The 144179-nt window shown below is 46.1% G+C and overlaps 1 pseudogene; it reads left to right on the top strand.

Moving 5' to 3' along the window:
• The first annotated feature begins 36294 nt into the window (after positions 1–36294).
• Positions 36295–80113, top strand: LOC147733254 (uncharacterized; annotated as a pseudogene).
• The last annotated feature ends 64066 nt before the right edge of the window (positions 80114–144179 follow it).

Raw genomic sequence — 144179 nt, 5'->3', positions numbered from 1 at the left:
GAGGGGCCCTCAATCTGCTCTCATGCTTAACATGCATCAGTCTGACCTACTGCAACGGATCCCTGGAATGTGTTGGGGGAGCCCTGGAATTACATTTTGCTGCCTCGGCTTTCCTTTCAACCATAGGTCCCATTTGAATGGATCAAAACAAAATGGATCTCGATGTGGTTATGATCACTTTTGTCACACATGCTCCATACATACATATTCTACACATGACAAATAGTGCACATAATCGGCATTGAAGTCCCACATGATTGAGCAAAGGACCTGATTGCACAGGACTGGTACAATCATTTAAAAAATGTGGGGAAATCAAGAAAATAACTTCCCTGGTGGTCTCCTATAATGGTATCCCTGCTACTACTGTCAGTCCACCACAGCCAGGTGAAAAGATGGTTATCACCCTCAGTTAAAAGGACGTCCACTGTGTGCCTCTCTAGACCACATAGTGGAGAAGTGTGGCTCACTGGTTAGAGGAGGCAGACCCTGATGCAGAGGTCAGACCCGGGACCAGGGTTCAATTCCCGATGCGGCAGGGTCTTGAGCTCAAAAATGTCCACAGACCCGATAATTCTCGCCTCGGTGCCTACTCGAATCATGGGTTCATACTCTGCAACTCTGAGCAATAGCTTGCTTAATCTCCACTATGGCCCCACCGCGATGGGATGCCTGGTCTTCACCTTGGGGATGCCCAGTAGGGGTTATCTCGCAGGGAAAGCCGGGACGGGTTCCCAAAGCAAGCGCTAAGAGACCTGTTGGTGATTTGGCGCTATATAAATCGAAATTAACATAACATAGCCATGATGCATAAGAACCTCCTCTACAAAGGTATGATTGTTGCGCGTGCTGAGGTGGCGGTCCAAAAGCTACAGCTTGCTATGGTGAATCTGAGGCATGGTTGAACACTCCCCAGAACCACGCAGGGGATCTCTTTCTGTCCCATTATATGATTTTGGTGATTTTGTTTCAAAGGGAGCTTAATCGTTATTATAGGAATGGATCTGATGGAAAAATGAGAAGAACTTCAAGGGGGCCTGACTCTTAAAAATAAGGGCTGGTATGCAGTGACCGATAAAATGAAATAAAAAATTGCCAATCATCGTGTGTCAGACAATCTATCCTGGAATAAGTTGACATGAGTCTGAACACACCTAATTGCCTATCCCTCATCACATCCTAGACTACCAAAAGGTGCTGCAATGGCACACTAATTGCAGATGTGTGCAACGCAAGCCCAAATTAACCCTATCAACAATCTGCTCACAGCATCGCACATCTCTTGGCCATATGGGTTTCAAAGCTACCAACTCGTCCATCAACAGATATAGAGGTGTAGTGCTCAGTTTTTTTGGAGGCCTAGAGAGGAATCAGAGCAAAGGTATGATCCAAGCAACACCTCTTTAATAGACATATGAAAACTAAAGACTCTTAAGTCTACTTACCTTTGGTGTGAACTGAACTAAGGAGGGTGGCTTACAGTTTGTTTAAACACAACTCCTGAAACAGTAAAAGATAACTGGGAGACATTCAAAACATTCCGGTGAGCTCACTTGAACTCACTTCAACAATACACAGTCAGTTATCTACTTTACACATGAGATTTGCTTTATCAGAGGTCCAGCCTTAGCAATCCTGGCCACATCACCTCCTGTTACAGGCAATGTTGACCATGAACATTTGGTCATTGGGTGGGACCAGATAAGGTTTTTTTAACCAAGATTCTGTGACGTAAATGAAGTTACCAAATAGTTTGCTGAATGAGATGGTGAAACTGATCCGGTTTTGTTTATGTAACAAGGTCTTTATTTTCAGTGTCGTGTGCTCAACTAGATGAGCTGTAGATGGAGGACTGATGATCAAACACCATATCGGAGTAACAATTGACATGCGATTCCGGCATCCGAGATGGCAATGGCAAGCAACATATTCCACTTATTGTCCACTGTCTGCTCTGGAGACACCTGACTGGAGGAACCCTCTGGTAATGGAGAGGAAGGGGGAGATGCATGCACTGCTCTCTTGGCTTCTGTGTTCTGTTGAGAACAAAAAATAAGGGCAACCTGAAGTAAATCTAGTTCTGTATTCCAGTAATCGATGCAAACATCAACAGAGCCGCACCTAGTTGCAGCAACTGAGTGGTTAATAGGCTCAATTGACGCAGATGGAACAAACACCAAAGGATAACACTCCACACACCAACTGTAACATTTCCACATTCTGCAGGACACATCGCTGCATTTGTCCCTTCATTCTCAAACACGCACTTACACGTCAATGTAGCACGTACACAAACACACACCACAGTAAGCATTTGAACAAATATCTTCACACAAATAAAACACACTTGAACACAAAAAATCCAACACTTCTATTGTTCTAACCTAACAGCATAACGTTCGTTGCACCCACTAGCTTTCAGCCATTAATCATACTTCACGTGTCCTCCAAACTGGCATGTGTTCCAAAAATCCAGTGGTGCCACCACAAAGCTATTTTGATCGAACCACCTTTCCTCGGACCACAAGGTATGATACATGAATAGCATAGTCAGAATATCTGCTGGCATGCATATTGTGTCAAAATTACCATAAAAAACATAATGCCCCAATGGAGCTAATAACAGAAAATGTACACTCAATGGAACAGTATTTTTATAAACAATATTTTAAAGTAAACAATATTTAGGACACTATGATCATGATTATGAGTGAATTGGTGTTTTCTGACCCCTGCGCTTCATTACCTTTTGGTAGGTCAAACCTGCCAGAATTTAACATAGGAAAAGTATACAGTATTGACCGTATGATGTGGAGTTTGGTTCAGTAGGCAGCAAAATCTGCATGTTGTTCCCCCAAAACACGGGTTATTCACACATCCAATAAAGAATGAATCCTGTAGTATTGTTTTTTTATGCGGTGCGATAAATAACATCTTGATTGTCACAAACTTGGAATCAGGGCCTGTTTTTTGTTTTGGGATACCATTTTCTGACATACAATCAATCACACATATAACTATTCCTAAGCACTCTCTCGTGCCACGTTTGGAGGGCTCTTTGCTGCTTTGGACTCTGTTGTTTGTTTGGCCTGACCGGCCACTGCGCCACATCTCGCGGCCCCCGCTTCGCGGGAGCCGCTCGTCTGTCCCTGAACTCTGGTGCTGTGACCTTGCCTGGACCCCGAGGACCGTGGACCTGCTTGGAACCATCCGCCCCACTTACGGACAGAGGCGGGACTGCGAGGTCCAGCCTGCTCAGCTGCGCTGATCGGCCGCAGCTGGTCCTCTTCCCGCCCCCTCCTGCACAAAAGAACTTGCAGTGAGCACACCGAGTGGGAGCTCTCTCGTGCTACGTTTGGAGGGCTGTTTGCTGGTTTGGACTCTGTTGTTTGTATGGCCTGACCGGCCACTGCGCCACATCTCGCGGCCCCCGGTTCGCGGGAGCCGCTCGTCTGTCCCTGAACTCTGGTGCTGTGACCTTGCCTGGACCCCGAGGACTGTGGACCTGCTTGGAACCATCCGCCCCACTTACGGACAGAGGCGGGACTGCGAGGACCAGCCTGCTCAGCGGCGCTGTTCGGCCGCAGCTGGTCCTCTTCCCGCCCCCTGTGTCTCCTCCTTTATTAGGAGTAACCTTAACGCGCACGCGAGACGTGCGCGGGACCAAGCACGGGGCTAAGCCTGGGCCAAGGGCGGGCCCGTTGTAGCCCATTAGAGACCGTTAAGGACCGGACCGGGCTCCCCCCCTAAACTTTTATTGTTCAGGTTCAGCTTCTAAACCGTATGTATTCTCCCCCTGTTTTAATTTACTGCTAGGGTCTTTTGTAATTTTTATTATATGCTCTTACTGTATCTTTAGTATAATCAAAGTCTTTTACTATGTCAACACGAGGAAGCAGAAGCAAAACCGCTGCTGGGGAGGGTCAACTTATAGGCCCTCTAGATAGCTTCCTAATCAGGGCTAATTCACTCATAGATCAAAGTATCTCTATCATGGAACGTAGAGTGTCCCAAGATCTAGCCCTTGCAAAAAGATTGTCAATGGGTCACCTGGCAGATGCAAGAACACCTGAGCAGCCCAGGAATCCTGAACGGAGCGAAGCTCGAGGTCAAAGGCATAGTTTACCAAACACAGTCGATTTATCGGCCTCAAAGCTCTCTGACTTACAATTAAGTCTGGATCTAGAAAAGACTCCAGACTTAGTGATTCAAACCACTCCAGAAGACATAAGGCAGTTAAGAGGGAGGAGGGAGGGTGCAGTAAGGAAAAAAAAAGCACCAGGACCAAAAATCCCTAAAACTAACAAAACCAATAAAGTCTGTAGCAAGACAGGGGAGAAACGATCTTGAACCCCTATGAGAGGAGATCAGCATAGTCATACGGTGATTTTACATCAAGCACCACATGACATTCAGGGCCCTATCAGCCTAGAACTTCTGACCGATCCAACACTAAAAAATGATGTAGATGATAATAATAATAACCAACTTCTAACAAAAATTGGGGACCTACTCAAACTATTTTTTACACCAATAGAAGCCAGACTGTCCCAAATAGAAAAACAACTATCCGAATTGATAACCCCTGTGAAAGTTAAGCCAAATCAGACCGCCTCAGGAACCTGATACACACTCTCCCTTCGTCACCCCGATAAATCTACCCGATGGCTATCATCATTTGCTGAACAAGTAGCCCCGCTTGCACTGAAGTCAGCCAATTTTACGATCTTGGGGGCCTAAACCTTCATTTTTAAGACACCCAAAATAATTTAAGTAGTATGTTTTTATCTGATTGTGAGGCTATTAATTTAATACTCCCCAATCTGGGCCCGACTCATCAGGCTGGCCACCTACTTGACCCAGTCATCTCAAACATACCACTTGACTGTAGTACCCCTGCTCTTCTTCTCGAATGGTCAGACCATTTTGCTATCTTTTTTAGTCTGATCGTAGAGAGTACTAGGAAAGAGTCCCTTCCTGCCACTATAAGCAGTTACAGAGCTTGGTCCAAACTAAATATTCCTGTGTTCAATGCAACACTACTTGCCAGCCGCTGAAACTCTAACTTAATGTGTAATTCGCTGAACCAGGAAGTCTCTACATGGCTGTCCTCCAATATTAATCGTCATCTACCATTAAGCTCTAGACGTCCTACTACCCACCTCCCTCCAGCTCTATGGTTCACGGACGATTTAAAAATGTTGAAGTCTAAATGCAAACAGCAGGAAAGATCTTGGAGAAAGACATACACCTTAAACGATAAATTAATTTATCGCTCTGCACTCAGGCAGTACCATCGAGCCTAGAAGCGAAAGCCTCTTATGTCTCAAAGTCTATTAATAGCGCCACCAACCGACCGAAAGCTTTATTCTCAATGGTGAAAAAGCTAGCAGGTTGAAATACCTCTCCCACTCCACCGGCTTTGGGAGAAACCCAATTGAATGAAATCGCCGATTTCTTCATCTCTAAAGTCGACATTATCTATAAATCACTCTTTTCGACTTCCCCCGGGACATTGCACGATTTCTCCACTCCTGTTATACCTGGCCCTTTACCCGCGGCGGCATATATCTCAGAATGGCCCCAGTTCCATCAGACCTCGCTTTGCGATTGCATGGCCAAGGTACATTCAGGCTCTCCCCTTGACCCAGTTCCTATTGCCATTCTCCGACAGCTCTCTCCTGATCTGCTCCTGATCATTCAAGAACTTCTGAATTCCTCATTACGAGAATCTATCGTCCCTGACGATTGGAAAAGAGCCATGGTGATCCCACTTTTAAAAAAAACTGGTGCTGATCCCAAGATATATTCCAACTATCACCCCATTTCTCTGTTGCCAATGTTTTCAAAGATTTTGGAGAGGCATATTAATATCAACCTTACCTCCCACATCGAGGTCACAGGCTTCTTACATCCGTCTCAATCTGGGTTACGTACCCATTTTTCTACAGAAACCACCCTTTTGGGGGTCACTGAGAACTTGCGCTCCCGCCTCGATCAGGGTGATACATCAGCGCTTATTCTTTTAGATTTGAGCGCCGCATGTGACACCGTTTCACACCATATTCTTTTGAAAACATTGAAGATGGCCGGGGTGACTGGCTCTGCATTGGCCTGGCTCTCTTCCTTTCTGAGCGGTCGCTCATTCCAGGTCTTTTCTTCCAACTCCGTCTCCTCTGTTCGATCGTCTGCGCATGGGGTGCCCCAGGGGTCCTCACTGAGCCCTGTGCTCTTTAACATCTATGTGAGGCCCCAGGCAAGCAATGTGGAAGACTCTGGTCTTTCCCTTTCCTCATACGCAGACGACACACAAATCATCTTCTCTCTTTCCCCGGCTAAGGCGTGTGCCCTGTCTGCTCTCAAACTAGGGCTTAGCCGAGAGGCGGAGTGGATGCAGCCCAATCTCCTAAAATTGAATGGAGACAAGACGGAGGTAGTCATCCTAGGCAAACACAAACAGCTCTGGGGCCCTCAACATTGGCCACCAGAAATAGGCCCACTACCCGTGCCTGTTGCACAGGTATGGAATCTTGGCTTTGTTTTGGATGAGTCACTGACTATGCGGCACCAAGTAGTCAAAGTGGCAGCCACCTGTTTTTCCATTCTAGGGTGCCTTCGTAAAATCCTCTGGATGCTCCCGGACTCGACAAGGCGTACTGTAGTCCAGGATTTAGTCATCTCGCGCCTGGACTACGGCAACGTACTTTACTTTGGAGCTACGGCGGAGTCTCAAAGGAAACTCCAGCTTGTCCAGAACTCGGCCGCTCGTCTACTTTGCAAAGTTCCTTGGAGATCCCCTATCTCCCCTTATCTTAAGGATCTGCATTGGCTCCGCATCGAAAGCAGAATCAAGTTAAAGGCCCTCTGCTTCATGCATAAGATCAAGCAGGGGCTAGCCCCAGCCTACCTCCAGTCTCTCGTCCAACCTTACTCTCCCCCCCACCTCCTCAGATCCTCGTCTCAAGGGAATTTTTCTATTCCACATTTTAAACTGGCAAGAATGGGCGGTCGCTCTTTCTCTTGTCTTGCCCCTAAACTGTGGAATTCTCTTCCTGCCCCACTAAAATTCGAGCCTTCCCTTACGAAATTTCGTAAAGAGCTTAAAACCTTGCTTTTCCCTCAGTGATGATTGCCTGACCCTTCCACTACTACCTTTTTGCTGCTTTGGGAGACCCCATGTGGGTAGCTGTGCGCATTATAAATTTAGTTACAATACAATACAATACAATTGGGGGAAATAAACAGACTTCAAGCAATTCTACTGGCCAACAAAATAAAAAACCAGTACCCCAGGACCAACAGTTAAACCAATCCAAACCACAGCTGTAAAAAGTCCCAATATTTAAAAAGGGAGACCGCCAGGAGGTTTCCTGTTATCGCCCTATCTCACTGCTGGACTCGCTGGGAAAGGTAGCTGGCAGGGTTGTCCTTGAGCGACTCCAGCAGTGGGCAGAGGAAGGGGGTATTTTGTCCGATTTACAATTTGGCTTCCGGGAAGGTTTTGGCACAATAGAACAGGCCTTAAACCTATCTATGATCCTAGGTAAATATATCCACGCAAAACAGGACAAGCTCTACGTGGTTTATGTGGATCTGTCCGCTGCTTTTGATTGCGTGTCCCACTCAAAGCTCTGGTCGGTCCTGAGACAAATGGGAGTGGATCCCCCTCTCTTAGTCTTTCTGAGGGAGTTATACTCCAAAGCTTCCGCGAGAGTCCGCTTTGGTGTGAAGGGTGAGTTGTCTGGATCTTTTGGAGTGGAGCGTGGAGTTAGGCAAGTATGCATCCTGGCCCCCTTTCTTTTCTCCTTGTATACAAACAGCTTAGAGGTAGAGCTACTGAAGGGGGGCCAGGATTTTCCGCAAGTAAAACAACGCCTGATTCCCGCTCTGCTCTATGCAGACGACGCCGTCATACTGGTGCGAACCTCGCGTGAACTACAGAAGGCTCTGTCCAGCTATGCGGACTATATGGGCAGTCTTGACTTACACATAAACATCAAGAAGACCTTTGTAATGGTGGCAGGCATAGGGAGAAAACGGCCCAAAGACATTTTTCTTAACAAGCAAAAACTTGAAGTGACGGCCCCTTATCCCTATCTAGGTATCATAATAGATGAAAAACTGAACTGGAAAGCAGCAGTCGAGGCTAGAAAACACCTTTTTAAGAGAGCCATAGCCGCCCTGATAAGCTTCTCACAAAAATTGGGCAAAAGGTCGCCTGTGGATCTACTAAAAATTTATCACGCTAAATGTCAGGCAATAGCACTGTATGGGGCAGGCGTCTGGGGACATGCGGACGTCAGTGCTCTACAGGTGGCAGAAAACTCATTCTTAAGATTCCTCCTTGCAGCACCCAAACGAATCTCTACATATGCATGCCATATGGAATTAGGGATACCACATATAGAGGATATGGCAAAAATTCAACCATTGCTACTCTGGCGCCGTATATGGACTTCTGAGAAAAACATGTTAACTAAGGGAATTGTGGAAGATTCAATGGCATTAGATCATTTGGCGAAAATCAGGTGGCTTCTTTATATTAGAAACTTTCTCACCGATCTAGGTTTAGAGATTTTCTACCCCACACCTGCAAAGATCAGCGAGATATCTAAAAAGGATCTGAAAGTAATGGCCCTGAGCCACTTAGAAGGACTACGGCTTGCAAACGAGTCAGGCAAAGCCTCTGTCCTCCATGCAACCATGGTTCAGACCACTGTCATTATTCAGCCCTACCTAACACTTGATATTAGTATCTTTGATCGATTCTTACTAACGAGATTTAGATTAAATCTCTTTCATCGCTTAGTAGCCTTTCCAACGAGGAACACCTGGGAGCCGACTTTTGGACTTTGTCCCTGCGATGACACATCAGCACAGACTACCATACACACCGTATTGTTTTGCAAATGTTATCATGTTCATCGCAAATGTTGGCTGTTATCTCTGTTAAAGCTGTGGGGCCTTAGACAGTGCCGTCCTGCTATGCTGCGTCTCCAGCTTTTAGAGTCCGAATGTACCTGCTATTATGTTGTTAACTTCCTGAAATGTATCTTTAGGCACAGGAAAAACCTGTGAGGAATATGTTTAAATCACAGAACAATGATCTTAATGTAAAGTGCAGAGATTCATTTATAATTATTTTTCATGAGAATCCAGTTTTATTGTGTAATTGATTCTCTAATTTGTGATGATATGGATAATGTTGCTTTTATGGATTATTATCATGAAATACCGATTAAAGAAATTATATATATATATATATTCCTAACCACACAGTCCACTCCAATACATATTTACTAACAACTCCTTTTCATCCTCCCCAATTTTCCACTCATCTCCATCCATCTGGCATTCAACTGCCCCCATATTATCCTGCCCTAATTGCCTCAAATAAAACTTGCCCCTTTACTGATATTAAGCATAATGCCCTCTTTACTAGTCTAGATGTAGTAGTCGAATAATTACTGCATAACACTACAGAGTGTGCTGTTAGCTCTTTCTAAATTGCCATACACATTCCTGTTAAATGCTCTCCTTAATCAATTGCGTTGTCTGCTCCAGCCGAAAATGTATGTGGGTCTCAAACAGGAAAGCATGTTGATTGTCAGCCATGTGGTCCTAAAGATACGCTTTCAGACACTTCAAAACAAATTGGGCACCATCTTTTTCTGCCATAATGCACCTTCATTAAGCTTTGCACTAAAGACAGTTCTCAAGAAATAAAATACTCACTTGTGTGGTAAAACTCTCCAAGAAACTCTACTTCCATCCACCACCAATAGAGATCTACTATTGCCATAGCAAAGCACTTTAGTTTACCATTGTTGGGACGGAAATGTCTCCAGCATGGTGGTGGACGTGCACACCTACCCCAAGTGCCCTAGCTGGATGGATATCTGAACCTCATGTAAATATTTTTGGTCATTGGCGAACATGGATCATGAATGTGCGTCACTTTAGGCCTCCCTCATGATAATTTGGACTTGTTAGACCAGGAGGGGTGCGCAAAGCACTACCCTCGTGCAGCATACACATTTTGTCGTAAATGAAGTTACAAATGGTTTGCTGAATGAGATGAGAACATTTTTGTGTGTTATAGTAATCAGTTGTGTAAACAAGCGTTGTTACATGTGTTATGAGAGTGGCATCTACCTACCCACTCATCTAAAGGTCCTTGGCTGTGTACTTATATGATGTTTGTATGTAACTGTGTGCTGCTGGTGATACTTGCATGTGTGTGCTGGGATGTATGTGTGGCTGAAGGCAATATATGACATATATGTGTTACATTTTAAAAGCCCAGCTCCTGGAAAGGCTAGTTGGGAGGTGAAGACTGCAACCCCCAGACAGGAGATCTGGATTGGACATTCCTGAAGGCTGAGGTGAAAACATACAATGGTGGAAGGGGAGACACTGGTCAGCAGGGCCTGGGCTCATTAACAGACTAGGGGGTGGGTCTGATAAGGTTGGCTATGGGGGGGTCAGGAAATCATGATAGAGGGGAGGGCTTAGGCCATTGAAACTTTGTGAGGCACATTTCAGTGGAAGCTGACAGCCAGGTGGGATCCCCGGTTAATCTCTGGGCCTGTGCTATAGTGCAATTGGAACTGCAGATTCCCCTGCTGTGGCAGACTGACCCTTTGATAAAGGGCATGACAGCAGAGGGGACACTTGAAAGGAGTCAACGCCCACAGCACGAATATCAAAGATCTAGACACTAGATCACATCTGGTCTTGATATGGACTATAGAGTTTGGAGCTTGATGTCACAAGTTGTTTAACAGTTTGGTTCAACAGTGCTGTGCTGTGGAAAAAAGATCACCAAGATTTCTGGCTGCTGGAACCAGGACTAGGGACCCAGGTCTGCTAGTCTCCCTGCTGGGTGAGGGTCCTAGGAAATCAAGACCACTTGGCCTGAGCTTGGAGCACCAGCCTTCTGCCTGCCTGACATGACAAGCAGACCATGTGAGCAGGAGTGGGCCTGAAGGGAGCGAGGCCCACTGGGAATCCTGTTGGTATTCCTGGTGAGCAAAGTGTGAGACATTGGACCCAGTTTGGACCATTGCAAGAGTATGGGTCATCCACCCCTTCTTGTGGAAGTTGGTGACCCACGTATGGCCGGTGGGGGCCATATGAACTTAGCGTTATCACCCTGGAATGTCCGTTATTGGAAAAAGATTGCAACTGTTCATGGTCCTCGAACATAGAGGGGCCCGAGCCCGCAAAGACATGCCCTGGTCCTCCTTCGCTCCTCGGCTGTCATCAGTCAAGTAAGACTGTTCTAGGTCGCCAGGCGTCCCAAGCTCTTGAACAAATAAAGAGTGAAATGCTGCTGAAGTTGACTCATAAAGCCAAAATCAGACTTTGACACGTGTTGACTAGGGCAGGCCACATCTGAAAGTCGCCTGCATTATCAAATAGGGAATAACCAGCCCCTCTAGAAAGGAAAGAGGGACTTGAGAGTAATGCCCAGGCAAAACCGGTGTGTTGATCTTAAGAGACTGTGGATATTAATTCGGGTTTAGTCTCTATATTTTGTGTACTCCTAATAAATACTACTTTTAACACAAAAATATGTACTTGACTGGACAATTAGTTATGTGGCTGCTGAGTGTATTTCAAGTCTTGCACCTACGTACACCTTAAGCCTACCTCTAATGAATAGCCTTGGACTGCTTGATCTGCACTAATACTGAGTCAAATGTTGAGGGTGTAGTAAGTGGCCCAGATGCTCAGCACCCAAAGTAGGTCGAGAACTGAAACATCAGGAGTAAAAAGCACAACCCCCACGTTTGGGGCCAGTAACCCGTGGTAGCCCCATGGCCCTCTGAAAAGGGTTCTGGCGCCCAGAGTCCCCAAAAGGCCCTTAAGTACAGCACTAATTGCCCACAGATACCCCAGGCACCTCCACCAGCTATCGAAGTACTATTATGTCCATCTTGTCACTATCACCACGCATCACACAAAGTCTAACCTTTTTTCTACCTACTCATTTGTTACTCACCCGCTGCTTCGTAAAACTGTAATCTAGATCACTTTTATGGACTATCTATATGACCTTTACTCTCACCTCCATTGGTAGCACCAACCTACTCCTATACTTATATGTTGCCATTTGCCTAACCCATCTTTGAGCATGGATCTTGGTGAAGCCCCTGAATCCACCATTGATGCAGAGCCGAAAGGCTATTACAGATAAACTGTGTCTCAAGCACCACGTCTTAGGGGCATCTTGCAGGTAGCATCACTCGATGGGTACGTTACTCACCCGCTGCTTCGTAAAACGGCAATCTAGATCACTTTTATGGACTATCTATATGACCTTGACCCTCACCTCCATTGGTAGCACCAACCTACTCCTATACTTATATGTTGCCATTTGCCTAACCCATCTTTGAGCATGGATCTTGGTGAAGCCCCTGAATCCGCCATTGATGCAGAGCCGAAAGGCTATTACAGATAAACTGTGTCTCAAGCACCAAGTCTTAGGGGCTTCTTGTAGGTAGCAGCACTCGATGGGTAAGTATAATCCTCCTGAGGATACATGGTGCACAGCAATGCATAGGTCCTTAAAGGCAGTAGTAGAACAGGTGCTATTGCAATCTCTTAAGTACAGATGGCCCCACTTTGATGTATCTACCACTTCTTCATGAATGTTTGAAGTGGACGGACTCAGACCGTGTTGATTGCAGTTGGGCAGGTACACAGCAGGTGGCGGGAACCTAGGATCCCTGAGTCTTTTTGTGCTACTACAACTGCTTCCGAAGATGCTCTTAATTGCTTTTATTATTGTATTTCATCCATCTGAATTGGAAGACTTTCTTTACAGAATGTCGCATTAGAAGTCACAGCCCTCTTGCAAGAGTAGACTGATCTTTATGACTTTTGAAACAGTGTCAGAAACTCCTGCATCTGTATTGTAAAGTCTGTCTGAGGAATTAGAAGGGTAGGGGTTCTGAAAGTTTATTTTAAGTCAGAACTCTGTCTTCACCTAGATGTGGGTTTGCAACACCTATGCTCTTTTACAAGACTCACTATTTTATATATATATATATATATATATATATATATATATATATATATATATATGTTATCACCTTTTTCCAAGCTTGAGGTAAAACTATGGAAGTACATACAACACTTTTAAAAAGGCACAGGTAGTTACAATTTGTCCACGTGGCTTTCTCTGTAGTACCCTGCTTACAAAAGCATTCACTTTAAGCCCCACATATAGCATGCTCCACTGCTGATGAAGGCATGCTATCTCTATTATTTAGTTGGACGTTGACATAAATGTATATGGCTAGTGGGCTTCGTTGTATGGTATTGTAGTAAAAGAAAGACTGCATATTAGGGCTACAGATCTCACCAAGGGATTACTGCCTGAGAAAAGCAAATGCTTAGAAGAAAGACTAAAGACTATTGCATGGTTCCTAATTAATGGGGCAGCGCTCCACTGCCTTTTGGCTAGGTTTGCACTACATAAATACCATATACACACAGATGGAGGGTCTGGATCTGAATTTCCAATCTCACCAGAACCTCAAACCGTGGCTTAGGAAACTGTGCAATTATGTTACTTATGTATTTGATTTATGGGTATATGGTGAAATCTGATGTGTTTTTGTTCTGTAACCGAGGGTGATGGGGGGAGTGGAGGGGGCAATAGTCACAGATCTCCTACAGGCTCTTTGGGCTGGTGGTGTGGTTGAGCTGTCATACCAGGATTGATTTGTGGGGGTTCATTTGGGGCAAGATTTTAGTGATAGTTTTGGTTGTAGCAGGGGCTTCCTCTTTCCAGATAGGTCTTCGGAGACGTTAACTGGGGACGAGGGTTCTAAGTTGTCTACTCTTGTTTATCTTTGGTCGGATTATGGAGGGTGAGACGGTCACAGCATTAGTTGAGGTAGTTTGGGGCGCAGGGATGTGGTAGGAGGGCTTCCTGATTTCAGGGGTCTTGAACCAGGCCTAGGTGCCTGGGAAGGGAAGACCTGTGAGGAGGTCGGCTGAGAAGATGGCTAAGGCTGTATTAGCATTTAGTTCTAGGAGCAAGGCAGGTTAAGGCGGGCATGGGTTGCTGGGTGGGCCAGTCAGGGGGCGTGTTGAGAGCATCCCCAATGAGTGGCAGGCATTAAAGGTGCTCAGGATCACCTGGAGAAGGTGCGAGAGGCCTTGTGAGGGGAGCGGGAACATCTGGTGCTGCTTCGGTGGTCGCTCCTTGGCAGGAGGACGGTGAAGTTGAGGAGCGGGACTGGCAGCTGGCATCTACAAGGAGGTCGGATCAGAATTATGGCACAAAAAAAATTGTTAACCTGTGGCAGCTGGGTTGGAGGGGTCAGCCATGGCAGGGAGGAGTCTCAGTGATGGGAAAGAGGCAGAAAGCTGGAGAAGTGAGACAAAGCAATGAGAGGGCGGGTACAACGAGGAAAAGGGGGAAAAGGGGGTGACCTACTGATGCCACAAAATGTATCATTAACCTGTGGCAGGAGGGTGGGAGAGGTCAGCCATGGCTGGGAGGAGTCTGAGCACAATGATGGGGAAGGGGCAGAAAATTGGAGTAGTGAGACAAAACAATGAGGGGTGAGTACAATGAGGAAAAGAGGATGACGGAAAGCACGGGAGTAAGGGGTGCTGGTTGGGGAAGAGCCAGGCCGGAACAACGTGACAGGAAGTGGCACAGGACAGAGAACAAAGAAACAGGTGGATGTGAATGAAGGATGCTGTAGAAAAATAATATTCGAAAAGAGATCGTCTCATTCTCCCCTTCAATAACCATAATAATAACGTTAAAATGCATGCAGCAAGCATACATGCGACAGCTTGATGAAACTAAAGGCAGCACGGATGGTACTGTTGTGTGCAGGACGAGCGCTGCACGGTACCGAGGGCGTGCCACTGTTTGTATGCATGGGTGCATTGACTTTTGTGGCAGAGTCTGTGTGCATCGAAATTGATGCTGGACATCAGCCTATGCGGATTCATGCGACCGTTAGCAAACACGGCATACATAGTTGCACAGTGACATGATGGAGGATTGTCAGTGCAGGACTTCTGACTCTCCCGGCCCCAGTGGGTGTCTCAAGATATCGACTCCCTTCACACGGCCGTGTGGTGGCCCGCCCACATCACACTGTGGAAGGCACAGTGAGCTGGATGCCCATACATTGCGGGATGGGAACTCCATTTCACACAAGAAAATTGCACTTTCAGACTTATCTATTCATGTGGTGTTCTCAGCATTCAGTACTCCCACATTTGACACAGAAAATGTGGATATCCATCCCTCCTAGCCCCACGAAGACTGCAATAAGAGACTGCAACATCTACACTAATGTGGAAACAAACTTAAAATCTGTCTATGTCATATTTACATACTCCCATGTAATGCAGTGTTAAGAAACTAATATATAATCCTCAATGTACGAACCAATTAATAAAATATGGGTGTTACTATATATTAGCTTGCAGCTTTCTGTGACACTGAATATGTTTACAAACTTTCATGGTTCTACCAGGCCAGAAAGCCAAAGGGCTTGGGTGTTACCCTGCACGTCTTCAAACAGCATAACCTCGTGTTCAAACCTGGCAAGGGAAGTGTGGTTATGTGAGAAAAGTGGACTAAGTGTTGTTTCATTATGATATCTTCTCCTCAAGGCCATTTTGCACTCCCTTGAGGGGCAGCTCCTTCCACCTGAAGGTTAGATAAATGTTTGCTTAGAGTCACAAGTTTCTGCCACTTGATTCTTCTTCTTCTTTTGCTTGTGCAGTTGATGATTTTTAGCTCTTAGCTGCAACTGTCAGTTTTTTAGTGAAAATCCATAATCGGTTCAAATAAGAATTGTCTTTGATCTTTTGTTGTGCTGTTTTTAGCATTAAATTGGTGTGGCCTGGTGTAATTTCACATTTTGTTATGTTGCATCTGCTATTTTACATTGTGATGTAAATAGGGCCAGATGTATGACGCATTTTACCTTTTGTGAATAGGAAAATGCATTTTTCTATGTGCAAACTCTGGGGCATATTACCAAGCAATAGCGATAATTATCGCTATTGCTTGGTTAGAGACAAAAATTTACCACTGAGCTGCGGCGATTTTTACCGCAAATAAACCGCAAATGCGATAAAAATCGCCGCAATGCATGAATATCGCTGAAAAGTCAGCGATATTCATGCATTACCGAGCTAATGCTCTTAGCCATGTTATCCACCTCCCATTGGATAACATGGCTAAGAACTGCTCAGGGCAGGTGTTAGCTTTTGGAGATATTCGTGCTTAGCGCGAATATCTCCAAAAGTTGGTAATAGGAGATAGCGATGTTAGCGACTGTTTTCAGTCTCTAACATCTTGGCACGCCCACTTTTGCATGTCATTAGTGATAAATATCACTGACATGCAAAGTGGGGCCCAAGATGGTCGCTATCTCCTACTAGCTGTCGCTAACTGGTGTTAGCGACAGCTAGGTAATAGGGAGATAATTTTATCTCCGCTTTCTTGGCTTTTAAAGCCAAAAAAGCAGAGATAAACCCCCTTGATAATATGCCCCTCTATTTTGTGAGTGGGTAACCTATTATTGGCTCGCAAAATAGGGTTTGCGAGTCACTATTAGGAAGGGGTGTGCAAAGGGCGTCCCTTCCTAAAAGCGAGTCACAAGGGCAGGCACGATTGGTTTGTGACCGAAATGCAGTCGCAAAACAATCGCAATTTACCGCTCTTGAAGTAGGTGGTAAGTCAGTCGCAAACAGGAAGGGGTCCCTAGAGGACCACTTCCCCTTTGTGACTGGCAACAAAAACATTTTTTAAGAGTAGGCAGTAGTCCCACTGACCACTGCCTATTCTTAAAAAATGTAAATGAATCATTTAATTTTTCTTTTTGAAATGCATCCTGTTTTCCTTTAAGGTAAACGGACTGCATTTAAAAAATAAAAGTTGCTTTATTTAAAAGCAAACACAGACATGGTGGTCTGCTATCCCCAGCAGGCCACCATTCTTGTGTTATTTCCCATTCCCAATGGGTCGCAAATTGCAACCTCCCTCATGAACATTCACGAGGCAGATCCATTGTGACCCCATTGGGAATCTCTAATGTGTCTGAGACACATTAGTAGATTTAGTTGTGCGCAGGGGCCGATTGGCAATGCGGGCATTCGGGCATCGACCGAAGGGCCGGTGTCTAGTGTCCCAGTGTCCTTTATGGGCCGTTTTTTTCTCCCCTTTTCCAGTCCACAGAGAGTGGACTAGGAAAGGGGAGAAAAAAAACAGCCCAACGAGGGCACTGAGACAGACAGATAAATGAAAGCAGCCTCGCTGTGCGGCCATACAGCAATTATCAGCTGTGGCCTCTCCTTCACCCCTGCCCTGCCAAGCAATCACGCTGAGGCTGGGCTGGGGAGGGGTGATTTTTTGCAAAGAATCGGCCTCCCTGGGGGCCAGATGTTGCTCAGGCCTTTGAGCTATTTTCACCTCGGGTCCCCTGGAGGCCCAGAAACAGTGTTAGTCTTAACACCTCGCCCACAGCCCTTCACATTCAGGGCATAGTGGGCGAGGAAGAATGGGTCTCGCTGTGGGGGCCAGGTGATGTTTGGAACTCGTACCATCTTCACCTCAGCCTCCCCCTGGCTACCGTGGATGACCCATCAGCAGTGTTTTGTGCTCCCCTGCCAGGACATTGCCCTGAGGCCTGGAGGGCTGGGGAGGCTGATTAATTTACTAATTGCAGGGGCCTTACCTCTGCTGTTCATGTGCTCCTGAGCTGAAGGTCTGTGGAGGGCTAAATAGGTTAGTAATAGCAGGGGCTTTGCTGGTTTTCAGGTGCTCCTGCCTGGAGGGCTCGAATAATTTCGTGACAGAAAGGGGCCTTGCTGTTTATTTTTTGTTGCTCAGCATGTAGGCCATTGTCACCTTGGCCCTGTGTCCTGCACAAGAACACTATCCTCCCACTTTCATTCCTTGTCTGTGCAAATGGTGTTTCATGAAAGGGCACGCCCCTTGAATATGGGCCGCGCCCCTTAAATGTGGGCCACGCCTCATGAATGTGGGCCACTTTTTTTGTCAATGCCCGGGCCAAATTGTGATCCCAATCCGATCCTGGTTGTGCGAGTCTCTTATTGTGAGTCACAACAATGAGCAATTAGAGGCTCGCAAAATTAAATGGTCGTACGTGTGGCCCTTAGTGTTGTAGATTAGGATTTAAATCTATATTGTATGAAAATCAGGTGACATTATTTAGAGACAATGGCTATTACCTTTTTGTAGCTTCATTAAACGTTTGACAGTTTTAGCAGGTCAAATCGGCAGGAAAGGCTTTTCGTTACTATCAGCTAATCCATATCTAGTGGGGGTAAATGGAGGAGTTGTATCCTGGTAATACAATAAATGTTCTATGCGGCCCTAGTGGTTCCCATGCAAACCCTTTTGAGTTTATAATGGACTTCTTGGTGCGTCTCCCATTTCATTGATATTTTAATGGTGGTGATTGGTCTATTACTAGTGAAGGAGCTGATGTCTTTTTGTGGTGCTTCTGTTTCCATTCAAACATTTCTAAACAATGTTAGTTTACTGACTAGCACCATGTACAATCTTCACCACGTTTTCTTTTTTGTGTATCAGAGGACCTTAAAGTGTAGCTGTAGGAGTCCAATAGAATGTCCAGTTGTAGCCTGTACAGGTAAGAGCAATAGGGCTGGGTGAGAGGGGGACTCGACAGACGATGACGAGAGAAAACAAATTATTTTCTTTACCTGCACAGGCCTCTCCTGAGATTGCCCACTAGGTCATAAGGCTTTTACTAAAAACAGTTTTTAGCTGTGGTTCATTTGCCCATTTGTCCTATAGGTATGTCTGTTCAAGTGATCAAAGCAGCCTCTACCCTTGCACTGAATGTCCCGGGTCAAAGCTGGGGCTTGAGAGAGGGGCCTGTTGCTTCACTATTGAAGTACAGCTATCCCCAAGCTTCATTAAAGATTTACCGAACCCTGTACCTAGTTATGGATTTTTTTTGTTTTGTTTTATATAGCGCAAACTAGACCCGAAGATATCGGGTATCAGAAAGCTTTACATAGCACCAGTTTCATTACATGAGGACACATTCATTTCTTTTAGGCACAGGGAGATTAAGTGATTTGACGAGAGTCACAGGATGTTGAGCGGCGTTGCCGAGACTCGAACCTGGTTCCCTAGCTTTGACGTCAACCGCTCTAGACCTAAGGCTACATCCTCTCCCCTTTCTAGTACTTCCACCTTGCCAAAAGATCTTTACGTGGCCAATTCAAAGTAAATGCACAAATTCAGTGCTAACTACTCACCACTAACAAAAATACAAAAGATGATGGGTGGAAAAATTGAATTAATCGCAGCACTAGTAATTACTTGGGGTTGCAATCCAGTCTATCATATTTGTGCATAATCTGCCTCTCTGTCAAAGCTCAATCATATGCAAATCAGTCTTGGCCCTGCTACAATATGAGTATTCCAGCCCGAACTGACTGGTAGTGTCCAGATGGAGCCACTGTCTGTGTCTTAGATTAGTTCAAGCATTCCTTCCATCTCTTTGTTGTTTGTAGCGGTAGATGCCTTACCTACGAAGTTATGCCTAGATGTAGGTTCTGTGCTCCATGGAATCCAAGCTGGTCAAAACCAGTCTGAAGTTGCATGCCTTCCTGTCTGAAAGGGACCTGGCCTGACAGCTCAGGCTGGACTGATCTTGAAGGAGCAGGACCACGACTAATGTGCATATGGCTGGTCTCTGTCTAGAGTCGAACATGGGCCCAGGATTTTGCCCCAAGCGAATGGGGTGGCTTGACAGTAATTCAAGCTTTCATCACGCCGACTAAATGGATAAGAGAAAAAAAAATTGCAAACAGGAATAATCAAGAGGGGCAGGAAAATTAGGAAGTAGGAGATGGGGGCTGGGGGGCCTCATGATGATAATAAAAAGCAAGTGCCTAACCAATTACAGTTCAAAGACCAAGACAACTACCACTGCAAAATGGCAGCTGCCAAGAGATAGAAAACGGGGTCATAGGAATGGGTAGGTGCCAGTGCAATTTGATGTCAAACACACTGCACACTGCGTTATAGGCAGAAGGCAACCTCTGACCCAGAAACTAGAGCCAAGAGGGCCGTAGAAGAGAGAGTCATGGTAACGTAATTAGAAGAATACGCAAATGTGATCTGCAGCCAGTAGATGCAGGCAACCACCCCAAGTCTTGGAATGTGCCATTAAAGTCCACAAATTGTCCATCACACTTTTTTTTTTACCGGTATAGAACTTCTGCAGTGACCAGAAAATACAGTACATTCCAGAGACCCGGAAGTGCTAATTCAGAGTGCATCCTAACACTGTGGCTTTTCATATTTATTGGTGCAGCACACACTCACCCTGAACTGAACAGTAATTTAGATAAGAGATTGTTCTGCTTTTCCAGAGTTCCACTTTTCTGAAAAGGCAGTTTACTTTGATTTTTTATTTATTTAAGAAATTATCTTATGATAGCGCTGGCGAAAACATTTGTTGATAAGGTTAATGCCCGCCAGACAAAAACGTGTTTTGCTTCATAGAAGGCATGTAAAGTAAAACCTGATCTAAAAATATTATCCGCGCTCTTCACATGTCGGCGTTTCAGTTAATAGATCACCGATTAAGTAACATTAACTAGGTACACAATAGAAAACACATCATGTGTGGTTCATATAAGCTGCTGAACCAAGGAGAGGTTTTTGGAGCTTTTGGAACTGCCACGTGTTGTATAGAATTTAAATACTAAAGGGAATATTGTACAAATAAAATACAGCAGTGCACTGTACAAGAAAATGTATTCATTGACATAGACTCAGCGGGATCACCTTAACTCCCACTGGGATGAATTTAAATCGCGACACTGGTCTGATCAGATCATTGATTTTGATCTCTTCCAGATTCACAGCCTCCACTTCCAGCTTTGCTGTAGTGTCATGGTTTGAGAGAACCATCCCAGCGGACTGCTGCACACAGCAAATGTCCTTTGCATCAGTCCCTCTTCCCAGCTTCCTGCCACCCCCACGCCCAGGCTTTACCATGTCGCCCCTCCAACAACTCAACCTGTGGTGCTCTTCTTCCATTGCCACCAATAAACCATGGGTACAGGGAGGCAAAGATGGAGGGGGGAAGTACAGAGATACACTGAGCAGGTAAGTGGGCATAGGATCACTTGGGGTGCATCTCTCTCATAATAAAAAATGAAAATAACGCAGAGTTGTATATTTAACCAAGGAAAATCCCTGAAAATAGCGGCAGTTAATCACTAAGAACCAGGGGGCATATTTTTATGTCAGAAACTTGGCTCCATAACGACGCTTCAGTTGCCATCAACTCAGCACTCCCCCCAGAGTATACCATTTATACTCTTAATCGTGACTCTAGAGGGGGTGGCATCGCTGCCGCTATTAAAACTAGATATCCATGTACATGGAAGGCCATGGATATTGCGGGATGCGAAAGTGCCTATTTTTCAGTCTCTGCTAATCCTCACTTCACCTTCTCTGGCTTACTCATTTACCGGCCTCCGGGCCCCGATGCTGCCTTCAGGGCCACCCTTCCCGATGTAGTTAGCTCTTTGGTCTTGAAAACTGCTAATTTTAATATAATCGGGGATCTCAACCTACATTTTGACTCTCCTTGTCCTTCGGTGGCCAGTAGCACTTGTGCTGATTTGGAGGCTCTCCAACTCTTTCAACTAGTTCAACATGATACTCACATCGGTGGCCATATCCTAGATCCTTTTTTTACTACCATAACATCGGCCAAAGGATTGCCCTCTAGACCCATGGCCTGGACTGACCACCACCTAATTGAATGCCACCTTCTACTTGAAGATCCTCCTGTAGTCACCTCCACTCCTGCCATTCTCAGGCGCCCTTGGAAAAAGTTGAAACTCAATGATTTTCATCAGCTGTTAGGCGAGGTCCCTTTGGCCCCTTTTACAGATGCGGAAGCCGGCTACAATCTTTACTGCAGCTGGCTCACCAATGCGTTGGACAAGCTTATTCCTCTCACCCTGACTAAACAACAGCGCTCCCATTCCAGTCCCTGGTATGATGACGCTCTCCGGCTACTAAAAAAATCTTGTAAACAAGCCGAAAGACTCTGGCGCAAGTCATATGACCCGGTCAGGAAAGCTTTGTACCGCGCCACCACTAAGAAATATCACAGAGCCATCTGTAGGGCCCGGGCCTCTTACTTTTCTCGTGAGTTCAGTGCTAGCAACAACCCTAGCAAACTTATTTTCAAAGCATTGAAAGATCTTGCCACCTGTAGAACATCTATTACCACGATTTGTTCTTCCTCCCATTGCGAGGATTTGGCTGCTTTTTCTTGTTAATAAAGTGGAAGGTATTTATCGTGCTTTTCCCAACTCTACAGGCGTTCGGCAGTGTATCACAGCCACTCCCAAAACCTCCATTTCGTTATCCCATCTCCCGGAGCTTTCTATGGAGGAGTTCGACAAACTTGTTATCAGAGTGAAATCAGGCTCCCCGAAAGATCCCCTTCGGCCCTCACAATTCAAAGAATCTCCCTCTTTTTGCCTCCCCCCGCTTTGTGAAATTATTAATTTGTCTCTGGCTTCGGGTTCTGTACCTAGTGCCTGGAAACAGGCGCAGGTAATCCCTATTCTGAAGAAACCTGCTCTAGACCCCAAAAAAGCTGAAAACTATCGTCCCATTTCTCTCCTCCCGTGGGCTGCCAAACTGACTGAGGCTCATGTTAATACCATTCTAGCAAACCATCTCCATTCTGCGAATATTTTAGATCCTACGCAGAATGGCTTTAGGCCCGGTCATAGCACCGAGACTGCGCTCCTGTACATGGCTGAACATCTTTGCATGTTGGAGGATTCGGGTCACACGGCGGCACTTGTGCTTCTCGATCTAAGTGCCGCCTTCGACACTGTCTCCCATGACATTTTACTCCAACGTCTGGTTGAGGCTGGGGTGGATAAGCTGGCTCTTGAATGGTTCAGATCTTTTCTATCTGATCGCTCCTTCAGGGTCACCACTCCCCCCTTCGAATCTAAACCACATGCGATTGACCAGGGAGTTCCACAGGGATCGGCTCTAAGCCCCACCTTATTTAATCTTTATGTCCAGCCGCTAGCTGATGTCGCCATGCGTGGGAACCTCTCCATCGTATCCTACGCAGACGACACTCAGCTGGCGGTTGCGATTAGTGGGGCTTCCGATCTTGAGGCAGCTAAGTTCCGTGAGGGACTTATATCCGTGGCCCACTGGATGAATGACAATTTCCTGCAATTGAACGCTAAGAAAACCGAGGTGCTCATTGTAGGGAAACAAACTCATCTGTGGGGCGATAGCTGGTGGCCTCAAGAACTTGGTCCTACCCCTACCCCCGTTTCTGAAGTAAAAAATCTTGGGGTGTGGTTTGACTCCCAATTGAGCTTTTCCATCCATACCAAAAAGACTGCTGCTTCTTGCTTTGGGATTTTGCGTCAGCTTCGGTCCACCTTTAAATACTTTGACGCTCCCACCCGTCAACTTATCGTGCAAGCCATGATCCTGTCTAAATTAGACCATGCTAGCTCTCTTTTTCTTGGAGTCAATCAGGCTGAGCTCTCTCGTCTTCAGTGTGTCCAGAACGCTGCCGCCAGGGCTCTGGTTGGCTTGCCCAAATTTTGCTCAGCTAGAAAAACCATCTATAATCTCCATTGGCTCCCAGTGGCACAGAGAATAAAGTTTAAATCTTTGATTTTGACCTTCAAAATCCTTAAACTTTCTTCCCCTCAGATTCTGCAGCAACTTATCTCTCCCTACGTCCCAGCTCGCTCTCTGAGGTCCTCTGTTCTCCATCTTGCCACAGTTCCTCGCTTTAAGAGATCTAGGATTGGCGGACGCTCCTTCCGAGTCCTTGCCGCCAAGTTATGGAATTCCTTGCCTGTCCATATTCGGGCCATCGAGGGGCTCCTTGCTTTCAGGAAGGCTGTCAAAACCTTCCTCTTCCCCTTAGCACCTTAGTTCTATTGTTGTTGCGTTGTGTTGTGTTTTTTCTCTCTGTCCGGTTTTCTGTTCTGCTCTCGCGCCAGGACGCCCCTTTGCTGGGGCATCTGCGCGCGTAATAAATCCGGATAACATAACATAACATAACATAACAAAGGGCCTTTTCGCAGCGTTAGCGGGAAAATGTCATCGCCCAATTACCAAGCTGTCGCTAACACCCATTAGCGACAGCTTGTAGGCGATAGCGAGCATTTTGGGACCCGCTTTGCATGTCAGCGATAATTATCGCTAATGACATGCAAAGTGGGTGTGCCAAAATGTTAGCGACTGAAAACAGTCGCTAACATCGCTATCGCCTATTACCTACAAAGGCGAAGCGATGGAAATATTCGTGCTAAGCGCAAATATCTCCAAAAGCTAACGCCTGCTAATACCAGTTCTTAGCCATGTTATCCAATGGGAGGAGGATAACATGGCTAAGAGCTGTTTCACGCTAATGCGTGAATATCGCTGTATTGTCAGCGATATTCACGCATTTCGCCTGATTTTTATCGCTTTTGAAATAAACCTTGCTAATAGCAAGTTATCTCAGGGATAAAAATCGGTGCAGCGCGGCGATATTAATTTTGCCGCTAACCCTACTTAGCGATAAATATCGCTGTTTGTAGGTAATATGCCCCCAGATCATTCAGGATTGGTAACTGCATCTAGATTTATAATTCCCTCCCACAGCAATCGTCATATTTTGGATATTTTCGGTTAACATTTTTTTTTCATAGGCATATTCAGCTTTTGCTCTCTGGTCCTTTATGCTGGACTTGCCTCTGAGGTCTGTCCAATTACTAATCCATCCTGGGTTATGTGCCTGGTTCGGTGTTTGACTGTTCAGATGCGGGCATCTAGGATTGTGTGTTTGCTGTACTTGCTTGAGCCCTCGCTGAGCAAATACTATCATTGCCGAACTACTGAGCTCCAACGACCACGCCTGATTTGTAATGATCCCTTTTGCTGTTTGTTAATGTACTAGAGAGCTCTGACATCCTCTGCCATAAAAGTGTCAATAAATACACATATTCATCCTCATTAGATATTGGCATTCTCATTGGACAGCTTCATCATCACAGACGTATTCATCCTGTCAAGATAATAGGCCGTTTACTTGAGTAAAACATTAGTACAACAGGAGAGACATTGCACAACATGTAATCACAGTATGTCACAAAAGAGTAAGATCATAAAGGGAGTGCCTCAATCTTATGAATTAAATATTTATATTGATAAGATTTATACACACAACATAACCTCGCCTACATCACCAGCCGGCAGGAGTTAGAATAATGCATAAAACCCAAGTTTGGTATCAACTACAGCAGGGGTATTCAAACTGTGGGGCGGACCCCCTGGGGGGCCGTGGAGCGATGCAAAGGGGGTCGCGCCTTCACAGTGTCACTTCTGCTCTGGCCTCAAGGGCTTCAGCCCCCCTCCTCCCCCATCCTGTGTCTCAGCCCGCTCGCGCTCCTGGGGCCTCGACTGGGGTCTTATCTCCGGCCCGAGTTTTTCACAGGTCTTTAAAGACCATTTCCATATTTACATGCCTTTGTTAACTGATTACCAAAGCTTGGTTTTTTTACGGTTCCAGTACCCCCTGGGTCTCCACTCTGCCTATTCCTTACATTTGTATTTTTACACTTACTGCTGTAGTGTGAGAATGCATTTAATAAAAAGAAATATAAAGTTGGGTTGCCAAAAGAAACATGCCTGCTATGTGTTGTTTAAAGATCCTACAGAGACCTGTTTTTGACACTAAATTGAGTTATAGATAAAGTATGTATTAATTAGTTATGTGACTTTTCTGTCTTTATTCTCTTTAATTATTAGTCATGGATCTTTGAGGCATCCCTAGAACACAATTAAAAGTGCTTTCTATTTATATTTGCTGTTCTAAATATTCACAGATAAGTGCAAAAAATACAGCTGTAGGTGACTGCTTATTTCTGGGCCATCAAAATAATGAGCTGGTAACCATAATCATTAGACTGGAAGTTTGTTGCAGGATCAGCACATTATTTATTTCCTCCACCCTCGAACCCTGATTAATGCCATTATAGCAATAGTTTAACTTATATCTGAAACCCTACGCTTCAAATTTCTGGGAATGCACCCTGCTTTCAGACAACTCACTTCTCATTCTCGCCTTCACTTTCACGTTCACCCTGTACTCTCAGCGATCACCATGCACTCACACCGATCACCATGCACTCACACCGATCACTGCACTCACACCGATCACCATGCACTCATAGCCATCACCATGCAATCATAGCGATCACCATGCACTCATAGCGATCACCATGCACTCATAGCGACCACCATGCACTCATAGCGATCACCATGCACTCATAGCGATCACCGTGCACTCATAGCGATCACCGTGCACTCATAGCGATCACAGTGCACTCATAGCGATCACAGTGCACTCACACTGATCACCGTGCACTCACACTAATCACCGTGCACTCACACTGATCACCGTGCACTCACACTGATCACCGTGCACTCACACTGATCACCATGCACTCACACTGATCACCGTGCACTCACACTGATCACAGTGCACTCACACTGATCACAGTGCACTCACACTGATCACAGTGCACTCACACTGATCGCCGTGCACTCACAACATTCACCCACTCACCCTGCACTCACAGTGATCATAATGCACTCACACTGATCACAATGCACTCACACTGATCACCATGCACTCACAACATTCACCCACTCACCCTGCACTCACAGTGATCACAATGCACTCACACTGATCACAATGCACTCACATCATTCACCCGCTCACCCTGCACTCACACCAATCACCATGCACTCACACCATTCACCCGCTCACCCTGCACTCACACTGATCACAATGCACTCACACTGAAAACAATGCACTCACACTGATCACAATGCACTCACACTGATCACAATGCACTCACACTGATCGCCATGCACTCACAACATTCACCCACTCACCCTGCATTCACAGTGATCATAATGCACTCACAGTGATCACAAAGCACTCACACTGATAACAAAGCACTCACACTGATCACAAAGCACTCACACTGATCACAATGCACTCACACTGATCACCATGCACTCACAACATTCACCCACTCACCCTACACTCACAGTGATCACAATGCACTCACACTGATCACAATACACTCACATCATTCACCCGCTCACCCTGCACTCACACCAATCACCATGCACTCACAACATTCACCCACTCACAACATTCACCCACTCACCCTGTATTCACAGTGATCATAATGTACTCACAGTGAATACCATGCACTCACAACATTCACCGCTCACCCTGCTCTCACACTGATCACAATGCGCTCACACTGATCACAATGCACTCACACTGATCACAATGCACTCAGACCGATCACAATGCACTCACACTGATCACCATGCACTCACAACATTCACCCACACACCCTGCACACACAGTGATCATAATGTACTCACAGTGATCACAATGCACTCACACTGATCACAGTGCACTCACACTGATCACCGTGCACTCACATTGATCACCGTGCACTCACATTGATCACTGTGCACTCACACTGATCACCGTGCACTCACATTGATCACAATGCACTCACACTGATCACCATGCACACACAACATTCACCCGCTCACCCTGCTCTCACAGTGATCACGCTGCACTAAAACTTTGCTTGCATTGTTCACTCTGTACCCCACCCTGCAGTCACACGAGCACACTTCTCACCCTGCACTCATGTGACCCTTCACTCACCTGTCCCCCCCTTAATGCTCAATCTGTAGCTCACTCAAACAAGGCCATCACTAACCATGCACTAATTCGTCCCACTCTGCACTTACAGCCGAACCCAAATTCATATGGTCACCTCACTCACCCTGCAGTCACTCCTTTTACCCTACTCTCCCACTGTTGCATTGCTCACCCTGCAGTCACATGGGCACTCTTGTCACCCACACAGTGCAGAAGGTTAAAGTGCCTGGTACAAAGAAGATGTACCATGCACATCACAGAACTGAGTATGAGTAAACTATGAGTAGCGCTATAAAAAATGAAATGTTTGTCAGACAGGTGCTATAGAGAGATGAGGTGTATTGTTGGTGAGTGGTAGTGAGGGAATTCATGGAGAAGGTGGAAAGACTGTTGCACCGTGTGCGACCAGTGCTTGGACAAGCCCTGGCTGGGAGTGTTAAACCTCCCCCCCCCCCACCCCCCGAAGTTCAGGTCTAGTGGATCCCCTGCTTCTGCCTATTATTCACATTTGTAGTGCGCTACTGTTACCAAAAGGTGTCCTGATGTTAATTGCTGTATTTTGGTTATAAACTGGTACTGATGGGGTGAAATCTTTCCTCAGCATTACTGTGTTTAAAAAAAATCTAAATAATAAAGCATTGCTACCCCAAAATACGCAGCATCACAGCACATTATTTACATTTTCTACTCACACAATTTAGTCAAGCCTGTCACATAATTTGGTCCTCACCTTGCTCATAACCTAGAGGTTTAGAAATTTTTGTCAGGAGGGGGTCCTTACGCTTGAAAATGTTGACAGGGGGGTCTCGGCATCCAAAAGTTTGAGGACCTCTGAACTACAGTAATAATTCATGAACTCCCCAACCCTACGGTCCCACCCCACATTCATCGGTATCAGACGGTGTATAGTGAACAATTCTATTCTAATGCAGAAACTTTAGGAAAAATGCCATTGAGGTTAGGAGTTTCATCTTACTCCCTCAGTTTTTTCAAAGCCGTTTTTAACACATGATTTGTTAGACGTTCAGATATGTCGCCAGGTGACGTCTGTAGATTCAGATGAGAAATGTTTCAGCAATGGTGCCCAATAGGTTGCAAAGCCACCTCCCCTCCTTTATTATATGTCTATCGTTAGCTGTACCATTCCCAGAATATTCCAAATGGTGTATCCTTTGAGCTGGGTATATCTGAATTGCCCCATCTTGTAGTTAGTACCTGCCTAGCAACACGTGGTGCTAAACCCATCTGCCTTCCTATGTTTGTACTAGAAACATTAGTTGGTTCGGATGGCCCAGGAGGGTGTATGTCAGAAACGTGGGTGTATTCGACATATCAATTGTGTTGAGAACATCAGCCCAATAGCTATGAACTAGTAGGAATTCCTATAGGATATGAGTTAAGGTATCCCAAGGCCCCGGCCACAGCATCTCCAGCTGTCTTTAGAACTGCAGCTGTCTCACTTGTGAAGCTTTGCTGTCGTTTGACACCAATAGAGGTGATTTTCCTAATTGTCTGTTTTGAGGAAGGGTCTATGACAGTGCAGGAAGCTTTTTTGAAAATGTCCTCATGTTCTCTCCCTGTGAGGACCTGCACCAGTTCCCCCACCTAGCTTTGCTGCCCCAGACATTAGAGGCCTTTGTAGTATCACTAGTATTTTATACAACTCTCTGTACTACACAATGGTATTTTGTACAAACTTCTGTACTACACAATAGTATTTTGTACAATTCATATACAGTTTTCTTGTCCCCCTCTTTGGCCAGTATTCATCTTCCAAACTGTGTGACAAGCTTAGAGTTGTTGGGTGTTATCGATGCAATAGTACCCAGCGTCTCTCAGGCTCTTAAGACTCCACTCGTAGAAGGATTCTTCAACCAACCCTAGACCCAAGTCGGAGTTACCACTGACTGTTGTCAAAGGACATGAGGGAAGATTTATTTCCTTTATCAACGGCGACTACGGGTGAGTCAGTCTTTAAATCTGCGCGTGTACAAGATTTTGCTTAGCTTTATCGTGAATGAAAAAGTAGAAGGAAGAGTTTTCCAAACTTTTGAGATTGGACAGGAAAATTTTATTTGTGAATTTTTAATTCTACATCCCATGCATCTGAAGACAAAGGAACAATTTACTTTATGGCATTCGAATACCTCATTCCATAGAGAGAAAATGGCCTCTGTGTGAGTGAGTTGTTTTTAATGAATTGTTTTCTAGGTAATGTAATGTATTTTTTAATTTTAGAAAACAGTGGGGAGGCAACAAACAAAAAAAGGACATTAAGGGGAAATAAGGTCATATCACTTGCTATAGCCGAGCTAGGAATGCCAAAGATGGTGTTTTTTCTCTTTGGGACAGATTTGGATCAATACTGGTCTGGGAGCTGTACTGGGAAATGTTCATCCCCCCCTCCCCGCCCCCCCCCCCCCCCCCCCACATGATGAGAGTAGCACGAGAGTCCGAGCATCTCCTGGAGTATTTGGGACGGTGTCACTGGTTGGATTGAACAGTGCCTCCTTAACACGTGACTTGGCCTGCATAATGTAATAGTGACTCCTTCCTGTAGCCACAGTGCACTTGCAGAACTCCTACTGGAGACAGATGTCTTCTCAGAAAGGCCACAATCAGAGGAAACAGCCAAATACTGGCAAAAACTCTTAGTTTGAATGCAGTTAGCAGAAGCCTGAAGTCTGGTGAGAAGATCAATGCTGGCACTAGACCAATATAAAAACTGCACAAGCTTGAGTTGAGCAGGACAAGACCAGTAAGCAGTAATCCAAGACAGAGTTAAGTGAAGGAAAATGTAAGTGCCAAAGGGGTGAAGAACAATACTCGGGACACATTGTCACTAATTCCATTAGGCTTTGTATGATGGAGAAACAGGAAGTAGAAAAGATCGAAACCGGAAATTACCTAGGGAATTGTGGAGTCACAGTTGGACTCATCCATCTTAGATAGGTAATTTAGATTGGTAGGCAAACTAGGACTAAAATCTCCAGTTCAAGAATCCACATGGAGTGAGGTTGGAGTTACCTGTTCAGCATAGCTGCAGCTTGTAGAGGAGTTGAGGAAAACTATCTGGCCACCTTGGTTCCAGGAAAAAACACTCATATTGCCAGCTTATCTCCACAATCCACAATTCCCCCTTTGCCCCAGCTACAGAGTTGGTTGTTTTCCAGGCTGGATAGCTGGCAATGCCCCATTCCATCCACCCGTCAATCTCCCTTGTCCATAGCCAAGTTTTTTTTTTTTTCATCAAGGGTTGAACTGGTACAGAAAATAGGCCTGGGTACCAAAATGAAAGTGGCTTGTGGTCTGCTGGGCCAGTTTTTCAGTTGATATCCCTGATATTAAAATAATCATTGCCTACAGCAACCTTAAGTCCATGAAGTCTTACATACCTTGCAAAGCAGTTATAGAGAATGTCTCTACAAGTTCAACCTGCCACAGTTTGCAAACCTGCACCACTTTTTTACCCATCTGATTCATTAATGGGGTCCCGGCGTTGTAAATTTCACCTGTCCTTGGGATGCAGGCAGTGGGCCAGGCTTCAGTGTTCATTTTCTTGACAACTTCGCTGAACTCTTGCCACCAAACAGGCTAATCCTCGTGTGCAAGAAGCTGATGTGACCCTCCATCAAATACATTGTTCCTAATAGCGAGTTGTTGACACCAGCAAGGGGCAGGGATAGCCTTGTTCTGCCACTCAGCAGTGCTTGTATGACTAGACGATAAAACATCATATTGATCATGTTGAATCATATGAGTCTCTTTGGATTGCTCAACTGACAGCCATGAAGCCACTCACTACAATTAGTGTGTTAAGTGATGTAACTGAGAGTAGTGACACTAAGGGGCATATTTACAACAGAAGGGCAGGGTGCAGTGTGAAGCCACATTTGGGAACGCCGTACTCCTACATTCTAAAAATGCAGGGATGCGCAGAATTTACAATAATACGGTGCACCCCTGTGTTTCCCCTAGCACTGGCATTAAATTTCGGTATTTAGCGCCAACCCAGGAACCCTTGGACCATAGTGAACGGGTGCCTGCATTGGAGGCAACGATTGTTCATGTGCAAGAAGGTTTCCATTCCCGCACATAAACAACAACTAATGGTGATTTGTAACTTATAAGTGTGCTGCAGAATGCAGCACATATAGAAGTTGCAACTCGTCATTATCTAAAGCCATCCCTCATCAATTAACACTAGTGCCAAGGTTGTAGTAAAAGCTCCCTTTTAGAACAGCAAGATTGCTGCTCACCATTGCAATTCAGAAACCGGGCGCCTGGTGGGAGAATTTTATGTTAGTTAGGCCTGTACCAGCAATGGAACCGTATATGGATGCAATGCAACCATCCCAAGCCCCAACTTTGTTTATAAAATGTAGGTTGTGTATACTGATGGACAGTAAATTTACTAGCAACTGGAAATCTAATCCAGCTAAATTTTCATAATGTGCACTTTGTAACTACGCAATTGAGGATGTCAAACATGTATTCTTTTTCTGTCCCGCGTATGGTAGGCCAAGGTGGACTTGGATAAGTCACTTTGCATTGCCCTAGGAGTGAGACATTTTAAAGCAGCCTACTGACACTAGCCTTCTTAAAGTTTTCAGACTTAGTTGGCATTGATATGTAGTGTAGCTACTTAGGAAGACGGCAGGACTTTACGTCGTGACATTTGTGTTATTTCCACCAATTGCTTTGCTTTTTATGCTGATCAATTATATCTATGTTGGTAAGTCTACAATAGTTTGGTTCTCTGTAATTACCCTACTATGCACTATAGCTCATCACCAGCTGTTAAGGATTACTTGATCTAAGTTTAATCAAGACTGTGATCTTAGGGTCACGGAGAACATGGCGGCTAGCGGTTAGCTAGTCGTGAGAGGCTCCAGCGGCAACGGGATTGTTTTCCAGTTTAACAGTCTCATTTTCTGGCGGCTTGCAGCTTTTTGAAAGGATAGGAATGTCAGCTTTAAATTCAGCGACCTTAAAATAATTACAGGGTCTTTTGCAGCTTTTCCGGCTCGCCTTCACTGTTTTTTTTTGTTTTTTTACCGCCGAGCACCTAGGACGGCTCCGTGTCTCATCGCGTTGTGGTGCTCGAGGGCAGATTGACGATCGGTGGGCCAGGCATCGACGGTGAGAGCATCGTGAGAGTATCGAGCCATAGAGCCACAGTGTGCCATAAGACGCCCAGAAGCACAGGAATCGGACGGAGTTTTCCGTCCGCCGCCCACGCGGTGAGTGTTTCTTTGTTTCTTTGGGCTATTGAAGGCACAATCTTTGTGTAGATAAAAATCACAGGAAAAATTCTGGCGGTGGCGGGGCTAGATGTGAATGATGCGGCAGCAGCTGCAGTTGAAGGCATTAAAGGGCGCAAGGGGAAGCTTCTAATGAAACAGAGGGGGGTCGCACAGTGGACTTGGGCCGCCTTAGAAGTCAGAAGGGGGTGCAGAGCAGTAGCCAGGCTCTCCCATACTGGCAGAGTCTGGAGGAACCAGAGCAGACTAGGACCCAGTCTCCCAGAATCCTCCAGGAACGGCCCAGAGAAGACCAGCAAAGGAGTCCTCATACTAGACGCACCTTCTAGTCCTAAAAAGGAAGGTCCAAGTTTTTCTGAGCAAGGCACAGAAGATTTAGCTGGGGACACTTCAGTGCGGTTTAGGCGGAAAAGTTCAGAAGGAGATATTAAAGGAACTCCAGCATTTAGATACGTCCTCAGGAGCACAATCAGGAATCGAGATTTTAAAGCGGGTGATTTATTTAGTGCTCCTGATAAATCAATCAGGAGATTAAATAGAGCAATATCTGTAAAGTCTTCCAAAATTGCTACTAAAACTGCCACCATAACTAAGCCTAAAAGAAGGAAGGGTAATAAAAATCTTAATCTGACTTCACCAAATCATATTACACAATCAACTCAGCATAAGGCGAAGCCTGTCCCCTCACTAAAAGAGTATTTTAGGTCAGTGCCTAGCACTCTTATACTAAAACCAATTAATAGAATCCCGGAAATTCCGGGGGACCACGCAGAAGGGCCTTAAAGTTTCCGAGAAGGGATCTTAAGTCCTAATAGGTTTCAAGCACTGGAGGGGCAGTTACAGCTAGCAGAAAGTAGAAAGTTCAGTCATGGCAGATGCAAGAAGAGTAGAAGTGGAAGATAGAGTCTCTATTCCTGATTCCATTGTTGACACTGTTCCTAAGGGCTGGAATGAACAGAAGGCACACCAGGACTTAGATAAGGAGTTGGGGAGTACATCTTCTATCAATAATAGTAATGGGGACTCTCCTACACATCAGTCTGTTCTGCAAATTCTTCAGTCCCTAAGTCAGGAGATGAAAAATGTTTTTTTGGTCTCAGAGAAAAACCAAGGTGAGATCAAGACCTTTTGTGAAAATCTGGAGGACAGGCTGGATGCCCTGCCTGTAAGTACCACAGACTTAGAATCAACAGTCGCAGATTTGACAACTCAAACCACGGAAAATTCAAAGGAACTTGATAGGTTAAAAGAACGTGAACAGGGGCTTCAGGATAAATTAGAATCTATCTAGAACTCCCAGAGGATAAATAATTTACGCATGCTTAAAGTTCCAAAAGGGGCAGAAGGAAGCAACAATTAAAGAATTTGTGGTTAAACTGATTAAACAAGCAACTTCAATTGAGTCTACGGAACAAGATCTTATTAAGGATATCCAGAGAGTCCATACAGACCCATTTAGACTAAACCCAAATAAAACCGGACCAAGGAAGATTTTGGTACATTGTCTAACTTACAGTCTCAAGGATGAAATACTTAACAGGGCATTAAAAAGGAGCACCTTAACTGCAGAGGGGATCACGTTTCAGATATGGTCAGATGGAAGTTCTCAACCCCTTTAGACAGCTAGGCGCGACAGCGCAGTTAAAATTCCCTGCAACTCTAAAAATAATGTATAACAATAAAATGCGGGTGTTTAAGAGAGTGGAAGAAGCAGAATCCTTTTTACAATCAATTTCTGGAAAGGGAAGGGAGGTAGGAGTCGGGTAATATATTTATTTATTTATTTATTTTTGATATATTACCCCTCACCCTTCTTCTGCTCTTGCTTAGCTCAGTTTGTAATTATTGTTTAAAACATATACATCCTTTGTTTTAGTTTTATTCAGACCATCCGCCACACAGCGATTACTGTCCCGAAACCGGGGAGGGATGCCTAAAGGCCATAGTAGGGCCATAAGAGGAAGATTGGGGGTTCTCCAGGGGAGCACTAGGGGGATGAAAGGAGGGGTGGGGGGCAGTCACTGGGTGGGAGCATGCTGGAAAAAAAACAAAAAAATAAGTCTGAAGCGCCAAAATAGGTCATTTAAGAAAGATACCAACTGCATAGAGAGAAATGTCACAAGCTAGGCCAGTTCAGGAAATATAACTGAAGGTTCTATCGTGGAACTTGAATGGGCTGAGGATAAAATATAGAATGGAGAGAATTGTACAATATCTTAAAGATACGCCTGAACAAATCCTTATTCTTCAAGAGACCCACCTCACAGAAAAAGAGATGAGAGATTTGTGTAAAACAAATAAATGGGTCCAGGAAGTAATATGCACCACACAGCAACTGACCACAAGGGGAGTTGCTATTCTTATTAAAGCTAACGCAGCTCTTGCAGTGGAAGGGGTTAAGGTAGTTAAGAACGGTAGGTGGGTCATCGCTAAGATTAGGTACCACATATATAACTTTACAGTGGTAGGTTACTACGGACCTAACTTGGATGACCCAGCTCCGCTCTGGGAAATGTTGGCAGAGCTATTCGTTTATCAGGATCCGTTAATTCTGGCGGGAGATTTTAATTTGGTTCTTGACCCCCTAATGGACAGAACTTATAAGAATAGATCACCAGGGCGTGGCCAAGATGGCGTCGGAGTAAGACGTGCTTTTGAGTCGCTCCGGCGCCCGACCTGCTAAGCATTGTACAGCATTGTACAGCATCGCCTACGGGGCCTCAATTCGCCCTAAGACGACCACAGCGGCCGGCATTGCTGTGCGGAGTGGTCCGGTGCCCTCGGCGAACTCCGGAGTGGTTGGAGCGCAGTGGCTCGGCGTCGACTGGGCGTGGCTTCACGGAGCGGCGGGCGTCTTCCACCTTCCCGGCCCTCAGGCTCCCTCCACTACAGGGAACCGTTGGTTTGGTGGTGCACCACTTGCTTTGGACAGCCTGAGTGTCCGGCGGCCGGCTGCCTCGTGGAACCTGGACTGCCTCGCGGTCCCCCCGTCGGGCCTGTGCGAGCCGGAGAAGGAGGGCCCGGTTGTGCACTGTGCCGAGTGGCTGACTGCGGCCTGGCTCCGTGGGACAGGAGCGCCGGCCCTGCCGCCGTTCCTCGGCCTTGCTGCTGGGAGGCCTCACGTCGCCGGTTACTCGAGTGGCCATTGCTTGTGACGCAGGTGCCCCTCCGCGGCCTACCGCTTGGGTGACCCTGCTCAGCGGCCAGCCGCCATGTCGAACTTGCCTCGCAAGGGGAGGACAGTGAAAGAGACGGCCTCCAAAGCATCGCAACCGCCAAACTCCCCAGGAGCGAGTGGCTCGGCGAGACAGTCGGATGAGGAGGCGCCGGCCACCAAGGCCTTCGTGTCGGAACTCTTCGCCTCGATCAAAGAGGACATCTCCGAACTGCGGGCCCAACTGGCGTCGGACCTACGCGAGGTACGAAGGGTTGTAGACGGCATTGGAGAACGGGTGGCTGTGTTGGAGGACCATGATCTGAGTATGGCGAATGATGTCCACCAGCTCCAACAAGATGTCCTTCGTCTTACAGACCAGAACTTGAATTTGCAAGCGTATGCCGAGGACCTGGAGAATCGCTCCAGGAGAAATAACATCCGTATCAGAGCGGTCCCCTGGGACGGTGAGGCTGGTGACTTGCGGGGATACGTGCAGGCCCTCTTCCTCCAGGTGCTTGACGAGGAGGACGTTCTGGAGATTAAATTGGACAGGGTGCATAGAGTTGGCCTGCCCAGGCGGGGTGGCCCTCCCCCGGACATCCTGGCGTGTGTCCATGACTTTCAGATTAAGGAACGCATCCTCCGGAAGGCCAGGGCCCTTCTCTCCTTGAGCTTCCGAGACCATCGACCACAGCTTTTCCAAGATTTGGCAGCGTCCACGCTTCAGAAACGGAGGGAATTCCGGCCGGTGACTACCTATCTGAGGGAACAGGGCATCTCCTACTCCTGTGGTCACCCCTTCCGGATTATATTCCGGTGGCAGAACAGGTTGGTGCAAATCCGCTCCTTGAAGTCTGCGAGGGAGCTGTTGGGACTGGAGGAAGACCCACCTTCGCAGGCAGCGCGGTCCTCGCCATCGCGGCGCCGGCGTCGCTCCTCACCATGGCACCGGGTTGGAGCTTCCCCGGAGCGGCTGCGACCGGACCACTCTATTAGCCTGCAGGAGAGAGGATCGGCGGTGGCGTCGGTGGCCTCGGCCACCCTTGCGGATTCTCAGCATTCCTCTGGAGCGGCATGACCCCGGCCTTCTTTGATGGTTGGGCGCCAGGGCGCCTCTGATCCGACGGCCCTGGTACTTTTGGAGAAGACACCCCGGGCATTGGCCCTGGGGGCCCCTGATCTGGTGCCCCCACCCCGATACCAGTCTGAGGTGGACCGTGTGACCTGTGGCCCATTGGAACTGCCGACTGTACATTCCAGGTTGCGGGCCTTGTGCTCTGTTCCTTTGATTTCTGGATTGTCTTGGGGGGGTGGGCTAGTCTGGGCTTTGCGGGCACTTGTGATGGCAGAACAGTTTTGGTTGGGGTTGGGGTTTGGGGAAGTGGTGGTGGCGACTTTGTGTGCTAGCTGTATGGTTTGTGTGATTTCGTCGATGTTTACTCCAGTGCTTTATGTTTTGCTCTGTATGGGGGGTCCGTGGGCCCTGGTGTTTTTTGGAACAGTAGATCTTCTGGAAGTCTCGGAGAATGGAGGGGGGGCCCCCTGGGGGTGTCTGTGGCTCGGCCCTTCCCTCTGGGTCTCTTTGATTGCACGTTGTCGATTGATTGGAGCCCGGGGTGTGTCGGGATTCGGATTGAACTGTGTGGCTGCCCGGACGTATGCATGGCGTGGAGTTCTAGTTCCCCGTTATGACTATTAGCATAGGAACTTGGAATGTGAAGGGCCTCAACTCCCCGCAGAAGAGGCAGAAGCTCTGGAAATACATTGTGGACCATCACTTGGATGTGGTCGCCCTTCAGGAGACCCACTTGGCTAGGAAGGATGAGCTGAGGCTCCGCCATAGACAGTTCTCTCTTATCTACAGGGCGTCTGCGGCCACGAAGCATAGGGGGGTGGCCCTTCTTTTCCGGGCTTCCCTACACTTTCAGCCTATAGGAGTGAATGCTGATAGAGAGGGCCGCTGGCTAATGGTGAAGGGGATGTTGCACGGCCGCCTCTGTACCCTTGTTGTGGTGTATGCCCCGAATGCGGGTCAGAATGTCTTTTTGCAGGGCTTGCTGGATAGGATGGGGGACTTTGTGGAGGGACACTTGATCTTGCTGGGTGACTTTAACATGGTATGGGACAGGGACTTGGATGCCTCTGGGACACGCAGGGCGGGCACTGGCGTCTTCTCCGAGGAAACTAAGCGGCAGTTGGGTGAGATGGGGCTAGTAGACAGTTGGCGCTTTGTCCATACACAATCTAGGGACTATACTTTTTTCTCTAACGTTCATCGCTCGTACTCCCGCATTGATTATATCTTGGTTGGCCAGGCTCTCCGGGGGGATATACAACTGTCCAATATTTTTCCACTCTCCCTATCCGATCACAGCCTGGTGGTTCTGGGCCTGCACTGGGCTCCTGGGGGGGACGGTTGGCGCAAGTGGTATTTCCCGGCAGCCCTGGTGAGGGATGACCAGTCCTGTAGGGCCTTACGCGAGGCTATCGGTGACTTCTTTCGCCTCAATCCTCCTTCAGACACCTCGGTATACAACACGTGGGACGCGTGCAAGGCCTCATTAAGGGGCACCTGCCTCGCTCTCAACACGCACTTGAACAAAATGCGGCACGAGGAGAGGGAAGCTCTTGAATCGGAACTTGCCACTTTAGAACAGGCCCACAAGGCGAACCCCTCCAGGGTGACTTTACAGCCCCTAACGGCGGTGCGCGGGAAACTGAGGGTCCACTATAACAACAGGGCGGAATTTACTCTTCTACGTCTTCGGCGTACCTCCTACTCCCAGGGCAACAAGATTGGGCGCCATCTTGCCCGGCAACTCCGTGACAAGTGCGAACGGGATTACATAGGAGGAGTGCGCGACCACGCGGGCTCTGTTCAGCACAGAGACGCCGACAAGGCGGCCATATTTGGTCGCTTCTATGCAGGGCTTTACTCGAGTGACGCACTCGACCCGGAGGCTCAGTCCACATTTCTGGAGGGGCTCCCTCTCCCAAAAGTCTCTAATGAGTGGAATGACTTGCTGTCCTCCCCCATCACTCGAGAGGAGGTCCTAGATGCCATCAAGGCCCTGAAGTTGCACAAGGCCCCTGGGCCTGACGGGTACACAGCCCTCTTCTACAAGACGTTCGCCTCTGACATTTGTGATTACTTAGTCTCCCTCTTCAATGCAATGGCGACTGATAGTAGGACCACGGACTCCGTGGCCGAAGCGCTGATTACTATAATCCCCAAGCCAGGGAAGGACCCTACTTCCTGTACGTCTTACCGCCCGATAGCGCTCCTCAACCTGGACGCTAAATTGTACTCCTCCATCCTGGCGGGCAGACTTCAGGATCTCATGCCTGCCTTGATTCATCCTGACCAATCTGGTTTCATCAAGGGTCGGCAGACTCATGATAATCTGCGCTGCGTGGTCCACCTCATTGAAAAGGCGGAACGGTTCCGCATACCAGCGGTGCTGGTAGGGCTTGATGCGGAGAAGGCCTTCGACCGCGTGGACTGGGGGTTCTTGCACCCGACTCTGTTGGCCTTCGGGTTCTCGCCCCACTTCATTCGCATGATTGAGGCTAATTACAGAAGCCCTACCTCTCGAGTATTGGTCAATGGCCACAGATCCGGGAGTTTTTGCCATTCCCGAGGGACGCGCCAGGGATGTCCCCTCTCGCCCCTTCTTTTCGCCCTCAGCATAGAGCCGTTGGCGTTGGCGGTGCGGGAGAATGAGCGACTTCTGGGGCTTCCCTTTACGGGCGAACAGCACAAGATCTCGCTCTTTGCCGACGACGTCCTCTTGTCCATTCGTGACCCAGCACAGTCTCTACCCCATGTCCACTCAGTACTCTCCACTTACGAGGCGGTGGCGGGCTTCAAGGTTAACTTTGATAAGTCCTACATCTTGAACCTGAACCTGTCCTCAGGGGAGGTACATCAGACTCAGATGCTCACTCCGCTTGCCTGGGCGTCTTCGTCCTTGCTTTATCTGGGGGTGCGACTGACTTCCACCATAGGTGCCCTGTTCCAGGCTAACTTTTCCCCGATGTTGACATCGATTCGGGCCGAACTGGAACGGTGGAGACCCAAATTCATCTCCTGGCTCGGCAGGATCCATACACTCAAGATGGTTCTTCTTCCCAGGCTTCTGTACCTCTTTCAGGCTCTACCCATCCCGGTGGGGCTGGACTACTTTCGCCGGCTGAAGACCGTGATGCTGAAATATGTCTGGCAAGGTGGCCGAGCGCGGCTTCCGTTTGCGGTGCTTCGGCGCCCGCGCTTGGAGGGGGGGGTGGGCTTCCCGGACATGCATTTGTACTACAAAGCTGCCCAATTGAGAGTCCTAGTGGAGTGGTCCCAACAATTTTCAGAGAAACATTGGCTCCACATGGATCGGAGCGTTGCGGGCCGCTCCGTCTGGGATCTGGCCTGGAAGCCTAAGGTAGACCGGCCCAGGAACGCATACATTAGCACCCCCACGAGCACGGTATTGAAGGTCTGGGACGCGGTGAGTGGTGACGACCGATGGACCACCTTCCCGTCCCCGTTCACCCCGATTCATTTTAACCCAGCCTTCCCCCCGGCTTTGACGGAGGGTCCCTTTGAGGCTTGGAGGGAGGGTGGCTGCAGGGCCCTCACCCATCTGTTCCATGGCACCGAACCCCTCACTTTCCACAACTGTATGAGGGACTACGGAGTTCTGCCAGCGGAGCGATTTAGACATCTCCAGCTCTTGCACTGGGCTACGTCGCCCTCAGTGGTGGATGCCGCCACCAGGCCCTTGACGACGTTTGAAACCTTCCTCCTACGCACCTCCACCATGAAAGGAGCGGTCTCTTTCCTATACAAGTTATTACTAGATACTACTGTGTCTCCGAGACCGCGATACCAGGACCATTGGGAATCCACGTTAGGGAGGGACATCTCTGACTGTGAGTGGCGGGGCCTGTGGCGGGACGTGACAGCGCATAACCACTCTACTGACCTCAGAGAGGCCCATATGAAACTTATCTTTGATTGGTATCTCTATCCGTCTAAACTACGCCGCATATTTCCAACGGCTTCAGATAGGTGCTGGCGAGGCTGTGGGATGCTGGGGGACTTTAGCCATATATGGTGGGAATGCCCCTCCATTAAGCCATTCTGGACCGAGATTCTCTCCCACATGAAGGATATTTTGGGTTACGCAGTCCCTGACTCCATGGCTTTTGTTCTACTAGGCCTTAGGGACCCACTGCTTGAACATCAGACTAGAGCGGATAAGCGTATCATGTGGCTGTGTTTGGGTGCGGCTAAGATGACCTTGGCAGCCGCCTGGAAGACCCCGTCTGCTCCTGCTGTCTCCTTGTGGCATGCCCGATTGTGGCGCTTGTTGAGCATGGAACGTCTCTCCGACATTTTCCTGGGTAATTTCAAGAACTTCATGCATAATTGGGGCCCGCTTGTGAGATTTCTGTCCCGAGGCCTTCCTTCAGCAGTGTGTCCATCATCGCTGCGGACCCTTCATCTTTTCCAGATTTGAATGTGAGAGTGACTGAGATGGACTGTGTGCTTGGTGTCGCCACCACTGGGGGGTGGTGAATGTTGGGGAGGGACGAGGGGGGGGGGGGTAGTTGGGGTAGTTTTTTCTTGTTTTCATCTTTGCGACTTCCTTGCTCTTGGGATAGACGGAAGAGTCATGATTGGGGCTGGGACTGCTCCCCCTGACCAGGGACACTGCCTCTACTGTTGGATCGCCTGGCATAATTTGGACGCTATGATGGGTGGGCCCTCCTGCCCGCGCCTCTGTTGATTTGCCGGCCCCTGACATTAGGGTGTGGACTTTGGCTGGCCCTTCCTTTGCGGACATTTTCTCTTTCCACTCATTGCTCCCCCTGTGTGGGGATTTGTGGCGACCTGTCGCCTGTTCTTCTTTTCTTTCTTCCTTTGGTCCTCTTGTTCTATACCCGTCCCCTTTTTCCGTTTCACCTTGCATACTACAAAATAAAAATTAAAAAAAAAAAAAGAATAGATCACCACATAATTGTAAGATGAGATCACTCCTAATAAGTGCAATGCATCAAATGGCTTGGGTAGTTGTATGGAGAAAAAGGATGGGGGTTAAAAGGGAGTACACATTCCATAACAAAAAAATATGGCCACAAATCTAGGTTAGATTTCTTCCTGATTAGTATGGAGCTGCTAGGATGGGTGACAGATTCTAAACATCTTGGAGGGCATTTATTAGATCATTGGGCAGTTTAATTAGTATTTAAATTACCCGCCATACAGGGCACTAAGAGATGGACCCTAGACCGAACCATTCTGTCAGAGGATGAAGTTGTACATAAACTAATAGAAGAGACAGAGAGATATTTTGAGACCAATCTAGAAACCTTTTCAATCGAAATGGTATGGGATGCATATAAGGCATTTTTGCGGGGCTCGAACACCTCCATACAAATTGCTCGACAAAGGAAGTTCAGGGCTGAGATAGCAGGTATATAGGGACAAATATGTAACTTAGAACGCGATCTCTTAGCCCAGAGCCCTACGTTCCAGGGACATATCCAGGAGAAGTTATCAGCTTATAAATTAGAACTAACAGGGGTGCTTGATGCTAGGGTGAGGAAATGGTGGGAGGCCAGCAATCTTGCACATTTTGAATATGGAGAGTTGAGTGGGAAGCTCCTAGCTTGGAAAACTAAAAAGGATCAAAGTAAAAACAGGACCAAAGTTGTTTCGTGTGAGACCTCTGGGAAAATATTGGAGAATTCCAAAGATATCGAAGAAGCTTTTTATAAGCATTTTGAACAGGCTTATAAGGAAGATCTGACCCGACAAGGTAACCTGATTCAATCATGGTTTGATCAATATTCTTTGGCAAAAATTGATGAGGATAAGTCTAATAATCTCAATAAAAACATTAGTTAGAGGTAGTCAATGCAATTGAGATGGGGAAGATAGGCAAAGCGCCGGGCCCGGATGGGCTGCCAGCCGAATTGTGTAGAGTTCTTGCGCCAGTTATCGTTTCTGTCCTGCAAAGGCTATTTGCACATATTTTTGAGGATAGAGGGAAGGCGCCCCCGTCATGGAATGAGGCAACCGTGGTCCTGATCCTAAAACTATCAAAGCCACCAAGCCAATGTGATTCTTATAGGCCAATCTCTCTGCTCAATCTTGACTATAAGATCCTTGCCAAGATTTTACCAGAGAGACTAAATGGGGTAGTAGGAGAGCTGCTTTATAATGACCAAAATGGGTTTGTTAGAGGGCGGAGCATACAGGCTTTGACGCATAGCTTGGTGGGTGCAATAGATATAGCAACTTTGCGTAAAGTGCCATTAGCTATTATTACATTAGATGCCACTAAGGCTTTTGATAGCATGAACTGGGCTTATTTAGCACAAGTTCTGTCCAGGTGTAATTTAGGTGATAATTTTTGCAGAACTATCTATCTTTTTTATCAAAATCCTATAGCCAGAATATTGGAAAACAGCAATCTTTTGGCACCAGTGACAATCAAAAGAGGTACAAGACAGGGGTGTCCCCTGTCACCCTTACTTTTTAATCTTTACATCGAGCCACTTGCGGAGAAACTTAGGCAGGAGGCCAACAGAGCTCCCTTCAAGTTTCGAAGTTGGGAAAAAAAGTATCTTTATACGCGGACGACATGATGATATATACTTCTGACCCAGCAGAAGCGATCCCAATAATATACAATATAGCTTCGCAGTTTGGGCAGAACTCTGGTTACGAGATCAACCAGTCAAAATCCGAATGTATGGTCTGGAATATAATTGCCCAATTTCCCATAATAAAAAGTGAGATAAGGTATCTGGGTATCAGTATTACACAGGATATCGATCAGATCACTGACAGAAATTGAGCTAGGATAGATAAAGAAATAGCAAACTCTTTAAAAAGCTGGGTGTTTCTTCCTCTGACATTAATAGGAAGAGTTAACATAGTGAAAATGATGCTTTTACCCAAACTTATATTTCTATTTAAGAATATCCCTTTACCATTTAAGGAAGAGAAGCTAAGGAAAATACAAGTTAGAATCAATTCTTTTGTGTGGGCCTCCAAGGGCATAAAGATTTCGTGGAAAAAGCTCAGAAGGAAAAAAAATAAAGGGGTGCTGTGTGCACCGGATTTGAAACTGTACGCCTGGGTATTTTCATTAAGGGCAGGAAAGATGCTCCTAAATCAGCCTGATGACTCAGATATAGGGACAATGTTTCAAGAAATGCTATGCGACATAAAAGGTCGAGACCAAGGCTTTATGTATAAGTTTGGGGATCCGCGATTCTTCAAGAAGGTTCGCTTAAAGATGATGAAAGATATCGCGTCTATATGGTCAAAAATAAGAAAAGCTCTGAAAATTGGTTATTACAGCGTCCTGGCTCCTATATGGGATTCGCCAGGATCTCCAGAGTGGTCCAAAGATGCACTTTCAAAGCCGTTGAGAGAGGCAGGAATAGAACACTGGGCTCACCAATGCCCGACGGTGCATTAATATCATGGGAAGAGATAAACAACATTACTGATAGGAAACTATCAAAATTTAAATATCTTCAAATCAGAAGCTGGAGCCAGGCAGCGGGCTAAGTGGCGGGTGTCACAAATAAACTGGAGAGGGCACTACACGGGACAAGGCGGACTAAGAAAGAGACTGCAAATCTTTATTGGACGGATGATGGAAATGGCTGATGGAGACTACCTTACCGAATGAGCTTTGGGGAGGATACTTGCCAGATGAAAATACAGAAGAATTATGGCAAGTATCTTATGATTTACTACACTCTACAGTAGCTGCTGCCAATTTAAAAAGAAATCAGTTTTTCTCTCTCCACAGAGTTTACTGGTCCCCAGCTAGGCTGTCCAAATTTTCGAAAGGTTCTATTTCCTGCTGTCCGAAGTGCCAGCAGAAAAAAGCAGACGATATTCATATGTTCCTAAGGTGCCCTCTCTTACATACATTTTGGGGTGCGGTGTGTGAAGGTATGGAAGCCATATTTAGTTTTGATATCCAGGTGAGCATTATTCTAGTCTTTTTTGGCATTTTTTCGAATTATGATCTACTATCTCGAGATGTTAGTAAGTTGTCGTTTTATTTAATCTTACTTGCTCGCAGATAAATTTATAAATGTTGGCATAAGTGTACCGCACCGACCTACTTAGACTGGGTAAATGCGATTAAATCTACACTTAATTTAGATAGGGTTAAATGGAAAAGGAAAAAAAGATGTTTGGTTGCCATGTATAACCTGGCTAGATAAGCTGTGACATTAGAGACCTATTTGTCCAATGATTATGCCTTGTTGCAGATAAACATACCCCTCGGATCAGTTGTATGGGCCGTCAAGTTAGGATATCTGTGAAAAGTGCATCCAGTAAGATCATCAGAGTCTACGTACTGTCGGTGCTAATTACTCGATCGGGAGGCTGCAGTACGAATACAGCAGACTCTGGGCACATCTTTTGGCGTATGAGGAGAAAAAAAAAAAAGTGATCTTAGATGTTCCACCAGTTTATCTTTTATACATGCCAGTGCCCCATGTTTGTAGGAATGCACTTCTATTTTTTTAATTTTAAGCCAAATTTTTTATATGTACCAAAACTTTTGCATTTTTATATGTGATTTTTATGAAGTCTGATATGTTTTATGGACTAGCTCCCGAAATAAACTTTAATGAATGAATGAACTGCTTACTTGAGCTTCTGGACCTCTCGGCTGCTTTCAATACAGTCAACCACTACGTTCTGGTTAACATTCTTAAGGATCGAATGAGTATCTGTGGTACAGTCCTGAAATAGTTTAATTCCTCTTTGTCTAACCACTCACAAATAGTTAAAATAGGGAGCTCTGTCTCTAGCAACATCAACCTAAAAGAAGGGGTTCCACAAGGCTTGATCCTATCCTCAGGATTGTTTAATCCATATCTGGAACCACTTGGAAAGATTCTAAGTAACTCTGAAATTCTTCAACCTCAATGGATGCTAGCCAGATCTACCTGAAGATTTCCTCCACTAACAGCGCTCTCTTTCTCACCGCCACTTTGGACAGGTTTCAAATCTGGATGCTTAACCACCACCTAAAACTCAACCTGACAAAAACGGAATTTCTGCTAATCTCCCCCAAAAAATTTAAAACAGCCCACCTGGCCTAAATCTCTCTCTCCCATAAACTGCAAACTTTCCAGTGTGGAGAGTAGCAAATAGCTAAGTTTTACTCTTGACAATCTTCTCAACCTTCAGATCTTGACACTGGCCAGATGCGCCCATCATCAGCTGAAACTACTCTGGCAGTTCAATCCCTAGCAGGACAATTGTCCAAGCACTGTTACTCTCCAGACTTGACTTGAAACTGACGCCTCTCCCTTCTACCATAAAACCCTTGAGAGCGGTGCTTAGCGGGCATCTCTCCTATCATAGCACCTTTCAATGTCTCCCTATCAAAGCAAGGGCCCAATTCAAGACTGCATGCATTGTCCATAATGCCCTCAACAATGCCACATCCTCCTATATGACAGGATAACTGAATGTTTCTGGAGTGCTAAAGGGTTCAAAAAAATGCTGACGCGTTCCTGCTGGAACCTCGGAGCAGCTGCTCCTTGGGAATGCAAGTACCTATAGACAACTCTTCACCAGCACAGCTAAGACAATACTTTTTCCTGAAATTATAAAGGTAAATGAATACATCCTCTAATAGACCACCATAGTCATTTCCTTTTACCTGCAATTTATCAGGCAGGGTGCAGCCTGGCCTTTCCCCCTGACCCTGAAAGCGTGATCCCTGACAGCTAGTAAATAAAACAGACTGGGCAAAGTTACACAAATTAAGCAGGGATTGTGACCTGTTTCTGAATCCCGTGTTAATCAGAGTTACATATTCATCTTCTCCACCTTTGATTTTTAATGTAATTTTGCTACCAGAGTCCTTGTTGTGGTCAGATGGCTTGGCCTTTTAAGTGCCAGTAAAAAAGAATAATCCTTCCACTCACGTTGGCAGAGGTTTTAGCTCTGACTGATGGCAAAAAACTTCAGGATAAGTCACATTGTGTGGTGCTCTACGACCAACAAAAACACTGAGCTTCCTAATGTTTGTGGCAAAGTTATTTTGTGTTATGAGCATCAGTTGTATTTTTGTATCGTGTGATAAAAAAGGTTAATCATGAACAAGCTTGGTATTCACACAGAGCTATTATGACAACACTGATAATGTTCCTTGCCTGGAACAGCAGGTCAGGTAAGGTAATACCTGTTCAAAATCAATACCATAGCTGTAATAATTGAGAAATTAATGAACTGCCTTGTCATACTAAATGTATTATACTTTTATTAGGAGACATTCCTCATCCGGACCGATTACCGCTGTTGGTTGGATATGTAGCTCCCATATATCCGAAAGTTTGTGTGAATGCGAATGGTTGTAGCTTGATGGCTGCATGTAGTGCCTTTAATTACTGGCAAATTCCATTTTACTACCTGTAACCATGGATTCTGAACACATTCTTTCTAAAGCAAAGAGAGCACTGGGTACTACAGGAAGTTTGTCAATGGATATGGATCCATAGTGACCCCTTTGAATGATTTAACTTCCAAAAGAATGCCTAGGAAAGTTCAGTGGACAGTTTGCTGTCAAAAGGGATTTGATGACCTGAAGCAGGCCATATGCACTGCTCCCATCCTGCAAAGTCCTGACTATTCCAGACTATTCATTGTTCAAACGGATGCATCTGAGTTGGGGGTAGGGGCTCGGTTATCACAACTGAATGAAGAGGGTTAGGATCAGCCAGTAGCTTTTTTTAGCAGAAGGCTGACCCCAGAGAGAAAGGTTGGTCAGCTATTGAGAGGAAAGCCTTTGCTGTGGTTTGGGCTCTGAAGAAGCTGAGCCCATACTAGTTTGGCACTCACTTCATTGTTCAGACAGACCATAAGCCCCTCTTATGGCTAAAACAGATGAATGGTGAAAATCCCCAAACTTTTGAGGTGGTCCATTACCCTACAGGGTTGGACTATACAGTGGAACATGGACCTGGGAGTAACCCTGCTAATGTAGATGAACTCTCAAGATATTTCCACTTAGAACATGAAGACTCAACTGGTCAAGGTTAATTTAATTTCCCTACGTTTTGGTGGGGGGATATGTAGGAGAGTAGCATCTGCTTCTTAAAGTTACCCCCCCTTTTTGCTGATGTATCACTGTTTTCGACTTAGACTGACTGGGATCCTGCTATCCAGGACCACAGTAAAGCTGCTTTCTCCTCTAAATTGATTGCATGTACTTTAGGTACACTCCAGATTGGATACTGGGGTACCCTTATCAGTCCCTAGTATATGGTACACCATGTACCCAGGGCATAGGTAACCCAGAGGCCTCCCAGGGGCTGCAGTATATATTATGCCACCCCCGAGAGACCATTCAAACTGACACCACAGGTTTTTGACTTCCGCCTGTGTAAGGTGGTGCATGTACCCCTTACTTAGATATAGGTTACCTATATCTTTTCTAAAATACTGCAAATATAAACCTATCAGTCATCCCTATGGCAGGCCTTATCAATCCTGAAGGCAGGGGGCTTGGTTTTGTGTGAGAGATTGTGCCCCTACATGAGCAGAGCCCCTCTGCATACTTCAGAATCTATTCCCCGGGGTTGTCTGTGATGCAGCCAAACCTTATATACTTAAGTGCATTATATTGCGAGCAGCCCGGTGGCAGTGGGCTAGCAAGCAGGAGCTGTGGGCTGCGATTGTGTATTTTAGCTATCTTTTAGCGCGTTGTCACGCTGATTAAAAGCGCTGACACGCGTTCGTTTTTAAATTGCTTTTCTGTGTCTAACCTGCACTGAAATTTAACAGGTACCTCCTAACCCTCACTTTGCCTTCCAGGGACACAGCGGGGCTGGCTGGCAGCTTTTTCCATCTTAGGCGCCCAGCGGTAGTGGCCGCCATCTTGGATTGGGCCGGTTCGCCCGACCCCACCCACGCCACTCCCCCCACGCTGCTCCTCTATTTAGGAGCATCTCACAGTCTCCCCAGCGATTGCGAGCAGCCCGGTGGCAGTGGGCTAGCAAGCAGGAGCTGTGGGCTGCGATTGTGTATTTTAGCTATCTTTTAGCGCGTTGTCACGCTGATTAAAAGCGCTGACACGCGTTCGTTTTTAAATTGCTTTTCTGTGTCTAACCTGCACTGAAATTTAACAGGTACCTCCTAACCCTCACTTTGCCTTCCAGGGACACAGCGGGGCTGGCTGGCAGCTTTTTCCATCTTAGGCGCCCAGCGGTAGTGGCCGCCATCTTGGATTGGGCCGGTTCGCCCGACCCCACCCACGCCACTCCCCCCACGCTGCTCCTCTATTTAGGAGCATCTCACAGTCTCCCCAGCGATTGCGAGCAGCCCGGTGGCAGTGGGCTAGCAAGCAGGAGCTGTGGGCTGCGATTGTGTATTTTAGCTATCTTTTAGCGAGTTGTCACGCTGATTAAAAGCGCTGACACGCGTTCGTTTTTAAATTGCTTTTCTGTGTCTAACCTGCACTGAAATTTAACAGGTACCTCCTAACCCTCACTTTGCCTTCCAGGGACACAGCGGGGCTGGCTGGCAGCTTTTTCCATCTTAGGCGCCCAGCGGTAGTGGCCGCCATCTTGGATTGGGCCGGTTCGCCCGACCCCACCCACGCCACTCCCCCCACGCTGCTCCTCTATTTAAACGTCCCCCATGTGTCAGCGCAGCGGACGAGCGCAGCGGGCGCGCCGTAGGCTCGCCGGAGTCAAGCCAGAGTCCTGCCCGTCTGCGCCCGTCCGCGGCAGGCCGGGGCTAGGGGCACCCCCCCTTGCCCATTACCCTTTATATTCATCCTCCTTCCTTCTCTCGCTATGGTCTCCTGGTACCGTCAGCCCGTCCACATCCACACTACTGGCTCAGCTAGGTCTACTATGCCGTTCCCCTTTCTCACCCCCTTCCATTATCCCTGTCTGCCCTTCCCCCCCTCCGTCCGCTCCATGTACTCCGGCCTTTAACACCACGGCCACGCTACTAAACACCCGATCTGCTGTTAGCCATCAGTACGAACTATACGATTATATCGACACTCATAAACCAGATCTCCTGTTCTTAACGGAGACCTGGTTTAAGGCTGACTCCCTGCCCAACGTTTTAGCCGCACTTCCCCCTGGCTACTCGGCTCTTCGAGCAGACCGGCCAGAGGGCAGGAGAGGCGGTGGAGTGGCCCTGATAGCCCGCACTGACCTTCAGTTTCAGACTCTTCCCTCCCCCCCCATCCCCGAAGTGGACTACCTGGTCATCCGCTCCAACTCCCAATCCTCCCCTCTAACCTCTGTTCTAATTTATCGTCCCCCTCATCCCTCTCCCACTTTTGTCTCTAACCTCCAGGACATACTGGCAACGCTGGTGGTGAATAACTCTTCAGTGCTAGTCTTAGGTGACCTAAACTTCTGGCCTAATGACCCTGCCGAGAGCCCCTTGTCCAAAGATTTCACCGACCTTATGCTCAGTCTTAATTTCACTCCTTGCATCCACAGCCCCACTCACGTTCAAGGCCACTCACTCGATCAGGTTTGGACCTTGAACATCCCTACTACTCCCCCCACCATTTCCCCTTGTCCCTGGTCTGATCATTTTTTAATTTCATTTTCCCTTGCCTTAGCCCCCATTATCAAGCCTCCACTCCCTAAGAACACCTGGGCCAGAAAATGGGGCAAAGTCGATTTGCCATCCTTCTGCTCTTCGCTAGCCAGCACCAGCCCTGACCTCTCAGGCCTCGCCGCCCCTGTCCAACTGGACACCATTAACAACTGGTTGACCCATGCGGGCGACGCCTTCGCCCCCCTTAGACGTATTACGGTCAAGCGAGCCCACGCCGCCAACCGGTGGTTCACTCCCACTCTTAAGGAGAAAAAGCTGGCCGCACGTAGGGCAGAACGAGCATGGAGAAAAGCATACTGTCCCTCTCTAAAAACCATCTATCTCTCTGTGCTCAAGGAATATAAGCAGAGCATCCTTGATGCCAAGACCTTATTCTATTCTAATAGAATATTGTCAGCAGAGTCACAGTCGAAGGAAATTTTCGCAACAGTGCACGAGCTCGCATCATCTAACCGAGTCTCGGCCTCTATTCCACCCTCTCAATCTCTCTGTGACTCGCTCAACGACTTCTTTGTGGACAAGGTGATAAAGATTAAGGCCAATATCCCTCCCCCATCCCCTACTTTCACCAATCCTTCCCCCCCCCGCTTCCTCCAAACTCACCTCCATCCCCCCCTTGACCACAGTCACGCTTCTCCCCCTGCTTCACAGGGTGAAATCAGGTTCCCCCCTAGATTTCGCCCCCGCCCACATCTTGAGAGAAATCTTCCTAACATGCCCATCCCCACCCCTCACACTTCTAAATGATTCCCTCAGTAATGGAGTGGTTCCCGCCCCCCACAAATTTGCAGCCGTTATTCCCATTCTAAAAAAGGCTGGTGCGGACCCTTCATCCCCTTCCAACTATCGTCCCATCTCCCTCCTTCCCTACCTGGGAAAGGTTCTAGAAACCCACGTCACCGCCACTCTGAGCTCCCACGTGGAAATCAACCACTGCCTTTCCCCTCGGCAGGCGGGCTTTCGCCCCCTCCATTCCACGGAAAAGGTAGTGGTCTCAGTTATGGACAGCCTACGCGAGGGCATCGACACCAATCTCCCTCAGGCCCTCATTCTTTTAGATCTGTCCGCCGCTTTTGACACGGTGGACCATTCCACCTTACTTACCCGTGTCAAGGCGGCGGGCATAGAGGGTCTAGCCTTCGCTTGGCTTGAGTCCTTTCTAAGCGGCAGAGCTCAGGCAGTCCATCTTACCGGTTTCACTGCGGCCTCCCACAAGGTGACGTGTGGGGTCCCCCAGGGTTCCTCACTCTCCCCCCTTTTGTTTAACTTATACATTTCCCCCCTCATTTTTATGTTACAGCAGCTCGAGGTCACGGTGTACAATTACGCCGACGACCTCCAGCTTATTTTCAACCTTTCTCATTCCCCTTCATCCTTCCAGAATGTCCAATCTGTCATGTTGTTCATTCAGGATTGGATGAACTGCAACCACCTCAAACTCAATCCGGACAAGACTGAACTAGTCTTGACCGGAGGTGGTTGCAGTCCTTGGTCCCCTTCTCACTGGCCCTCCCCACTCGGTGCTCCCCCACTCCCGGTCCCCAAAGTCAAAACCCTTGGTATCTTCCTTAATCCCTCACTTTCTGTTCACTCACAGGTTAGTTCTGTTGTCTCCTCTTGTTTCTTCTCCCTCAGAACCATCAGGAAGATCTCTCGGTTCTTTTCACTCCCCGCCCTAAAGATCATAGTGCTGGCAATGGTGTTGTCGCGCCTCGACTACGGCAACATCATTTACAATGGCGCGCCTGCCTACGCCATTCACCGGCTGCAACTAGTGCAGAACCAGGCGGCCCGACTTATCTATGGCCTGCCTAAATATCATCGGGCCACCCCTTTACTGCAGGCACTGCACTGGCTGCCGGTGAAAGAGCGGGCCCTGTTCAAGCTTGGGTGCCTCACCTTTCAGGCTAGAATGGGCACTGCACCAGAGTTCATCTGCTCGGCTATCAAGCCTTACACCCCAGGGAGAGAGCTTCGCTCCTCTCACCTGGCCCTCTTAACTGTCCCCCGATTCAAAAAGAAAAAGGCTGGCGGCACCAAGTTTTCTGTTCTGGCCCCTGTGTTTTGGAACTCCCTGCCCGCGGCACTCCGCACAACACCCTCCTACACTGAATTTAGGAAAAACCTCAAAACCTTCCTTTTTTCTCGTGCTTTTGCTGCCTAATTTCTCCTCGTTTGCCATCCCCTCGCAATCTGAAGCGCCATGAAACCGCATGGTATAAGTGCGCTATATAAATGTTTTTAAATTCAAAATAAATTATAACCTTGTGTTAAATGCTAACTTTAAAACGGCTGCTTAGAAACATGTTGTACACAAAATGCCCTCCCCAAGCACTCAAAACACAATAAGTTAGTTAGTGTCCATATATTTATTCTTCTTCTAGTTCGAAAATATACACCAACTGGTACAGTTCATGTAATCTGTATATCCAAAATCCGTGTTATTCATCCACCATAACATAAATCCAAAGCAGACGCAGCCAACACGTGTTTCGTCGTGCTCTTATCAAGCAAAATGATTTCTTCAGGGCTGCAAACCCAAATTAACAGTATATAAGCACACATTATGATCATTATAATACATACTGGTAAAAAAAAAACTCATTTTGTAATACATGATGAACATCAAAACGAATAGAGTATAGAGACAGCACCAACGCAACCAACACTCGGTAGTCTTAGAGAAGAACAAAGAAAAGTCTCCAATAAAACCTAACCCAAGAATTGTGTAAATCAGTAAAGGTCTGTACAACCCTAGAGCAAAGATTATATCACTCTCATTCCTCTTGCATTTACTAGTATAATTAATCATCAGGTTAGTATAATAGTAAAATTGAAAATAAAATAATCACCTGAAAAATAGAACACAGGACAATAAATCTGCCAGTATTTCTTTAGTCCACACCATAAATAATTCCTTACCTGTAATATCAAAGTCAGACATCAATATAAGTTCCGATGCCCCCACATACTTACAATGTCCGGTCAGATTCACATCTATCCATTAGTCCTAATAATCCCATTATTAAGCGTACTCCTAACTCTTACTGCACGCTAACTTTTTAGCGTTTCATTGAAGTTAATCCACAATGGTCATAACGGACCTAATATCACTGACTGGAGTAACTGTAATACTATGACAACCCCACTCGATCAAAAACCCTCATCACTACTTGTATCACAAAATTTACCTCGTGTGGTTTTCGTTATGTCCAACTTGTTCCTCCTCTCGTAATCTGAAATAGTATTCTTGTATAAGCCTAATTCAAGATACCCAAGTCCCGATTTCTATAATGAACACAAAGTATAAACATGTAATAAAGCATGTTACCTTAATACTTCTTACACAGCTTTAATCTAAAATGCAAGACTGTTCAAATAATAAAGGTATTACCCTTCAAAAATGTCCAAGTGTTAAATTTGTTTCCGTAGCTCAAAGTTTAATATAGCCTTCACACACAATCGTCAACTGAACAGTCATCTGTAAATAAAAGTAATACCACCTTCTTATTAAAACTATAAAATACTGAAACTCCTAAACCTGGCACAAGCCGCTCGTTTTGACTCTATATTTCGTATATATATACAATGATCTCACCCCATCTCCTTCATGTCCTGTTAAACGATAGTCATTCTCCCATCAGTGTTATTATGCCATTCACGAGTACGTGATCTAAAATAAAATACAAAAGGAAACCATATATTGTACTCCACTCATACACGGGGACGTTGTATATATTGAAAAAGTCTCCGTAGGTATATTCTCACAAACTCATCCCGTATTCCGCAATCAGCATTCTGCTCACGGCGAGAAGATCGGCGTTCTACTTGGGCTCCATATTGGTATTCCTATTTATGGTAAATTTTAATGGCCGCCATCTTTAAATGTCTAATGCGCTTAGACGTTCATAAAGTACTCGTATCTCATAACATAATATCTATTCGTCCTTGTATGTCAATTTTAGTCACAAATTCTATCATTCCCTCGCTCCTATTACACAACACCATATCCGTCTATGGTACGCAGTTATACGTTATATTTCCCCCAAACTAATAATTCAGAGTGGGGGATTAAAAGTATAATTCTACTATATGGAAAATATGCAACCACGATACATGATCCCATTCAGCAAATAAAAATCAACCGCTCCAGAGTTAATCAATAAACAGTTTCCGTTACGTATGGTCTACGCAATGTTAAAAAACTCCTTACAACTCATATCTTCATATTCTCGTCCTAATGTATAACCCCAATTACTAAAGCCTCTGCATATCACTATCCTGTTTCGTCCCAAACGAATGTATTTGTCATTCGATGTAACGAATATCATTTGTGAAAGTGAGACCACCACCATATTATGCAGATAAGTATAAGGAGTGCACAATCATGAAAAGTTCAGTTCCAATCAAAAGAACAAATAAGGAAATAAAAGAGAAATGAAAGGAAAAGAGAGAAGAGGGGAAAATTAAGATAATAATAACAATTTAAAGTACAATCTCCTCACATTTCTGGTAACAATATTTGTACTATTCCTACACTCATAGTCCCAAGACACTTCAGCTAAATTGACAGTATCATAAAATTATTAAAGTCATTTACTCACATAGTAATCAACTTGTAACAGAGACACTTCATTGTCCAATCAACAACATTAAAGATATGTAAATCCATTTTGTTCACTGTAACCCAACTCAAATCATATAGACATCCAAAATATGATTGAGTTAGTCATTCTACCATGATTCATTATTTTTCACAAGGTTTCCAACATATTGAATTCCAAACAAACACATGAATAATCAAAAACAGGATGGGTCATTACAATATACATTAATACAACACCTAAATAAATTGTACCCAGATAAATTACTCATAACCTAGATAATATTGAAATTCGTTATCAATATTCATTCCCATTTCCACCGCTCTGAGTTGCATTATCCAAATAACCTCTTTTCGTCTCAATTGCTGTTGTCTATTGCCACCTCTTTTGTCCTGTTTCACATGATCTATACCATGAAAACTTATATGTTTTTCTCTATTGTCATAATTCTGCACCGCATATGCTGCAATTGGGTAACGAGTATCTCCATTCTTCAAAGGTTTGAAAGTGCTCCGTCATTATGTCTCGTAGTCATCTTATAGTACTACCCACATAAATCATTTTACAGGAGCACACTGTCACATAAACCACGTAGATGGTATCACAGTTAATAAACATATTAATCTTGTGTATTCCTGTGTCATTATAGTTGAAAGATGTTATCTTATTCATAGCCCACCTATTTGAGCTACATCGTCCACATTTGTAAAAGCCTTTTATTTGGTTACTAAGCCAGGTAACATGTTCTCGCTTAACAGGGTAACTAGGACTTACTATGTTCGCTAGTGTCAATCCCCCCAAAACGTTAAACTTGGTTTGTCACTCACATATGGCAATAGATCTTTATCAGCTTTAAGCAGGTGCCAGTACTTGTTAAGTATCGAATATAGTTTGTGACTCTTACTATGAAAGTTCGTAATCAATCTTACTTTGTCAACACCATTACTCTCACGGTTCTTCTTCTTTGTTTCTAGAGTACGTTCTCGACTAAGTCTGTGTACCCTCTTTCTAGCGTCATTGATCACCTTGTGTTTGTAACCACTAGCCACAAATCTCTGTGTCATATCTTCCAAATCCATCTCAAAGTCTGTCTGAATTGAACAGTTCCTCCAGGCCCTTACCATTTCTCTGTATGGTATTGCATTAATCTGGCTCCTGGGATGACAACTCTCTGCATGTAATAGTGCATTACAGCTGGTCCCTTTACGATACATCTTACTACACAATCTACCATTATCAACAAATAGCTCTATATCTAAAAAAGTAATTCGGTTGTTATCATACTGTGTAGTGAAATTCAAATTCAAATCGTTGTCATTCAAATAATCAAAGAACTCTCCCAAATCACCAACAGTCCCTGTCCATATCATGAGACAGTCGTCAATAAACCGTTCCCAATAATGAATGTTGTCAATCCATTTTCTCCCCTTCTGGCCCCAGATCCAATCCGCCTCAAACCACCCCATAAAGAGGTTGGCAAAAGACGGAGCGAATCTGGAACCCATCGCCTTACCAAGGCGTTGCTTGTACCATTTATTATCAAACAGAAAAACATTATTTTTCAACACTATATCTGTCATTTGTAATAACATCATTGTGTGATCATAATATCAGCTGGCCGCTTGTTCAGAAAAGTTTCTATCGCCTGTAATCCCAAATGATAGTGTATATTGGTATACAGCGATACCACGTCTAAAGTTACCATAGTCATTCCTGGTTCCCATGCTAAGTCACTCATAATGTTTAAAACATGTTTTGTGCCCTGTATATAGGAAGGTATATTTTGGACATATGGTCTCAAAAATGTATCTATAAACTGGGAGAGTTTCTCTGTTGGTCCCCGTATACCTGAAATTATCGTTCTCCCAGGTGGCTTCTCCTTATTTTTATGAATTTTCGGTAAAGTGTACATACAGGGTGATCTAGGGCAGTCCACCAATAAATAATTATACTCATCAAAATCTATCAGTGTATGATCATACCACTCTTTAAGACTCCTATTGATCATGTCTTTCAATTCACCAAGAGGATTACAAGTCAAACGTTCATAATACTTATCATTGTTAAGTTGTGTAAGTACCTCATTGTTATAGTCCTTAGTATTCATAACAACGATGTTCCCACCCTTGTCTGCCTTACATATTGTCACATCCTGATTAACTCTCAACTCCTTTAAAGCCATGCTCTCTCCCCTCGTTAGATTGTCACATTTCCTACTAAATTTCTCTTTATTAGCCTTATCAATAGCTGGATCTAGATAATAGTTAACAGCCTTATAAAAGGCATATATGGTATTACCAACTGAAAGCTGCGGAATTCACTTGGATCTAGTTTTTAATCCACTGCTAGTACTTACATAACGACTAACCTCTAATTCTTCCAATAATTTTGACATAGTTACTGGGTTATTTTCAGTCTATGACATTCGTAATCACATATCATTAATATCCTGTATTGTCAAACTACTTACATCTGTAGTTGTATCAGCATGTTTTATTTTCACTGTAACAGTCACAAAAAACTTTTTCAATTTGAGCATTCTAACAATATTGTACAGATCTATTTTAGTCATGTACCAATCTTCAGATATAGTTGGACAAAATCCTAGTCCGGTGGAGACTTGCAATATCTAATTGACCTTGATATTTGTTGAGCGCCTTTCTTTTTACCTGGTTACCAAACATTCAGTGTAGAAGCATGTTGTGTTTGGTGTCAAACACCTTGGAATCATATCTCCACACCAGTAACTGGTGTGGGAGGTATGATTCCTCCCTTGTAGAACCACTACTGTGGGGCACCGGTGTACCCGGTACCAGCTTTCTCGACCTGTGCATCACAAAATGGATGCTGCCAGCCACAGACACAAGTCTGCCCTCCTGCTGCTGAGCTGAGCTCGAGCAGGGGAAGGCTTGACAATTGGATTCCTGTCACTGGGAGGTGTGACCACCTCCCAGACAGGATTTAGTGTATTGGGGCTGGGTGGGTGCACTCTGAGAGTGCCTGAAAGTCTACACTGGGGGGCACATTCGGTGTCCCTGTGCATAGTACAGCTCAAACCGGTTGCAGGAACCATTTTCTCCTGCTCTGGCGTGAAACTAGACAAAGGGCATGGGTGTAATCACCCCTCTGTCCTGACCCTCCCATGGGTGGGTCCCCAGAGTTTGTCCAACCCCTTCCTTGGGTATAAAGTAGGAACCCTGACTACAAGACTTTAGATTAAGGAAGGGTATATGCGTGAGACTCCACCATTCCCAAGGTCACCCATCATGACCTGGGCTTCAAGGGGACTATGTTCCCGCAGTGAAGTGCCGGGTTTTATAGATGTGTCTAAGGCGTGGCAAACTTGTAAGTATCTGTAGAACTGGGATGGGTAAAGAGAATGTCTGATCTGTAGGTCAACAAAAGAGCGAACATGGTCACTGCTCCATACATCTCCAAGCTAGGAGATGCCAATGAGGTCGCAACTCTTAAAACCGCCTAATCCCCCCACTTCCTGTAACCATGTTCCCTGCCAAAGAGGTGTCTGCTGGGTCAGTTTGTCCTGCCATCGGTTGTGTTGTAGGGAGGGTGCCAGGCCAGAAAGACTGTACGGGTTACTGTGGGGAGGACCCTGGGAATGGGAGATCTGTACAACATAGCCTGAACTTGGGAGAGGCCCAAGTATTTTAGTTCGGTCTTGTAAGCCGGGTCTGACCACCCCCCATTGAACCAATTGTGTATGACCAGGAGGCGGGTTGCAAGAAAATACAGGTAGAGGTTTGTTATGCCCTTGCCTCCATCAAAGGGTGGGATCTGGCAGTGCCGGAGTGCCATGCACAGCCGTTGGCCGTTCCAGCGGAATTTTATGATTAGACTGTCTATTATTATGAACCAGGCTCGGGGGATATGGTGCAGAATGTTTTGAATGATGTAAAGGAACTGCGGGAGGATCATCATTTTGATAGTGCTATCTTCCCTAGTCCATTAAGTGCTAATTTTTGCCACTTCTGTAGGTCCTGTCTAGTTTTAGCGACTAAGGGGGTCACGTTGAGTGCCCAGGCTAAATCAGGCAGTAGGGCGACCCATATACCTAAGTACTTGAAAGATTGTTGTCTGATAGGGATAGTAGACTGCCAGTCGAAACAATCCCTGGAGAGGTGCAGGGGAACCAAAGTCAACTTGGCTGAGTTCAGACGCAGCTCAGAGACCCTCTCAAAGGACTGCAATATGTGTAGACATCGGGGGCGGGATCGGGCAGGGTCTGCGAGAAACAGCAAGACGTTGTCCCCATATAAAGCAATCTTGTCTTCAGGTGATCCCACCCAATGCCAGCCCGAACCTGGTTATCAGAGCGGATGAGGTTGGCTAGGGACTCCATGGCCAGGGCAAAGGGGAGGGATTGGAGGGGGCACCCCTGCCTCATCCCTCTTCTGATTGGGAAAATGTCGGAGAGCACTCTGTTGACCCGCACCCGCGTATATTCCTGTTTTACCGGCCACTATTAGCGAAAGCGCCCCCTGTATTTCTTCATATGTGATCTGTCTTTCCATTCCAGCAGACTCAATAGTAGTGAGCGTGGGGAGGTCTTTCAAAGCGAGCAGCTCCATCAATGAAAGTTCTGGCTTCCGGGCAGAGTATAGGTCAGAATAGCAGTCTGTGAACGCTTGGGCTATCGCTCTGGGAGAGCGATGGGTGCGTCCTACCTAGTAATGGACCTCTGGAATTATCTGATTTACTAGGGGTAGGAGACTAGTCTGTGCAGTATCTTTCCATTCTTATCACCTCACCCGTACACTTGAGCAACCGAGGACCTCCTTAGGAGCTTTGCGGAGTGTGAGAAGTTGGCCTGGTATATGCTGTCCACTAATTAAAGTGGGCACCTTGCACCAGTCCAAACGACGCTTATTGATGATTAGGTCAAAGACAACCTTTAAAAAACATATGATGCTGTCGTGCAGCGGACGCGCGCAACGGGCGCGTCACGGATGCGCCGAAGAGGCGTCTAAGAGAAGCCAGTCTGCGGCAGTCCGCGTCCAGCCGCGCCCAGGGCCCCAGACCTCCGACTCACCATCCAAAAGCATAATTAACTATGAACCCTTACGCTTACTTGAGCTAAGACCTGCTGTCAACGCTAAATGCCTACACTCCATGTACCTTGACACCACGACCCACTGTAAATATTGTAACTTGAAACTATCAGCTAATACTTCTTGAAGACATACTACTCATAGGCTCTGGAAGATGTTTCTCCTCAATTGTAGATCATTGCCAAAACACCACACCGAGATAGCCCTATTGATAGAAGAACTCAAGCCCGATGCTCTTTTTTTAACAGAGACGTGGCTCCAACCAGAAGCTGATCCAGCTATTGTTTGGGCACTCCCGCAAGGTTATACTGTAAAAAGAGTTGATCGCACCTCAGGTAGAGGAGGTGGTATAGCTATTATATATAGAGAGAGATATATATGTCGTATCATTTCCACCATACTTTTAGACTGCGAAAGCATGTCTTTTGCATTCGAATTCTCTCCGACAAACCCCTTCTCGGGCATCCTGATTTATCGTCCTCCAGGAGCCATAGGCCAATTTGGTCGGCCTAGTCACCGACTCAGCACTTGCATCGGCCAATTTCATGGTACTGGGCGACCTAAATCTCCATCTGGATAACTCTCTTGACCCCTCGGCCAACAACCTTCGGCTGAGTCTTCAAGGGCATAAAGATTTCGTGGAAAAAGCTCAGAAGGAAAAAAAATAAAGGGGTGCTGTGTGCACCGGATTTGAAACTGTACGCCTGGGTATTTTCATTAAGGGCAGGAAAGATGCTCCTAAATCAGCCTGATGACTCAGATATAGGGACAATGTTTCAAGAAATGCTATGCGGCATAAAAGGTCGAGACCAAGGCTTTATGTATAAGTTTGGGGATCCGCGATTCTTCAAGAAGGTTCGCTTAAAGATGATGAAAGATATCGCGTCTATATGGTCAAAAATAAGAAAAGCTCTGAAAATTGGTTATTACAGTGTCCTGGCTCCTATATGGGATTCGCCAGGATCTCCAGAGTGGTCCAAAGATGCACTTTCAAAGCCGTTGAGAGAGGCAGGAATAGAACACTGGGCTCACCAATGCCCGACGGTGCATTAATATCATGGGAAGAGATAAACAACATTACTGATAGGAAACTATCAAAATTTAAATATCTTCAAATCAGAAGCTGGAGCCAGGCAGCGGGCTAAGTGGCGGGTGTCACAAATAAACTGGAGAGGGCACTACACGGGACAAGGCGGACTAAGAAAGAGACTGCAAATCTTTATTGGACGGATGATGGAAATGGCTGATGGAGACTACCTTACCGAATGAGCTTTGGGGAGGATACTTGCCAGATGAAAATACAGAAGAATTATGGCAAGTATCTTATGATTTACTACACTCTACAGTAGCTGCTGCCAATTTAAAAAGAAATCAGTTTTTCTCTCTCCACAGAGTTTACTGGTCCCCAGCTAGGCTGTCCAAATTTTCGAAAGGTTCTATTCCCTGCTGTCCGAAGTGCCAGCAGGAAAAAGCAGACGATATTCATATGTTCCTAAGGTGCCCTCTCTTACATACATTTTGGGGTGCGGTGTGTGAAGGTATGGAAGCCATATTTAGTTTTGATATCCAGGTGAGCATTATTCTAGTCTTTTTTGGCATTTTTTCGAATTATGATCTACTATCTCGAGATGTTAGTAAGTTGTCGTTTTATTTAATCTTACTTGCTCGCAGAGAAATTTATAAATGTTGGCATAAGTGTACCGCACCGACCTACTTAGACTGGGTAAATGCGATTAAATGTACACTTAATTTAGATAGGGTTAAATGGAAAAGGAAAAAAAGATGTTTGGTTGCCATGTATAACCTGGCTAGATAAGCTGTGACATTAGAGACCTATTTGTCCAATGATTATGCCTTGTTGCAGATAAACATACCCCTCGGATCAGTTGTATGGGCCGTCAAGTTAGGATATCTGTGAAAAGTGCATCCAGTAAGATCATCAGAGTCTACGTACTGTCGGTGCTAATTACTCGATCGGGAGGCTGCAGTACGAATACAGCAGACTCTGGGCACATCTTTTGGCGTATGAGGAAAAAAAAAAGTGATCTTAGATGTTCCACCAGTTTATCTTTTATACATGCCAGTGCCCCATGTTTGTAGGAATGCACTTCTATTTTTTTAATTTTAAGCCAAATTTTTTATATGTACCAAAACTTTTGCATTTTTATATGTGATTTTTATGAAGTCTGATATGTTTTATGGACTAGCTCCCGAAATAAACTTTAATGAATGAATGAACTGCTTACTTGAGCTTCTGGACCTCTCGGCTGCTTTCAATACAGTCAACCACTACGTTCTGGTTAACATTCTTAAGGATCGAATGAGTATCTGTGGTACAGTCCTGAAATAGTTTAATTCCTCTTTGTCTAACCACTCACAAATAGTTAAAATAGGGAGCTCTGTCTCTAGCAACATCAACCTAAAAGAAGGGGTTCCACAAGGCTTGATCCTATCCTCAGGATTGTTTAATCCATATCTGGAACCACTTGGAAAGATTCTAAGTAACTCTGAAATTCTTCAACCTCAATGGATGCTAGCCAGATCTACCTGAAGATTTCCTCCACTAACAGCGCTCTCTTTCTCACCGCCACTTTGGACAGGTTTCAAATCTGGATGCTTAACCACCACCTAAAACTCAACCTGACAAAAACGGAATTTCTGCTAATCTCCCCCAAAAAATTTAAAACAGCCCACCTGGCCTAAATCTCTCTCTCCCATAAACTGCAAACTTTCCAGTGTGGAGAGTAGCAAATAGCTAAGTTTTACTCTTGATAATCTTCTCAACCTTCAGATCTTGACAATGGCCAGATGCGCCCATCATCAGCTGAAACTACTCTGGCAGTTCAATCCCTAGCAGGACAATTGTCCAAGCACTGTTACTCTCCAGACTTGACTTGAAACTGACGCCTCTCCCTTCTACCATAAAACCCTTGAGAGCGGTGCTTAGCGGGCATCTCTCCTATCATAGCACCTTTCAATGTCTCCCTATCAAAGCAAGGGCCCAATTCAAGACTGCATGCATTGTCCATAATGCCCTCAACAATGCCACATCCTCCTATATGACAGGATAACTGAATGTTTCTGGAGTGCTAAAGGGTTCAAAAAAATGCTGACGCGTTCCTGCTGGAACCTCGGAGCAGCTGCTCCTTGGGAATGCAAGTACCTATAGACAACTCTTCACCAGCACAGCTAAGACAATACTTTTTCCTGAAATTATAAAGGTAAATGAATACATCCTCTAATAGACCACCATAGTCATTTCCTTTTACCTGCAATTTATCAGGCAGGGTGCAGCCTGGCCTTTCCCCCTGACCCTGAAAGCGTGATCCCTGACAGCTAGTAAATAAAACAGACTGGGCCAAGTTACACAAATTAAGCAGGGATTGTGACCTGTTTCTGAATCCCGTGTTAATCAGAGTTACATATTCATCTTCTCCACCTTTGATTTTTAATGTAATTTTGCTACCAGAGTCCTTGTTGTGGTCAGATGGCTTGGCCTTTTAAGTGCCAGTAAAAAAGAATAATCCTTCCACTCACGTTGGCAGAGGTTTTAGCTCTGACTGATGGCAAAAAACTTCAGGATAAGTCACATTGTGTGGTGCTCTACGACCAACAAAAACACTGAGCTTCCTAATGTTTGTGGCAAAGTTATTTTGTGTTATGAGCATCAGTTGTATTTTTGTATCGTGTGATAAAAAAGGTTAATCATGAACAAGCTTGGTATTCACACAGAGCTATTATGACAACACTGATAATGTTCCTTGCCTGGAACAGCAGGTCAGGTAAGGTAATACCTGTTCAAAATCAATACCATAGCTGTAATAATTGAGAAATTAATGAACTGCCTTGTCATACTAAATGTATTATACTTTTATTAGGAGACATTCCTCATCCGGACCGATTACCGCTGTTGGTTGGATATGTAGCTCCCATATATCCGAAAGCTTGTGTGAATGCGAATGGTTGTAGCTTGATGGCTGCATGTAGTGACTTTAATTACTGGCAAATTCCATTTTACTACCTGTAACCATGGATTCTGCACACATTCTTTCTAAAGCAAAGAGAGCACTGGGTACTACAGGAAGTTTGTCAATGGATATGGATCCATAGTGACCCCTTTGAATGATTTAACTTCCAAAAGAATGCCTAGGAAAGTTCAGTGGACAGTTTGCTGTCAAAAGGGATTTGATGACCTGAAGCAGGCCATATGCACTGCTCCCATCCTGCAAAGTCCTGACTATTCCAGACTATTCATTGTTCAAACGGATGCATCTGAGTTGGGGGTAGGGGCTCGGTTATCACAACTGAATGAAGAGGGTTAGGATCAGCCAGTAGCTTTTTTTAGCAGAAGGCTGACCCCAGAGAGAAAAGTTGGTCAGCTATTGAGAGGAAAGCCTTTGCTGTGGTTTGTAGTAAACACAACAATTGCCAGTGCTGGAGGATTGATTTGCAATACACTATTCAACTTCGCGGTGTGCATCACACAAGACATGTACACCTGCTTTATAAATTGCAATGTTATTTATTTCTTTCGTCATTCAATTTTTGATCTGCATCATTTTTTAATTTCATGCAAGGGAACACAACATTTTTTATACATATATATACAAACAAAAAATAAACAATTAATTCGGTATGTACAAGAAATATACAACTTCCATACACCTCATTCGTGGCCTTCCATTCATACAAAACATACACTCTGGTCCCAGTATCACTCAAAGAAATAAAATTCAATTCAACCAATGAACAGTCTGATTTTTGTCTGTTAAACGTCAGATTTAAATTTTTCAGGCAAATACAAAGGAACACAGTGCAATTTTTAGTTCCCTTAAGGGGTTCCTTTAGGACAGACTCTTAGAGGGTGACCTGGGACAAAATAGGTCGACGCGTTTCGAGCCCTGTGGTTTTCAGGGTTCTCTTCAGGACCAAACGTTTACTGTAAGGGAAAGGAACACAACTAATGAGTGTGGATACTAAGGGTTCAACACCTGATTCACAACCAAACCTATCTCAGCCTACCTCGTAAGTGGGTCATAGCTCCAACACGGTGTTCCGTGATGCAGCGTGGGGAAGGGGCTGGAACAAGTAGAAAAAAATAGAAAAAAATAGAAAAAAAGGGGGGCCATCAGTGCGCTGCATTTACACTACCGCATTCAACTGTTCAGAGTGGCATAGTGTGGAAAGCTTACCTGATATAAATTGGCAGTGCGGCAGGATGGATCTGTAAGAAGGGGGAGGGCATGAGTATTTGCTGTTTGAATTAGGGCTAAGTGTTGGCGGAAGACCGCGGAATTAGCTTACCCGCTATGGAGTGAAACTCCGCTTTAATCGGTCGGTCGGCTGCTGCTCCAGTCGGAGTCTGAGCGCTCAATGGGGTTGTGAAGTCAAAGACTATTCTGGAAGAAAACAAAAACGTATTACGGGCCGATTTTTAGATAAACGCAATTTTTGTGGCAGACGCGTGGGGGGCGGCGGGTCTCCTGATAGCTAGTCTTACCAATAGTCCGCTTCTGTCACAGGTATGTGCCGCGCTTGTTTTCTCTCCAACCTCTTCGGTCTGTGGAGGCTGAGTGAGGCTTCACCCAGTGTAACGGGGTGTGGGAGTGGCTTAGCAAACTGAGGATTCTGGGACCTGTAGTCCCCAAAGGATATTAAGGCAGAATCTAAGTGCTTGGTCTATAAATTTCTGACAGTTCGTTGAGCCCATTTACTGCAGCATTATATTTCATAATGAGCATCGCCTCTCTCTGATTGAGTCTCAGTTCAATGTTTCCACCTCTTGGGTCATTTTCGATTTTAGAGATTACAGTCCATTTGACCTTGGTCTTATCATGTTTCATTGTAATCCAGTGATTAACCAAAGGTGCATTTGCTACTTCCCTCCGTAACCTCGATTTATGTTGAGTGATGCGTTGTCTGATTTCTTGCGTGGTTTTACCTATGTACAGCTTCGGGCATGGGCATATTATTGCGTAGACCACGTTTTTGGTCTTACAATTGGTGAACGTGTCGTGTCTCCAATTAGTGTTGTTAAACGAAAACACTGACTCTTCAATAGTTTCTTCACAACAAGAGCATGATCCACACTTATGGTGTCCAGTAATTGGTGGAAAGCCGAACAGGCTTCTCAATGTCGGGGCTTCTTCGCTGGGTAAAGCGGCTCTGACAATGTGATTAGCCACACTTTGTTCTTTCTTATGTGCAAACAGCGGTACTGTTTTCAAGTCTTCGTGTAATCCCTTTATTAGGTGCCAATTTGATGTAATCAATTTCTTCAATTGATTTGATGCCGGACAGAATGTAGACACGCATACTATCCGTTTCTGTTCCTTCTTTGGCCTTTTCTCTAGTAGAGATTCACGTGGCGTCCACCACGCTCTCTTCATAGAGTTTTTTAGTAATTTGTTTGGATAACCTCGTTGGAGAAGTCTATCTTTCAGTTGGTTAGCATGTTCGAAATAATCCTCCTTGCGTGAACAATTCCTTCGTACTCTAAGGAATTGGCCGAAGGGTAAATTCTGCCTTAGGCCACGAGGGTGATTGCTGGAATACAGTAATGCTTTATTCCTGTCGGTCGCCTTTCGGAAAAGTGTGGTCGCTAGTCCTCCATCTGATGGTTCCACTTTTACGTCCAAAAATGTGATTGATCTATTAGATGATGTGCAACTGAATTTGATATCATTGCTTCGTGCATTCAACCAATTCACGAATTCATTAAGGCTCTCAGGGCTGCCAGTCCAGATGAGGAATACATCATCGATGCATCTCATGTAGTGGGAGATTTGATCCTTAAACGGGTTGTCATTATAAATGAATTTTTGTTCATATAGCCCCATGAACAATACCGCTAGCTCCGGGGCAAAGGGACACCCCATGGCTACTCCTTTAACCTGTAAGAAAAATTCTGAGTCGAATGTAAATTTTGCTGTGGTTTGGGCTCTGAAGAAGCTGAGGCCATACTTGTTTGGCACTCACTTCATTGTTCAGACAGACCATAAGCCCCTCTTATGGCTAAAACAGATGAATGGTGAAAATCCCCAAACTTTTGAGGTGGTCCATTACCCTACAGGGTTGGACTATACAGTGGAACATGGACCTGGGAGTAACCCTGCTAATGTAGATGAACTCTCAAGATATTTCCACTTAGAACATGAAGACTCAACTGGTCAAGGTTAATTTAATTTCCCTACGTTTTGGTGGGGGGATATGTAGGAGAGTAGCATCTGCTTCTTAAAGTTACCCCCCCTTTTTGCTGATGTATCACTGTTTTCGACTTAGACTGACTGGGATCCTGCTATCCAGGACCACAGTAATGCTGCTTTCTCCTCTAAATTGATTGCATGTACTTTAGGTACACTCCAGATTGGATACTGGGGTACCCTTATCAGTCCCTAGTATATGGTACACCATGTACCCAGGGCATAGGTAACCCAGAGGCCTCCCAGGGACTGCAGTATATATTATGCCACCCCCGAGAGACCATTCAAACTGACACCACAGGTTTTTGACTTCCGCCTGTGTAAGGTGGTGTGTGTACCCCTTACTTAGATATAGGTTACTTATATCTTTTCTAAAACACTGCAAATATAAACCTATCAGTCATCCCTATGGCAGGCCTTATCAATCCTGAAGGCAGGGGGCTTGGTTTTGTGTGAGAGATTGTGCCCCTACATGAGCAGAGCCCCTCTGCATACTTCAGAATCTATTCCCCGGGGTTGTCTGTGATGCAGCCAAACCTTATATACTTAAGTGCATTATAACCTTGTGTTAAATGCTAACTTTAAAACGGCTGCTTAGAAACATGTTGTACACAAAATGCCCTCCCCAAGCACTCAAAACACAATAAGTTAGTTAGTGTCCAAATATTTATTCTTCTTCTAGTTCGAAAATATACACCAACTGGTACAGTTCATGTAATCTGTATATCCAAAATCCGTGTTATTCATCCACCATAACATAAATCCAAAGCAGACGCAGCCAACACGTGTTTCGTCGTGCTCTTATCAAGCAAAATGATTTCTTCAGGGCTGCAAACCCAAATTAACAGTATATAAGCACACATTATGATCATTATAATACATACTGGTAAAAAAAAAAACTCATTTTGTAATACATGATGAACATCAAAACGAATAGAGTATAGAGACAGCACCAACGCAACCAACACTCGGTAGTCTTAGAGAAGAACAAAGAAAAGTCTCCAATAAAACCTAACCCAAGAATTGTGTAAATCAGTAAAGGTCTGTACAACCCTAGAGCAAAGATTATATCACTCTCATTCCTCTTGCATTTACTAGTATAATTAATCATCAGGTTAGTATAATAGTAAAATTGAAAATAAAATAATCACCTGAAAAATAGAACACAGGACAATAAATCTGCCAGTATTTCTTTAGTCCACACCATAAATAATTCCTTACCTGTAATATCAAAGTCAGACATCAATATAAGTTCCGATGCCCCCACATACTTACAATGTCCGGTCAGATTCACATCTATCCATTAGTCCTAATAATCCCATTATTAAGCGTACTCCTAACTCTTACTGCACGCTAACTTTTTAGCGTTTCATTGAAGTTAATCCACAATGGTCATAACGGACCTAATATCACTGACTGGAGTAACTGTAATACTATGACAACCCCACTCGATCAAAAACCCTCATCACTACTTGTATCACAAAATTTACCTTGTGTGGTTTTCGTTATGTCCAACTTGTTCCTCCTCTCGTAATCTGAAATAGTATTCTTGTATAAGCCTAATTCAAGATACCCAAGTCCCGATTTCTATAATTAACACAAAGTATAAACATGTAATAAAGCATGTTACCTTAATACTTCTTACACAGCTTTAATCTAAAATGCAAGACTGTTCAAATAATAAAGGTATTACCCTTCAAAAATGTCCAAGTGTTAAATTTGTTTCCGTAGCTCAAAGTTTAATATAGCCTTCACACACAATCGTCAACTGAACAGTCATCTGTAAATAAAAGTAATACCACCTTCTTATTAAAACTATAAAATACTGAAACTCCTAAACCTGGCACAAGCCGCTCGTTTTGACTCTATATTTCGTATATATATACAATGATCTCCCCCCATCTCCTTCATGTCCTGTTAAACGATAGTCATTCTCCCATCAGTGTTATTATGCCATTCACGAGTACGTGATCTAAAATAAAATACAAAAGGAAACCATATATTGTACTCCACTCATACACGGGGACATTGTATATATTGAAAAAGTCTCCGTAGGTATATTCTCACAAACTCATCCCGTATTCCGCAATCAGCATTCTGCTCACGGCGAGAAGACCGGCGTTCTACTTGGGCTCCATATTGGTATTCCTATTTATGGTAAATTTTAATGGCCGCCATCTTTAAATGTCTAATGCGCTTAGACGTTCATAAAGTACTCGTATCTCATAACATAATATCTATTCGTCCTTGTATGTCAATTTTAGTCACAAATTCTATCATTCCCTCGCTCCTATTACACAACACCATATCCGTCTATGGTACGCAGTTATAAGTTATATTTCCCCCAAACTGATAATTCAGAGTGGGGGATTAAAAGTATAATTCTACTATATGGAAAATATGCAACCACGATACATGATCCCATTCAGCAAATAAAAATCAACCGCTCCAGAGTTAATCAATAAACAGTTTCCGTTACGTATGGTCTACGCAATGTTAAAAAAACTCCTTACAACTCATATCTTCATATTCTCGTCCTAATGTATAACCCCAATTACTAAAGCCTCTGCATATCACTATCCTGTTTCGTCCCAAACGAATGTATTTGTCATTCGATGTAACGAATATCATTTGTGAAAGTGAGACCACCACCATATTATGCAGATAAGTATAAGGAGTGCACAATCATGAAAAGTTCAGTTCCAATCAAAAGAACAAATAAGGAAATAAAAGAGAAATGAAAGGAAAAGAGAGAAGAGGGGAAAATTAAGATAATAATAACAATTTAAAGTACAATCTCCTCACATTTCTGGTAACAATATTTTTACTATTCCTACACTCATAGTCCCAAGACACTTCAGCTAAATTGACAGTATCATAAAATTATTAAAGTCATTTACTCACATAGTAATCAACTTGTAACAGAGACACTTCATTGTCCAATCAACAACATTAAAGATATGTAAATCCATTTTGTTCACTGTAACCCAACTCAAATCATATAGACATCCAAAATATGATTGAGTTAGTCATTCTACCATGATTCATTATTTTTCACAAGGTTTCCAACATATTGAATTCCAAACAAACACATGAATAATCAAAAACAGGATGGGTCATTACAATATACATTAATACAACACCTAAATAAATTGTACCCAGATAAATTACTCATAACCTAGATAATATTGAAATTCGTTATCAATATTCATTCCCATTTCCACCGCTCTGAGTTGCATTATCCAAATAACCTCTTTTCGTCTCAATTGCTGTTGTCTATTGCCACCTCTTTTGTCCTGTTTCACATGATCTATACCATGAAAACTTATATGTTTTTCTCTATTGTCATAATTCTGCACCGCATATGCTGCAATTGGGTAACGAGTATCTCCATTCTTCAAAGGTTTGAAAGTGCTCCGTCATTATGTCTCGTAGTCATCTTATAGTACTACCCACATAAATCATTTTACAGGAGCACACTGTCACATAAACCACGTAGATGGTATCACAGTTAATAAACATATTAATCTTGTGTATTCCTGTGTCATTATAGTTGAAAGATGTTATCTTATTCATAGCCCACCTATTTGAGCTACATCGTCCACATTTGTAAAAGCCTTTTATTTGGTTACTAAGCCAGGTAACATGTTCTCGCTTAACAGGGTAACTAGGACTTACTATGTTCGCTAGTGTCAATCCCCCCAAAACGTTAAACTTGGTTTGTCACTCACATATGGCAATAGATCTTTATCAGCTTTAAGCAGGTGCCAGTACTTGTTAAGTATCGAATATAGTTTGTGACTCTCACTATGAAAGTTCATAATCAATCTTACTTTGTCAACACCATTACTCTCACGGTTCTTCTTCTTTGTTTCTAGAGTACGTTCTCGACTAAGTCTGTGTACCCTCTTTCTAGCGTCATTGATCACCTTGTGTTTGTAACCACTAGCCACAAATCTCTGTGTCATATCTTCCAAATCCATCTCAAAGTCTGTCTGAATTGAACAGTTCCTCCAGGCCCTTACCATTTCTCTGTATGGTATTGCATTAATCTGGCTCCTGGGATGACAACTCTCTGCATGTAATAGTGCATTACAGCTGGTCCCTTTACGATACATCTTACTACACAATCTACCATTATCAACAAATAGCTCTATATCTAAAAAAGTAATTCGGTTGTTATCATACTGTGTAGTGAAATTCAAATTCAAATCGTTGTCATTCAAATAATCAAAGAACTCTCCCAAATCACCAACAGTCCCTGTCCATATCATGAGACAGTCGTCAATAAACCGTTCCCAATAATGAATGTTGTCAATCCATTTTCTCCCCTTCTGGCCCCAGATCCAATCCGCCTCAAACCACCCCATAAAGAGGTTGGCAAAAGACGGAGCGAATCTGGAACCCATCGCCTTACCAAGGCGTTGCTTGTACCATTTATTATCAAACAGAAAAACATTATTTTTCAACACTATATCTGTCATTTGTAATAACATCATTGTGTGATCATAATATCAGCTGGCCGCTTGTTCAGAAAAGTTTCTATCGCCTGTAATCCCAAATGATAGTGTATATTGGTATACAGCGATACCACGTCTAAAGTTACCATAGTCATTCCTGGTTCCCATGCTAAGTCACTCATAATGTTTAAAACATGTTTTGTGCCCTGTATATAGGAAGGTATATTTTGGACATATGGTCTCAAAAATGTATCTATAAACTGGGAGAGTTTCTCTGTTGGTCCCCGTATACCTGAAATTATCGTTCTCCCAGGTGGCTTCTCCTTATTTTTATGAATTTTCGGTAAAGTGTACATACAGGGTGATCTAGGGCAGTCCACCAATAAATAATTATACTCATCAAAATCTATCAGTGTATGATCATACCACTCTTTAAGACTCCTGTTGATCATGTCTTTCAATTCACCAAGAGGATTACAAGTCAAACGTTCATAATACTTATCATTGTTAAGTTGTGTAAGTACCTCATTGTTATAGTCCTTAGTATTCATAACAACGATGTTCCCACCCTTGTCTGCCTTACATATTGTCACATCCTGATTAACTCTCAACTCCTTTAAAGCCATGCTCTCTCCCCTCGTTAGATTGTCACATTTCCTACTAAATTTCTCTTTATTAGCCTTATCAATAGCTGGATCTAGATAATAGTTAACAGCCTTATAAAAGGCATATATGGTATTACCAACTGAAAGCTGCGGAATTCACTTGGATCTAGTTTTTAATCCACTGCTAGTACTTACATAACGACTAACCTCTAATTCTTCCAATAATTTTGACATAGTTACTGGGTTATTTTCAGTCTATGACATTCGTAATCACATATCATTAATATCCTGTATTGTCAAACTACTTACATCTGTAGTTGTATCAGCATGTTTTATTTTCACTGTAACAGTCACAAAAAACTTTTTCAATTTGAGCATTCTAACAATATTGTACAGATCTATTTTAGTCATGTACCAATCTTCAGATATAGTTGGACAAAATCCTAGTCCGGTGGAGACTTGCAATATCTAATTGACCTTGATATTTGTTGAGCGCCTTTCTTTTTACCTGGTTACCAAACATTCAGTGTAGAAACATGTTGTGTTTGGTGTCAAACACCTTGGAATCATATCTCCACACCAGTAACTGGTGTGGGAGGTATGATTCCTCCCTTGTAGAACCACTACTGTGGGGCACCGGTGTACCCGGTACCAGCTTTCTCGACCTGTGCATCACAAAATGGATGCTGCCAGCCACAGACACAAGTCTGCCCTCCTGCTGCTGAGCTGAGCTCGAGCAGGGGAAGGCTTGACAATTGGATTCCTGTCACTGGGAGGTGTGACCACCTCCCAGACAGGATTTAGTGTATTGGGGCTGGGTGGGTGCACTCTGAGAGTGCCTGAAAGTCTACACTGGGGGGCACATTCGGTGTCCCTGTGCATAGTACAGCTCAAACCGGTTGCAGGAACCATTTTCTCCTGCTCTGGCGTGAAACTAGACAAAGGGCATGGGTGTAATCACCCCTCTGTCCTGACCCTCCCATGGGTGGGTCCCCAGAGTTTGTCCAACCCCTTCCTTGGGTATAAAGTAGGAACCCTGACTACAAGACTTTAGATTAAGGAAGGGTATATGCGTGAGACTCCACCATTCCCAAGGTCACCCATCATGACCTGGGCTTCAAGGGGACTATGTTCCCGCAGTGAAGTGCCGGGTTTTATAGATGTGTCTAAGGCGTGGCAAACTTGTAAGTATCTGTAGAACTGGGATGGGTAAAGAGAATGTCTGATCTGTAGGTCAACAAAAGAGCGAACATGGTCACTGCTCCATACATCTCCAAGCTAGGAGATGCCAATGAGGTCGCAACTCTTAAAACCGCCTAATCCCCCCACTTCCTGTAACCATGTTCCCTGCCAAAGAGGTGTCTGCTGGGTCAGTTTGTCCTGCCATCGGTTGTGTTGTAGGGAGGGTGCCAGGCCAGAAAGACTGTACGGGTTACTGTGGGGAGGACCCTGGGAATGGGAGATCTGTACAACATAGCCTGAACTTGGGAGAGGCCCAAGTATTTTAGTTCGGTCTTGTAAGCCGGGTCTGACCACCCCCCATTGAACCAATTGTGTATGACCAGGAGGCGGGTTGCAAGAAAATACAGGTAGAGGTTTGTTATGCCCTTGCCTCCATCAAAGGGTGGGATCTGGCAGTGCCGGAGTGCCATGCACAGCCGTTGGCCGTTCCAGCGGAATTTTATGATTAGACTGTCTATTATTATGAACCAGGCTCGGGGGATATGGTGCAGAATGTTTTGAATGATGTAAAGGAACTGCGGGAGGATCATCATTTTGATAGTGCTATCTTCCCTAGTCCATTAAGTGCTAATTTTTGCCACTTCTGTAGGTCCTGTCTAGTTTTAGCGACTAAGGGGGTCACGTTGAGTGCCCAGGCTAAATCAGGCAGTAGGGCGACCCATATACCTAAGTACTTGAAAGATTGTTGTCTGATAGGGATAGTAGACTGCCAGTCAAAACAATCCCTGGAGAGGTGCAGGGGAACCAAAGTCAACTTGGCTGAGTTCAGACGCAGCTCAGAGACCCTCTCAAAGGACTGCAATATGTGTAGACATCGGGGGCGGGATCGGGCAGGGTCTGCGAGAAACAGCAAGACGTTGTCCCCATATAAAGCAATCTTGTCTTCAGGTGATCCCACCCAATGCCAGCCCGAACCTGGTTATCAGAGCGGATGAGGTTGGCTAGGGACTCCATGGCCAGGGCAAAGGGGAGGGATTGGAGGGGGCACCCCTGCCTCATCCCTCTTCTGATTGGGAAAATGTCGGAGAGCACTCTGTTGACCCGCACCCGCGTATATTCCTGTTTTACCGGCCACTATTAGCGAAAGCGCCCCCTGTATTTCTTCATATGTGATCTGTCTTTCCATTCCAGCAGACTCAATAGTAGTGAGCGTGGGGAGGTCTTTCAAAGCGAGCAGCTCCATCAATGAAAGTTCTGGCTTCCGGGCAGAGTATAGGTCAGAATAGCAGTCTGTGAACGCTTGGGCTATCGCTCTGGGAGAGCGATGGGTGCGTCCTACCTAGTAATGGACCTCTGGAATTATCTGATTTACTAGGGGTAGGAGACTAGTCTGTGCAGTATCTTTCCATTCTTATCACCTCACCCGTACACTTGAGCAACCGAGGACCTCCTTAGGAGCTTTGCGGAGTGTGAGAAGTTGGCCTGGTATATGCTGTCCACTAATTAAAGTGGGCACCTTGCACCAGTCCAAACGACGCTTATTGATGATTAGGTCAAAGACAACCTTTAAAAAACATATGATGCTGTCGTGCAGCGGACGCGCGCAACGGGCGCGTCACGGATGCGCCGAAGAGGCGTCTAAGAGAAGCCAGTCTGCGCCAGTCCGCGTCCAGCCGCGCCCAGGGCCCCAGACCTCCGACCCACCATCCAAAAGCATAATTAACTATGAACCCTTACGCTTACTTGAGCTAAGACCTGCTGTCAACGCTAAATGCCTACACTCCATGTACCTTGACACCACGACCCACTGTAAATATTGTAACTTGAAACTATCAGCTAATACTTCTTGAAGACATACTACTCATAGGCTCTGGAAGATGTTTCTCCTCAATTGTAGATCATTGCCAAAACACCACACCGAGATAGCCCTATTGATAGAAGAACTCAAGCTCGATGCTCTTTTTTTAACAGAGACGTGGCTCCAACCAGAAGCTGATCCAGCTATTGTTTGGGCACTCCCGCAAGGTTATACTGTAAAAAGAGTTGATCGCACCTCAGGTAGAGGAGGTGGTATAGCTATTATATATAGAGAGAGATATATATGTCGTATCATTTCCACCATACTTTTAGACTGCGAAAGCATGTCTTTTGCATTCGAATTCTCTCCGACAAACCCCTTCTCGGGCATCCTGATTTATCGTCCTCCAGGAGCCATAGGCCAATTTGGTCGGCCTAGTCACCGACTCAGCACTTGCATCGGCCAATTTCACGGTACTGGGCGACCTAAATCTCCATCTGGATAACTCTCTTGACCCCTCGGCCAACAACCTTCGGCTGAGTCTTCAAGGGATCGATCTGGCACAAAAAGGATTTTCCCCGACACATAATAAGGGTCATCTACTGGATCATGTATTTAGTAACATTGACACTTTAACTTCTGAAATGCCTCTCCCCTTGCCTTGAACAGACCACTACCTAATTCCCCTAAATTGGGTAACTGGGAGTCCTTTATCTATTCAGGAGCCAAAAAAACAATGGGGCAGGAAGTGGTCGAAACTCTCCTTCAATCACTGGGAGTCTGTTCTTGTCGACCTCAAGCCAGCGAAGGTCTCCAATCCCACTCTGGCCAATAGCAATTTTGACAACTGGATCCAGAACTCTCTTGACCTTGTCCTTCCCAAAGAACGTTTGCAATGTATAAAGAGACAAAAAGTAGCCCCATGGTTTACATCGAAACTAAGGGACATGAAACAATCCTGCCGTAAGATAGAAAGGATGTGGACGGGACCACTCTCAGGGTAGGAAAGCGGAATATAGAGCGGCAGTCAGACTCTATAAGACTGAAACAAAAATTAACATAGCTGTCAATTCACCTAAGGAAATCTTTCAGATAGCTAATTCACTGATTTCCCCTCCCCAAGAATTGGTTTCCACAGAAGGAGCACTGACACGAAGCAACAACCTAGCAACTTTTTTCCATCAAAAGATCGAGACTATTTATGCCTCCTTTGCCCCTGACAATGTTGAACTAGATGCAGCTGGAACGGTGGCCTTCAATCTCCCCGCCACCTGCATGCGGGAGCAATTCACCCCCTTAGACCCTGTCGCCCTGGATAAAATTATTCCCAAGGTTACTTCGGGCTTTCCTAGGGACCCAGCGCCCCCCCAATTCCTCACCAAAGTCATTGATTCGATCCGCCCAGCAATTCTTGATGTCCTGAACATCTCAATTGCCTCGGGCATAGTCCCTGTATCTTGGAAATGTGCAATGGTCAGGGCTTTACTAAAGAAGCCCAATCTGGACCAAGGCAATTTATCCAACTACCGCCCTATCTCCCTTTTGCCTTGGATGAGCAAACTGGTGGAGAAGCACATTAACAACTTATTGGTAGAGTATCTGGAGTCTAATAGATTGCTGTCCATGTCTCAGACGGGGTTTCGTCCCCAGCATGGGACTGAGACAGCCCTGATAGCTGTGACGGAGGAGACAAGGACTGTGTTGGAAGAGGGAGGAAAGGCAGCCATCCTCCTGTTAGACCTCAGTGCTGCGTTCGACACGGTTAGCCATGCCATCGGGCGCAGCACTGACATGGCTGACCTCCTTCCTGGAGGAGCGTTTCTTCCAGGTTTTTGAGGGAGAAACGGTCTCCACTAAGCAGCCACTTAGGTGTGGGGTTCCTCAGGGCTTTGCCCTGAGCCCCACCCTTTTTATTGCATACATAAGGCCTTTGGCGGAGGTGGTCCATCCTTTTGGCGTCAGAATTGTCACCTATGCAGACAACACCCAGCTTGTGGTCTCATTAAACCAAGCTGAGGGGTCGTCTAGCACTCTGGGCCCTTGTCTGGAGGCAGTCGCCAGATGGATGGAACTCTCCTGCCTCAGATTAAATGGGGAAAAAACTGAAATCATGTTATTGGGTAACCCCTCACCCAATATCCTTGTCACCCTATGGCCTGAATACATGGGACCCCTCCTTCTTCCGAAAACACAGATAAAAAGTCTGGGAGTCTGGTTAGACAGTACGCTTGATTTCATGGTCCAGGCCACCAAGACCTCATCCACCTGTTACGGCCTGATGAGAATGCTTTGTAAGATTCTCCCTCTACTTCATGTGGTGTCGTAAACCTTCGTCGTTTTGAATGACTCAAAGAAGTGCTGCTGCCGAGAAGATGAAAAGTGTCCGGTGGAATCCAAGCCTGGATCTGAGGTGAAGAGAACCTGAAAGCACAGGGGGCAGAGTCTGGGTCACTTCAGTGTGACCAGGGGCTCGCTAGACGAATGCCCACCGATGTCGGGTGCTTCAGGTGAGATGACGGGATGCTTGACTCTGCAGCTTCGGGGACCAGGAAATGTCAATGATGACCAAAGTCTGGATGTGAGCTTTCCCACAAGGGATGTCGAGTGCTGAGGGGTCAGTGTCCAGATTGAACACCAACAAGCCTTGGTAAATGCAACCCATGGGGCAGAGGAAACCTGTCACAGTGAGGACCAGCAAGGTCCTGGAGACTCTTCAACCTATGGGAAGTCAGAGCACATCTGGAGCAACCAGAGAAGCCCAAGAGAAATCAAAGTTACCTTCACAGGGACCCACAGGCCAACGGAGCAGGGATTGCGTAGGGACCTCAAGCTGAATCACGAAATACCAGCCCATGGAACACTCATGGAGTGTATGCCAGAAATCTTCAGTGCAATTACTGCTCGGGGTCAGGACTACACGTAAACCAAAGCACAGCCTCAGGGATTTCCAAAAAGCATATGCTGCTGCAAACGTACACCGTGCACAGGGGTTCGGGTTGCATGGCCCCCACGAGGAATACTGCTCTCAGAATTGCTGAGAGGGCAGATCAACCTCAGGGACACTCGAGAACCCACCTCTTGTGTTGCAGAAATCTTCAGAGTCCTCAGGAGCTTGGGAGATGCAAACCCCTCAGATACGTTAGGGTGCCTACTTCAGCAGGGGAGTAACTCCTTTACTCCAAGAGAGATTCTTCAGTCATCCAGCATAGTGTAGATCATCGAAGTACTTGATTTCTGCTTGCAGAGTTTAGCCCAGGTAAAATCTAAAGTCCTGTTCCATGGTCAGTTTCAATGGTGGTACATTGGATTGTTTTGTTTTGGATGATGGCGATGCCTCCTCCGATTTTATTGGTGGGGTTTCGGTGCGCCATCTTGTAGCTGTTTGGCACTGCGGTGGCGATGTTGGGGGTGGAGGAGTGGTTGAGTCAAGTTTCTGTGATGCAAATTGCATCCGATGCGAGGGTGGTGATGTTGTCCCAGAATTGGGTGGGATGTATGAAGTGAGATTGGGTGTTAAGCAGGAGGCATCGGTGATGTTCTGGGAGGGGGGTTTGCGGTCAGCGAAGTGGGAGTGGCACAGATATCTGTAAAGACAGGAGGTCCAGAGTTGCAGGTGAAGAGACAGTGCTCAGGTGAACAGTCCTGCCATTGAGAGAGGAGATGCAAGGCAGTGGTTGTTGCGGCGTCTGGCGTCTGGCGTCTTGGGTCCAGAGTTTGGTAGCGAAGTACCTGTGGATGGTCTAAGGGGCCGGCTGGGTGCATGACACTGGATTTGGTTCAGGCACAGATGTTCGCAGACGGGCTTGCCTTTGGTGCACCTTCCGCACCTGTCACCTGACCTTTGTACTTACACCAATATTATTCTACAATTCTTTTCTTCCACAAAAATACATACTTCTTCCCTAGCTTTTATGCCAGGCCCTCGAGACGAGCAGCGGCCAAGATAAACGACACTGTGACGGTCCGAACCAGGAAATTCATGACCAACTGTCTTTTGCAACGGAAGAAGATGGTCATTGATATTCTTCACCCTGGAAAGGCCACAGTCCCAAAAACTGAAATCTGGGATAAGCTAGCCAAAATGTACAAAACCCCAGATGTAATCTTTGTATATAGCTTCAGAACTCACTTTGGTGGTGGCAAGACAACTGCCTTTGGTATGATTTACGACTCTCTCGACTATGCAAAGAAGAATGAACCCCTGGTATGGGCTATATGAAAATAAAAAGACATCCAGGAAACAGAGCAAAGAATGTAAAAATAGAATATAGAAGGTCCGGGACACAGCAAAGGAAAATGTTGGTGCTGGCAAAAAGTAAGGTGAAGAATATTAACGGAAGAATTGAACGTCCTGGTCATCATGCCTGTTGAGATCGTGCTTGATGTTTTCATACTTCTTCCCATGGTATCTATTTGCAATGCTTTACATTTCCACACCACATTCCTGTAAAGCCAGACCTATTGGCGTTGACAAAGCTTGTTTTTACTGTTAAGTTACATTATATTACCAAAAGCATTCTCTACAACAGAGCTTTCCAAACTGTGTGTCGAAACACTGTACTGTGTCGCCTGGAAATGGTGGGTGTGTCGCGGGATGACGCCGGTACTGCAATCATAAGCCAGACGTACGTGGAGAAAGGAGACCCTTAGGCGAGCGTGTGTGCACATGCCGTTCTTGGCACATACGCAGTTTGGTCCACAGAGCCATTCCTGGCAGGAGTGTGAAACCGCGCCCCCCGGAGAACAATCCATACATTCTTGAGGAGTTCTGAGGTATGCAGGGCATTGTGCTCGCCTTTCTGCCTGAACATACACATACAGGGAGGTGCTGGCTCCGGCCTGACTGCAAACAAGGGCTGTGCTCGAGGAAGGAGTGTTCGTTCATGCATGCAGCCGAGCAGAGTGCGGGTGAGTGTAGCTTATCTTTAAATACAACAGCAAGGCTCTGAGTGTGCGACCTGGCTGTAGAAACCACTAATTCACCCTCTAGTCTAGGCACTTCAGGGGCTAAGCGAGGTCATTCCCACTTCTGCCACAGGCACGGAGGATGTCTCTGATGGTCAGTGGTGTATATGTCAAATCAAGGTGCCTACCATGGATTCCAGGGGTCCCCGCGGATAGCTCTAATGACGGCGACGGTTGTGTCTTGGAGTTACTGCAGACTCACTCACTGGACCTGTCACTGGTCAGCAGTTTGATTACCACTTGCAAATGATGCATGTTTTGTATCTTACGTCAGCCATATTCACCAAATCCTACAATGTGTGCCAACCATCACCATAGTTGTGCTTATTTGAATACATGGGAGAGTTACTTCAGAGCTGCCATATCGTTGTCTTATCCATATCGTCTTACTAACCCCATACAACTGACCTTCAAAATATACCCCTTAAGTCTGCAGTGCAGAGCCGGCTGCGTTGAGTGCTACCCTGAACCCATGGCCGTTTACAGCCTTTCGCTGAGATCCTTGTCTCTCGCTGTCTCAGCGCATGTTCTTTGCAGGATGCCCGCGGTCCCTGCAGGGGACCCCATAGGAGGGCAGACGCCTTAGTAGGTCCGTGGGCAGCCGGCCAGCCCATTCCGGGGGGTGGGGTGGGTAGGTGGGGCTTCACTGGCTAAGGGGGCGGGAGATAGGGGTGGGCCTAGGGAAGGGATATAAGGGTAGCCCCTCCTACCACGCGCCCTCTTTGCTGCTGCCCCCTCACTAGCTAGTCGCTCCCCTGGCTGCTCCTCGCCAGCAGTAGGGTCGTAGGCTGCCCCGCCCCCCCCTTCCCGCCGGACGCGATACCCGCGCTTTACAGCTTACTGGTGCACCCAGCTCCATCAGCGCCAAACTCACCGAACACGGTGCCCACTCCCCTGTCAGCACTGATTCCTCCTGCAACGCCAGCACCAGCATTCTCATCCGCGTTGCCACCTGGTGAGGAGGAGGTGGTGCTGGACGCTCCCTTGTTGTCAGGGCGATCTTCCTTGTCCTGGGAGGTCCTGCTGGCGGCAAAAGAATTAATATGGAAAAGGGAGTTCATCGATATTTTCTCACTACTCATGTTAGGGCAACAAGGTACAGACGTGTGTAGGGCAGGGATAAAAGAAGACGAGAAAAAAGTGAGATTTCAGCCCTGGCCAGAAAAATCAATTGACACATGGTTGGAAGCTTTTGCTATATTGTCTTCTGTCATTATGGAAACATTTTCAGATCAAGGACCAGCCCTGGTCCAGTACGGCAGATTAATTCATAACGAGGCAAAGAAGTGGGGGGGGGGGGGGGGGGGGGGGGCGTAGGTTGGCTGAATTACGACAGGGAGTTCAGAAAGAAGATGTCCAGATCGCCTAACATGCGCTGGGATCATAAGGAAGTGCAACTGTGGATGGACCATATGGGGTCCAGGGCGCTGCAAGGGGTTGCGACAACCAGCAAAGGGCAGGACACGCAAATAGCGACACCTGAAAATAGTAATGCAATGCAACCCGCTGAGCATAGCACCCCGCCCTTTCGGGGTGGCCAACGGGGGAGAGGTTAAAAAAGGGGAGGTGGGAAGTCTCTTGCAGGGTCATGCAGATTGTTCAACAGCGGGCATTGCCATTGGGGGAAATCCTGTAAGTTCACACACACATGCAGCAACTGTGGAGGGCAACACCAGGCAGGAACATGTAGGACATCCAAAGGGCATAAGCAAGGTGGACATTACGGGGGGAGGGGGGGCCTTGGCAGAATAAGTACCATAGGCGCGATTCAGGCCCCTCCCCCCCGCCGCCTATTGAGCCTTCACCAGCTCTGAGCTGCCCCAGTACTGTCCCCCCACCCCCCCCAGCCAGCTAGCCACACAGATCAGTGCAGTGAAAGGGCCCTCACCAATAAGACTGGATCGATTGATCACCCTGCTGAATAAATACCCGTACAGACTGGACAGGAGACTGCTCCTGGGAGGTTTTGCTGAAGGTTTTGTCATACCTTACATAGGGGCACCGCTGGCACGAGATGCCAAAAACTTGAAATCAGCTAAGGACAATCCTGAGGTGGTGAGAGCAAAAGTTTCCAAAGAACTGGAGTTAGGGAGGGTAGCGGGTCCTTTCTTGCAGCCACCGCTCGCCAATTTCATAGTCTTCCCCCTGGGGATAGTTCCCAAAAAAGAGCCTTGGGCCTTCAGACTGATACACCACCTGTCCTACCCTGAAGGCGAGTCTGTCAACCACAACTTGGAAGAAGGGGTGTGCTCTGTTTCGTACTGCCATTTGATGTGGCCATGGACCTAGTACGAAGGGCCGGCAAAGGGGCCTGGCTAGCTAAAGCTGACATAGAGTCGGCTTTCCGTCTCCTGCCGGTACATCCCAGCAGCCAGCACCTACTGGGTTTCAGGTTGGGTGATGAATACTATTATGACAGGTGCATGCCCATGGGCTGCTCCATCTCATGCGCATTTTTTGAGGCCTTTAGCACCTTCCTCCAATGGGTACTGCAGGAGACTGAAGGGGTTGAGAGCTTGACCCATTACCTAGATGACTTCCTGTTTGTAGGTAGAGCAGAGACACAAGATTGTGCAGAGGCATTAGCAAAATTCCAAAAAGTGACTGAACACCTGGGGGTGCCATTGGCCCCGGGTAAGACAGTAGGGCCAGCGCAGGTACTAGTCTTCCTAGGCGTAGAGATTGACACCAAAGCAGGGGAAGCCAGGCTTCCAGCAGATAAAGTCAACGAACTGGCAGCGCAGATCCGGACAATATTGGGGCAAGAAAAGGTATCACTGGATGACATACAAAGCTTGCATGGCAGATTAAACTTTGCCACCAAAGTGATCCCCGCGGGTAAAGCCTTTGCGCGCAGGTTAGCCAGGACAGCTGCCAAAATAAAACGCAGACTGAGGCTGAGCATGGGGGTTAAGGAAGACCTCAAGATGTGAGGGGAATTCCTGGAGCAGTTCAATGGCTCTGTCATATGGAGGGACCCCTGGACTAGCAGCCAGGAGCTGACGCTGTTTACAGACGCGTCGGGCAGGGAGGGATTTGGCACAATCCTGGACAGGGAGTGGTGCACAGAGAAATGGCCCAACGCATGGAGGAAGAAAAGGATAACAGCTAACATAACTGTCTTAGAACTGTTCCCGATTGTAGTGGCTTTTCACCTCTGGCCAGCCTTATTAACTGCAAAAAGGGTGGTCTTGTGGTCCGACAACATGGCTGTGGTTCAAGCTATCAACACCCAGTCTGCCTCCTGCACGCTTGTATTATGCTTACTTAGGGAATTAGTCATGGTATGCCTGTACAATAACGTGGAATGTAGAGCTAGACACATCCCAGGAGTTCAGAACACTGCTGCTGACGCTCTTTCACGTTTTCATTGGCAGCGGTTTCGAGAGGCATGGCCGAGAGCGAGGGAGGAGATGACACCTTTCCCGGCTCAGCTCTGGCACCTGCTGCGGTGGCGCAGCGCATTAGAGAACTAGGCGAGCTGTCCCTGGCACCCCGGACTATGAGAAGATATCAGACATGCGTGAAAACATTCAGTGAAATCATGGGCAGTTGGGAGCAGGAGGCTTCAACACAGGTTGACAGGGTGCAAGCATTCATGATTTGGGCCAAAGATGGGGGGAAGAGCCACTCGTGGATGGATGGACACCTGTCGGCCATCGGGCACCATGCCAGGCTGTTGGGTCAGAAGGACCCCACCACATTATTTACGACCAGGGCAGCGCTCAAAGGTTGGGCAAGAGTGGTGCCTAAGTCAGTAGACCAAAGGGCCCCCATTGATTATGAGACATTAAAAAGGATGCTAGACGCCCTCCCCACGGTCACCCACTCAGCTTACGAAGCATCTCTCTTCGCAGTGACATTCAGCTTAGTGTTTTTGGAGCCTTTAGAATAGGAGAGCTGGTGGCTCGCTCCAAGAAGGAGAAGAACTCCAGGGCCCTGCAGATGAGGGATGTGCGCCTTACAGCTGAATCAGTGGAGATATACCTACAATTCTCAAAGACAGACCAGTCAGGCAGGGTTAGGGGCATCTCCTTGCATCGCCTGGGTAATGACAGCTATTGCCCGGTGGACCTGCTAGCCGCCTTCTTGTCCTGCCGCCCACGTACGGATGGGCTACTATTGATACACCTGGACGGCTCCCTGGACACGAAATACCACGTGGAGCATGTGATGCAAGGGTGCCTGTTCTTGGCAGGTTACACGAAAGGGGGGCCAAATACAGATCCCACTATTTCAGGATAGGGGCTGCCACAACAGCTTTCAAGGAAGGTCTGAGGCAATAAAAAGGGTAGGGCGGTGGGACTCCAATTGCTACAAAAGGTATGTAAGACCAGTGAGTGCAATACGCCCTTTTATCAGAAATGAGGCAGGGAACAATTAGGCAATGAGAGAAGAATATGTTTACATATGCCACGGTTTTATGTGGCCTTGTTTGGCTTTTGTTGTACAGTTTGAAGTATAGAATTACATGTGCCACGTTTTGGTGGTTGTTTGACTTTGCAGTGGTTTGAAGTGTTTAATAAACTATAATCTTGCAAACCATTGTGTTTTATTGCAGGAACAGAGGTGTGGGTGATGGGGCACTCTTGTGTCGCAAGACTGGCAAGATGGGTGAATGCAGTCACTTGGAAGCATGGCTTCACCAACACTATTATATCCTGGTTTGGCCTCCCTGGAATGCATTGGCCTGAACTCTTAGGAACGCTGCGTAGGACATTGAGGGAGAATAGACGGCAGCCAAACATCTTAGTGGTGCACCTAGGGGGGAATGACCTGGTAGCATTAGGCAAAAGGCGTCTGCTGGTTGCAATGAGGAAGGACCTGAGCATCCTGAGCAGTGAGCTGGGATCATGCAGCGTATGGTGGTCAGAAATAACTCCCAAACCCATATGGCATGGGGCGAATTCACAGGAGGCGCTGGAAGTTACCCGCAGGAGCGTAAATGCAGCCATGCGTAAATTTGCGGAAATGCGAGGGGTGGGTTTCATCAGGCACGGCTTGCTGCACGCGAAATCTATTGGCTGCTGGGAATCTGACGGGGTGCATTTGTCCAAGGTAGGCATGGCGATATTCCTACTAGATTTAGGGGAAGCTCTGGAAACAGCAGGATGCAAGTAGCGGAGAATAGGGAGCTAGGTAGTGGGGGCTCTGGGCACAGCGGTTGCCACGCCCAGGGCTGTGGAGGAGGTACAGGGCGATCCCCATACAAGACAGGCGCAGGAACAGGACCTGAAGCCCCAGTGCAAAACGCACCGTGCAGAGTCATACATAATCCAAGGGGCTCTTCTTGAGGACTTGGTGTTCGACGGCGCCCCGTTAGTCCTTAGGGCGGTTGTAAGCCTGAGCAACCGGGGGCTTGCCGATAGCGCCCCGCCCGGATGGGGAAGGTGTGAGTTAACTCTCCCTTGTCCAGAGGGCGGGGTGGGTGGACGATAGGTCCACCGGTGGGAGGAGGTATCCTCCCAGGTACCACACCAGGCTATGGCCGCTGGTGTCTGTTTCTTTTGCTAAACTTCAGGCTCCCTGCAACAAGGGGTTGCGGGGTGGAGGGGGTCGCCTGTCAGTTAACCCATCCTGTTATTTGTACTACAAATAAACCTGCAACTTCTTCATCCCAATATACTTGCCTGTGTGTCATTTGGGTTCTGGGGAGGCTGTGGGCAGAGGCGTACCGATGGAACTACTATGCATGTAGGCTCCGGCGGGATATGATTCCTTTGGCAGGGCCCTCATTCTTCATCAAACAGATAATAAGCCCCTCTGCTCACAACTCGTGTAGAACGAAAGGACATGTCAGTGTGTCAGTGTGAGTCTGTGAGATTCCTGAGTGCTCTCTGCATGTGAGACAAATGCATCCTTTTTCAATTTCACCAGGTCTGCTGTACACAATGCGCAAGTGCAAATCGACAGGACCATTCTCTTATTCATGTTTATAATCATATACATTTATGTGTATGTACATGTGAATTCATATGCAATGTATTCTGTATGTTAATTGGTTGACCTTTTTACGATTGCTGGCTTCACCTGTGTCCCATGATTGTAAAAAGCTCTGTTTTTCGCTATTGTTAAATGGGCCATACCTATGCCTATAATTCCTGTAATGCTAGGCCCTCCAAGGCCGTTACCCCTAACCTCACAGATGCACGACCTTTGCCAACTCATTTGCCATAGTCGTGTCACTCCCTGGCTCCAGATATCAACCGGTGAACGTTAATGAGCAAATGCACCTGCTGAAGTGATCAGTTTGTTGACAGAAGGTCACAGGTTTGATTCTCAGCAGATTAACAATTTGTCTCTGTCGTACATACAATGTCGAGAAAGACAGCACCACTGAGTTGGTTAAGAGAAAAAAGCAGACCTTTACAGCTCTGAGAAACGTAGGAATAGAAAGTGCTATTTTTAGTTCTCGCCTACGCAGCGCGCATGCACTGCTTAGGCAAAAATACCTTTAGATATTTCTTTGGCTTTTCAGCCAAAAACGTGCATGCGTTCCATTTACTTCAATGGCAACACGTGCACGTCTGGCAATTCACTTGCAGGAGCGAGCGCTGCCATATGGTAGCAATTATCGCTCTCGCAAGGGGATCGCGCAGTCTCCCTCCTCCCCCTGCTGGCGCGCGAGGCGCGCTCACGCCTCCCCCTGCTGCCAGCAGCCTGCCGCGCTTGTTTTAAATGCAATGGCTTTTCCTTTCACACACTTATTCCTCTGGTAAGAGAAGACCAATTCCTTCTGTAGGTGCATATTTTCTTCCTTTAAACTCTACTTTATAAGGCGATGACCAGCTCACATCGCGCACCACAGTGTACACCTCGCCTTTTCGAATAGCACAAGGGTACCTTCGTATTACGCTTCACTAGAGGCAGGTTGTAGAGAAGTGAGCCAGTCTAAGGATAAACCGCTCATATTCTGTTTTAGCCTGCGTGCTAAACTGCAGATTCAAAGCAGTCACTGCATAGACATTGTCTTGGACTATGTCAGGAAAAGTGGTGAACATTATAGATACCTCTCCCCCAACAAGTTGGAGTAGAATAAACCTCTTTTTTTTTTGCAGACAAATTGGTCTCAAACCTTGTGATCCATGATCTATATGCTACTGATGATGGCATTGAGACCATGTCAACCAGTTGAATGCCATTATTATGCATCATGGTGAGGCTTCGTAAACTGGTGCTTGCTGGTCGTTTTAGCTATGCGTTTCATGCTGGGTTACAATGTTCCCCTCGGCGGCTGATATTATGGGTTTTTTTCTCTTTCACACATAGTTTGCCATGTTTGCTCCTGGAATCACCCACATGCTCTCCTTTCCATAGAGACGCGATGCTGCGACAACGTTTGGTATATAACACAACCTGCAGGATCTGATGAGGCCTGTCACAATACTTAATAGTATTTATAGGACTAGTACGATGCTTACCTGTGTACATGTGGTGGAGCGATACCAATCAGCTTTGGCATGGAGAACACTGCAGCAAAAGTTCTGTAGTTATATTTCACCGTTAGGGGGGCATTGGACCTCCGTAGACAGCAACAGCATGCCTGCACACAAAGAGCGATACCAAAGGGGGATGATGGACGGAGCGCTTGAGCAAATCAAACACTCACCCCCAGTCAACTGATCTGGATTTAATCCATCATCATTCTTTAGCTCACCCCACCACCCCAGTTCAGACATGGTCATATGCAAATAAGTCTGACCCTGTGCCTCATGGGAACAGTCCAGCCCGAACTGCCAAGCCATGTCTTCCCTGGACCGGAAACAAGCATCCTGGGACCAGTTTCGTGTTCCTAACCCTCATCAGCCAGGCTATCTTGAATCCAGTGGCAAAGTGAGCAAGGGACCCACGTCTGGGCATACCCTGCCAACTTAGGGCAAACAAAGCGATACTAAAGGGGGATGATAGACAGAGCGCTTGAGCAAATCAAACACTCATCCCAGTCAACTGATCTGGGTTTAATCCATCATCATTCTTTAGCTCACTCCACCACCCCAGTTCAGACATGGCCATATGCAAATCAGTCTGACCCTGTGCCTCATGGGAACAGTCCAGCCCGAACTGCCAAGCCAAAGGGCAGCATGGACAAATGTGACAAAAAAAGACGGGCAGCTGTGGAGGACTGCCAATGCCAGGCACGGGAATCAGGCAACCATTGGGCCCAACTCCACATTGCCAAGCTGTAGGGGCCCATAAAGGCCACGTTGTGTAAAATAACCAGAACGCTGTTGTGATCTACACACTGGACATGCAAGTGCCCCATGAAGACATGTACCATTTACTTATACACAGGAGGATGACACAGGAAATGTACCTCTTAAAAAAAACTTGTTCAACACTGCTGTGTAATGCCTACTTCTTTTCCCTACTAATTTATATCACTGCTCCTTGAGTGCGCACTCATTCTCTGCCATTCGCTGACCTGATATAGACACATTACTCTGCGTGCTGTGCAGCCTTCCCTCACATTTATTTCACACTTCTCCTCTTTTTATCCCTATCTTCCCCTCTCTCCCTCAGCCCTCCCTCCCCCCGCAGCAATCGTTTTACTCCCCCTGCCCTCCACCTTCATTATTTGACTCCCTCCATTCACAGCATTATAAGTTCAATGGGGTGATCTCAGACCTGTGTATGTTGGGATACCGGTTCCTATTTACAATACATTCCGTGATCTGTTGTTAATCTTTTCTCAGAGGATGAAACACGGCTCGTTTCTGCTGTAAGGATTCAGCGTGTGGTTGGCTGCACACTAGGGATTTATCAGCAGGTTCCTATGCCGATTGGCAGGGATTTACTGGATTTTGGAGATTTTCAGCTGCTGATTGTCTGTCTTCACAGGTTTAAAAATGGCTTTACTTGTAATAGTGAGATCAGACTGTTTGTGTGGCTAGGCTTAGGTCATGATTGGCTGACTTTCATTGGGATTTGGCATGTTGACTGGCAGTCTGCATAGCTTTGCATACTAATTGTGCCGCTGTGTTCAGCACCAGGTTCCAGTTGACAGCTGGAGGATTTCAAGATCAGATTTGTTTTATGATTTTCAAATCTTGCAAACTTATTGTGCTCTTGGCAATGAAGAGGACAATTATGTGATGTATGTATGTATGTGTGTGTGTGTGTATATATATATGTGTGTATATATACATATATTCACTGAAAAAAGCATAGGTTTCACTCACGTTATAGTTAGGAATTACCATTTAAAAAACCTTAGAAATTCACTAAAAAAACCAGAGGTTTCACACATGTTATAGTTAGCTGGACATTTCACTTATGCATAACCATTGAAATTCCCCTGTTATAGTTAGTTCAGCTAACTATAACTCACGCGCCCGCAATGCACTGCTGATGACGTCACATATTACATCACTCATGACATGGTCAGTGACATCACTCATGACATCACTCATGACAGACCTCATCCAGTGAATGTGTGTCTTTCTGAAAAATAAATATGTTTTATATATGTATATCTAAAGGTCGATGGAAGAATAAATGTGTAAAAGTGTCTAAATGGATGTTTTTTAAAAACAAAATGATTGTATAACTGACTTATTAAGTGTATCTTAGTGAATACATGAATTAGCGAGTAATGTTTAAATATGTAAATATCTGTATCAGTGTCTCACTTTGTGTATAAGTGGCTGCATGGGTTGGTGACTAGCTACATGAGTGTCAATATAGGTTATTAGTTGGTTTTTAGAGTATCAGTATGAGTGTCTGTATGGTTTGGTGGGGGTATTACTTACCGCATAGATGCATGAATGGGTGACTCACTGTTTGTATGTGTTTTGAAGACAGCATGTGTGCAGGACTGTGTGGGTGGATGAGTGAGTGTATGGGTGTGTTAGTGAGTGAATCACTGTCTCAATAGTATCATTATGAGTAACTACATATGTTTTAAACTAGTATATGTGAGTATTGATGTATATAAGTGAGTATATGTTAGAGCGAGAGATTGTAAGAGTTCCTCTATAAATAAGCATGTGTTTCTATAAGTGATTGTTTTAGAGAGTAAGTATGTGTACGATTCTGTAGAAGTAAGTGTAGTGGTGGGTGTATAGCTGTATATGAAAGTAAATGGATGTTTATTTGCATGTGTGAGTATGTGTGTGAGTAACTCTATAGATGAGTGCCGGTGTGTTATAAGATCTATAGGTGTATGAGTACATATGATGAGTGAGTACATGTATGAATGCCTATATAGAACTGTTAGTGAATGACTGGATGTGTATGTAGATTTTGGAATTACTGAATAGGTTGTTCTAACTGGTATTGGTATCTCCATTTTTTGAAAATTTTAGTTTCTATTTTTGAATGTGTGTATCAAGGGTTATAGTACGCTGAGAGGAGGTCTGCCACTCTTTCACAAGGATGATGTCATCAGTGATGTCATTTGAGATGTCGTCAGTGATGTCATGAGTGATGTCACTGACCATGTCATGAGTGATGTAATATGTGATGTCATCAGCAGTGCATTGCGGGCGCGCAAGTTTAGTTAGCTGAACTAACTATAATGGGGGAATTTCAATGGTTTTGTATGAGTGGAATGTCCAGCTAACTATAACACGTGTGAAACCTATGGTTTTTTCAGTGAATTTCAAAGGTTTTTTTAAATGCTAATTCCTAACTATAACGTGTGTGAAACCTATGGTTTTTTCAGTGAATTTGCAAGGTTTTTTAAATGCTAATTGCTAACTATAACGTGTGTGAAACCTAGGGTTTTTTCTGTGAATTTCTAAGGTTTTTTAAATGCTAAATTCTAACTATAACATGGCTGAAACCTATGTTTTTTTTTTGTGAATTTCAAAGTTTTTGTAAATGATCATTTTTAAATGTATTGTTATATTTTTTTATACTGATTTACTACATTATTTTAAATTATTTATTTTTAGATATTTTATTTTTTAAGTTCCATTACATGTTTTTAATATAAATTGAAAAAAAAATTTTTAAAAAAATATTGAAATTGTAATTTTTTTTATTTAATATTTTTTTAATTAATATATATTTTATATATCAGGCAATGATATCCTATGGAAGGAAATTCAAGTTACTGGTAAGTACAGTTAAATTTACTTTTCAGGAATAGTAGTGAGCTAGATTGGGGAATTAATTCCTCTTCATTCCTGAGGTCTCCTGTGAGCCAACTAGCCCACCAGGTACCTCCAGTATGCACCAGGCAGCTGTGTTGCAGAGAGGTGTTCAAAGGGCACGCCCCCTTTTTACAACACTCTGCAACACAGCTCCGTGGCGCTTACTGGAGATACCTGTTGGACTATTTGCCCCTTAGGGGACCTCTGGATTGAACAGGAATTAATTCCCCAACTTAAAACGCACCTCAGGGCATGTTTGCACTCACATCACTTCAAGCCCCACCCCCTACCTTCACCACTGTGCAAACGCGCCCTGTAGAGTGTTCTGAGTTGGGGGATTAAGTCCTCTTGCATACTGATGGTCCCTGAAGGCCAACTCGTCCACCAGGAACCTCCAGTATGTGCCAGAAGGCTGCATTGCAGAGAGATGTAATGAGGCCACGCCCCTTTTTACACCTCTCTGCAACGCAGCCCCTGGGCACATTTGCAGAGGGGGGAACTGATTTTTTTTTATTTTTTATTTTTATTTTTTAGCTGTTTTATACCCCGCTCCGTTACTACCAGAGTGTCCTGTTGCGGTAGGAAAAAACAGGCATGTGGTCAGATAAAAGAGATTAAGAGTTAAACTAATAAGCAAACCTAAAAAGATGGGTTTTCAGGGCCTTCTTGAAAGGGACAAAATTCTGATTAGATCTAAAAGAAAGTGGTAAAGTATTCCAGGCGGAAGCGGCAAGAACGCCGATAGACCGACCACCAAGTCGTACCCGCTGAAAGGGTGGAACCTCCAGCAGACTCTGATCAGCCGATCGAAGAGCGCGATTGGGGACATAGCGTCTAAATCTTTTCTTCAGATACGAAGGCCCCAGCTCATTAACTGCCTTAAATGCCAATGTCAATATTTTAAAAGTGATTCGTTGAGAGACTGGTAGCCAGTGTAGTTGCTTACTTGCATACTGGGGGTCCCTCCATTTCATAGTCACATTGTCATGTACACTTTCTTTTAATTCTTAGGAGTTCGCCATATGGTATACTGTAACGAGGTCGGGAAGGGAGGCCGGGAGGACTGGTGGACCCCTGATGGTATTTCCCCTTCTACTCTACAGACTGAAAGAGCGAGGGATGCGTGGGAGCTTCAGCAGGACGCGAGCGAAGAAGCGTCCCCGGGTTCCTTTAAGTGGGCGTGTAGTAACGAAGAGGAGCTCCCGCCTACTGATGACGTCTACTCTCCCGGATGGATGAACTCGGGGGAAGTCCTCTACACGGCGTGTGACGACACCGGAAGAGCGAGGACCGGACCAGGCGAGGAGAGGAAAACGGAGACGCGAGACGAGGACAGAGGAACCGAAGGAATCGACTGTGGAGGAAAGCCAGGAGGCCAACGATTCTACGTTCCGCCGTGCCATACTCCCGAGGGAGGAGTATGGCTTAGCCAGGTACGGCGGCGTTTGGCGGGCTGGTTGGGGAGGAAGGGTGCCCCTGTAAATAGTGCAGATAGCATAAAGCCTTCTTAAGTGTGTGTCCGTCTTCCGCAATTCTCCAACCCCCTCTTTCCGTTACCCGTTACCCGTACCTTTTTCCTTACCCCTGTACCGCACACCTCTCCTCCCTCTCCAGAGCACGTTAAGAGAATACGGGTGCCCCCTGCACAAACACCGGGTTCCCTTGGGTGTTCACGGATAAGAAACCAGTGGCTAACGGCCTCCCTCTGTCCTTCTTCTCTTTCCATAATCGGAGCCCTGAGACCTTACTGCAGGGAGAGACGACCCCGGAGGAAGACCAGTACCCAGGGACCAAAAAAAGGAAGAGCGAAGACCACCACCACGGATAACTCAGTATTTGCGAGGGAGAGACTAACTTACAGAACACGTCGTACTATCAAAATAAAACCCAGTTTGAAAAAGTACACTAGTCAGCCTCTTACTACTGCAGCACCCGTTCCTATCCCTGAGACTGTCCCTAGCACCCCTCCCACGCCTACAGTGGTGTCAGAAGTGGGATCTTGTCCCTCAGTGACAGAGGTGGCCATGGAACAAGTGGTGCAGCAGCTCATAGAAGGACAGCAGACATTGGAATGGGCCATCGGTCAACAGATGTCGGCGGCCGATGCCGACCGCGACATGTTTAAAAACACCATAGCAGCCCAAATTGAGGGTCTCCAAAAAGTAGTACAGAACCCTGGAGTACCTGTTCCACTGGAAAGACGGAGTTTTGGTCCCCATCCTTCAGGAATGCAGTTACAAAAATACGTGCCAGGAGAAGACCCAGACGCCTTTCTTCTCAATTTTGAGCGGGCGGCCAGAGCCTGTGGGTGGCCTGAGGAGAAATGGCCTTTCTTCCTAGCACCCTTGTTGTCTGGTGAGGCGCAAGCAGCCTACCAAGTGGCCAACCATGCGGGGGTAACACCATATGCAACAATTAAGGCGGTGATCTTAGACCATTTAGGACTTGATACCGAAGCCTACAGACTGCGTTTCAGAAAAGAGAAAGGGATCGCTGGCGAACACCCTAAGACTTTATATCTGCGACTCATGATGGCCGCTGATAAGTGGCTAAAACCCGAGAGTAGGAGTAAGGAGGAAGTGATGTCCAGCATATACCTGGAGCAATTTATGGAGGCGTTGCCTTATGGTACACAGCGGTGGCTCATACAGCATTCAGGCCTGACCGCTGAACAGGCCATTGAGATGGCTTCGAACTATAATAGAGCCATGCCCCGTACTTTTCCCTGGGAAATGGACAAAGGTCCCAAAGGAACCCCAGGAATAGCGAAACAAGAGAAAAAACCGAAACAAGCATCAGAGACATTGAAGATACGCCCCATGAGATTTGAGACCCCACCCACACGAGGACCGCAGTGTTTTGAGTGTGGGGAGTGGGGGCATATAGCCAGAATGTGTCCCCGGAAAAGGCCAACAGAAGAACCTATGGAGGTCGGATACATCCCGAAGGCCGTGATGTACACTGCAGAGATGGGACCGTCATTTTACGTAAGGGTACAAGTGAACAGCAAATGTGTAAAAGCCCTTTTAGATTCTGGCTGTAAACAGTCGGTTGTTAAGAAGCAGTTAGTTCGACCCTCCCAGATAGGCCCCAACATGGTGGTGCACATTAGATGTGTACACGGCGACGTGAAACCCTACCCTGTGGCTCAACTGTCCATAAAACCCCTGGGAGGGAACCCCTGTACAGTAAAGGTGGGAGTGGTGGATACTTTGCCTGAAGACCTCATCTTAGGGGTGAATAATCCTGATTTTCTGAGTCTCTTCAAGAAAAAGATAGAACAGACCAGAGGGATATACTTAACTACAGAACCTTGGGAATTAGACCGGGGTTTCAAATTCGCTCAAAGCAATGAGCCAACCCTTCTGAATGCATGGGAGGCAGCTCACATGGGGGAGACCACACAGAGACAAGGATACCCCAGATTCCGAATTATAAACGACCTGTTGTACAGGGAGGGAAAAGCAGACGACCCTCCTCAACTGGTTGTTCCAAACGACTTTAGAGAACAGATACTGTTCTATGCCCACACACATTTGACAGCAGGACATAGTGGAGCTGAGAAAACTCTTCAGAATATCACCAGACTGTTCTTTTGGCCTGGTATTTATAAAGCAGCAGAGGTCTATTGTCGGCAATGCGAGGTATGCCAAAAGAAAAATATGTACCGACCACCTGCAGTACCCCTTCAACCACTTCCCATCATTGGCAACCCCTTTGAGAGGGTGGGGATGGATCTCATCGGCCCCCTCCCTCGTACAACTAGGGGACATACCTACGCTCTGGTTGTTGTGGACTACAACATCAGGTTCCCAGAAGCTTTTGCCCTCAGCGCTCCTACAACCAGAAATGTGGCGGATAAGTTAATCGAACTATTCTCAAGAGTGGGTTTCCCCAGGGAAATACTTACGGATCAGGGAACACCTTTCATTTCTAAAATGATGGCTGAGGTATGCAAGACCCTAGAGCTAAGGCATATACGGACTTCAGCTTACCATCCCCAGACGGATGGGTTAGTTGAAAGGTACAATTGTACACTTAAGACAACCCTAAAAAAAATGTTAACAGCAGAGAACAGGGACTGGGACAAGTTATTGCCTCTGGCTCTCTATGTCCTAAGAGCTCAGGTACAGAGCAGTTTAGGGTATTCTCCATTTGAGTTGTTATACGGGCGTCAGCCAAGATCCCTCTTGGAAATAACAAAGGAGCCTGGGAGAAAGAGGAGATGGCAGAACAAAGATCTCTGCTGGAGTACACGAACCAGTTGAAATCCAGGCTAGGGAAGCTAAGGGACCTAGCTTACTCCAACCTGGAGAAATCCCAAGAGAGTCAGAGATACCAATATGACAAGGGCAAGAAATGGAGGGTCCTGAACAAGGGTGATTGGGCACTGGTCCTTCTTCCATCGTCCACTCAAAAATTCAGAAGTGAATGGAAAGGGCCATACGAAGTGGTAGAGACTATAGGAAAAACAACCTACCGCCTACAAGTCTCCCCAGGAAGACAACAAACCTTTCATATCAATATCCTGAAGAAATGGATAGGGTCCCCCCCCAAATCAGCAAACCTAACGTTGCCAACAGCAGACGAAGGCAGTACTCTGGAGATGCTCCCCATCAATCCAGAATTGTCAACATCCGAAAAAGGAGAGCTACTACATAGTCTACAAAAGTTCTCCCCCATATTTTCGGATGTACCCGGCCGTACACATCTAGCAGAACACTGCATAGACACTGAACCAGGCAAGGTAGTCAAACAGAGAGCCTACCGTATTCCGGCGGCACGAAGAGTTGATGTGAAAAAGGAAGTCAGGGACATGCTTCAACTAGGAGTCATTAGACCCTCAAGAAGCAACTGGGCCTCACCCATAGTGATGGTACCGAAACCGGATGGGTCCACCCGGTTTTGTATGGACTTTCGCACCCTAAACGCTATATCCTCTTTTGATGCGTTTCTGATTCCCAGAGTGGATGAGTTGATAGAGAGGATAGGAGAAGCCAGGTACATCACAACTCTAGACTTAACCAAGGGTTATTGGCAGGTTCCACTAAGAGAAAAGGACCGACATAAAACTGCCTTTGCCACAAACGATGGGTTGTTCGAGTTCACCGTACTACCTTTTGGACTCCATGGAGCCCCAGCAACTTTCCAGAGGCTAATGAATACGGTGTTGGCTCCACACACTGAGTATAGTTCAGTGTATCTAGATGATATTGTCATCTTCAGCAAGACCTGGAAGGGACACCTAGAACACTTAGAACGTATACTACTGGACTTACAAACCGCCGGGTTACACGTTAACTCAAAAAAATCAAGGGCGGCTTTTCCCAGGGTAAAGTATCTGGGGTTCATGTTGGGAGAGGGGGTCATCGCCCCTCAGGAGGAAAAAATAAGAGCTATCACGAGTACGCCTTTTCCATCCTCAAAGAAGGAACTCCGGGCCTTTCTTGGGCTGATAGGATACTACCGGCGGTTCATCATGAATTTTGCTGTGATTGCCGCCCCTTTAACAGATCTCTTGAAAAACAACGCCAAGAACAGCATAGGGAAGTGCCCGTCCCAGGAAGCCACCTCAGCCTTTGAAGTGCTAAAGAGGGCCATTACCTCAAGCCCTGTGTTAATACCACCAGACTTTGAGAAAACGTTCTCCCTGTCTACAGACGCCTCTGATGTTGGCATAGGGGCAGTTCTGTCACAAACGGGCGAGGATGGATTGGAACATCCCATCCTCTTCATAAGCAGGAAACTCCACCCCAGGGAATGTAAATACCCAACAGTCGAAAAGGAGTGTCTGGCAATCCGCTGGGCGGTGGACAAGTTGAGATATTACTTGGAGGGTAAACCATTCACTCTCTTCTCAGACCACGCACCCTTGCAATGGATGCAGAAAAACATGACTCAGAATTCCAGGGTGTTACGATGGTTTTTGTTTCTCCAACCCTTTTCATTCAGGATTGTGCACAAAAAAGGGACGGACAATGGCAACGCTGACTACCTGTCGAGGGCGCCCATTCTCCCCGATCGGGAGAATCCAGGGGGGGAGGAGTGTAACGAGGTCGGGAAGGGAGGCCGGGAGGACTGGTGGACCCCTGATGGTATTTCCCCTTCTACTCTACAGACTGAAAGAGCGAGGGATGCGTGGGAGCTTCAGCAGGACGCGAGCGAAGAAGCGTCCCCGGGTTCCTTTAAGTGGGCGTGTAGTAACGAAGAGGAGCTCCCGCCTACTGATGACGTCTACTCTCCCGGATGGATGAATTCGGGGGAAGTCCTCTACACGGCATGTGACGACACCGGAAGAGCGAGGACCGGACCAGGCGAGGAGAGGAAAACGGAGACGCGAGACGAGGACGGAGGAACCGAAGGAATCGACTGTGGAGGAAAGCCAGGAGGCCAACGATTCTACGTTCCGCCGTGCCATACTCCCGAGGGAGGAGTATGGCTTAGCCAGGTACGGCGGCGTTTGGCGGGCTGGTTGGGGAGGAAGGGTGCCCCTGTAAATAGTGCAGATAGCATAAAGCCTTCTTAAGTGTGTGTCCGTCTTCCGCAATTCTCCAACCCCCTCTTTCCGCTACCCGTTCCCCGTACCTTTTTCCTTACCCCTGTACCGCACACCTCTCCTCCCTCTCCAGAGCACGTTAAGAGAATACGGGTGCCCCCTGCACAAACACCGGGTTCCCTTGGGTGTTCACGGATAAGAAACCAGTGGCTAACGGCCTCCCTCTGTCCTTCTTCTCTTTCCATAATCGGAGCCCTGAGACCTTACTGCAGGGAGAGACGACCCCGGAGGAAGACCAGTACCCAGGGACCAAAAAAAGGAAGAGCGAAGACCACCACCACGGATAACTCAGTATTTGCGAGGGAGAGACTAACTTACAGAACACGTCATACTATCAAAATAAAACCCAGTTTGAAAAAGTACTCTAGTCAGCCTCTTACTGCTGCAGCACCCGTTCCTATCCCTGAGACTGTCCCTAGCACCCCTCCCACGCCTACATATACTCAATACTGTTTTCCCTGGATGGCAACTGCTAGCGTGAAGCACAGAGTTTACTGCAGTCGGTTTTCTGTGTAATGCAGTACAGATTTTTCCTTCAGCAATGAACACCCTAAGGTCCAAAAAATTAACTGTTACTGTGCTAATTTCGCCAGTAAACCTAAGATTCAAATCATTCTTGTTAAGTACATCAACATATGCCCTAGCTGACTCCTCGGTACCTCAATAGATGATAAATAAATCATCCATGTACCTGCTCCAGGATACCACTCTCTGTGTCCATTCGGCATTCTCTTCCGTCCAGGCCACCTGCTCCTCCCACCAGCCCACGAAAAGGTTTGCGTAGCTGGGGGCGAAGCAGGTGCCCATGGCCATGCCACACAGGTGTTTTAAGAATTGGTCCTGGAACAAAAATATATCGTTACTCAAACAAAAAGTTATGAATTCCAATAACATTTCATTGTGTGCAGCTAAGTTCATAGGCCGGGTCTCCAAGTACCATCTCACCACTTCTACCCCTTGGAGATGGTCTATACTCGTATATAGGCTCGAAATGTCGAGTGTCATCATTACCATATCATCATTCCAGTTTAGGTCAATTTTGTGTCCTTTATGTACGACTTTAGCAATTTCACAAAGTCAAAGAGAAAATAGTCCACAAACCTCGACATCTGTTCAGTCAGGCTTCCCATGGATGAAACAATTAGACGTCCCGGTGGATAGGTTGCATGATTATGCAGCTTAGGCAGATGGTAAAATGTCAGTACCCTTGGATGTTGGCATTCCAAGTAGGCAAATTCCTCCTTGCTGAGCATTCCCTTGTGGTACCACTTATTCAACAGAGACCGGTACGCAAGAACACTATCATCAAATGTTCTTTTTGTTACTTTCATGTAGTTCTTTTGATCATTCAATTGGTTTAGGGCTTCCTGTACATAGAAGTCCTTTGTCATCAGAACAACGTTTCCACCTTTGTCTGATGGTTTGCATAATATTTTTTCACCCTTCTTCAAATCCCTTATTGCTTTCCTCTGTTCCTTGGTTATGTTGTCTCTACCAAATTTCTTCTTCTTAGTAGAGTTGCAATAACTAAAAAGGTCTTTAACCATAGCATCCGCAAATGTGTCAATTGCATCAGCAGGCATCATGGGGCAGAATCGCGATTTCGGTTTAAAAGGACTTCCCGGTCTCACTTGCGCCACTCCCACCCAAGTCCTACTATGGGCTGACGGCGGTATCAACGTCATAGGATCGCTCTCTTCTGCCAAGTCCATCACGACAGCCAGTGTTTCAATATCACCAGCCGTAAGATTAATTTGTCCTTCGTCAGTAAACTTTGGTATCTCAGAGTGTGCTTTGCCTTTGAAATACTTCAACAGTTTGATTTTTCTACACAATTTAAAGAGGTCGATTCTGAGTTGCGTATATTCAGAGTCTTTGCTTGGGCAGAAGCTAAGTCCCAGTTGTAATACCTCTTCTTCAGTTTTAGATAACACCTTAGAGGTAAGATTCACAACTGTTAGGGTTTCGGTACCTATCGCCGATTCCAGAATTTCTTGCTTCTTGTCATCCTTGGTGAGGCGTTGCCGGCGTTTGCTACACCCGCCCCGCCTTGTGCTACGTTTCCTTTTTTCTTTCTCTGTGGCTTTGGTTCCACCGATTTTCCTCGCCCCCCGTACTTCTCGTTTCTCGAATCACCTGAAACTCGTCTAAAAAAGGGGCCGGTGCAGATATAGATGTAGATGCAGATGCCACATTGCTCGCTGACCCAGAAGCTCCACCTTCCCTCTCATCTCCACTTTGCTCAGATTCCGAAGTCTCTTTGCGTTGTGTAGTATATATATATATATATATATATATATATATATATATATATATATATATATATATATATATATATATATATATATATATATATATATTTATATATATATATATATAGTAATTTAATTTTACAAATTTTTATTTTTGAGATAGTGTACTTAGTTATTGTCTGCCATTGGAAATTAACACCCCAACATAACAAATTTAGGTTCAAAATGACTCACATAAAAAAAAGAGGAAACAAGCATTGGCATAGCCAATAGGTCTCGCCTTTGGGGCCTTATAAGTGTTTAACCATGCAACAGTTAATGTGGTTGCACTAAGGATATTGTGCTGCATAACTAAATACTTATAAGGACCCAAAGCGAGACCTATTGGCTATGCCAAGGCTTGTTTATAAGAGTGACCAGTGTGACTGGTGCAGTTTCAAATAATGCCTCTCTGGACAATGCGTGTGGGCTGGTCATCAGTCCATAACTGACTTCCGGTTGTGCATTATGCACAAAGCACGCTGAGTTATAAATTCCAGCAGGTTACTATTTCTACCCATGAACCAGAGACCCTCCCTGTCTCATCTAACCCCATGAACTTACTTTATGATGATGAAAGATATTTAGGACCTAAGGGGCCGGGACCTTGGAACCCTTCAGCCCTTCAACTTGAACAGAAGCCCGTCACCATCAAATCAGGAAACTTCTAAAAACAACTTTACCTAAAGTGTAAAATCGTCATGGGAGTGACTGCAAAAAGGCCAAATGTAGACCCTTTTTAAGCAACTGAATGGATGCTAACACTCGTGTTTTCAAACCTTTAATTTTCAACTTTTTAGGTTGATCCCGGGCAGCGCATAAGCTGCTCTGCAAACCTGTAAGACTCATTTTGTAACCTCCCATGACGACACCACCGAGATTGGCAAATGACGCAAAAATCCTTTATTATGGTGAAGCACATAAATAAATGCACACAGAAATAATAAACATGGAAAAACATCAGAGAAAGATAGCACATTTAAATAAAATGACACAAGCTTCTATAAAGTAAAGTAAACGTTTAGCTTCCAAAGCAGTGGAGCAGCACTACGAGGTATCCAAAAGGGCATGAATGAAGAGGCCTGAAGGAGGGCCCCTCTATCTTGCTTCAATAATGTATTAAGTTGATCTGTTTTAATTTCTTGCACTGTACGTATATCACTCACAGATTGACCCCAGTAGGCCTAAAAGTTGTTACCGGTGTCAGGCACAGGGGAAGTAGTTCCTGTACCTTGCTTGGGAATTTGTAGTGAGGCAGGTGGCCACGGTCAATGGTGCTGAGATGGAGCTGGAACCGGTTGTTTGCCTGTTGGGCGCTATTAAAAAGCAGAAAGGCAGAAAGATGGAATACAATTTTTTGCATTTGCTATTGTTGTTGGCAAAGAGGAGAGTTGCGTTTACCTGGATGGGGCAGGGTGGGCCTAGTTTCGATTTTTGGGAGAGGGATGTGTGTGAGTAGAGTGGCAGAGGGAGTACACCTCTGTAAAATGTAGACATGATGATAAAGTGGAAGATAATCTGCAAGCACAACCTAACCTTACACCCAGTTTTGCCAGGCACTGTCTTTGTTAGAACAGATTCACAATTGCTTTATTAACCTTCCTGCTTTCTCAAATTTGCTTGAAAATGCACCATTTGCCCACTATTTTTTCAAAATTCGCTCTCTCGCATTACTCTGTCACAAAATCACAAATCACAAAATCACAAATGTCTAAAAAGTGTGTCACCAACTTGAAAATTTCGGAAAGCTGTGCTCTACAGCATACAAAAAGGAGGGCAATTTCCCATGTCTTGCATGATTCCCTTACTGTGTGTCTTTACAAGTTCAAAACGGGCCTGGTTTCTGTAGAAGAGTCTGCTGGTAGCTCTAAAACGTATAAAGTAGATGCTTTGCAGTGCCTGGAATCGTAACACGTGCAGGTGGATGCTCTATAAATGTGATCCTCAAGTCAAAGAGATCCAGGATTTTATAAGTAATACACTTACACTTATTAGGGCACATGCATCAACATTTGTTTTTGCGGTTCCTTATTTACGAAAAATAAGAAATCGCAAATAAGGAATTGCAAAACCCTATGTATGTAGAAATCGCTTAAAAAATAGCAATTTCTAAACATTCCTTAATTGCGACTCACAATTTGCGAAACGCAATTAAGGAATACCTCCCCATTCATTCCTATGGGCCCTGAGGAATGAATGGGAAGACATTCTCAATTTGCGAATCTCAATTAGAGAATCTCAAATTGAGAATGCAATTTCAAGAGTGCCAGGGTGTCAAAATGACACCCTGTTGCACCCCTGAAACTGATCTGAGCACATATGTTGCACACACACACATGCCCTAAGAGCATGTGTGTGCGCAACATGCAACTTTGAAAAATGCACAAAAGTGCATTTTTCAAAGTTTTTGCAAATTACCATGAAGTTCAACTTCATGGTAATTTGCTACTCCTATTAGCGGAATCGCTAATTTTTTTTAACTTTGATGCATTGCATTTAAGGAATCTCAATTTGGGATTCCTTAAATGCAATGGCAATTTAAGGAATCTCAATTTAGAGATTCCTTAAATTGCGATTTTTGCATTTGGGATGATGCATCCCAAATGCAAAAATACCGGTCTCAAAGGGGCAGATTCTGAGAATCTGCCCCTTTGCAATCGGTTTTTAGCTTGATGCATGTGGCTGATAGTGTTCAAAAATATAGAATCCCATAATGCTTATTTCTAGTTTGGAAAAAAACGGTAGCACAACATGCTGTTTGCTGTAAGCACATTTTAATAGTAATAGTTCTCTGTAATTTTGCCAGTTTTAAGAAGGAATTTTATTTTGAGCCATTTGATGTATATTTGGAGCAGCGCTGTAATCATCTAGCTGTTCTATTGGCCTCTTTGAGGGTTTCGGCCAATATGTGTATATTGTGTGATTGCCTATTAGCGATTTCCTAATTTGCGGTTTCCTAATAGCGATTGCGAATCCGTAGGAATTGCTATTAGGGAATCGCAAGTAACATACATTCCATTTTGTGACCCTCAAATAGCTATTTCACACCTGCCAACTTGAAAAGAGAAGGGGTTGTGGCTTGGAGGATGATGTACTTTATGTTAAGAACTACCTGAGAGTCCCTCGGCATCATCCCCTGCCCCATCGAGATCCTTCACCTCCCAAAAAAGCCCAAAACAAAAGTCTTCTGAGGTTGCTGGCGATGTCCTGGGGTGTTTACTCTCCCCTTAATCAGGGCCGGACTGGCCATAACGGGCACCGGCCGTTTCCCTGGTGTGCCTTCAGGCAGGGCGCTGGTTTTGGGCCCCTGGGGGGGCTGTTTTGTTACCGGGCCGGATTTGCAGCATAGCTGCAATATCAGCACCTGTAACAAAATCGCCAAAACCTACCCTAGCAAACTGCTCGGCCGTACCCCCAAACATCCCGCTGGGCCGGCCGAGCACTTTGCCTGGGCTGGTTTTGGTTCCCAGTCCAGCCCTGCCCTTAATGGACAGCAACTGCGTACAGCCTCAAAAGACGAGCTGGAAATCCACTCTTTGCTGTGATTTCTAGCCTGCCTTGCCTGCCCCAGGTGATATCGGCTTCTCACCGGGTGATCGTGTAAAGGGAGCTGATATTGTGTATCACATGGTGCACTGTGTGAGATGGCAGGTCTGCTATTTCTACGAATTCGCTATTTGGAAAGTGCAAAATCTAAATTTTTTACATATGTACCTAAGTATGTTAATAGATTCCCTTTACAGATTAATTTTTCCGAGGGTCTGGACTGGTGGTTTCAGAAGTTGCACTGTAGCGGACTTCAAGAAATTACCCTTCCAGAAAACTGTAAATTAGGATGCTGCAGGATTTATCTCATTTTGAGGTATTGTTCCTTCAGAGTCAGGCCTGCTTTAGCTTCAATCCTAGCCTCCAATAAAGAGGTTAGCACTTTTATTAAATGTAGAAATACCAGGCCTGTGTGGAATAAGACACCTTGCTTGCAATATATAGGTAGAGCTTCTAGTGGTCTATTACTGTAAAGAAGACATTTAAAAAAAGTTTGCTATTTATTCCCTTTTTACTAGCAACTCATTATTTGGTGCGTGGAAAATGGGGGCCTCAATTCGCCAATTGGGGCCTGGCAATCTCACACCAATTAAAGGACATTGCAAGGCGACATTGGAACAGGTAATAACATGCAAACGCAGGATTTTTGATAGCCTTTTTGACATGCAATTTACGATTCATGGTTCAATAACGGGAATTTTACTGTTGCCATGTACTGGCTGCATGCGCGTCAGGCAGGAAAAGACAGTGTGGGACTGAGTGTTGCGGTCTTTGGCTCTTGGTGACAACAGTAGGAGGTGGGATGAAGAACTGCATGGTATGACAGTGCTGGGGGAAGCATTATCTGCTCCCTTGTGGTGCAGGAGTGGGGTGGACAGGTTGAGTCTTTGCCTCCAGCCCATGCTCAGAGTCATCGTGATTTAACAGCAGGGCACAAGTCCTAAAAAAAGAAGTGGGGGCACGTTGACGTCACGAAAGGTGGCTTGCACCATCAGACTCATTGCCTCCCCTCGCTCACCCCTTAGTTGCGATTGCATCAGAGAAGCCAGTGCGTGAGCAGCGTTCTGAATGAGCTCCGTTCTCGCCCCAGAGAGGCCAAAGAGTGAATGTGTGGCTCCATTTGCTCCAGTTATCGACCTCCTGGTAAAATAAGTGGGGAGACGCTGTCCACCCGCGTGGTACCCCAACTTGAGCTCTGTTAAACAGGTTGGGAATTCTAGCAGCTAAGACAAGAGCTTTAAATGGAAATGTAGAAGTGCAGGTACTATCTAGATGGAGGACCTGTTTGCTTCCAAGAAGTGCTGGTACTCTCCCACTACATGTATTGAAACTGTGCTGAGGTACTCTCCATTTTAAATTAGAGAAGTGTAGGTACTCAGTACCGGACTGTACCTACCCATTTAATGCACTGGCTAAGACTGGATGTGGGGTGTTTCTGAAACTGGAATTATGGGGTCAGGAATCATGCCACAGGATTGAAGCCCTAAGTATTTTTTATTTTGATCAATGTGTTTACGTGTACTTATATTTGATCCCATAAAAAAATATAGAATGCTTCGCACTCAACATCATTAGTATCAACAGTGTTTCTTGGAATCGCACATGGTGAAAGCTATAATGAAGGGGATTTCTTCTAACCTGCTTTGCTGCTTTGGGAGTCACTGACTGAGCCAGCCCTCGCTTCAGTGCGGGGATAACGCCGGATTTACCTCAGCCCCTTGCCGGACCCGCTGCGCGGGTCCCGCTGCGTTGTGTGCCTGTGAGCGGGAACCGCAGGGCTGCGAGCTGACCCGCAGGGACTCGATCTACCAGGAGTCCCTGCGTGAGGTCAAAACCCGCAACACCTGGGTCGCTCTCCCTGCCTGCCCCGCCCTCGCCTCAGCAGATAAGGACCTGCTGCAACGTTCACCGCTGGGATTTCTTCTCACCTGCTTTGCTGCTTTAGGAGTCACTGACTAAGCCAGCCCTCGCTTCAGTGCGGGGATAACGCCGGATTTACCTCAGCTCCTTGCCGGACCCGCTGCGCGGGTCCCGCTGCGTTGTGTGCCTGTGAGCGGGAACCGCAGGGCTGCGAGCTGACCCGCAGGGACTCGATCTACCAGGAGTCCCTGCGTGAGGTCGAGACCCGCAACACCTGGGTCGCTCTCCCTGCCTGCCCCGCCCTCGCCTCAGCAGATAAGGACCTGCTGCAAAGTTCACCGCTGGGATTTCTTCTAACCTGCTTTGCTGCTTTGGGAGTCACTGACTGAGCCAGCCCTCGCTTCAGTGCGGGGATAACGCCGGATTTCCCTCAGCTCCTTGCCGGACCCGCTGCGCGGGTCCCGCTGCGTTGTGTGCCTGTGAGCGGGAACCGCAGGGCTGCGAGCTGACCCGCAGGGACTCGATCTACCAGGAGTCCCTGCGTGAGGTCGAGACCCGCAACACCTGGGTCGCTCTCCCTGCCTGCCCCGCCCCTCGCCTTACCCCACCCTTATAACTGGATTACAACACCGCTGCGCGGGAGCGCCCGGGGCGAAGCCCGGGCAAAGGGCGGGCCGTCTAAGGCCGTCCAAGTTCGAACAAGGACGGGACGGGCCACCTCTTTAACGTCTACTCCTTGGTAAGAGTCAATCTCCCCTGACGCTATTAGCAAGGATTCTCCTACCAATTTACGCCGTACGAGACATTGCTCATCGTCCTTTACATATCTGAATACACACCCACGTATAACCATGTCCTCGGATCCTGGAAAATCCAGGAATATAACCGTAAATACATCAAAGGGGCCAGTAACAGGGACTATCGATCAATTCTTTAAAAGGGTCACGATCGTTTTAGAAAAAGAAATAGCGGACACTGAAAAGCGCTTATCGATGGACTTGTTAACCGGTAAGCGCTCCTCCCTAGGTTTGATTGGGAAACCCAGCTCACCAAATGTGATCGTTTCAGATTCCCCGACTTCCACCATTCCCCCCATTGACATTGATTCACTTGCGCTTTTGGGAAACGAGGTGAGAGAGGGAATAAACCATACAGCCAGTATTGAACCTGACCCAGCCCCTGAAATTTTCCTAGTTAGTCCTAATACATCTAGACTATCTAGTTCCCCCAATTTATCCGTTTCCCCTCCACCTCCTTTAGAACAAACAAACAATCATCCGAAGAAAAGAAAGAGACAACCTTCCCCCCCTTCTCAAAATACAATCACCATCTTGAACACAACCCCCCCTCCCACACTACCCCCTATGCCCAGTATGGCGCAGAAAACTCATATCAAGACAGGATTACTTCCTGAAATGGAGGCTGAACTTCTCTCCAGAATAGAGGTAATAGTGAAGGCACTTATGCTTCCTCTTCTGGAGAGAACAAGACTAATAAGCACCCATTTAGAAAACTTGGGCAAACAAATAGAAGACAACACTGTGGCCATCACTAAACTATCGCCACAATTTTATAAAGATCCCATACAAAACCCTATCGGCCAAAACGTTTTATCACTGGAACAACCATCCACCACTAGTGCGCCTTTGAAACCTGGAACTATGCAAGGGAAAAAAGCTGTGGCTAAAAGTTCAAAAGAAACAACAAATAATGAAAATCCCAAACCACTCAACAGCAATAAGGCAAAAGATGGGGCTAAAGCAACTGTAAGGGAAAACAACATGGCAGGGAAGAATCCTGCAGAAAGAACTCTCCCCTTACCAAACACTAATCTTAATCCCCCCACGAACCCCATACCAACTAGAGAGTCGGGCGAGCAGTCGCCACAGCGCCCAAAAAGATCTAGACGCAGGATAGTTGATTTACCTCCTGAATCCGCTCCATACACAATCATCATGGCAGGAGTACCAGAACTAGCTGAAGGGGTCAGAGAAAATTATCACGCTCTAAAAAACAAAACTATTTATTGGTTGAAGCAGAATAGACCCCTCCCTGCACATGTTAACGGAGAAATCCTGTCAGTAAGGCGGGCTGTCTGGGTGGGGTCAAGGCCGAAAGATAAAAGGGGGGATGTGATAATCATCAATTTTAAGGATCATAGGGCGGTGAGAACCATAGGAGATTGGTATGAGGCCATAGGGGGGGACAATATTTCGACACATTATGTTAGCTACTTCTACCCACGGGAATTAATTAACAAGCCAGTACACCATCACATCAGAAGGCAACGCCCAGAGTGGAGAGAAGTAGGCTATCAATTCACCCAGAATCATTTTTCAAACCAACCCGTGCAACCACTTTATCCTCAGCTATACCGGAGCAATTTAATTAATAATAATTACCAACCAATACTCCCAGATTACAACATACCAACATTCAACCCTTTCTCAAGGTTGTGTGGCCTAGAAGGAATAGACTGACTTGCCAGTAATCAATCTCCCCTGCAATAATCCCCCATGATAAAAGGAGATACCCCTCTGGGCGATATCATCCCAGGCATTCCAGCTGAAACTTGCAGTAATGAAGGTCAAATCCAGCTGACCCAATTGAATGGAACAAGTCCGAGGGAGGGGGAAAATCCCATTAGACGTAGTAAAACAAATACGGCCCCCACTTTAACAAACACGGCCCCCACTTTAACCAATATGGAACATAACCTAGATTCGGAGATAGCCGTAAGAGACATGGAAAATAGGACAAATAAAGGACAGGTCCCTACTAGGAGAGTAGAAAAAATCCAAATAATGTTCTGGAATGTTGCGGTTCTCCGAGATAAAATTTTGGATGGAAGTATCCAAGAGTTTGTTAAAGAATGCCAAGTTTTGGCCCTTCAGGAGACCTGGCTCACGAAAGAAATGCACCTGATAGGCTATAAAACTTACTTTTCACCAGGGATGGCAGGAACCCATGGGAGAGCCAAAGGCGGGCTGATAATCTACATATCAAACACTATACCAGGCCTGGAAGTCACTGTACTTAGTCTAGAACCGTATTATCAAATCCTAAAGTTGGTTTTTAAGACAAAGAGGACAATACTTCTCGTTAACCTATACGATAATTTAGTGGAAATCGAGAGAACAAAAATACTGGGGGCCCTTTGCAAGAAACTGACTAGCGGCACAAGACTAAAACTAGGGCTGGAACCCCCAAGCATTGTCTGGGGAGGTGATTTCAACCATCACCCCTGTGTGAAGCCTAACAGTGATGTTTGTGGGATGGGGTGCGAAACAGACGTTCAAATAACCCATTTTAGCAATTCAGTGGTGGGAGATTTGTTAAATGAAACTATGTCCAGTTTGGACTTAGCCATATTAAATCAAATAAACCCCTTAACTGGGAAACTGGACCCCACCTATCTCGGTAGGGGCTGTGAAACAACTATTGACTATATTCTCATCACAGCAACCCTAGTAAATAGGACTACAAACTTCAAAGTTAAAATTATCACGTTGAGTGATCACTCGGCCCTAGCCTTTGAATTAACCTTGGACCAAGGCCAGCCATTAGCCCAGATTATAATGTCCACCCTTACCCAGAATAACATACAGCTTACAAAAACAAATGGCTACACCTTGGGGTGGGGAAAGATCGACCCTAAAGAGCTGACGAATAAGGTGGTAACTGAAGCAAAACCTGCAATATTGAAGTGTTTAGTCCCTGAGGCCAGTGAAGAGGAAGTTTTATCTCATTTCAAGCTAGTATTAGAAAAAGTAAATGAATGTCTTACCGTGAATCAGAAAGGGTTTAAGGGAAGAAAAAAAGGTTGGTTTAACCCTGACTGTACAGCTGCCCATAGAAACCTAAAGAGAGCACTATCCAAAACAACAAGAAATCAGGAGGAGATTAGGAATTTGAGGAAAAAATATAGGCGTGCGTGTAAAGTGCGAAAAGAAGAGCTAAAAAAGGCACTATGGGATCAGTTGCATGAAAGTTCACTTAATAAGGACAGCGATCTATTTTGGAAGGTGGTAAAAGCACCTTTCTTGACGGACACAGATGATCGCCCAAGCATAGAAGTGGCTATCGAGGGTCAAACCTGGGTTAATCACTTTGCAAAGATTTTTGGTCAATCCCCACCAGTAGCCCTCACAGATAGAAGCAATAGCCCAAATCAGGATAAACCATTCCCAATTCCATTGGCAGTCGAACTACATGAGGTAATAGCCGCAGTTAATGCCAGCAAGAGTGGAAAAGCCCCAGGCCCGGATGGGGTACCAGTTGAATTTTTCAAATTTAAATTAGATCTGTGGGCCCCTATCATAACCAGGGTGTTTGACGCAACAATGAAGTGTGGCCTACTTACTTCCTGGACACAATCAATACTGGTACCCATTTTTAAAAAGGGAAATAGAGAGGGGGTGACTTGTTATCGACCAATTTCCCTCCTCGATTCATTGGGGAAAGTACTGGGTAGAGTGGTACTCCAGCGTTTACAGGAGTGGGCGGACGATACCGGGACCCTCTCGGATATCCAGTACGGCTTCCGAGAGGGCCTCGGAACAACGGAACAAGCCTTGAACTTGGCTCTCTTGATGTGAAAATATGTGTCGTCAAAGCGCGAGAAGGTCTACATGGTTTATGTCGACCTTTCCGCGGCTTTCGACTGTGTTTCCTATGCAAAACTATGGTCGGTGCTGTCCAATATGGGAATAGATAAGGCTCTTGTGACTTTCCTTAGAGAACTTTACTCTAACGCCTCTTCCAGGGTGCGTTTTGGAGTACGGGGTGAATTGTCGGAATCCTTTTCCGTAGAGCGCGGGGTCAGGCAGGGGTGCGTCCTTGCCCCCTTCCTCTTCTCCCTCTATACCAACGGTCTAGAGGTAGAAATGCTGAGGGGGGGCTTGGACTTGCCCCGTGTGAAAAATTGACTGGTGCCCACGCTCTTGTACGCGGATGACGCGGTGCTTTTAGCACGCACCCCACGCAAGCTACAAAAGTCCCTGAACAGCTACGCAAAATTCATGAGTGACCTAGATCTCCATATAAACATAAAAAAAACCTATGTTATGGTTGCTGGCCAAGTTAGGAAACATGGAAAAGGTATTTTCCTCAACAACGAAAAATTAGAAACCACCCCCCAGTACCCTTACTTAGGGATTATGATAAATGAGAAGCTCAACTGGAGAGCAGCCATAGAAGCGCGTAAGCATCAACTCCTCCGCTCTATCGCTGCTCTTATGAAATTTTCCCAAAAATTGGGGAAAAAGCCTCCGGTTGAACTACTTCAGATCTATAGAGCTAAGAGCCACTCCATCGCACTCTATGGGGCGGGCCTGTGGGGACATAAAAACACAAAAGCCCTCCAGGTAGCAGAGAACATCTTTACGAGATTCTTACTTGCGGTACCAAAAAGAGTCTCCACCTTCGCCTGTCACGCAGAACTGGGACTACCACACATTGAGGATTTGGCCAAAATTGAACCCGTACTTCTTTGGCGCCGAATATGGGTGTCAACAAAAAACACCCTTACCAAAGACATTATTACGGACTGCATGACCTTAGACTGTGCTGAAAAAATAGACTGGTTAACATACGTAAAACAACTCTTTACAGACCTAGGAATGGCGGAGTATTATCACAATCCTGAAATCATTGCCGAAATATCAAAAAAAGAACTAAAGGCAAAGGCGCTGAGCCATTTTGAAGAGTTACGTATCACTGTGGAGATTAAGAAACCATCTGTACAGCACTCCATAGCGGTCATGACTACCCTGGAAATGGAACCATACCTAACCTACATAAATTCACAGTTTGAACGTTTTCTACTAGCGAGATTTAGGCTGAACTTTTTCCACAGGGTTGTAGCATTCCCTAAAAGAAACAGTTGGGAAGAATGTCTAACGGTCTGCCCATGTGATGAACTATCAGAGCAGTCAACCATGCATACCGTACTGTTCTGCAAATTTTACGCTGCACACCGCAAACTTTGGCTAATCCCATTGCTCCGATCTCTAGACCTTAGAAGGTGCCGTCCTGCTATGCTGTGGCTACAATTTTTAAACTCTGCACATGTATGTAAAGTTGTTAGCACCTTCCTAAAATTTATTTTTAAGCACAGGCTAAACCTTCAAAACAATAATCTTTAACCTTCCTGACAAAGTAATGGTGACTTATATTTTTAACGAATTGAATATCTACTAGTATTGTTAAATTTTATGAAATGTTTGTATACTTTTATGGTTTTCTTTGTAATAATGAAACCGAATAAAGATTTTACTTACTTACTATAATGAAGTAGTGGAAAGCTGATTTAAGTGATTCAATGACAGAGTGGAGACACTAGGTCTTTTGTTAAGAAAACTGTTCAGAATTAAAATGTATGTATTGCCCGTAGTATGTATAGAATCTAAAAGTTGACAGGTGACGGACCATCAAGAGGCCGGTGTGCTGCAAAAGGAGACCGGCATTACCACCCACTGAAATTCAGCCATCCCTTAAAAGGACCAGCCAGACAACTGTACGTGAGTTAGAGAAATGTCACCATTCTCTGGCCGTATTTATTACACTTCATAAACATGACGTCAAGCAAAATGTCCACAGTTGCCTTGATATCGCATAACCTTTCCGATCACATATACATCAAATGAATACAAAATTCTCACATTCCATTAGGAGTCATGCTTGACCACCTCACGGCTCCCTGTGGCATCTTTACAAGGCACACTTTTCACTCCCCCAAGGTGAGGGAGCTAGAGCCAACTCAACATCTGACCCCACAAAAAGAACCATCTATGCCAGAGCAACCCAATGAAGGGACACCCCTGGCACCCAATCAGGAAGATGAGGCTGGGAAACCTGGCCATACCTTGGTCCCCTGGTGCAGCCATCATTCCCCCCCATTCCCATGGGGCGTATCATGGGGTACCCTCGAGGACCAAGGACAATGGCGGTAGCAGATGCCTCCAGCCCTTCACCAGTGACCTCGTCACCCCTGCCCCTGGTTATTCAAAATCAAAGCTATCTGGAATCCGCCTGCGCTTGGATTTGTGATGCCTAACGTTGTCAACCCATTTTGTGGTCAAAGTATGACTCCTTAACTGCCTTCCCTATAAGATTCACAAAGCTAAAGGGATGAGAGGGTGGGGAAAAGAAATTCCTGGTCCTCAGGCACACAGGGTGACGTGGACCGGCAGTCCGCAGGGGAAGGCAGGCAACTAATACTCTCCAGGCCAAGGTCACACCTTTTAAGCGCTGTCCTGCCGCCCTTGCGAGCCGCCCAGGGAACCTGTCAATAACCCCCCACCCAGTACAATTGGGATTGGACGTGGGAGCACCCCGCAAAAATTCAAAATTTGCTGCCACCGTTAGACTGCAGCCCCAAACCGGTCTATACTGGCCCGCAATTGTCTTCAGAGCCTTTGAGGTGGGTGATGTGGTCCCTCGTCCAAAGGGTTCAGGTTGACTTAGCCTTGGCAAACTGTGCGATTAACGTTGACTCTTGTTACCATTATAAAGCACTTGGAGTTGGTATTCACCACTCTTTGAAAGATAAGAATTATATGGTTTTTATGCATCAACAAAGGGGAAGTACTACAAAAACAAAAAATGTTGTTTAAATTATTTAAAAACAAATTTTAGTTGGCACTGTTACACGGGAATGTTCATTAGTCAGCACAATCATGGGCATACAGGCGTCGCCAGGGGTCACATCTGCAACCCCTGGCTTACCCCTTGCCACCCCTGGGACTGCCTTTGCGAACCATAGCGCCAGAAGAGCCAAGGGCAGCGCAGTACATATAAAATAACAAGCATTTGCAATGCAATAGGTCTCTCATTAATTAAGTTTGAGCTATTGGCATTGCTAAATATTGCAACACCCATTGTAACAAAAGTCTATAAATTGTAGGCCAGACAAATGTGTATTTATTTTTGTAGCAATGGTGGCATGCTGCGCTTTAGATGAATATGTTTAAAAGTAAAGTGCGCCATACTGCGATTGCTAGAATAGTTAATTGTAGATGCATTAACAATTGATGTGTGCACTGATGGCTAGTGGTGTGTGTGCCTGTAGACATTGTGCACTGTTGGCTGGTGGTGTGTGTGCCAGGTGGAAGAGTACACTGCTCGCTGGTAGTGTGTGTGCCTGGTGGAAGCGTGCATTCACGGCTGGTGGTGTGTGTCCCTGGTGAAAACGTGCACTGACAGCTGGTGGTGTGTGCCTGGTGAAAATGTGCACTGACGGCTGGTGGTGTGTGTGTGCCTGGTGAAAGCGTGCACTGATGGTTGGTGGTGTGTGTGTGCCCTGTGAAAGCGTGCACTGATGTCTGGTGGTGTGTGCCTGGTGGAAGCGTGCACTGACGGCTGGTGGTGTTTTTGCCCAGTGAAAGTGTGCACTGATGGTGTGGTTGTGTGTGTGGTTGTGTGTTTTGTGTTTGTGGTTGTGTGTGTGGTTGTGCAGTTGTGTGTGTGTGGTTTTGTGTGTGGTTGTGTGTGGTTTTGTGGTGTGTGGTTGTATGTGTGTGTGGTTGTGTGTGTGTGAGTGTGTGGTTGTGTGTGTGTGGTTGTGTGTGTTTATGTGTGTGGTTGTGTGTGTGGTTGTGTGCTTGTGTGTAGTTGTGTGTGTGTGTGTGTGGTTGTGTGTGTGATTGTGTAAACCGCCCTATTGCATGGTATCTGCTATGTGTAAATGAATTTTGCTGCACAGCGTTCCGGTAAACTCCAGTTTAAATTAAGTCCCTGTATGGGTCTAATGGCGCAGCCAGGAGCGCTGGGACTGTGCTGGGACTTTTATTTACTTTAGTAAGGTGAATATTTTTGCAAAAAGTAAAGTAAGCCAGTAATAAACAACGGAAGCGTTTTTAAAGGGAAATATTTTCTTGGAGAACCTATATAAATTTTAAGGAAATATTTAAAATCCCATGTGGTTTACAAAATGTTTCAGTTTTTTGGCACTTTGAAACAGACGGATTACAATCAATGTGTGTTTAGTTTTGGTGAAGGGGCCTGTATTTTAGCCCACCATAACCGTAATATAACGGTGCGCTATAAAAGCCAGTGGAAGCTAGGGCTGGCGAAGAGTCAATGACAGCAGAGCTACCCAACGTGAACCCGAACAACACATATGCATTTTAAACGCACCATAGGAGACGAGGCCTTAGTTACAAACACCTCGTCTGACTGCCTAGAAATAGCCTAAGGCGAGTGGGAGGGGGTGGGGGGATGAAGGAAGGTCTGTTGTAAAACTAAGCAGAGTCCGCCCTAGAGCCATTCGACAGCCTTATCTGTTGTTGTAACAAGTCTGCAGACTAGGGACATTTGTCCAGGAGCACAAGCATTGGCATAGCCAATAGGTCTCCCCTTTTGGGACCTTATATGTCTTTAGCCACGCAACAGTTGATGATGTTGCACCAAGGATATTGTGCTGCATAACTAAATACTTAGAAGGTTCCAAAAGCGAGACCTATTTGCTATGCCAATGCTTGTTTTTTTAGCAGATGTTTAGAATGATTCTTCAGAACGAGGGGGAAGATGATAAATCCTCCGCTCTTTTACTAAATTAATGAAGATTTAACAACCATAATGCTAATAGTCACGTCTGCTATATTGTGTATTGTACGCAGGTTCACAGTCCAATGGAAAGAAAGGCTCCAAAATGTGCACTTTCTGTGCAGTATGTCGAAAAAGATGATCCACAAATATTGAAAGGCCAAAGATTGCTGCTGATAGGCGCCAAAAATGAGTTTCTTTGGAATGCCAGGGCTGGGTGGCTTTCAGCTGCATTCTAGAGAGGTGGGAATGGCTGTCCAGGCCTGGCAGGAACTTTGGGCTACTACTGAGTTTTGCAGTGGTATGACTTGCTCTCAGATGGACTTCATAGAGCGGTGCATTGGAATAATCCTCACTTCGTGTATCTTTTGTACAATTTCCATTTCACTTGATTGGATAATTACATTTTCATCATGGAGCTGCTTATAGAAATGAGTGCAGCCTTCTGAAACACTGGATGCTGACGGAGTCAAAAAATATTAAGATTGGTGGACAAGCAATTATAGTTATGGAAAAAAAGAACATACTTCATATGTTCTGTAGAGTAAAACCCAATTTGAAGACCGGCATAAATCATAATCTGGATGTACGAAATAACAGGTTTACGTTTGATTACAAGTACGCACACCTAAGCTTGCTTTCTGCTGAATGCAAAATTGGATATGTTTTGTGCAAACTATTTTATTCTGGGCATAGAAAAGACAGTGTAGCGGAGGTACGGTCTTGGTCAATTAAATACAAATACATTACTTGTTGCATAACATTTTGGCAGGTTGATGTGTATTAGAGGCACAATAAAATGTTTACCAAGAATAGGCGCGGGAAGCCTACCAGGTAGTTCCTTCTTCTTGAAACTAAGTAAAGTGAAGAAAGAAAGCGGCGTTACTAAAACCAAATAAGGGGATCTGTATTTCAGAAATAGGTGGACAAAACGGCCAATTACCCCATTTTTTTGCAAAATGTGGTGATTGTTAGAGGATATTGCAACAGCATGGGGGCATTGGCCTGCTCGCGGGACATGAAAGGGTGCCCGGAGAGAGGTGCTCAATTACCCATGGCAAAGGAAAGGCAGGAAAGGCAGATGGCTGGGCGTGCACTCGCACATGCACTCCAGCTTGTAGCCAGCCAGCAAACGCCTGGGTAGCATTTTCAGAATCCCCTTTACTAAAAGTCGAGCAACAAACAGCGCATGCGCTTTTCTAGCTCGACCTAAAAACGGTTTTGTTCATGTTAGCACAGGAACATTATTACAAGAATACAAATTTCCAGAAACAACATAACTATGTACACATTGCTTCTTTCTCCTCAGGAGGGGTGGGGACGCCGAAGGGGATGTAGGGTAGGGCAAGTCTGTTCTGAAATGTGTTTTAAGAAAACAGCTCCTCATGTGCTCATTAAAACAATTTATTGACACTAGGTCTGAGCCCTGCCGGGTGGAAAAAACTTTAGGAGCACTAGCACTAACACTTGGTAGGGAAATACAATAAACATGATTCACATTTTTACCTATATTTATTATCATAGTTTCAACCAAAATAAGAAAGCAGCATTTATTTGGGCCATTAAAAATGTAACTTGTAAAGTCATGGGCACATGAGAACAATGCTTCCCTTTCCAAATCTGCTGCTTGGTACTTCAGGTGGCGCAGGTGCATTAACAATCTAGGAAGACTCTAACAGTGGGTGTGCGCTGCTGTCCTCCAGGGGTCTTATAACCCAGTTTAAATGAGGGAAGACCCACCTGGACGGAAAGCTGTACTTTTTCTCTGTACAGCCCAGCCAGAGAGAGTCATATAAAGGATAATGTGGAAGAAGCCTTGCTCCAGTGTATCCGGTGCCTTCTCAGTGGGCCCACAGCTGCTGCTCAGTGAGAGAATGGCCACCACCTTGAACTGGAACCCAGGTAAATAAAGGGCTATGTCAAGAAGGGTCAGTCTCAGGGTTAATAAACACTGGCAGCTGTCTGTGGCCTGGAACCTAAGTGATTTAATCCTGTATTCTATCAACTACAGCTGCACACTTGGAGACTGACTTAGTTTCTTTCATGAGCTTCAAAGTTCATACAACTGATTTGAGATTTTTCTAGGCATGGAACCTATACATTGACACAGGATTAGAGTGCATTACAGGAGTGAGGTACACTAGAGGAGAAGGAAGCTATACTATAGGTTATCCTTTAGAGGATAGAGATGAGGAGGGGCATGGTTAGAGTGGCCTAAAAGGCAGTCTAGCAGTGCCAGACAGTACGTCTGTCAGGTTAGTGTGTAGGCTTCATTTTTTGCTGTTTGTGGGTCAGTGGCATAGCTAGAAGCAAGGCTGCCCGTGGCGGCCCCTGCATTTGCCACCCGCCGCAGGTAAGAGCAGGGGGAGGCCGCCGTCCCCAAAACTCATGCCGCCCTAGCCACGCCACTGTTGTGGGCTGTTTTATGGTCTTATGGGTGTGTTTCTACTGTTAATTATAAAAAGTGCCTTCAAGAACAGCAAATGCATGCAGTCTCCATTGACTCCCAAAACACCTAAATAACATGACTTTGCAAGTTCAAAACTGCAGATTTACAAACATGTGTCCCTTTTTGAGCTATCTGATACACTAATGTGGCCACTTATGTTTTGATGCCCAAGCCTATTTTCTGTTGAAGTCCTACCCTGAAGAGGGGCGCTTGAGGGGCTGTGAGGTGCTTTAGGAGCGAGGGGTACTTTAGAGAAATGGTGTGCTTTTTAGGAATAACGTGGTATACAAGATAGAGGTGTTCTACCAAAGTAAGTGGTTTACTGGTATTTGGATACCTACATCTGGCCCTTAGAGACTCCAATCCTATTCCATTTTGGGAGCTCTTCACGGTTTTAAAAGGGCTACAGCAAAAAACATTTAAGCCTTTAGAAATCATATTATATCCTGCATATCAGCCAAAGTTGCTTTCCTTTTGGCAATTACTTCTGGAAGGAGGATAGGAAAATGGTCTTCCCTACTCAAATCTGTATGTTCAAAAGTCTCGCCATATTAGGTTACCCTTAGGCCAGACGCTAAACCCAAGCCAAAAATAAAACCTCTTTTCTATTCCACCCAAGAGATTATTCTTCCAGTTTTCATATTACAGATAACGTTCAATCAAGCTTAGATGTGAGAAGGGAAGTATGAGTCTATCTAAAGATAACTCAAGAATTTAGATCATCTAAGTCTTTGCCTGTTGCATATGGTAACACCGGTAGTAGAATGAAACCCTCAACCTCTACTATAGGTAGGTGGATATGACCAGCAAATTCTCCAGCCTACTTTTCCATGGGTATGGACTTACTGGGGAATGTTGTACCAGGTTAACCAGAGCAGTGGCTGCTTCCTGGACAGAAGCTGCTTGTGGTTTACTTCAAGAAATGTGTAGAGCTGCTACATGGGGAAACTCTCACACTTTCCTATTTCATTACAAATCTGGCATGTTTGCAAATGCTACACACTCTCTTAGATTTTCCGTGAAAAAGTTAGCAATAAGATAATTGTTGTAAATAAACTTTGTTTCATGCAGCATGTGAGTGTGTCTAAGAATGTCTTGCTTTGGCATATCCTCATAGTGTTATAATAAAGAGAAGAACAGACATGGAGGTAATGAGCCCATTACATACTGCGAATCTTCCTTACCCTCAGGGTTGTCCTTCGCAATATAATTAGCTCCTTTCCTTGGCACAATAAATGGGCTTGAAAGGAATGGTGGCAGTGGAGGATCGAGGGATCTACCGCGCATGTTACATTTTGATTTTAATAGACATAGTAAAAAGCTTTGCAAGCATTATGTTATGTTATGTTATGTTATGGGGGTGCTTCTATAGCGCACGGCTACTCCGAAGAGTGTCCCGGCGCTGACGGAGCATCACAAATCCAGAGTGGAGAGAAAGGACGAGTGAAAATAGCGTAGCTCAGAGGGGCGTAGTTATTGCAGGAAAAGCAGGGTCTTCGGGTCTATCCTGAAAGCCAACAGATTGGGGCTAGATCTGAGGGAAAGAGGAAGGTCGTTCCACAACCGGCGGGTGAGATGTTTAAAAGAGCGCCCCCCACAGCGAGCACGACGGATCATAGGAGTGACTGTCTTGGCCTGGGTTGAAGAGCGCAGGGATCTAGAAGGAAAATAGAAACTGATCCATTTCTGAAGATAGCGGGCACCTGTGCCATGAAGGGCTTTAAAAGCGATGGTCAGGGCCTTGAAAGTGATCCACTTCTTTATTGGCAGCCAGTGAAGAGTTCTGAGGAGCTCACTGGCCCTGGCTCTCCTAGCGAGGCCAAAGATGGCACGGGCCGCCGAGTTCTGCACAACCTGGAGACGCGATAAGAGGTATTCCGGCAGTCCTAGGTACAGGACGTTAGAGTAGTCCAGCCGCGAGCCAATCAGGGCCTGTACTGCGGTCTTTCGGTGCTCCAAGGAAAGGAGCTAGAGAATCAAGAAGGGCCTTGACTCATTACTCAGGATGGCTGAGTCCAACTAACACTATTAAACAAAACAAGAGCCAATACTGGAGTGTCAATTTAAAGAACTGATAAATTTCAAACAAAAGCTGCTTTGACTGAAGCAAAAACAACCTATATTCCTTTAACCACAAACAAGTTTATTCTAAATTGTTAATCATACTTTTTGTCTTTTTGAGCACACTTTTCGTCGTGCATGGGAAATACAGAATACATAATACAATAGATTTTATATACAAAATATACAGACAGATAAACACACAATTTCAAACACACTTGGCCATACATTCATACACAATGCATTCACAACAACCGTGAATAAAGAAACAATGCGTCCGAGCATCGGTCATTCAGTTCAATGGAAAATGTTTCTTTTCATGTTTTAGCGATTTGTTATAGTTGTAATTGTAACAGTCTGTCTTAGTAGATAAAATCAATGCAACAACTGTTCCAACGTGAAATGGTGACCAGATGCGGGACAAAAAGCTGGTCGACGCGTTTCAAACACCCTTCAATTTAGTGGGGGTTCTCCTCAGGACCGGAATGGTTCTGAAACAATAAAAAAGGCTGGCTTAAGCGAATTTGTTCAGGGTTTCAATGAATGGAAAAAAACGGGGGATCAACTCCCTGTGTTCAACAGCCGCTCCCTACCTTAAACCAATGGTCTTAAGAACTCAATCAATGGCAGGCAGGTAAGAATCCAAAGTGGAATTGTAATTCCCAATAGGAGTGATCAAAGCCGCTGTGTGAGGGAAGACAATACAAAAGACTACATTTAATACAGTGTCATCCCTTCCTCAATCATTCGTTCGTGCGTGGTGAGGAGGAGGGAGGACAGGGAACTGGTGAACTTACCCGCTGGCGAACAGCTTCGTACTCGCTGCTCCGTCAATTGGTAAACAGGGCGGCCGCTCCTATTCTGCAATGTGGAGCGAGAAAGGTTGTTAGCTGATTGTCGTCATGGACGCGGGCATGTTGATAAGAATGAATGCGTGACAACATACCGATGTAGGAGCAAGGCGTCAGTCCTTCTCCTTCGGTGGTGTGCGTGGTTCACACTGCTCGAGTCGTCGAGTGGGAATGGTGCCTCGGTGCTTCCTGGTTGATGATGGAAGCCTGGGGTTGCTGGGACTTGTAGTTCCCAAGCGGTTTTGCAAAGGAGCAAACCAAAAGCTGGAATGGACTATCTCAAGCATTAGGCTTATAAATTTCAGATATTTCGTTTAATCCCCGCGTGGCGGTGTTGAATTTCATTATAAGCATTGCTTCACGTTGTGACAATTTAGCTTCAGTGTCACCGCCCCTAGGGTCTTTTTCAATCTTGGACAGAACTGTCCATCGCAAATCTGTGTTTTCGTGCTTACACTTAGTCCAGTGGTTGACTAATGGGGCATTCTCCACCCCCCTACGGATGCGCGATTTGTGTTGCGTGATCCTATTCCTGATTTCTTGTGTTGTTTTCCCAATGTAGACTAGAGGGCATGGGCAAATGATTGCATATACTACATTTTTAGATTTACAGTTCGTGAAGGTATCGTGTTTCCAATGAATATTATCGAATGTAAATACTGAATCCTCAATGGTCTCATTACAACAAGTGCATGTCCCGCACTTATGGTGTCCTTTAGGTGGAGGTAATCCAAAGAGGCTGTGTAATGTGGGAGCCCTGGTGATTGGTAATGCTGCCCTAACAACATAGTTAGCCACACTTTTATCCTTTTTGTAAGCAAAAAGTGGTGGTGCTGTGAAATCCTCATGCAGGTTCTTTAGTAAATGCCAGTTGGACATGATAAGCTTCCTGTGTAAGTTTGCAGCTGGACCGAAGGTGGTGACACAAACCATCCTTTTAACATCTGGTTTCACTCTTTTTTCCAACAACGTCTCTCGAGGGGTCCACCAAGCTCGTTTGAGGGAATTTTTTATTAGTTTTTTTGGGTACCCTCTATGAATGAGTCGATTTTTCAATTGTTCAGCATGTGTAAAATATTCTTCTTTGCTGGAACAATTTCTATGAATTCTCAAAAATTGCCCATAGGGCAAATTTTGTTTTAAACTGCGAGGGTGATTGCTGGTATAATGCAACGCTTTATTCCTATCGGAAGGTTTCCGGAATAATGTTGTACTCAAACCTCCTTCCGAAGGTTCCACTTTAACATCCAAGTAGTTGATGGATTCATTTGATGCTGAGACCGAGAACTGGATGTCAGTCGTTCTCGAGTTCAGCCAACATACGAATTGACCCAGGTCATCGTGTCCTGCTGTCCAGACCATGAATATGTCGTCAATGTATCGCATGTAGTGTGTAATGCTGCCGCCGAAAGGATTAGTTTGATATATGAATTTCTCCTCAAATAGCCCCATGAACATTATAGCTAGCTCCGGGGCAAAGGGGCAGCCCATTAACCCCTTTAACTTGATAAAAAAAATTCAGCATCAAACGTGAAGAAGTTCTTTTGCAATGCAAAACATGCAAGGTCAAGGATGAACTTGGTCGGAACTCTTACTGGTCTTTCCCTTTTATCCAAGAACACAGTTAAGGTTTCCAATGCTTGTTCTTGAGGTATCTGGGTGTATAGAGACACCACATCCAGTGTAACTAGGAGTTGTCTGTTCTGATCAAATTTGATGGTAGAAATGCGGTTTAAGAAAGCAGTGGTATCTTGGAGATGAGCAGGGATGGTCTGAATGAAGGGTTTCAAAAAATAATCGATATACTTGGCTATAGGTTCAAACAGAGATTCGCACCCTGAAATAATTGGTCGTCCTGGAGGATTTTGTTCGTCTTTGTGCAATTTAGGGAGCACATAGAAAACAGGCGTCCTGGGGTTTTTGTTTTGTAGGAATGCTAACTCTTTTGGTCCTATAAATCCTTCATCAAAGCCTCTCTGGATCAGATCAAATAATTGATTCTTTAATTCTAATGTGGGATCCTTCCCGATGCGTCTGTAGCAGTTCTGGTCATTGAGCTGACGGTGTACTTCTAACTTGTATTTGTTAATGTCCCATAAGACCACAGCTCCGCCTTTATCGGCTTGTTTAACTACTATAGTATTGTCATTCTTCATCGATATTAGTGCATCTTTTTCTGCTTTGGAAAGATTAAACTTCACAAATGACTTCTTTTTCTCAATTGACGAAATCCCAGATAGCACAGTGGTTTCAAATGTTGAGACTTCCTTTGGGATTTTAGGTCCTTTAGGACAAAACGTGGACTTTCTCTTAAGGCCTGTGGTTTCCTCATGGGTACTCTCCATGGCATCTTGAAAAAAAGTTTTTAAACGAATTTTTCGACAGAAGTCCAATGTCTCAAGTTTCATTCTAGTAAAATCCGTAGGTCTTGATGGTACAAAATTAAGTCCTTTGGTTAGGATAGATGTTTCTGCTGGTGAGAGCGTCCTATCTGATAAGTTGTAAATTGGTGAGGGTTCTAGTTGTTGTAGGATTTCTGGCGCGTCCTCATTTGCCATGGTTGTGTGTACCGGGCTCGGCCTCTGGGTTTCGATTGACCCCGTCCTAAAAAAGGCTGCTGATTTTGGGCTTGTTGTTGGAACTGATTTGGTCGACTTCCTGCCCTATTTTGATTTGGTCGATTGCTATTATCTGGTTCGCTTCCAGAGGAAGATGTAGTGTCTGAGAAAGTTAGAAATTTACAACGTGATCGTCCTTGGTTATCCTGTAGGTAGCGTCGTGAATCAGAGTGTGTATAGAAGTCCTTGTTAAGGTATGGATAAATTGATTCTAATGAAAAGTTTTTTTTGTCCAATTCAAACTTATTGTTTTTTTGAGTCACTGTGAAATCCTTAAATTCTAGTATTTCTTTGTCAATTTTCTCCAAAAGAGTTTTGGAATCCGTGATCAATTGGTTGGTCTCAATTTCCCTTTTTAAAGTTTCGATCTCCTCTAATTCCTTTAGAGATATCCTGTGTGCAGTCTCTATGGTGAGGACCATGAGGTCCCTGCTACACTTTGTTTCAATGCCGCTGAAACCTTTTTTGTACAATGGATCATCCGTGAATACAACTGGTATGTTACGGATCACAAGACCCGCTGGGATGGTACCAGACCGAAGGTGTTGCAATAGAAAATGACCGTGCAGGTCTGTCCGAATCTGTTTTTTGCGTAACCGAGTGAGTTTGTCAGATTCGTTCTGAGTGTTAGCTGTAAGGCTGAGAGCCGCAGAGGCGAACACTGGAGGATCCCTGATTAGATTTTTAATGTGTTCTTCACTATACACTAGTGTGTCTTCTTCAGCCATATCACACAAGTGAAACAATAAAACACAACACACATAGACAATGTGAGTGACGAAAAAGAAAAATATAAAGATAAAACAGATACCCGTGAAGGAAAGAAGTTAGCGACTATGTAACCAAACACGATTGCCCTCAAGCTGGGCAGACACCACTAATAAATAAACAACTAATACCCTGTGGTAGAGATTACTACCTGTCAGGACCTCGCGAGCAACTACCCGCTCAAAAGTTAGAGAATCAAGAAGGGCCTTGACTCATTACTCAGGATGGCTGAGTCCAACTAACACTATTAAACAAAACAAGAGCCAATACTGGAGTGTCAATTTAAAGAACTGATAAATTTCAAACAAAAGCTGCTTTGACTGAAGCAAAAACAACCTATATTCCTTTAACCACAAACAAGTTTATTCTAAATTGTTAATCATACTTTTTGTCTTTTTGAGCACACTTTTCGTCGTGCATGGGAAATACAGAATACATAATACAATAGATTTTATATACAAAATATACAGACAGATAAACACACAATTTCAAACACACTTGGCCATACATTCATACACAATGCATTCACAACAACCGTGAATAAAGAAACAATGCGTCCGAGCATCGGTCATTCAGTTCAATGGAAAATGTTTCTTTTCATGTTTTAGCGATTTGTTATAGTTGTAATTGTAACAGTCTGTCTTAGTAGATAAAATCAATGCAACAACTGTTCCAACGTGAAATGGTGACCAGATGCGGGACAAAAAGCTGGTCGACGCGTTTCAAACACCCTTCAATTTAGTGGGGGTTCTCCTCAGGACCGGAATGGTTCTGAAACAATAAAAAAGGCTGGCTTAAGCGAATTTGTTCAGGGTTTCAATGAATGGAAAAAAACGGGGGATCAACTCCCTGTGTTCAACAGCCGCTCCCTACCTTAAACCAATGGTCTTAAGAACTCAATCAATGGCAGGCAGGTAAGAATCCAAAGTGGAATTGTAATTCCCAATAGGAGTGATCAAAGCCGCTGTGTGAGGGAAGACAATACAAAAGACTACATTTAATACAGTGTCATCCCTTCCTCAATCATTCGTTCGTGCGTGGTGAGGAGGAGGGAGGACAGGGAACTGGTGAACTTACCCACTGGCGAACAGCTTCGTACTCGCTGCTCCGTCAATTGGTAAACAGGGCGGCCGCTCCTATCCTGCAATGTGGAGCGAGAAAGGTTGTTAGCTGATTGTCGTCATGGACGCGGGCATGTTGATAAGAATGAATGCGTGACAACATACCGATGTAGGAGCAAGGCGTCAGTCCTTCTCCTTCGGTGGTGTGCGTGGTTCACACTGCTCGAGTCGTCGAGTGGGAATGGTGCCTCTGTGCTTCCTGGTTGATGATGGAAGCCTGGGGTTGCTGGGACTTGTAGTTCCCAAGCGGTTTTGCAAAGGAGCAAACCAAAAGCTGGAATGGACTATCTCAAGCATTAGGCTTATAAATTTCAGATATTTCGTTTAATCCCCGCGTGGCGGTGTTGAATTTCATTATAAGCATTGCTTCACGTTGTGACAATTTAGCTTCAGTGTCACCGCCCCTAGGGTCTTTTTCAATCTTGGACAGAACTGTCCATCGCAAATCTGTGTTTTCGTGCTTACACTTAGTCCAGTGGTTGACTAATGGGGCATTCTCCACCCCCCTACGGATGCGCGATTTGTGTTGCGTGATCCTATTCCTGATTTCTTGTGTTGTTTTCCCAATGTAGACTAGAGGGCATGGGCAAATGATTGCATATACTACATTTTTAGATTTACAGTTCGTGAAGGTATCGTGTTTCCAATGAATATTATCGAATGTAAATACTGAATCCTCAATGGTCTCATTACAACAAGTGCATGTCCCGCACTTATGGTGTCCTTTAGGTGGAGGTAATCCAAAGAGGCTGTGTAATGTGGGAGCCCTGGTGATTGGTAATGCTGCCCTAACAACATAGTTAGCCACACTTTTATCCTTTTTGTAAGCAAAAAGTGGTGGTGCTGTGAAATCCTCATGCAGGTTCTTTAGTAAATGCCAGTTGGACATGATAAGCTTCCTGTGTAAGTTTGCAGCTGGACCGAAGGTGGTGACACAAACCATCCTTTTAACATCTGGTTTCACTCTTTTTTCCAACAACGTCTCTCGAGGGGTCCACCAAGCTCGTTTGAGGGAATTTTTTATTACTTTTTTTGGGTACCCTCTATGAATGAGTCGATTTTTCAATTGTTCAGCATGTGTAAAATATTCTTCTTTGCTGGAACAATTTCTGTGAATTCTCAAAAATTGCCCATAGGGCAAATTTTGTTTTAAACTGCGAGGGTGATTGCTGGTAAAATGCAACGCTTTATTCCTATCGGAAGGTTTCCGGAATAATGTTGTACTCAAACATCCCTCCGAAGGTTCCACTTTAACATCCAAGTAGTTGATGGATTCATTTGATGCTGAGACCGAGAACTGGATGTCAGTCGTTCTCGAGTTCAGCCAACATACGAATTGACCCAGGTCATCGTGTCCAAAAAGGATAAAAGTGTGGCTAACTATGTTGTTAGGGCAGCATTACCAATCACCAGGGCTCCCACATTACACAGCCTCTTTGGATTACCTCCACCTAAAGGACACCATAAGTGCGGGACATGCACTTGTTGTAATGAGACCATTGAGGATTCAGTATTTACATTCGATAATATTCATTGGAAACACGATACCTTCACGAACTGTAAATCTAAAAATGTAGTATATGCAATCATTTGCCCATGCCCTCTAGTCTACATTGGGAAAACAACACAAGAAATCAGGAATAGGATCACGCAACACAAATCGCACATCCGTAGGGGGGTGGAGAATGCCCCATTAGTCAACCACTGGACTAAGTGTAAGCACGAAAACACAGATTTGCGATGGACAGTTCTGTCCAAGATTGAAAAAGACCCTAGGGGCGGTGACACTGAAGCTAAATTGTCACAACGTGAAGCAATGCTTATAATGAAATTCAACACCGCCACGCGGGGATTAAACGAAATATCTGAAATTTATAAGCCTAATGCTTGAGATAGTCCATTCCAGCTTTTGGTTTGCTCCTTTGCAAAACCGCTTGGGAACTACAAGTCCCAGCAACCCCAGGCTTCCATCATCAACCAGGAAGCACCGAGGCACCATTCCCACTCGACGACTCGAGCAGTGTGAACCACGCACACCACCGAAGGAGAAGGACTGACGCCTTGCTCCTACATCGGTATGTTGTCACGCATTCATTCTTATCAACATGCCCGCGTCCATGACGACAATCAGCTAACAACCTTTCTCGCTCCACATTGCAGGATAGGAGCGGCCGCCCTGTTTACCAATTGACGGAGCAGCGAGTACGAAGCTGTTCGCCAGCGGGTAAGTTCACCAGTTCCCTGTCCTCCCTCCTCCTCACCACGCACGAACGAATGATTGAGGAAGGGATGACACTGTATTAAATGTAGTCTTTTGTATTGTCTTCCCTCACACAGCGGCTTTGATCACTCCTATTGGGAATTACAATTCCACTTTGGATTCTTACCTGCCTGCCATTGATTGAGTTCTTAAGACCATTGGTTTAAGGTAGGGAGCGGCTGTTGAACACAGGGAGTTGATCCCCCGTTTTTTTCCATTCATTGAAACCCTGAACAAATTCGCTTAAGCCAGCCTTTTTTATTGTTTCAGAACCATTCCGGTCCTGAGGAGAACCCCCACTAAATTGAAGGGTGTTTGAAACGCGTCGACCAGCTTTTTGTCCCGCATCTGGTCACCATTTCACGTTGGAACAGTTGTTGCATTGATTTTATCTACTAAGACAGACTGTTACAATTACAACTATAACAAATCGCTAAAACATGAAAAGAAACATTTTCCATTGAACTGAATGACCGATGCTCGGACGCATTGTTTCTTTATTCACGGTTGTTGTGAATGCATTGTGTATGAATGTATGGCCAAGTGTGTTTGAAATTGTGTGTTTATCTGTCTGTATATTTTGTATATAAAATCTATTGTATTATGTATTCTGTATTTCCCATGCACGACGAAAAGTGTGCTCAAAAAGACAAAAAGTATGATTAACAATTTAGAATAAACTTGTTTGTGGTTAAAGGAATATAGGTTGTTTTTGCTTCAGTCAAAGCAGCTTTTGTTTGAAATTTATCAGTTCTTTAAATTGACACTCCGGTATTGGCCCAAGGAAAGGAGCGGCAGGAACTTCCTCAACATCTTCAAGATCGCAAAACATTTGCCGGCTAGGCCCGACACCTGTGCCCTGAAGGAGAGACAGTTGTCGATCTGAATGCCCAGATTTTTTGCAGCCCCTGAGTCGCTGACAGGAGGGAACATGGCGGAAGGCCACCACTCTTTCCATCTGGGGTCTGCACGGCATCCGAAGAAGAGCACTTCGGATTTGTCGGAGCTATACTTTAGGCTGTGACGACTTAACCAGTCGAACACAGCCCCAAGGCAGCCCCGGATAGACGCCACATCGAAGTCGTGGCCCCTATCGCATGTGAACAGGAGTTGAGTGTCGTCAGCGTACGACACGATCTGGGCCCCGAAGTCCTCCGCGAGTGCCGCCAGAGGGGTCATATAAATGTTAAAAAGTGAAGGGCTCAAAATCGAGCCCTGCGGAACACTGACCTCCAGAGGCGGCATCTCAGCAGAAAAAGGTGGGGCCCAGATAGTTTGCTGGTGGTTGGAGAGAAAAGACCTGAACCATCTAAACACTGTCCCCCTTAGACCCACCTCCCAGAGTCTAGATAGGAGGTGGTCGTGGGGGACGGTGTCGAAGGCTGCAGAGAGGTCAAGCATCACCAGCATAGCTTTTCCTCCCCGGTCCAAGGTTTCTTTGATCGCTTCGGTGACTACAAGCAAAGCTGTTTCGGTGCTCAGATTGAAGCGGAAGCCAGATTGGGATTTATGTAATATCTCGTTTGTCTATAGAAAGTGGGACAGGGTAGTGTGGACATGTTTTTCGACCACCTTCGCCAGAGCTGGCAGAAGGAAGATGGGTCTGTAGTTGGCATGAGATTCAGGGTTCAAGTTAGCTTTCTTGAGAAGAGGCAAAATGAGGGCCTGTTTCCAGTATTGGGGGACTTCACCTGTATTGAGCGAAAGGTTGAGAATTGGATTGATGAGGTGGTTGAGGGTAGGGGCCATTTGGCGAGGAATTTAGCAGGACATGGGTCGAGAGGCGAGCCAGACTTTAATTTGGAGAGGAGGTCTAAGGAGGAGGGACAGTGAAGGAAAATTCCAGAGGGAGGGAGCTGTTGAGGTCAGGGAGGGATCGAAAGGCCAGGAGATGGGAGGGTTACTCATATTAGAAGTCCCGAAGGAGGTCTGGGTTGTTTTGATTTTGCTGGAAAAAAAGTCAGCTAGTTCGGAGATCCGGGACTCTGAATGCGAAATTTTGGGAGTGGACCAGGGAGGGGAGATGAAATCCTTGACTATCCTGAAGATTTCTTTGCAGGAGTTAGAAGCGTCATCTATTCTGCTAGCCAAATAGGACTTTTTGCTAGCGGTGATGTCATGGTGATAGTCTCTAGTCATTGCCCTATAGGTTTCCTTAGCGCTGGCGTCGTAGTGTTTACGCCAAATCCTTTCGGCTTTTTTGCATTGCCGTCGTTTGACGGCAAGTGCCGGGGAAAACCAAGGGGCAGAGGATCTCACGAGAGCGTCCTCGGAGGTAGGGGGTGGGGCGAGGTCATCAAGTTGTTGAGTCAGCCAGCCCTGCAAAAGATCAAGGTCCGTTTCCAGCAAGCCTGATAACAGGCATGGGTGGGTCTCTAAAGCCTTCGACAGCATAGCTGGGGAGACACGATGGAAAGCTCTGGAGGGAAGTGCATTGCGCCACTGTCAGCTATCTATGCTCTTTTTTGTAGGAGGAATCTTAAATTCCGCTAAGAAGTGGTCTGACCATAGGACAGGTGCGAGGGAGGTCAAGACAACAGGAACAGTAGAGAAGATTTGATCTAATATATGTCCTTTACAGTGTGCAGGGGACAGAAGGTGCGGAAGGAACCCTAAAGAAGAGATAATGTCGTTGAGCTTAATGCTGTCCGGGTCGTCCACCTTGTCCATATGAATATTGAAATCGCCCAGGAGCAAGCAATGGTTGGACCTGAGGCATAGTGTGGAAATCATGGAGTGGAGTTCCTCAAAAAAAGTGCCCATAGGGCCAGGGGGCCTGTAGACCAATAGGCCGATACAAGATTGCTGAGGTGATAGGGAGAGGGAGAAGGCCAGGGTTTCACATCCCGTAATGTTATCCGAGGGAAGGATAGAGCATGCGATGCGCCTGTCTATGATCAGGGCAACACCACCCCCCTTCCCACTGACTCTGTCTTTTCTGTAGATAACATGGCTCGGGGGGATGGCCGGGGCAATGTCAGGTCCTGCTCCCTCGCCCAGCCAGGTCTCTGTCAGAAACAGACAGTCGGTTCTGGAGTCTATCAAAAGATTATAGACGTCAAGCGCATGCTTGCTTAAGGATCTGGTATTGAGCAGTAGGCAGCTAGTGCTATTGGAGGGAGGGTTAAGAGAGGTGATACGGTCCTGGCCTGGTTGCCAGCCACAGGCCGAACACCTATTGTTTGACCGAGACAATTTGGGAAAGACCTTCGAGCAAGTACCATTAGTGCGTCTAAGGGAAAGGAGCTCATCCCTTGTAAATGTTATCATCCTGGGAGTTCACCAACCAGCCGGGCCAGCGCCCGGTCGCTTCCGGGACGCTGACGGGCGCAGACGGGCTTTCCTTTGGCGCTCCTTAGGCGCCTCCGCAACGCGCGTCCGCTGCGCAGAGGGGAGTGCACTTAGTTTTAAGGCGTCCTGGCCGTCCGGTGCGAGTCTGCACCACTAGACTGCCGCCTGTGAAACTGCCTACCCCCAAGATGGCCGCCACAGAAATGCGCGCCTGCAGGTCCCAGAGACTCCCCTAGCACCTCGATGTGCCGTCTGGAGCCTGGGGAGGCTGCAGGCAGGGCAGCGCGGCGCGACCAAGGAGGAAATACAAGGTAGGGGTTGAGCGAATTGATATGCTAAGAGGTCTAAGGTCACCCGGCTTCCGCCTCAGGTGCCTGAAAGTGCAAGGTGCAGAGATAGCAGCAGGAGGAGCACAGAAGCTAGTAGTCAGCTTTTTAAAATACCGTGCAAATAGGACACAACACAACAGGTAAAAACAGGTTAAAAACGAGGGAATCTGATGATTAAAACCGCTTGTATATCAGCACTATGCTAGTCACTCGCCCACACCCGGCTTCCGCCTCAGGTGAATGGAACAAGTGAGGATCTGTGGGAGGTGGGGCAGCCTCATATTGTTAGAACTATAATGAGGAGGACTATCCTGAGGAAAATGAAGATTGCAGATAAGTAATAGGTTTAATACTCCATTCAGCAACGTAGTCACAATTGGGGATTAAATCACCAAAGGCAGCACTCAAAGAAGTTTTTCAGGGCCATGTGAGTAGCTTGTAGTTTATTTTTTGCTTTGAAATGTGGGAGCTACTTATGCATGAACATAGGAAATCTGAGAGCTCTGTAAACAAGCACAGCATAACAGAAAATAACACATTGTATTGCATGGACTGCAAAGCACAGAATAGAAGACCTGTTGGTGTAACAAAGCAGACTGGAAGAGTGTGGGTTGGAGAAAACACAGGGTTGGAGAGAGCATTGGATGAAGCAACTTAGAGCATGCAACGGCTCAGGATGGGTCCGCACATGATGGAAGAGAGCAAAGTAGGAGAGCAAAGAGGGCACAACAATACAGAATGGGTGAATACAGGATAGGAGCAGTCCATGGTTAGAGAGAACAGGAGATGAAAGTATATTATTTGTTGCTCTACAAATTGGGATGGAAAATACTTTTACACAGATGATGGAGGATTACATTAAAGTAGAGTAGAAAATCACAAGATGGGGAAAACATGCAATGAGGAGTGAATATAAAAAACTTTATAAAAATGCATCTATTCAAGTTGGATGAAGGAGCAAAGAGGGACGTGCACCCACCCACACATAAGGAAGAAGCAGTGAAGGCATTTTTCCCCATATACCTGTAGCACTAGATTGGATGCGGACAAAATGAAGGATGTTTGTTTGCTTTCTTTACTGAGCCTGCATAGAGAAGAACATTCATGACTAGGAAAAGTGATTTGCAAACCATCATGAAAGATAGACTGAAGCTGCTTGCCATTTCGTCTTAGCTGAGTAGAAGGAAGAGGATCAGGCAAATCTTTGTATCGCAAAGAGAAGTATATTTCTTCGTAACTGGTGTCTTGTTACGTGAGGTGACTCTTTCTACAGTTGCTACGTATTGAAAAAGACCATTGTATTGACTAAGAAACTCAATCAATCAATAACTCAATATTTTTAAAGTGCAACTTGTCCCCCGAGAGGGTATCCATGTGTTTGCTGTAGGTCTAATTCAAAGAGCCAGGTCTTGAGCCTCTTGCTGAATTCAGTCAGCAAGGACGAGATGCGGAGGTGGAGGGTGTTCCAGGTTTTTGTGGCGAGAAATGAGAAGGAGTGTCCTCCGGCGCATCATATACAAGTGATCTGCCTGAGGGTGAAGTGTGCTGATGGGAGGTTCCTGGGGGGACGGTGGAAGTACAGAGAGTGATTCAAGTAGGTGATCTTAGGTTGTGGAGGACTTTGTAGGCGTGAGTCTAGCTTGAAATGGCATCTCTTCTGGACCGGTAGCCAGTGGAGGTCTTTCTGGTGCTGGATGATGTGGGTTCTCTAGGGCAGGTTGAGGATCAGTCTGGCGGCTGCGTTCAGGATCGCCTGGAGTCTTTGCATGAGTTCAGTGGTGGTGCCTGCATAGAGTGCAGTGCCATAGTCCAGTCGACTGGTGATGAGGGCATGCTTTACCATCTTCCCGGTGGTGAATGGAGACACTTTAAGATTTTGTAGAGCATGTGGAGCATGTGGAAGCATGCTGAGGAGACGGCGTTGTCCTGACATTTTATGGAGAGTTCGCTGTCTAGGATACTGCTGAGGTTGCGGGCGTGGTCTTTCTGCTTGGGGGTGGGTCCGATGGCCACCAGGAGTCGTTCGAGAGGGCAGTGTGTTTGCCAAAGATGAGAACTCCCATCTTGTCTGTGCTGAGATTTAGGCAGTTGTTTTTCATCCATGCTGAAAAGTTCTTCATGAAGCTGTGGAAGTTAGACTTCCTTGAGGTGGAGGGGTACAGGTGTCTTTTAAGCTGGAGCCAGTTCAGCTTTAAATGAAATGGTAACTGATTGTCAACTACATGCAATTAACTTAAAAGGCCTATGTAGCAGCTCTAAAGTACACAGCGTACGCAGTTACTTGAAATGTACAGCCATTGTTCTCGTTGAGTTAATGCCATAATTCTCGTCAAATGTGTGGTGTTTTAGTACAGTATAATTTTTGTGTGTTTGTCTTAGAAGGCATAGGCACAAAGAGGATCTTGGCCTCACATCCCCAAGAACACTCACCTCGCAGGTAGCACTAACACTAGTGGCTTCTGAAGGTTTCCAATCCAAATCAGCTTCTGAAAGAGCAAGGCATTCACACTTCTTGTACCTTGTTAACTGAGTTTGTTGGTTACTAGAGCTGAACAGGGCATAGCTCTTCTAATTTCACACTAACGGCCTTGTCAGGATGGATAATAAAAGCGTGTTCTCGGACACTTCACTAATAATCTGTTTGTCACATGAGACTCATACCTGTGACAATTTGCTAGCTACTGATAATTTTTAAGTGGTGCATGAATGTCTGTATCATTTTAGTTTCATGGTTAACACGCATGCTGATTTGCAGATTAACATTTTCGATTCTCCGTGACGCCTCATATACACCCGTTAACTGGATGAGTCCAACCCACTCTGAAGCAGACTTGTTGCTCACATTTCCTGCAGCATTGGAAGTAAAACCCCAGTGCTTTACCATGACATAACAATCACTGACATGTAGATTTCTCCTCATCCGAAGGAAAAGGCAAAGAATATCACCCTAAAATCAAACGTTCCTAGTGACAGTACATAAGACAGTGTCAACTACTCCTATTGCCATCTCGTTTTATCCATATTGCACTGGTTTTTCAAAAACGGAGCAAATACACATATAAAGGGCTAAAGAGTGCATTTTGTCTTCGTAGGCAATCGTCTTTCTTATGTGATACTCTTGTCGTTTGGGGCATTTTTATTGGCACCTTGAGTAAATATATAGATTATAAGCGCTAATAAGGGTCTGAATCCTTATACCACATGCATGTAAATTGACAGCTGGCCTGTAGTGGTTAGCGCATGTCTCTGTTCATCAACCAACCTTAGGGCATATATTTAGACACATGAGGGTACCGAACATGCCTTTGCACATCCTCTATGGGTCTCGGGGTAGCGTGCTACTCGCCAAAAAAGCGCTTTGACGCCTCGTCAGAGATTGTAAGCGCTATATAAATGCAATTCTATGTCAGGACCGGAGGCTTCGGATTATGCCATTCTTTCATCGCTTTATTCTCTACAGCAGCAAGAAAAAATATATCACAAACTACTTTTCCCATGAACATTCGGGAAAAAACAAAGTCAAACATGAGTCCTATCACAGTGTCCATGCACCGGTGGCTCCCATCATGCTCCGCTGTTCTTGCCTCCTCCTCTTTCTTCGCTGCTCGCAGCAAGTTAAGTTGGTTTTTTCCTTCTCTCCTGGGTTTTGGGTTCTGTGTGGTACGCTTAGGCCTTTGGCCAGGTGTCGGTTCTGTTATTTCTTCACAGATTCCCCTCTTCGGTCGCGGGACGCCTAGTGCGCTCCTTACGCGATTCTGTTGCCCAGTAGTGTTGGGTTCGGTGGACTTGCCGCTAGGGACCGGTGTCTCATCTGCTGAAGGGCCGTTCCCGGGTGCTTCCAGAGTGTTCTGGCGCGGTCCTGTCACCAGCGGGTAGCCCGTGCCCAGCCTCCCGGCTCTGACACCCAGCGGGTCGCAATTAGGTTTCCCCTTGTTTTCTTGACGCCCTCTGGGTTGTATTCTGCTTTCGAACACCCTTCGGGGTCGTAACTGTGCCGTTGTTTGGCGTGGGAACGCTTGCCGGGGGCGCCCCAGGACTCTGAGGGCTGTAGCGTTTCCAGGGCCAAGCCCGTTAATTGTGCGCCTTTGGCCACCCATATCGCTGGGACACCCCAGACCATAGAGTGCCCTGTGGAGGGTCATTTGGTTTTTTCCTTACGTCCCACTGCTTTGAGCCTAATTGACCTCGCCATGCAGAGGGACGCGGACCAGTACCAAGAGGAGGACCCTCTGAATTACGTCCCCTTGGACGATGATTTCTTCCAGGCGGTCGATGACTCGATCTACCGCGCGGTGGACCAGGCCATGGTCCCCCTTGAGCAGCGGCTCTCGGCGCACCTGGATGAGGCTTACGCTAGGCTTGCCGCCCTTATTCCTGCGCCTGCTCCGGCCTCAGGCCCGGACGCATCCCCTCCCCCCCCCTCCTCCTAAGAAGCCTTGCACTGAGGGGGTTGACTCGGCGGCTTTCGCATGGGTGAAGAGCGCCTTCAAGGCCTTAGAGGACTCGCAACCTCCTCAACCTCTTCCTTCGGAAGTCCCTCCGCCTTCGCCCGGAAATATGTCCCCGGACCCCCAGCAGGACGACGACTCTCCGGACTCGGATGAGGAGGCCTGTTCTTCCCGGTCATGGCTGCCTTCACATCCCTCCTCCTCCGCGGGACCGTCCGACATGCTGGACCCGGACGACATCGTCCACCCCAGGTCCTACGAGTGGGTCCCGTGTGACAAGGTGGCCCAGTACGTCGCACATCACCTGAGGAAGCCGGTGGATAAGGATGCCAGGAGCCGCCTGCGTGCGGAGTGTCCCCCGGCCCTCGTTGGAGGGTAAAGTGGCCATGACCCCGGATATCGACCCGAAGATGGCGACCTTCCTCCGGAAGTTTGTCAAGGATCCCCGGAAAGGGATCAACAGGTCCTGGCGCACCTGCCAGGACAAGCTTTTGGACGCTATTGGCCCCATGACCAAGATCTTGGATATGGCGGAGGAGGCCAAGGTGTCGGGCGACGTGATCTCCCCGGAAGTGCTATCCAATTGGGCCCAGAGGGCCATCATTTTCTTGGGCAACGCCAACTGCGCCCTCTCTACGGAGAGGAGGCGTTCCCTCCTCATCAAGGTGGACCCCAAGCTAGGCGATCTTGCCTCGTCGGAGGCAGGGGCGGTGGCCCAAGGAGGCTTGTTCGGTGACCCATTCATTAAGGAGCTAAGGAAATTCGTAGCTACCTTTACTTCCCTAGATCGTGCTCAGTCAAACATCAAGAAGGTTTTCGCGCCTCGTGTTTTTGACAGGGCCGGACGAGGCAGGGGCCGCTCGTTCGGTCGGGGCACCAGCTCGGATAGAGGACAAGGCTCCGGACGAGGCCAGTATCAGGACAAGGCCAGATTCAACAATTTCTACCCCACAAGAGGGCAGAAGTTTGGAGGACGTGACGGTCAACGAGGCCAACAGCAAGGCGGTGGTCGAGGTGAGTGTGCTGCCTTCCGCTAGCTTGCGAGTGGGAGGGCGGCTGGCGCAGTTCTTTCCAGCATGGGCCTCCCTTACCAGCGATGCTTGGGTGCTGCAGACGGTGCAGGGCTTCCAATTGGAGTTCCATGGCCGTCCATGTCAGCTACAACGTCCTCGCCCCATTACCTTTTCCCAGCGCGATGCAGCTTTGGTGAGCGAAGAGGTCGCTGCCCTCCTCCAAAAAGGGGCGATTTGTTGCGCTTGCGAACACCCCTCAGGTTTCATCAGCAATCTCTTCTTAGTAGACATGGTCGATGGGGGCAGACGCCCTGTGATAAATTTAAAGGAGTTCAACGAGTGGCTGGTGTATCGCCATTTCAAAATGGAGGGGATACATCTCTTGCGGGATGTTTTACGTCCGTCCGATTGGATGGTCAGGCTCGACTTAAAGGACGCCTACTTAGCGGTTCCGATCTTCCCTCCACACCGGCGTTTCCTCCAGTTCAGGTGGGACGATCAGGTCTACGAGTTCACTACTCTACCTTTCGGGCTCTCCTTGGCGCCGTGGTGCTTCACAAAAGTGTTGCGTCCGGCGGTGGAGGCCTTGAGGGCCCAAGGTGTCAGGATGATAGTATATCTGGACGACATGCTGCTCATGGACCAATGCCCCAGGAGGCTACAGTCTCAGTTGCAGTCAGCGGTCGACCTTTTGCAAGGCTTAGGGTTCGTGATCAACGAGAAAAAGTCTCTTCTGGTTCCCGCGCAGTGCGCGACCTTTCTCGGCTTCAACATAGACTTGGTGTCTTCCACCTTGAGTCTGCCGGCCAGGAAGATGTCGAGGATCAGACACGAGTTGCGCCAAACTTTGGCGAAGCAGTTGATTTCCTTGCGTCACCTTGCGAGGTTAGTGGGCCTGTTGTCGTCTTCGATTCAGGCTATCTTCCCAGGACCCCTCCATTACCGCGCCATGCAATGCTTGAAGGCGTACTATCTCCGGAGGGGACTGACGTACTCTCAGTTGATTCCTTTATCGGACGATGTGAGGGACGAAATGAGGTGGTGGCTCACGCACATGGAAGCCTGGAATGGCCGTGCGATCTTCGGTTCGGCTCCCGACATTGTGATAGAGTCGGACGCTAGTCGTTCAGGCTGGGGTGCCAGATGTGGAGATTTCTCCACGGGCGGCGCCTGGTCCGCTTTCGAGCAGTCCTTGCATATCAACTGCTTGGAGTTGCTAGCGGGCTCCTTCGCAGTGCAATGTTGGACCAAGGACAGAGTGCAATCTTGCGTCCTTCTCAGGATGGACAATGTGTCAGCGGTCCGTTACATCAACCATCTCGGTGGCACTAGGTCCAAAATGTTGGCGGACCTCGCCAGGGACTTTTGGCACTTTTGCCTGGACCATCAAATGTCGGTTACGGCAGAATATTTGCCGGGACGCCAGAACGAGGTTGCCGATTGGCACTCGAGGAATGTCATGGACGCCAGCGTCTGGAAGCTGGATCCTATTCTGTTTGCCAGGCTCTCGGACCGTTGGGGTCCGTTCTCGGTGGATCTCTTCGCGTCCCGCCTGGACCACCAACTCCCGAGGTATTTCAGCTGGCGCCCGACCCTCTGGCAGAGGCGACCGATGCGTTCCTCCAGGACTGGTCGGGCGTGCAGGGCTATGCTTTCCCGCCGTTCTCGATGATAACGCGCGTGTCGGCGTTGCTGCGCCGTCAGTTAGCGCAGGTGGTGATGATCACTCCGTGGTGGAGATCGCAAGTTTGGTTTCCGGTTCTACTGGAACTTTCCTGGGATTCTCCAATCCTACTCCCCCAGTCTCCTCACATTCTGCTGAATCCAGAAGGAGCTCCCCACAGGTTAGTCCAGGAGGGCTCATTGCGCCTGATGGCGTGGAGGCTCTCTGGCGTCGCTGGACGCTGCCTGGCCTTTCGAGAACAGCAGAGGACTTGCTTTCCAAGGCTTGGGCTGACAGCACGACCAAACGCTACCGATCAGCATGGCATAGGTGGAGCCGTTGGTGTGTGCGACGGGGTTTTGATCCCGTGGGGGCAGCTGTAGTACATGTCCTGAATTTTTTGGCCAAACTGGCTCACCAAGGTCTGGCTTATCGATCGATCAATACTTTCAGGTCGGCGATCTCGGCGGGACATGACCTGGTTCAGGGTTCCCCGGTTGGTGAACACCCTTTTGTTTGCAGGCTCTTGAGAGGTATACAGCTTTCCTTGCACCCGGAGCCTCGGTATTCCGCCCTGTGGGATGTGAACAGGGTGCTGAATTTGTTCCTTTCCTGGCAGCCGAACAGGTTCTTATCTCGTAAAGAGTTGACGGCTAAATTGGCCATGTTGTTGTGCCTTGTGTCATGCAGGCGAGTCTCGGACGTGCGAGCGCTGGATATCACGGCCAGGGTTTTTTCTCCAGAGGGAGTTTCTTTTGCCGTCAGCAGGTGGACCAAGTCCCTTACTAGGGTTATTTCCTACCCGGCCTTTCAGGACTCCCCTAAACTGTGTGTGGTGCAGTGCCTCCGTGCTTATGAAGATATGACTGAAGATACTCGCCCTCCGGGTGAGCGGCAGCTACTTATTGCCCTATGAAAACCGTATAAGGCAGTTACTTCGCCAGCGATCGCCCGGTGGGTGCGTTGGGTGATGCAGGAGGCGGGGATTGATACCAAGCAATTTGGGGCTCACTCAGCGCGAGGAGCCATGGCCTCTAAAGCTTTTGCCCTTGGGGCTCGACTGGAGGATTTGATGAGAGCGGCTGATTGGTCCTCGGACTCCACGTTCAAGAGGTTCTATTTCAAGCCAGTTATCGATGTAGCTCGGTTGGTGGTCAATAAGCTTTGAACTGGCATAATCCGAAGCCTCCGGTCCTGACATAGAATGAGAATTTGCCTAGCCTTGGTGCTGGTAAGTTCCAATTCTATTAAGGACTCGGAGGCGAGGATTATCCCCCCCAGTGACTTCCTTGAAGTGGACCCTCCCCGTATGCATAGTAAGTAAAGCGTTTATGTTCCTTTAACGGATGTACGGCTGTTGCTCTGCGATGTAATGCTCTTCCTTTTTACTGCTGACGTTTGGTTGGAGCGGGATAGATCTGATGGTGTGTCCTATTGCAGGTGCGGATAATTCAAAACAGGATGCGTGATTGGACTAGGGTTGAAGCTTCGCGCGAAGAAAGAGGAGGAGGCAAGAACAGCGGAGCATGATGGGAGCCACTGGTGCATGGACACTGTGATAGGACTCATATTTGACTTTGTTTTTTCCCGAATGTTCATGGGAAAAGTAGTTTGTGATATATTTTTTCTTGCTGCTGTAGAGAATAAAGCGATGAAAGAATGGCATAATCCTCGCCTCTGAGTCCTTAATAGAATTGGAACTTACCAGCACCAAGGCTAGGCAAATTCTCATTACAATACAATACAATATTCCCCTGGCAAGTTCTGTACTGCTTTGACATACTAATAAAACATTAACCCCCTCTAAAACGTAGAATTAAAATCATCTTAACATGTTCTGGTATCATTCAATATTTATTTAAAATGCAACACACCTGTTACATTTCATGCTTCATATAACATGGAATATAGTATAATACATACTTTCTGAGTGGCCGCACCCAAGCAGTATGCTTGGGAGATTTTGCAGCAGACTTCCAGCCGGTCAAATGCGGGGTCCCCCAGGGCTCATCCCTGTCCCCGCTATTATTCAATCTGTACATTGACCCTCTTATCTTTGCCCTTCAACAACTGGAGGTCTCCGTTTATAATTATGTGGATGACCTCCAGCTTATCTTTTCCCTATCTTCTTCCTCTGAGTCTATTTCCAATTTTCAATCTGTCATGACCTTTATCCGGGACTGGATGAACCACAACCACCTGAAGCTCAACCCCGACAAAACTGAGTTGGTGCTGACAGGTGGCAGCTCCAGTCCCTGGTCTTCCTCTTTCTGGCCCATCTCTTTAGGTTCCCCCCCCCAACCCCTTCTTCTTCTGTAAAAACCCTCGGCTTCAAACTAGATGACCAACTCTCACTCCTCTCTCAAGTCAGTTCTGTGGTGTCCTCATCTTTTCACTCCCTTCGCACCATCCGCAAAGTCTCTCGGTTCTTCTCCTACCCGGCTCTCAAACTCATAGTCCTTGTAATGGTGATTTCCCGCCTGGACTACGGCAAAGCCCTTTATTGTGGCAAGCCCGCCTACAGCTTGCGCCGCCTCCAACTAGTCCAAAACCAGGCGGCTCACCTTGTCTTCAATTTATCCAAGTCTCACCATGTTACTCCCCTCCTCAAGACTCTTCACTGGCTCCCCATTCGAGAACGAGCCCAGTTTAAACTAGGATGCATCATCTTCAACGCCCGTGCAGGCTCAGCCCCTGCTTTCATCACTTCCTCAATTCACTCCTATGTCCCCCCCCCCAGGGAGTTGCGTTCCTCCACCCAACAACTGCTCCTAGTCCCCCGATTCAAAAGTAAAAAGTGGGGCGGCTCCAAATTTTCCACACTCGCCCCCACCTTTTGGAATTCCCTTTCGGTTCATCTGAGATCTCTTTCCCAATACTCACTCTTTCCAGGGCACGAGTCGGGGTACCACGCGGGTAGACGGCATCCCCCCACTTATTTTCCAGGGTTTTCCAGGGTGGACGCCGTCCACCCTGCTCAATCAAAACGCAGTCCGGCTCCAGATTTTCCTTCGTCCCCGGCCTCGCCTGCTGCCTGCCCCCCTCAGCTGGATATGTACGAAAACAGACTCTCCCAATATTGCACCTCACTGCCAGCTTTATTAGCCCATCATCCCCTAATGCTGTGGTTCCCAAAGTGTGCGCCGCGGCACCCCGGTGCGCCATGATGAGAAGCCAGGGGCGCCGCGGCGCAGAGCAGGATGTGGGGGAGCTTGAAAGAAATGCCACCTTCTGCTGCATCGCACATGCTTCAAAACATTGGCACAGAGCGCCCTCTCTCCACCTGCCCGCCCCCATTCCTGCAATCACAGGCTGCTAGAAGCGCAAGAGCAGCCCCACCCCGCCCATTGTCACTTTGTATGGGGCTGATTGCCACATACAGAATGTCAATGGGCCAGTTTGGGGTGGTACAGCATGTGGTGAGCCGCTTCCTGCGGGTGGCGCCGCCGGCAACATTAACAGCTGGTCAAGGGCATTCCCAAAAATCTCACCAGAAGTATGCTGCTTGCCACAGGGTCAGGAGTCTCTCTCTCTCTTCTTTTGGCATATGTTGAAAGCTAACACGATGTGCAACATTTGAAAATGAACGGAGGGTGTAATGTGTTTCAAATAAAGGGTCGATTATTTTAAGACTGTTTTTTCACACAGTATTGTCTAAAATAAAAAAAATCTGAGCAGCGAAGGCTCTTGAAGGGCTGTTAATCGGTGAGTCGAGTTCCCAAGAGGTATGTTAGTCCCTTCTCTCCAGCCTGCTTGCTCAAATCAGAGGCGAACACCCCGCAACTGGCTGTGCATAAAAGGCAAGAACCACCCGCTTAATTACTGGAAAGGTGAGGAAGCATGCACCACTCCACTGTAACTTTTGGGATTCATAGCCCTTGCACAAGAATCCACAGACACCCCGGAAATGTTTCTTTTGTGACTGCTTTTTTAAACATGTTTGTGCACTTCGGTATATTCAACACAATATTCACCATAATATGATGCAATCGTTTTTCAGTGAACGAGTGTAAAAGAGTTGGGTACCCTAATCTCATGCTGCTGTGTCAGCCTTCCATCTTCACTAGATCGATAACATTATGATAATTAATTTGTCTAACAATACATATCAGGTATGACACCTGACAAATGTACATTTCTTATTGTCTTACAGGCCGGAGGGGTGAAAGGGTAAATGGTTGGATGGATGAGTGAATGGATGGGTGGGTTGAAGAGTGGATGGATGAGTGAAAGGATGCTTGGGTGAAATGGTACACGGTTGGATGGATGAGTGAGTGAATGGATGGTTGAAGGGATGGATGACTGAAAGGATGGATGGAAAGATAGACGATGGATAGGTTTGCAAATAGTTGAAAAGGTTTGGATATGGATGGGAACACAGATGGAAGGACAGAATGAATGGTGAAAGACTGCATGATGGATAAAAGAATTAATAGATGACAATGTACATTTGGAATGGTGGATATCAGGGGTTTGATGGAAGGATGAATGGTTAGATCATTGGACAAGAGAGCTCTTCTGGGGATGGTTGTGATCAGTGGCGTCACAAGGGGGGTGCGGGAGGTGCGGTCCGCACCGGGTGTCACCAGCAGAGGGCTGACACCAAAATGAACTCCTCGCTATTTATTTACTGTTCATGTAACACCGTCCATATTGTCCCATGCTGTTTATAGTGCAGGGAAATGGACGGATGCCAGAATCTTCCTTTTCCCAGTTCTGCGAGCGCAGCGGCTTTGTCGGGAGGGGCTTGAGTATAAAATGAGCTTCGCCCTTGACCTAATGCTCGCTATTCTTTTTGCTCGGAGATGCGATCTTGGTCGTGTTCATGTTCCGAGTGCATGTGGGCGTTTGAGGAACACCACATTCAGTGAACACAAAGTCAAGATTGGCCCAATCTCTAATGGTAAGAACTTTCAGAGTTTCGTAAAAAGTCACATTTGCAGTTAATTTTTGGAACCTTTTGAATCATCCGTGTATATATGTTGCGAGGCTTGTCCTGCATTATTGCAGATGTTAATATGAGAAGCACTGAAAAGACCATTTGTTTTCTTTGGACAGCGCTATGATGGGCCAAACGCAGGTAGGTCACAGAGTGTGCAGGATGGCAGGAGGAACGAAAAAAGGCCTCACCCTGTTTGCCACGCCTGCCCTAGACAATGGAGGTTCAGTTGAATCATACAAAAGTATTAAAAAAAGGCTCCGATACTCAGCACATCAAAGCGGGGTAGGAGCGGGGTAGGCGTAAATTTGCGTGCACAAATTCAAAGCGCATTTCATGAGTTTATTTCAGTCACTTTCAGAAGAGCCAAAAACTGTGGGAGAAACCATGGGGGGGAGAAGGCGACGAGGAAAGGTTTAAAAGAGCAGCAGGCAGGGGAGGGAGGCGCAGGCGGAGGGGGTGGATGGTGCAAGCAGAGAAGGAGATGATGCAGGCTGAGAGGGAGACGGTGCAGCCAGAGGGAGAGATGGTGCAGGCAGGGGATGAGATGGTGCAGGCATGGGATGAGATGGTGCAGGCAGGGGGTGAGACGGTGCAGGCAGAGGGGAGACGGAGCAGGCAGAGGGCAGATGTTGCAGGCAGAGGGGAGATGGTGCAGGCAGAGGGGAGATGGTGCAGGCAGAGGGGGGATGGTGCGGACAGAGGGAGAGATGG

This window comes from Lissotriton vulgaris, chromosome 2_1 (assembly GCF_964263255.1).
Source record: "Lissotriton vulgaris chromosome 2_1, aLisVul1.2, whole genome shotgun sequence".
In the NCBI taxonomy this organism is placed as follows: domain Eukaryota; kingdom Metazoa; phylum Chordata; class Amphibia; order Caudata; family Salamandridae; genus Lissotriton; species Lissotriton vulgaris.
This window is presented reverse-complemented; position numbering and strand designations above follow the sequence as displayed.